Source organism: Amblyraja radiata, chromosome 1 (assembly GCF_010909765.2).
Source record: "Amblyraja radiata isolate CabotCenter1 chromosome 1, sAmbRad1.1.pri, whole genome shotgun sequence".
NCBI lineage: Eukaryota > Metazoa > Chordata > Chondrichthyes > Rajiformes > Rajidae > Amblyraja > Amblyraja radiata.
Genome location: NC_045956.1, coordinates 49,482,242 through 49,615,177, shown reverse-complemented (window position 1 = coordinate 49,615,177; position 132,936 = coordinate 49,482,242). Strand labels below are relative to the sequence as shown.

Here is a 132,936-nt window from a genome sequence, read left to right as displayed (position 1 = left end):
GATAAGAAAGTGGGGTAACATAGAACTAATGTGAACAGGTGATCGACGGTTGACACAGACTCGGTGGGCCAAAGAGCCAGTTCCATGCTGTATCTCTAAACTAAACTAAATATCATAACAATCATCACTGAATGAAGACAAATTAATGTGGTCAGGTCAACACACTGACTACGGTTGGGTTATTTGTCTCCTCAAGGCCTCTGTTTCATCAGTAAGGTAACAGCAAGGTTTGCAGTAACATTTTATTGTTCCGTTTTGGGACATAGGACAATAAAACACTCTTGATTCTTGACATCCCCACTTGCCTGAATGGGCCAAGTCGCCATGGCCAATCCCATCCAGGACAGAAAAGTTCATTCATGTGGAACGTCATCTCATTACCAACCCATTCCGGATTGCTGCAGTGCGGCTTCAGCGGGGAACATCGTGGCAACGTTCAGTAGTCCTGTGTCTTCCTGCTGCAGCGACCTGAGTTTGATCCTGATCTCCGCTGTCGTCTATGTGAGTCCATGCATTCTCCCAGTCATGGAGTCATACAGCATGGAAACAGGCCCTTCGGCCCAACTTGCCCACGTTGACCAAGATGCCCCATCTATACTAGTGCCACCTGCCTGCATTTTGTCCATATCACTCTAAACCTGTCCTATCCCTTTACCTGTCCAAATGCCCTTAGAATATTGTTATAGTACAGTAATGTTATAGTACATATCATAAATGCTGTTATTGTACCTTAAATATTGATATAGTATCGGCGATCATGTTGGTTTCCCCTAAATGCTCTGGTTTTCTCCCACATTCCAAAGCCACGCTGAATGGTTAATTGATTAATGTAAATAGCCATAGTGTAGGTAAATGGTAGAGAATCAGGATGGATTAATGAGCACTTGAGAAAAAAATAGGTTTTAGGTAAATAATAATAATAATAATAATAATTTGTTTATAGGGACAGTGCATATTAATGAACATTTGCATGTAATGTCTCAGCGAATGGGACTGATGAGATTGTTGTGAGAGCTGGCATAGACTTGAGGGGCTGAATGGTCTATGTTATAAAATATGAAACAATGGTGGAATGCAGTGCCACAACTCACCTAGGTCACATAAAATAGCCTTTCCGTCTTTCAATAACCTTACAGCACAAAATGGATGAGATTACTGTTGTCATCCAAAAGGGAAAACATAATTTTAATGAGGCTTTTTATTTCAATGATTCCAGTGTTTAAATTAGATGGTGCCAAGTCTATTGCGAGAGAAAATGCTGTGTGGCTTGTTGGAAATTAAGCACTGCCTTGTGACAGACAGTTTTATGGCACACAGTAAATACAAACATAAATAATAAAGCATTTAAGGATTATATTTAATGAACTTAGATCTAAAGCAAAGGGCTGAAGTATTTTACATGCTCATTTGAAGAGCTATCAAACATATTTATTGTCAAGATATCCTGCTTGGATCAATTTGTTTCTATAAAAGCTGAATTGATGATTCGTATGACCTAGTAACTGGATTAATGTGGAACATTAAACTCTCAATGATTGATTGCTTCAAATTGCTTCACTAAGAGCAAAGTATTATATTTGTTGACAGAAGAAATGTAATGCACATGGAATGAAGTCCATTTTGGCATGAAGGTTGAATTGTTCAAATTCATGCAATCCTTACCTCCTGTGTTCCTCTCGCTCTCCCCTATCAATCCCCCTATCCAGTCCAAGCATTTTGTCTGTTACCTTTCCCACATACCACCAACCCCCCAACCACCTCCAACCCCCCATCACCCATTTTCATCCCCCTCCACTTCCTGGTTCCAACCTTCTACTACCCACATTCCACCATTATTCTCCACCGTGTGGTTTCATTTGCCTTCATCTATGAATGAATGACGTTTATACCTTCCTAACTTGATCATAGTATTTGTATAATCTACAAATTGAACTGCTGATGCTGGAATCTTGTGTATACAGGAAGCACTCGAGTAACTGAATGGATCAGGCAGCATCTGTGCAGGGAATGGATCTGTGACGTTTTGAGTCGGGACTCTTCCTCAGACATTGTAGTAGGGGGCAGAAAGCTGGAAGAGAGGTGAGTGTGGGACAAAGCCTGGCAATTAATAGGTGGTTATAGGCGAAGAGGCTTTGATAGGCAGATGGATGGACAAAAGGCAGAGATGAAAGAGAGACAAAAGGCGAGAAGAGTGAAATGTAAAATTGGACGACACTGTGGCGCAGTGGTAGAGTTGTTGCCTTACAGTGCCAGAGACCACAGTTTGAGCCTGACTATGGGTGCTGTCCGCATGGAGTTTGTGCAATATCCCCGTGACTGCATGGGTTTTGTCCGGGTGCTCCGGTTTCCACCCACACTCCAAAGATGTAGAGGTTTGTAGATTAATTGGCTTCAGTAAAAATTATAAGTTGTCCCCAGTGTGTAGTGTACGGGGTGATCGCTGCTCGGCATGGACTCAGTGGGCCGAAGAGCCTATTTCCCTGTTGTGTCTCCAAAGTCTAAAAGCTTAAACATAGAAACATAGAAATTAGGTGCAGGAGTAGGCCATTCGGCCCTTCGAGCATGCACCGCCATTCAATATGATCATGGCTGATCATCCAACTCAGTATCCCGTACCTGCCTTCTCTCCATACCCTCTGATCCCCTTAGCCACAAGGGCCATATCTAACTCCCTCTTAAATATAGCCAATGAACTGGCCTCGACTACCCTCTGTGGCAGAGAGTTCCAGAGATTCACCACTCTCTGTGTGAAAAAAGTTCTTCTCATCTCGGTTTTAAAGGATTTCCCCCTTATCCTTAAGCTGTGACCCCTTGTTCTGGACTTCCCCAACATCGGGAGCAATCTTCCTGCATCTAGCCTGTCCAACCCCTTAAGAATTTTATAAGTTTCTATAAGATCCCCTCTCAATCTCCTAAATTCTAGAGAGTATAAGCCAAGTCTATCCAATCTTTCTTCATAAGACAGTCCTGACATCCCAGGAATCAGTCTGGTGAACCTTCTCTGCACTCCCTCTAGGGCAATAATGTCCTTCCTCAGATTTGGAGACCAAAACTGTACGCAATACTCCAGGTGTGGTCTCACCAAGACCCTGTACAACTGCAGTAGAACCTCCCTGCTCCTATACTCAAATCCTTTTGCTATGAAAGCTAACATACCATTCGCTTTCTTCACTGCCTGCTGCACCTGCATGCCTACTTTCAATGATTGGTGTACCATGACACCCAGGTCTCGCTGCATCTCCCCTTTTCCTAGTCGGCCACCATTTAGATAATAGTCTGCTTTCCTGTTTTTGCCACCAAAATGGATAACCTCACATTTATCCACACTATACTGCATCTGCCAAACATTTGCCCACTCACCCAGCCTATCCAAGTCACCTTGCAGTCTCCTAGCATCCTCCTCACAGCTAACACTGCCCCCCAGCTTAGTGTCATCCGCAAACTTGGAGATATTGCCTTCAATTCCCTCATCCAGATCATTAATATATATTGTAAATAGCTGGGGTCCCAGCACTGAGCCTTGCGGTACCCCACTAGTCACTGCCCGCCATTGTGAAAAGGATCCGTTTACTCCTACTCTTTGCTTCCTGTTTGCCAGCCAGTTCTCTATCCACATCAATACTGAACCCCCAATGCCGTGTGCTTTAAGTTTGTATACTAATCTCTTATGTGGGATCTTGTCGAAAGCCTTCTGGAAGTCCAGATACACCACATCCACTGGTTCTCCCCTATCCACGCTACTAGTTACATCCTCAAAAAATTCTATAAGATTCGTCAGACATGATTTACCTTTTGTAAATCCATGCTGACTTTGTCCAATGATTTCACCACTTTCCAAATGTGCTGCTATCCCATCTTTAATAACTGACTAGTAGTTTCCCCACTACCGATGTTAGACTAACTGGTCTGTAATTCCCCGTTTTCTCTCTCCCTCCCTTCTTAAAAAGTGGGGTTACGTTTGCTACCCGCCAATCCTCAGGAACTAAAGAAGGATATTGGTGGAAGAGGATGGGAGGTTGGGGGAGGGGAGTGGGGGTGTGGGGGGGTGGGGGGGAGCAGGATAGTGGGAGAAATGGGAGCACACAGGTGTGGGTGGTGTGCAAAGGAAAGAGAGAGGGAACGTGTTACTTAGAATTGGCAAATTCAATGTTTATACCCATTGGGTTGCAAACTACCCAAGCAGAATAGGAGGAGCTGTTCCTCCAGTTGGCATGGAGCGGGTGGGGAAGATAAACTGGTGGATGAAGTGTGTGGGTGGATGGAACAAGGAGTTGAGTTTAGTTTATTGTCACGTGTACTGAGGTGCTGTGAAAAAAATCGTTGCATGCTAACCAGTCAGCGGAAAGAAAATACATGATTACCATCGAGTCCACCGTGTACAGGATACATGATAAAGGGAATAACATGAATAATATTTAGTGCAATATAAAGTCCAGTAAAGTCCGATCAAAGATAGACCAAGGGTAGATAATAGCTCAGGACTATTCTCTAGTTGTTGGTAGGGTGGTACAGTTGCCTGATAACAGCTGAATCGAAACTGTCCCTGAATCTGGAGGTATAATTTTTCACACTTCTCTATCTCATACCTGATGGGAGAGGGGAGAGGGGGGAAGAGGGAGTGACCAGGGTGCAACTGGAAGGAAATGTAAATGGGTGATGTAGGGGTCTGGGTATGGGAAACAGAGCACAAATTAGAGATCCAAACCAAAGGAATAGCACCTCATATTCTGCTTGGGTAGCTAACAAGCAAATGGCATGAATATTGAATTTTCCAATTGTTTAATCTTTGTTGAACCATCTGCCAATCAAACCTCTTACCTGTATTCACCTATCAAATGCATGGCTTTGTCCTGTCCCAACCTCTTTTCCATCTGTGATTTCAAATTCCACCGCAATTGCTTGAGCATAAATATCTGGTCTAAATAACTAATCCACCACCATAGGATTTTATGGCATTAAGTGTTTTTTTCTTATTAAACCCAGACCCCACCTGCCCTTTAGGTTGGAGCTAAATTACTGCATGGCACCAGAAAAGCTTCGGAGTGCTTTCACCAATATTTATCCTTCAAATTATATTTTTCTAAAATAAATTATCCAGCAATTACCGCATTGACATTTGGGTGAGACTCAACAGGCCCTTCTGATGACCATGTCTATTTTGACCATCAATGACTCACCTATACAAAATCCATTTACCAGTACTTCATCTCCTATGCCCCATGGCAATTCAAGTCCTCATCTCGATACTTCTCAAATGTGAGGGTCTCTCTCCACTGCCCTCAAAGGCAGTTTGTTCCATATTCCAATTACCTACTGGATACCATTTTTTTTTCTCTGATCCCCTCTAAACTTTCCAACCTATACCCTAAAAACATTGCCACTAGTTTTAAATATTTTAGTTTAGATTAGTTTATTGTCACGTAAACCGAGGTACAGTGAAATGCTTTTTGTTGCATGCTAACCAGTCAGTGGATAGACTATATATACTTACAATAGAGCCTTCCATACTGTACATATACATGATGTAGGGAATAACGTTTAGTGCAAGGTAAAGTCCAGTAAAGTCTGATTAAAGGTTGTCCGAGGATCTCCAATGAGGTAGATGGTAGCTCAGGACCGCTCTCTAGCTGGTGATAGGATGGCTCAGTTGCCTGCTAACAGCTGGAAAGAAACTGTCCCTGAATCTAGAGGTGTGTGTTTACACACTTCTGATACTTCTGCAATGGGGAGAATTTCCTACTGCGTACTCTTTCTATGCCCTTCATAACTTTGCATATCTCAATCAGCACTGACCAGCCTCCTCTGTATAAAGGAATCACAAGCCAGCCTATCCAGTCTCTCCTCATCAAGACTCAAGAGACTCGAGTTAAATTGTCATATGTCCCAAAACAGAACAATGAAATTCGTACTTGCAGCAGCATAACAGGCATGTAAACACAGCACTCAGAGACGCATAATAAAACCAAAAAAAAGCAATAAATTAAAAACACCAATATTACATCAAAAAACGCCCAAATTCCTGCATGCAACCAAAGACAGATGTCCCATTTGATTCAGCAGCACAAGTTTGCACATTACAAATGTGATTATACTTTAAAAATACTATTAGCTGTAAAATGTTTTTGGACATTTTGAGATTATGAAAGATAACACTGTAAAAACAAGTCTTATTTTCTATCTTCTAAGTGAAGTCAAATAGATTGATTTCAGTATGAGAATGAGAATGACGTACAATTTACTACCGGCCTATCAACATCTGAAGTGAGCTATAATTTCAGTGACAAACTCTTCACCAGGTGAACCATAATTGGAATTGGTGTGTATATGCTTGGCTTAAGAATATTGGAATATAAGAAATAGCCAGTGATCCCATAGAACTTTACGCTTCTAATCCTCTTCAGATCGTTTACCTTGTCATGGTGAAGAGGCTTGCGTGCCCCCATGTTCCTGAGAGCTATGCCGTTGGAAGCACTAGCTTCTGGTAAGGCCTCCCATGGTGGTAAGGTCGAGGATGAGGGTTCAGGCTAAGATCCAACCTACAAGACCTCAACAGCGGACCAGGCAGATAAAGTTATCTTGAACTCAACTGCTGTGATGGTGGATGAAGGCTGCAACAGATCTATCAGCTCCAATCATCTTGGTTCCCTTGCCATTGGGATGAGTTGATTGATTTGTGAAGGACCATGTGCTTCTTGGAGTGCAACATTAAGTACACGTTAAACAAGCACACGCACAGGCGTCTTCGTTCTGTGAGCAGCCCAAACTTCTCAAGATTTTTGGCGATCGGGGAAGGGCGACGGGAGGAGGCCATGTGATGGCTGGAAGCTCCTAGTCTAGAAATGGCACGGAAGCGGTGAATACTTGATTCAATCGCTCAACTTTGGACAGAAGCAGGAAAGTTGTTCGTTAGCAGTATTCATGTCTGAGCAGCCCTATTTAGGATCCATTCTGCTCACCCTGAACTGGGAAGGGGCTAGAAAAGGTGCCCTAAAAATAGTCTGCTTCGCCTCGTCCTGTCTGGAAAGCCGCAACCAGAAGGATCACCATCATGCGGTCGAAAACCATCAAGAAGTAAAACTATGAAACTCAGAACTTGGAATATACGAACTCTGATGGACAACCCAAACTCAGACCGACTAGAGAGAAGAACCACCTTTGTTGCTCGGGAACTCCGAAAATTCAGCTTTGACATCGTTGCTCTGAGTGAGACCCACAGAGCTGGAGAAGGGCAACTAAAGGAAGAACAAGGTCAATACACCTTTTTCTGGAAAGGTCTTGATCCTAAACAACCGAGGATCCAGAGTAGGATTTGCCATCCGAAACAGCCAACTTCAGAAGCTGACAGAGCAACCACTGGGAATCAACGAATGTCTTATGACTCTAAGAATCCAGCTCATCAAGAACCAATACACCACCATCATCAGCGCCTATGCTCCAATTCTGGACACTGAAGACGAAGTAAAGGTGAACGTCTACACCCTACTTCACACCGTCCTTTCCTCTGTTCCCAACGACGACAAGATCATTCTCTGAGGAGACTTCAATGCCAGAGTCGGGAAAGATCATGGGCTCTGGACCAGAACAATCGGCAAGGAAGAAGTTGGCAGGGTCAACGTCAATGGAACACTCCTCCTCACCAAATGTGCTGAACATAACCTGGTGATTACAAACACCTTATTTCGCCAGAAAAACAGGCACAACGTCTCCTGGCAGCATCCACGTTCCAAACAGTGACACCTCGTCGACTACATCATCGTACAATCCCGTGAGCAACAAGATGTACTGAAAAGAAGAGCCGTTACTGGTGCCGACGAGTGCCGGACAGACCATCGTCTCATCTTGTCCACCATGAGAGTGAAGATTCGGACCAAAAGGAAACATCAAAACAGAACACCATCAAGAAATTCAATGTTGACGTCCATCACGTCACAAACCATGTACAGAAGTTTCAACAAGAACTTCAAGAATAACTGCCTCAACAAATCCCACCATCTGTCGAAGAACACTTGAGTCTATTGAAGAACGCTATCATCACCTCCTGCAAGGAAACAATTGGGTTCAAGTAAAAAAAACATCAGGATTGGTTCGACGATAATGATAAAAAAAACTACTCCAACAACTCATCGATGAAAAGAGAAAAGCTTTCATCACCTTACAAAATGACCAACAGCCGTCTACCAAAAGGAAGTGCTATCAGAATGCAAGGCTGCAGTCCAGAAGAGCACCCAAAACCTGAAAAACCAATGGTGCTGGGAGAAAACTCAGGAAATCCAACAACTAGCAGACACCAACGACCCTCGAGGCTTTTTCAATGCCACCAAAGCCATTTTTGGTCCATCCACTCACGGTCAAGCACATCTCAAAAGCAAAGATGTCAACCATCCTGAAAAGCAATACTGACCAATTCTAGATGGAGGGAGCACTTTGAAGATCTTCGAAATCAAACCGCCTCAATTGACAAGAATGAGATCAACAATATTCCAAAGCAACCTATTGACGACTCCTTAAGCAGAATATCATCACTTGAAGAAGTCAAGGAAGCCATCAAAACCTTGATAAACAACAAGGCAGCTGGACTCGACGGAATACCAGCCGAGGTCTACAGAATTGGAGGTAACCAGCTCCATTACCAACTGCATCAACTTCTCATCAAGATCTGGATAAATGAAGACGTAACAGGAGACTTTAGAAACTCAGCAATCGTTACCATCTACAAAAGGAAAGACGATCGATCCGACTGCGGAAGCTATCGTGGAATTTCCCTGTTAGCAACAGCAGGCAAGGTCCTCGCCCGCATCATCAACAACCGACTCAAGCCTTTAGCCGAGAAGATCCTTCCGGAGACACAAGCCGGGTTTAGACCATCACTTGGAACAGCCAACATGATCTTCACAATGCGTCAACTACAAGAAAAATGTCATGAACAACTTCAACCTTTGTACATGGCATTCATCGACCTCACTAAGGCCTTCGACTCAGTATCAAGGGACCTCTTATGGGACGTCCTATCCACCTATGGATATCCTGAAAAGTACATTCGAATCCTGAGACTCTTCCACGAAGACATGCTTGCCATAGTCATGGCCAGCAACAGCAACTGTGAGCCGTTTAAGTCAGATCAGGAGTGAAACAGGGATGCGTGATTGCCCCAACACTGTTCACCATCTTCATTGCGACAACCATCCACCTCGTCAATGATGACCTACCCTCAGGGATCGAAATTGTCTACTTTTCAATCTTGCTCGTCTCAAGTCCAAAACTAAGACATCTATGAGCTCCCTCATCGAGTTCCAATACGCAGACGACAGCTGTGTTGCAGCTCTCTCAGAAAATAATCTGCAACAGGTCCTGACTGCCTTCAACAGTGCATACATGAAACTTGGACTTACCATCAACTCCAAGAAAGCCCAGGTTATCTACCAATCGTTACCAACTGAGACAAATCGGAAAGAACGATCAATTCAACTTGGTGAAGCAACCCTGGAAAATGTGGATCACTTTCCGTACCTTGGAAGTCACCTCTCCTCCAATGTCGACCTTGATGACGAGATCCAACATCGTCTTAAGTGTGCTGGAACAGCTTTTGGATGTCTTCGAACGAGAGTCTTTCACGTCTTTCACAATCATGACATCCAAACAGACGCCAAAATGTTAGTGTCCAAGGCAGTGATGGTTCCAACGCTCCTGAATGCATCAGAAACCTGGACAACATCTCGACACCATCTGAAAACACTTGAAAAGTTCCATCAACCATGTCTTCGAAGCATCTTAAATATCAGCTGGGAAGACAGAAGAACCAACGTCAGCGCGCTGAATGAAACAAAAACATCTAGCATCGAAGCCTTCATCATCAAGAACCAATTAAGATGGGTTGGTCATGTTGTTTGGATGGAAGGCGAGCATCTACCAAAGCAAACCTTCTACTCCCAGCTTAAAGAAGGCAAACGTTAAAGAGGCGGACAAAAGAAGAGATTCAAAGATGCCTAATAGAGAGAAATAGAAGACGAAAAAATAAATTACAAATAACAACATTGTGGAGATAGATCCAGGAGATGTTGGGTATAACTATTCATCCAATCCCATTCTCAGGTTTCAACCCTGATTTTGTGTTAAACCAATTCACTTTTTTAAGAATTCAATAAATGGAGACCATATTCTAACAAATAATTCTGGTTTGTCAATTAAGACAAATTTTATTTTTTCCAAATGCAAGGTCTCAGTCATTTCCGTAATCCACATTTTAATGTTTTTTTCCAAAATTTTAGTATTAATTTTTTCGCAGTTATTAGACTGTAATCAAGAAAGTGTCCCTGTCTTATCGTAGAGTTTGTGCTATGTTCTGATAATCCTAATATTATTAATTTTGGCTCTTGGTCCAGTTGGTTATTGATAACTTCAGAAATAATTTTTAAAATGTCCGCCCAAAAATTTTGAATTTTTATACAAGTTACAAAGGTATGAGTTAAGTTGGCTTCTTGAAATTGACATTTATCACAAAGAGGGGAAATATGTGGAAATATCCTATTTAATTTTGTCTTCGAATAATGTAATCTATATAGTATTTTAAATTGTATCAAGGAGTGTCTAGCATTTAACGAACAATGGTTTATATATTGTAAGCTTTCATCACATGTGTCTTTTATTATGGGTTGAGCCAACTCATCCTCCCATGCTCGTCTGTATGATTCTGAAGACGGAACCTCAGTATCTAGGAGGATATTATAGATATAAGATATCAATTTATTTGTATTGGGATGTCTATTCAAACATTCATAAAGGGTGTCTGGACCCCTAAATCTATAGTCTTGCGTGTGTAGTTTTACTTAGTCTCTAAGTTGCAAACATCTAAAAAAATTATTAGCGTGGAACTCGTATTTCTGCTGTAATTCCTGAAATGAGAGAAAAATGCCTTTTTGATAAAGGTCTCCCACCATTTTAATTCCATGGGTTTTCCATTGGACAAATCCTCTATCTAAAACAGACTGTTTGAAAGAAGGGTTATTTGCAATCGGGAGAAAAAGCGATAAATTACCCAAGTTTAGAGTGGGTTTATAATTGTTTCCACATACGTATAGCACTATGTATAATCGGTTTTCCTCCGTATGTTTTTTTATTCAAATTAATCGGAGCTAAAAGAATCAAGCCTATTTCAAAAGGTAAGCATTCCTCCTTCTCCATCTTTAGCCAGTCTGGCTGTTGATCAATATCATCCAGCCTGAAGGTTATATTTTTAATATTAACTGCTCAGTAATAAAATAGAAAGTTTGGTAAAGCTAATCCTCCATTAACTTTGGACTTGCATAGGTGTCTTTTATTTATTCTGTGGTTTTATAATCCAAAATAAAATTTGTAACAGTAGAATCAATTTTTTTGAAGATTTTTTTTGGAAGAGATATTGATTGGAATAAATATAATAATTGTGTGGGGGGGGGGGGGGGGGGGGGGGGGGGGGGAGGTGGGGGGAATCATCTTTATAGCATTAATTCTACCAACTAAAGAGATGAGAAGTCTTTTCCAATATTGGATATTTCTGTGTAATTTAGTAAGTAAAGGAGGAAAATTTGATTTGAATAAAGAAGTATATTTCTTGGTCACATAGATTCCAAGGTATTTAAACTTTTCATAGGCAATTTTAAAAGGATACTGTTGAAGTATAAGTGGGTTTTGTCCCATTATTGGCATAATTTTGCTTTTATTCCAATTAATTCTATATCCCGAGAATTAACCAAATTGAGTTATGTGATTTAATAAACTTGGAATGCTAATTTCTGGGTTTGTGATGTATAATAATACATCGTCTGCATATAAAGACATTTTATTAACTGTATGTTTAGTATTATACCCATGTATTTCTGAGTGGGATCTAATAGTCTCTGCTAGTGGTTCTATAACAAGGGCAAATAAGAGTGGGGAAAGTGGACATCCTTGTCTACACACTCTGGGTAAATGAAATTTAGGTGACAACATTTGATTTGTCAATATTCTAGCTGTTGGGTTTGTATATAGGAGTTTCACCCATGAACAGAAGTTTTGCCCGAGATGAAATTTTTCCATCACAGAAAAAAGGTAGGGCCATTCCACCTGATCAAATGCTTTTTCAGCGTCTAATTAAATCTATATTACTAAAAGTCTGATCTTGACCGCTTTTGGCTCGCTGTGGCGTGATTTCCGAGAAAACGCCGCCACCCACAGCCGTCATTTTTGGCCACCTCGCTCAGAGCCCCCCTCCGCCTTCCGGGACCGGAGGATTTTTCCCATCGATGAAAAATCACAGATATTAATGTTTATTTTAAATTTGCTATTCCCTCTGCTGCCCCTGCTGGTAGGAGGGGGGAGGGGCTATAAAACCCAGAAGTGGTGTGCCTCACTCAGTCTCTGCAAGATGGAGGAACCAAGAGGGTCATGTCTCTCTGAGCTCTGAATAACACTCGACAAATGTCTACTCAACTGTGAGTGCCCTTAATGTGGTTTGAAAATGAAAATATGGATGGTTTGAAGTAAAAATGCACTGCTAATGAAGTAAAAATGCACTGTTTCATACCACTTCAAGCAGGGTGCAAGGCCACCAAATTCAATTGCAGTTTCCAACCACTTCAAGCAGGGTGCAAGTAAAAATGCACTGCTAATGAAGTAAAAATGCACTGCTAATGAAGTAAAAATGCACTGCTAATGAAGTAAAAATGCACTGCTAATTTAGTAAAAATGCACTGCTAATGAAGTAAATATGCACTGTTAATGAAGTAAAAATGCACTGTTAATGAAGTCAAAATGCACTGTTAATGAAGTAAAAATGCACTGCTAATGAAGTAAAAATGCACTGCTAATGAAGTCAAAATGCACTGCTAATGAAGTAAAAATGCACTGCTAATGAAGTAAAAATGCACTGCTAATGAAGTAAAAATGCACTGCTAATGAAGTAAAAATGCACTGCTAATGAAGTAAAAATGCACTGCTAATGAAGTAAAAATGCACTGCTAATGAAGTAAAAATGCACTGTTAATGAAGTAAAAATGCACTGCTAATGAAGTAAATATGCACTGTTAATGAAGTAAAAGTGCACTGCTAATGAAGTAAAAATGCACTGCTAATGAAGTAAAAATGCACTGCTAATGAAGTAAAAATGTACTTGCTTGTTTCACCTTGCTTGAAATGGTATGAAACTGCATTTGAATATGGTGGCCTTGCACCCTGCATGAAATGGTATGAAACTGTATTTGAATGTGGTGTCGTTGCACCCTGCATGAAATGGTATGAAACTGCATTTGAATTTGGTGGCCTTGCACCCTCCTTGAATGGTATGAAACTGCACTTGAATTTGGTAGTCTTGCACCCTGCTTGAAGTGGTTGGAAACTGCAATTGAATTTGGTGGCCTTGCACCCTGCTTGAAGTGGTATGAAACAGCACTTGAATTTTGGTGGCCTTGCACCCTGCTTGAAATGGTAGGAAAATGGATTTGAATTTGGTGGCCTTGCACTCTGCTTGAAATGGAATTTCAAGGAATAGCCGTGAGTCAACTGCTAGCCCACCAGCCATGAGTGAGCTGCCAGCACATCAGGCTTGAGGGACTGAGCTGCCACCCCAAGAATCCACTGCTAATGAAATAAAAATGCACTGCTAATGAAGTAAAAATGTATTGCTAATGAAGTAAAAATGCACTAATGAAGTAAAAATGCACTGTTAATGAAGTAAAAATGCACTGCTAATGAAGTAAAAATGCACTGCTAATGAAGTAAAAATGCACTGCTAATGAAGTAAAAATGCACTGCTAATGAAGTAAAAATGCACTGCTAATGAAGTAAAAATGCACTGCTAATTAAGTAAAAATGCACTGCGAATGAAGTAAAAATGCACTGCGAATGAAGTAAAAATGCACTGCGAATGAAGTAGAAATGCACTGCTAATGAAGTAAAAATGTACTTGCTTGTTTCACCTTGCTTGAAATGGTATGAAACTGCATTTGAATATGGTGGCCTTGCACCCTGCATGAAATGGTATGAAACTGTATTTGAATGTGGTGTCGTTGCACCCTGCATGAAATGGTATGAAACTGCATTTGAATTTGGTGGCCTTGCACCCTCCTTGAATGGTATGAAACTGCACTTGAATTTGGTAGTCTTGCACCCTGCTTGAAGTGGTATGAAACAGCACTTGACTTTTGGTGGCCTTGTACCCTGCTTGAAATGGTAGGGAAATGGATTTGAATTTGGTGGCCTTGCACTCTGCTTGAAATGGAATTTCAAGGAATAGCCGTGAGTCAACTGCTAGCCCACCAGCCATGAGTGAGCTGCCAGCACATCAGGCTTGAGGGACTGAGCTGCCACCCCAAGAATCCACTGCTAATGAAGTAAAAATGCATTGCTAATGAAGTAAAAATGCACTGCTAATGAAGTAAAAATGCACAGCCAATGAAGTAAAAATGCACTGCCAATGAAGTAAAAATGCACTGCTAATGAAGTAAAAATGCACTGCTAATGAAGTAAAAATGCACTGCTAATGAAGTAAAAATGCACTGCTAATGAAGTAAAAATGCACTGCTAATGAAGTAAAAATGCACTGCTAATGAAGTAAAAATGCACGGTTAATGAAGTAAAAATGCACTGCAAATTAAGTAAAAATGCAATGCTAATGGTTCTTTGGGTTGAAGTAAAAATGCAATGCTAATGGTTGTCTGGGTTGTAGTAAAAATGCACTGCTAATGGTTGTTTGGGTTGAAGTGAAAATGCACTGCAAATGGTTGTTTGCGTTGAAGTAAAAATGCGCTGCTAGTGGTTGTTTGGTTGAAGTAAAATGCACTGCTAATGGTTGTTAGTGTTTAAAAAATGTTGAGAATCTCTCTCCTGTCAATCACACCATGAAGGCCACACCTTTTCCGGTGGAAGGGGGAGGGATTATAAAACCCAGAAGTGTGGGTGTGGCTCAGTCTCTGTATGATGGGGGAGGGAGAGGTCACAACTCTGTCTGAGCTGTGAACACACTGACTGTCTACTGAACTACTGTGTGGAGTTTTGTGTGGTTTTATGGTGGTTTCACTTTGCTTGAAATGGTATGAAACTGCATTTGAATATGGTGGCCTTGCACCCTGCATGAAATGGTATGAAACTGCATTTGAATGTGGTGTTGTTGCACCCTGCGTGAAATGGTATGAAACTGCATTTGAATATTGTGGCCTTGCACCCTGTATGAAATGGTATGAAACTGCATTTGAATGTGGTGTTCTTGCAACCTGCATGAAATGGTATGAAACTGCATTTGAATTTAGTGGCCTTGCACCCTGCTTGAAGTGGTATGAAACTGCACTTGGGTTCCGTGGCCTTGCACCCTGCTTGGAGTGGTAGGAAACTGAACCTGAATTTGGTGGCCTTGCACCCTGCTTGAAACTTATAGAAACTTACAAAATTCTTAAGGGGTTGGACAGGCTAGATGCAGGAAGATTGTTCCCGATGTTGGGGAAGTCCAGGACAAGGGGTCACATTTTTCACACAGAGAGTTCCAGAGAATCTCTGGAACTCTCTGCCACAGAAGGTAGTTGAGGCCAGTTCATTGGCTATATTTAAGAGAGAGTTAGATGTGGCCCTTGTGGCTAAAGGGATCAGGGGGTATGGAGAGAAGGCAGGTACAGGGTACTGAGTTGGATGATCAGCCATGATCATATTGAATGGCGGGGCCCCCCCCCCCCCCCCATTGGCCACCAATATTGGAATTGGTGGAGAGGTGGAATATTGCGTTGGGGGACCAGCCCTCCTGTGTGAACATGGGACCTAAAGGGTCCCAATTAGTCTAGTACATAACTAAAACTCTGATCTTGTGCTCTTCTGGTTTGCGCGGTTTTTCTATTTGCGCAAAAACGGTACGCGATAGCGCTACAATTTTTAGTCAGCTCACTCAGCGTTCTCATGTGCTGCGAGTGCAACAAGTTTTGTTCTGATCGTTAGTATATTGTAAAAGTTAGCGAGGTTTAAAAATCTTAAAAACCGCGCGTGCACAGATCGCTCTCCTCTGCTGCCAGTCAGTGCCGCACGGATTTGTCTCTTCTCATGTCACTCCCCGTGATGGTCTGCCCCTTCCTGCGCCATCGCGTCTTCACTGGAGCTGATGGCCGGCAGAGGTCTCCAGTCGGACACAATTTTCGGAGGGACCAGAAGTGGTGAGGCCCGGCCCGGCATCGGAGATATCGCCAAAAGGAAAGCAGAGTCTGATCCCAGCGGAGGAGAGCATCCAGCGCCTGCTGTGATTCCCAAACGCACCGCCATGGCAATGCCCCACAGCTCCAGCCCCATCCCCTCTGGTCCCCTCGCTGGCTCCTGTCCCCATCCCCCGTGATAACCCCATCTCCCCCCTGGCTCTTCCCCCGTCTTTTCTCTGAGCTCTCCCACCCCACCCACACGCTGGCGCGACCATAGCTGCTGGTGCTTCCGGGCCAAGCCGAGGATCCGCGCCGACGGCTGATGCTCCTCTGGGGCATGCAAGAAGGGAGAGGAGAGGCAAACTCGAGATCCTGGGGAGGGGCTGTGGACCAGGAGAGGGGATAGAGGGAGAGGATGGGAGTAGGGAGGGGAGAGGAGTTATGGAGGGAGGGAGTGACTGAGGGTAGGGGAAAGGAGAGGTGAGGGAGGGGTTGGGGGAGAGGGAAAGGAGAGGTGAGGGAGGGAGGGGTTGGGGGAGGGTTGGAGGTGAGGGAAAAGAAAAGGGAGGAGGTGAGGAGGATTGGGGGAGGTAGGGAGTGGGGAATAGAGGGAGAGGAGGGCAGTGGGGGAGATGAGGAGGATAGTGGGGGGATAGGGGGAGGTGAGGTGTGGGGGAGGTGGGGGATAGAGGGATAGGAGGGGAGAGTAGTTAAGGAGGGAGGGAGTGACTGAGGGTAGGGGAAAGGAGAGGGAGAGAGAGGTGAGGGAGGGATTGGGGAGGGGAAGAGGAGAGGGAGGGTGAAGAGGAGGGGGAGAGAGTGCTAGGGTTGTGGGTAAATGAGCTGCGTCTGTGCAGTTGGGGGCTATGGGTGAGTGGTGAAATATTGCGTACACCCTAAAAAGAACTCTGTGGAGTCATTGTAGGCACAAACTCCAGTAATACTTGAAGCCAGTAATGTTTATTATGCTCCATAGTGTTTTCTGCTGTAGGCTTTCTTGAGCCACAACTATCAAGAACTTCTGTTGAACAATGTACCTCCATTTTAGAAGTGCGGAGTGGATTTCGCTGATGCTATCAAGTCCCCTTCTACAAGCAGCCAATAAATGTGATGGTTAATGCAGACTGTGTGCAGAAATAATTAAGATGGGTAAATTTGCTACCTGCATTGCAACCAATGTGCACAGGATAAACAAGCATTCAGATCCCTGCACCTTTTTGGTTACAAGCTCCTGTTCATTTGGTCATTTGCCTCCACCTAGTGGCAATATTTAGCACATTCTACTCTACTTCAAAGCTTAATCATTGCGTGCCAGCAGCTTTGAACAGTCATAATTCTGGAAATAAGTACGTGTGCAATTGCTTCACGAATCTTTGTCATACGTTCTGAAATAACATTGGTATTATACAGGAACATTTGTGGCTTTACAGTGGTATAAAATACATAATCAGTGAGAATAGACAACACATCTTTCTTAATAACTCTTAACACCAGTGCCCCGCAAGGATGTGGCTCTGCTTCCTACTAAACTTACTTCCTGTACATACATGACTGTGTGGCAAAAATTCTGTTTGATTGTACAAACTCCGTACAGGCAGCACCCGTAGTCAGGATCGAACTCAGCATCTCAAAAGTGCCTCTGAATGATATGAATTGCTATGTGCATATGTAGCACAAGAGGTGAGTAAACTATTTGAATTTTGTCAATTAAGTCAATGGGTGGAGAAGCCATAAAAACTACAAGAACCATTATTTAAAATGTGGTTTTATTCACTGTTGATGCAACGTGATAAATACAAAGATCTGAGGACTTTGGGTAAGTGTGCTTGATTTTTCATTTAGTCTTCCTTTTCTTCACCGTGTGTGATGATGTAGCAGAGTGATTTATAATCCAGGTTACCCGCCGTATCAATGGGAGAGGACTGAAACATCTGGTCAGTCTAGAGCATATAGCAAGAAGGAAGAAAGGGAGGATAACATATTACACTGCTATTAAATGTTTAAATGTTGAAACTTTAAATGCCCGGTTCCCAGCAGACAATCTCATTAAATATATAAAAGGGGAAATTATAAAACCCATTGAAATCAACTCAACAACCTATTTTGTGCGTAGGTACCTTATGAATACAAAGTCATCGTTCACTCAGGATTATTTTCATCTAAATCACACATCCTGACATAACTACATTACTGATACATACATTTATTAAGAGAAAAATCCATCACCTTTTATTTACTTCAGCTGTTTTTTAAATGCAAGTTAATTTTTGGAGAACAAATTATACAACTTACTTCATTATGGGAGTTGTAATATGGAGAGATTTTCTTGCGAATGGCATGTTGGCCTTTATAACAAGAGGAATCGAATATAGGAGCAAAGAGGTCCTTCTGCAGTTGTACAGAGCCCTAGTGAGACCACACCTGGAGTATTGTGTGCAGTTTTGGTCCCCTAATTTGAGGAAGGACATTCTTGCTATTGTGGGAGTGCAGCATAGTCTTACAAGGTTAATTCTCAGGATGGCGGGACTGTCATATGCTGAGAGAATGGAGCAGCTGGGCTTGTACACTCTGGAATTTAGAAGGATGAGAGGGAATCTCATTGAAACATATAAGATTGTTAAGGGCTTGGACACGCTAGAGGCAGGAAACATGTTCCCGATGTTGGGGGAGTCCAGAACCAGGGGCCATAGTTTAAGAATAAGGAGTAAGCCATTTAGAACGGAGACGAGGAAACACTTTTTCTCACAGAGAGTGGTGAGTCTGTGGAATTCTCTGCCTCAGAGGGCGGTGGAGGCAGGTTCTCTGGATGCTTTCAAGAGAGAGCTAGATAGGGCTCTTAAAAATAGCAGAGTCAGGGGATATGGGGAGAAGGCAGGAACGGGGTACTGATTGGAGATGATCAGCCATGATCACATTGAATGGCTATGCTGGCTCGAAGGGCCGAATGGCCTACTCCTGCACCTATTGTCTATTGTCTATTACTCCCATTACATGGATGTAACAAGGTGTAAGCCCTTGTTACACCTGAGATATATACTCTTCCATTCCTAATTGGCAAATGAGTATTGGTCAAGGAAAAGTGAACTGTTAAGTGGTTGTACACACCTCCTCAGCTGTGAACTTGTCAGCTTGTGTCATTAACAAGTGTTTCAATCTGCAGGTGGAAAAAACAGCATGAGAAACTTGTCAATAAAAACACCAAGAAACTGCAAAAACAAGCACTAGCAAAACCCAAGAAGATAAAAGAAACATGTACTCTTCTTTGTTGATGTTTCCTTTCCCATTTGGATCAAACATTTTGAAGGCATTTAGCATCACCTCTTCTGGATCAGAACCTGTGCAAAAATAAATAAATAAAGAATCAGTGAGAACAAAGTTAGGGGGGCAGGAAATTGAAACAGAAGTGGTATTACCATACCATGTAACTTTGCTCCAAACAGATTTAAAAACATGGTAAAGTTAATTGGACCAGTAGCCTCTTGCAACATGGATTCTAGTTCATCATCTTTTACGTTGAGTTTGCCTAAAATAAAATAGAAAATTAATGATATGATATTTTTTGATATGAATCCCACAAGCTATCAACTCCTCCCATAGCTTTGACCAATCTTTGTTTTATTATTCTTCATGGCTGACCATCAAACATATTATATTAAATAGACCTTACATCAGGGAACCTACAGAACTGTTCTTTTATGAGCATTTTTTCATAATTCTTCTCCTAATTTGGGGTGGTGCAGCGGGTGCCTTATGTATGGAGTTTGTACATTCTCCCTGTGACCACATGGGTTTTCTCCGGGTGCTCTGGTTTCCTCCCACACTCCAAAGGTGTACAGGTTTGTAGGTTAATTGGGTTCTGTAAATTGTCCCTAGTAAGCAGGATAGAACTAGTGTACGGATGATTGTTGGTTGGCATGGACTCCTTGGGTGGAAGGGCTTGTTTCCACATTGTATCTCTAAACTAATTCCTCAACATATCCTCTATTCCTTTCTCCCTAGAAATATCAGGTTTTCCCTTGAAATCTGCATTTGTCAGCCAATTTATAATAATGGATCTTAGTATTCTTTGAGAACATATATTTCCAGCTAATTCTATTTTAATTGATTTTTTATTCATTTGCATTGACAGTCCATATCCTGAGCAGGTCTCATAAGGAACTACACAATTCAACACTTTGTCTTCCCTTTTAGTTGACATTTCTCCAGAGTCTCAAGCTCAATACTCTTTTTTTCATATACAGGGTTCATTGGATCACAAAAAACCTGATTTAAAGAAATCTGACATTACATGAATTCTCCCAAATCTTCTAAAGCATTTTCAAACATAATTATGCATAGTGTTCGGATGACTTGGGTAAGTGTATGTAGAGCAATATGATATGGATTCTGTAGCTGTTGAAAAAGGACGTTTCTGAGTTATGGACAAACCAGCTTATGGATAGTTTTCAGAAACAGAACCTTTACATAACCTGAGGAGTGCCTGTATTTACTGTTATAGGGATCGTACTTGCGCTTCTTCTCTTTTCATGGTGTCGTCATATTGCTTAATTCATGCTGACTAAAACTGAGCACAATATTCTGTGCTCTAACCAGTACATTGAACGGTTTGCCATTCACCAGTAATCTAGCCTTATGTACAAGTGTCTCGTAATAGTGCGACAATTCTGACTATGGGTGCTGTCTATATGGAGTTTGTACGTTCTCTCTGTGTCCATGTGGGTTTTCACTGGGTGCTCCAGTTTCCTCCCACATTCCAATGACCATGCAGGTTTGTAGGTTAATTGGCTTCTGTAAATTGTCCCTAATGTGTTGGATAGAACTAGTGTATGGGTGATTGCTGGTCGGTGTGGACTTGGTGGGCAGAAGGGCCCGTTTCCACGCTGTATCTCTAAACTAAACTAAATTAATCTGCCTGCACATTATTCGTATACCTCCATTCCCTGCATATCCATGTGCCTACCTGAAAGCTTCTTAAACACCACCATCAAATCGGCAAACTAATTTTTCTTCTTACTAATTCTATTCCTTCTACTAATGATAGTTCAAAAGTAATTCATAGGTGGCATAAATTTTAAAATGCTTCAAGGATGCAGCAGACACAAGTCTTTTCTTTCACCAGTGTTCAGCTAATGCTGGCTGTGGGAAGGGAGCAACTGAATGTTAGCTGGTCGATGTATCTGATACTGCAGAGGGTTGAACTGAGACATCCCAGAGGCTGAAATGTGATATCCAAATATTTACGGAATATTCTAATATTAAAGTGGATCTGTCAAGTGACTAATGACCGTCGTAAGGGGAAATCACAAGTGCAAGCTTCTGCATTCAGCATCAGTTACATTGAGAGGGTATGAGATTTGCAAATAGCATTTACCCAAGGATGCATAAGTGTCTTTCAGATCTTCTTTGTCAATGAAGCCATCTCTGTTCTGGTCAATCAGAGTGAAAGCCTGAAAGGAGAAAAACATCAAAACCATCCAGTTTAACATGTGCAATTCATTGCCACAGACGGCTGTGGAGGCCAAGTCAAAGGATATTTTTCAAGGCGGAGATTGACAGACTTGATTAGTATGGGTGTCAGGGGCTATGGTGAGAAGGCAGGAGAATGGTGTTGAGAGGAAAAGAAAGATCAGCCATGATTGAATGGTGGAATAGACTTGATGGGCCGAATGACCTAATTCTGCTCCTTGAATTCATGAACTAATTAATCCCTCTGACTCAGATCATTTTATGAACATGATAACGTGCAGTTACATCAGAAGACACCTGTATTTCAAATGAACATCTAGAAATATTTTTGTCATTTAGCTTGTAATGCAAATGAATAAAGAGCAATATATTAACTATTTAACTCAACTGTAAAATATATTAACTTGTGTAAACTATTGCACACGTTTCTAGCCTTGACACTTTCCTGGTTTCATTAATGTAATAACTATGGAAAAAAAACACAGGGGATATACTGAACAGTAATAGTTCAATTGAATCAAGGAAAGGATTTATTTTTAAAACTTTGTGCTTTGATGTTATTTCAAGTTTAGATCTGTCTTTGCATTTCACTGAATATTGATGTCCCTAATCGAATATGGGAAACCAATATCAATTTAAATAGCGTAGGAAATCAAAGTGTTCCAGCAAATGGCTAATTGTAATGATTTCATTTTTCAGATTTTAATCTTTCTCATATCCCTTTATAAGAGAACAACCATTCTGCCCAGTGAATCCATACCACTCTCAGAACAAACCCATTAATCTTTACCGTGGCTTTCTCTCCATTCATACTATTCATGTAATTTAACACCTTCATTAATCATTCTCTCATCCTACCCGTCTCTTGTTCCAGCCTACCAGTCTCTTTTCACTCTTTCCCACATACTCGTCGCAAGGTTATCCCTCCTCTTCTCTGCAGCTTTTCTGCAATCTTATACCCAGCATTGGGGAATCAAAAACATGAGGACATATGTTTAAGCTGAGAGGTACAAGATTTAATAGGAACCTGAGGGACAACTTTTTCACTGTATGGGACCAGTTGTCAAAGGAGTACATAGAACAGTACAGCACATGAACGGGCCCTTCGGCCCACAATGTTTGTGCCGAGCATGATGCTTAGTTGAGGTAGATACATTAGCAACATTGGGCAAGTACATGGATTGGAAAGGTATAGAGGGATACGAGCCAAACGTGGGCAAATGGGACTCGCTTAGATAGGGCATCTTGGTCGGCACGGACGAGTTGAGCCGAAGGGTCCCGTGCTGAATTACTCTATTTCGTGTCAAATAACAAAATAATAATAAGCTATAAAACGCTTCGGGTCAACGGAAAGGCGCTACATAAATGAAATTGGTCCCAGATCCTGACACTTACTTCCTTGAATTCCTGGATCTGGGTCTGTTCAAAGCTGGAGAAGACGTTGGAGGAAGCCCTCTGGGCTCGCTTGGCGCCGCCTTCCTTCTTTTTGGTCTTCCTGCTCGCCTGCAGAGCAAAGAAAATCAGGGAGTAATGTCATAAGGATAAGCTGGCTGGACTAGCCACGCCGCGCCCTGCCCTGCATCCACACACTCACCATGCTCGCCCGTGGCTGCGCATCGCGGCTGTGGTTTATATAGCGAGCTGGGCTGGTGCTGGACTCTACGGCTGGCGTCTTCTCAACTCCCTGAGGAACACTGCAGCCAGCACAAACTACTCCTTACAAGGAAACATTTAGCTCAACGGCAAAAGTGTCCCGGGAGAATGGACGAGAGATTAAAGTTTCAGCACCTGGTTGCAGATCGGTCCTGAACTTCTGGGGGGAGGAATTTTAAAGTTTCATTTACCGCCAAGAATTCGCCAAAGTTGAGGTAGCAAGAAATCCAACTGCAAAAGAAAAGGAACGCGCTTCAGAAATGCTCCCGCAATCACATTCTGAATTTAAGCTTGCTTGTTTTAAATTAGTTTAACGATTCTCACGAAAAAGCAAATCCAAAGGAAAAAAGAACATGCTGTTCGGAAACTTACTCCACCCCTACTTATTGGGGTAACTTTGTCAGATCTGGATTCAGGCCACACTATCGAGCAGGTGGTGTCCTGGGAGAGAGGATGGACACAAAGTGCTGGAGTAACTCACCGGAACAGGCAGCGTCTCTGGAGAGAAGGGATGGGTGACGATTCGGGTCGGGACCCTTATTCATCTTTCCCACCACCACCTACAATCAGTCTGAAGAAGGGTCCCGAACTGCTGTGCTGAAGCAAAGCAAGAATTTCATTGTCATATCAGGGACACATGACAATAAACTCACTTGAACTTGAACCGAAATGTCACCAATCCATGTTCTTCAGAGATGCTGCCTGACCTGCTGAGGTACTCCAGCACTTCGCGTTCTTTTGTGCAAATTAGCTCCTGCGGTTCATTGTTTCTGCACCAAGGACAGGTTCTCCCCGGGTTACTTAACACCGATGCACATACAACATGTGCACACGAACAAGCGTTTGGAAGACCGGCAGGATAGATTTACAGGCTGCTGCGAGGTTGACATCCCCTCCCTCCGTCCCTCCCCCACCCTGGTCTCGTACTAGTTTCACTGTCATCCTGTTGAGTTTCCCTACTCGTCACCTATCCCACACCCGACAAATGGCCTATTGTGTGCCACACATCCTTGATTATCTGTGCTTTTTACATATCTTGACTTCATTTCTCCTCAGTACCGTTTACATCTCTCGTTCCCCTTTCCCCTGATTCTCAGTCTGAAGAAGGGTCTCGAACCGAAACGTCACCTATTCATTCAGAGATGCTGCCTGACCCGCTGAGTTACTGCACCATTTTGCGTCTGTCTGCAGACATCTTCTGCCGTGCGGGGAACTTCGTTCACATAATATCAATCAATCAATCAATCAGATTTATTCATCACATACACAATAACGTGCAGTGAAATGAAAATAAAAAAAACACACAATACACTGTAGCGGAACCTGCTGGTGCTCGCAAGTAATCGAACCCTGCGGTTGAGTTCCTCGAACATGTGACTCTGGGAGGGGTCGCGTTTTCGCGCGGTTTCTGGGCTGTGCCCAGTAGTCAATCGAGACCACTGTTGTGGCTAGACCTGTATTAGTCGCATTTGTTAGACTCGTTGTCGTTAAACTGTTTGCGAATAAAACTTGGTATAAAATCCGACTTTTGTCTACATCCGCCAAATTGGTGACCCCGACGTGTCCAGCCGAAGTTGGATGAAGAAGAATATGCAGGACAATTATATTCCCTCTGACGCCCAGCAGAACACAGTCAGTCTTAAACTGTTCCCGTTTTGGCCCAATCAGCCTAAAGTGTGGTTCGCACACGTTGAGGCATAGTTCCATCTGCACCATATTACAGCGGATGAGATGAGGTATTTCCACGTGGTGGGAGCCCTGCCGCAGTAGTCTGCCTCCCGTCTACTGCCCTACCTCCAGGACCCACCTGCAAAGGTCAAATACGGCGGCCTCAAGGCCCTTCTGCTGCATACGTTCGGACTCAGCCGACGGGACCGTGCTGCCCGCATCCTGCACATCGACAGCCTGGGAGATTGGCGTCCGTCCGCTCTGATAGCCAGGATGCTTGCGCTGATGGATGGACACCGCCCGTGCCTGTTGATCGAGCAGACGTTCCTCGAACAAATGCCCGACGATGTCCGCCTGATGCTCGCTGGCGCGGACTTTAATGACCCCCAGCAGCTCGTGGAGCGAGCCGATGAGCTGTGGATGACCAGACATCAAGAGGTTTGCGTGTCCGCACCAGCTCGCCTCCCTCGTGAGGAAGGCACGACCTCAGCCGAGGAACAGCAGCAGCGTCCCGAGACTCGTGGTGCTACTGCCACCTCCATTTCGGTGTGGAGGGTCGACGCTGCCACTTGCCCTGCACGTTTCAGGGAAATGCCTCAGCCGATTGTCCGTAGAGGCGAGCGCGATCAGCCAGAACGAACGCCTCTACATCCGCGACCATTCCGGCCGCCGTTTACTGGTGGTCTCCGGCGCGATCGTCAGCATTCTTCCCTCGACCAGCCGTGATACCCATGCTGGGAAGAAGGGCCCTGTCCTCTCGGCCGTTAACGGGAGCGACATTCAAACGTATGGTACGCGGACCATTAACCTCACTTTCGACTCCCGCTCGTACAAGTGGAAGTTTATCGTTGCGAACGTCGCCCAGCCATTCCTAGGTTCTGATTTCCTGCGCGCGTTCTCTCTCGTCGTCAATTTGCGGGGCGGTCGTATGGCCCCGCGATCAGACATCAGCGCCGCTGCACCGTGCTGCCCGCCACCGCCCATCCCGCAGCCTGACGCAGTCGCCGAAGTCGAGGGCCCGTTCGCCACCCTGCTCTCCGATTTCCCCGAACTCCTTACGCCCCGTTTCAGCGGGGCGCCTCCCCACCACGAGGTCGTGCACCACATCCCCACCAAGGGCCCCCCGGTGCATGCTCGGGCACTGCGTATTGCCCGGGATTTGTTTCAACTGATAGAAGACATGGGCATTGTCCGACGGACCGACAGCCCTTGGGCCTCCCCGCTCCACATGGTCCCGAAGGCATCTGGGGGGTGGAGGTCGTGCGGCGATTACAGGCACCGTAACACAGTGACCACGGCGGACCATTACCCGGTGCCTCATATACAGGTTTTCTCGACGCACCTCGATGACATTCCTCGACCGCCACCATTACCCCGTTCAGCCTGTTCGAATGGCTTTGTATGCCTTTCGGCCTGAAGAACGCCGCTCAGGCGTTCCAGCGGCTCATTGACCAGTTCGGACGGGGCCTGCCTTTTATCTTCATTTATTTGGACGACATCCTGGTGGCCAGCGTTTCGCTGGCGGAACATGTTAACCACCTTCGCCTTTTGTTCCAGCGTCTACGGGAACACAGCCTGGTAATTAACCCCACGAAGTGTCAGTTCGGCCTGCGTTCCATTTCATTTCTGGGACATCAGGTTACCCCGCAGGATGCTACGCCACTCCCTGCGAAGGTCGAGGCCATTCGGCAGTTTCCCCGTCCACTGGCCATCAAGGGGCTGCAGGAGTTTGTCAATATGGTGAAGTTTTGTGCCGTCGGCCGCTGCTGTCATGCACCCCCTGTTCCAGTGCCTGACGGGCAAGCCCCGGGACCTGGTGTGGTCCGACGAAGCGAACGCGGCATTCGACGGTGCCAAGGAACCGCTGGCCAATGCCACTACGCTGGTGCACCCGAGAACATCTGCCCCCACAGCGCTCAACGTCGACGCTTCGGATGCTGCTGTTGGTGCCGTTCTGGAGCAGGTCGTTGACAAGCTCTGGCAGCCGATGGTGTTTTTTAGTCGGCAGCTACGGGCTCCAGAGTGCAAATATAGTGCTTTCGACCGGGAACTGTTCGCGCTCTACCTGGCTGTCAGGCATTTCAGGTATTTCCTCAAGGGCCACGCTTTCACTGCTTTCACAGACCACAAACCTCGCACTTTCGCCCTTAGCAAAATCGTGGATCCGTGGTCTGCCAGGCAGAAGCGGCACCTTGCCTACATATCCGAATTCACGACCGATATTCAGCATGTAGCTGGGAAGCTTAACATCGTGGCCGACGTCTTGCCTCATTTCGCCATTCCCTCAGTTTCAGCTCTCGACCAAGGCGTCGACTACGGTGAGCTGGCAGCGGCGCAGCAGGCTGATGCCAGCATGGCGGACTATCACACCACCGACCCGGGCCTCTGGTTAGCCGAAGTATCTTGCGGCGCTGCTGGTATCAAGGTCCTGTGTGATATCTCCACAGGACGAGCTCGTCCAGTCATTCCCGTCAGTTGGAGGCGGCGGGTTTTCGACGAGGTCCATGGTTTATCCCACCCGTCCATACGAGCGACGTCTGCCCTCTCAGCTGCTAAGGTTCGTCTGGCACGGACTACCTAAACAGGTGGCTGCCTGGGACCGTGCCTACATTCCGTGCCAGACTTCCAAGGTCCAACGACACTTGTGGCCTCCCGTGCAGGATTTCGCTGTCCCGGAGGGCAGGTTCCTGAATGTGCATGTGGATCTCGTGGGTCCCTTGCCACATTCTCGAGGCGCCACACACCTGCTCACCATCGTGGACAGATTCACGAGGTGGCCGGAAGCGATCCCGCTTTTTGATATCTCCGCCGAGGCTTGCGCCCGGGCTATGGCAGCCCACTGGCTCGCCTGGTTTGGGGTGCCCTCTGACATCACCACGGACCATGGGGCCCAGTTTACCTCTTCCCTGTGGACGGCCCTGGCACAGCTCTACAGCGCCCGACTGTACCAGCCGACCGCCTATCACCCGGAGGCTAATGGACTGGTCGAAAGGTTCCATCGGCACCTTAAGTTGGCGCTGAAGGCCCGGCTTACGGGTCCGGACTGGGTAGACCAGCTGCCTTGGGTCCTCCTGGGTATTTATACCGTGCCTAAGGAGGTTTGGCTGCCTCCTCGGCCGAGCTCGTTTATGGCTCGGCCTTACGGGTGCCTGGAGATTTCCTGCCTGCCGCCCGTGGTCAGGAAGTTTCGGCCTCGGCGTTGCTGGCCGAGCTTCGTGAATGAGTGCGCACGTTGGCTCCCATCCTCACCTCCAGGCATGGGCCTGGTGGTGTTACAGAGGTGTGCCTATGTTTTCCTCCACAAGACGCTCACCGCTCCCCACTGCAGCGGGTCTATGAGGGGCCGTTTCGAGTGCTTCGGGCCGGAATCGCCACGTTCACGTTGGACGTGGGTGGCTGGGAGAAGTTTGTCTCCGTCGGCCGCCTCAAGCCCGCCCATGTGGACGGTGACAGTCCGGTGGTCGTAGCTACACCGCAACGTAGAGGTTATTTGCCAGCTGATCAGCCCTCTCCGAGCACACCTGTTCCCGGCTTTGTTCTGCTGGTCCCCATTGTTACGCCCGCCCCTTTTTAGCGGATTTCGCGTCCTCCTGGCCCTGTTTTGCCGACCCCTACTGTTACGCCCACCCCGCTTCTGAGAACCACACTTTCCGGTCGTACCATTCGGTTCCTGCTCGGTTCCGTACCTTGGGTTCTGGGGGGGGGGGGGGGGCATGTAGCGGCACCTGCTGGTGCTCGCAAGTAATCGAACCCTGCGGTTGGGATACTCGAACAGGTCACTCTGGGAGGGGTCGTATTTTCGCGCGGTTTCTGGGCTGTGCCCAGTCAGTCGATCGAGACCACCGTTGTGGCTAGACCTGTATTAGTAGCATTTGTTAGACTCGTTGTCGTTATACTGTTTACGAATAAAACTTGGTTTAAAATCCGAATTTTGTTTACATACGCCAAAATACAATAAATGTTTAACACAAACATTCTTCACTGTGGTGGAAGGCACAAAGTTGTCAGCCCTCCTCCATTGTTCCCCCGTGGTCGGGGCCATAAACCTCCGCAGTCGCCGCTGTGGGTGGCCAGATGTACAGGCCTTCTCGTTGCGACGGTAAGTCCCGAATCGGCGCTTCCCTACTGGAGACCGCTGCTTCAGGATGTTGTAGGCCGCAGGCTGGCAGTCGGAGCTCTTCTCCAAGGATCCCCGGCGAGGGATCCCGATCCGGATGGTACGTCCACGCCGCGCCCGTGGCTAGATGCTCTGCAGACCGCAGCTTCAGGATGTTATCGGCCATGTGCCGGCAATCAGAGCTCTTCTCCAGCGATCTCCTAGCGAGGGGTCCCAGGCTCCGGATGCCACGCCCGTGGCGAGAAGCTCCGCAGAACACAGCTTCAGGCTATTATCGGCCATGTGCCGGCAATCAGAGCTCTTCTCCAGCGATCTCCTAGCGAGGGGTCCCAGGCTCCGGAAGCCGCACCCGCAGCTAGAAGCTTTGCAGACCACGGCTTCAGGCTGTAACAGTCCGCGGGCCAGCGATCTGAGCACTCCACTCTGGCGACCGGCAAGGGCCCATCCGCTCCGCGGTGATTTCCATTGGCGACAACCTAGGTCATCCTACGTCAATCGGCGACAGTACCGGCGTCAAGAGAAGTCTTCAGTTGTCTCCATTTATCGCTGACAGGGTCGTAGCTTGTCGCGGGTGGAGGTAGGTTGACTTCGGTTGTCGCCTGTGTGGTCGAAGGTTGTCGTAGGTGTCGTCGTGGTTGTCGCAGGTGTGGACGTCCGAAGTTGCAAGGAATTGTGTCACCAGTTGATGTAGCTTGTCGTAGCTTGACGTCGACTATGTGGTAGCTTGTCGTAGACATTGTCATAGGGAGAGTCCATTTTGGCGTCTCGCTACGACTGTGACTGTCGCCAGCAGTCGCCTAAAAAAAACGCCTAAATGGGACAGGCCCTTTATTATAAGATTGAACTTTACCGAGGCACTTTACCGAGGCTGAACCTGCTAGAAAGGCCCAGACAAACCAGTAAGCAGAAACTAGCACAATGGCGTAAATGTTATGGATCTGGTGAGAGGTTTTAAGAACGGGACTTACTGAGAGGGGAAATTATCATCTAAAAACAGCTACTCCTGGTGGGGCAAAGAAAAGCCAAGGTCCATTCATGACTTGAGCTGAACTAATAGAGTTCAGGAAGTAATTGATTTGTGCCCAATGTCTAATAGCTGGTCAACATTAATAAAACAGAAATAAAAATGAACCCTTTTAACATTGTTGGTGGGCCAGAAAACACCTGTTATGAGAAACACAGTTAATATTTCATTCAGGTCATGTGATAGGAGCAGAATAGGAGCAGAATTAGGCCATTTGGCCCTTCAAGTCTACTCCGCCATTCAATCATGGCTGATTTATCTCTCCCTCCTAACCCCATTCTCCCGCAAGAATCTAATTAACCAAGGTAGTTTTATTGATCTTTATGACACTTTTGTCTGTGGAAGCTTACTGTGTACAAGTTGTCTGCCAGGATGCCTATACATACTTATGGTGGTCTTTTAAATGTTTGTGAAATCCGGATTAAAAATCTCACCAGGGATAGAAATACTTTGTCATTTAAGGTCATGTGAAGGGAGTTGTAGAGCTGTGACATTTTGAGTGTTGACATGAAGTGATGATGATGTTATAAAAATTAAAAGTGTATGCAATGGGAATGTTCTGATTGTAATCAAACAGCTTAAGAGAAATTAAACAGGAGTGTTCTGCAAGATGGTAAATTTAAAAAAAGGTTGTAGGAAAAAGGAATTGCAGATGCTGGTTTACAAAAAAGTAAACAAAGTGCTCAGCGGGTCATGCAGCATCTCTGGCAAACATGGATAGGTGATATTTCCGGTCTGGGCCCTTCCTCAGATTGTTGAAGATGCCTCTTTAAGACTACAGAAGAGTTGACCAATTCAAGGTTGCCACAACAGTGGCTGCAGAATATTTCATATGTGGCTTTGGTCAGAGTAATTTCAGTGTTGCTGAAATGCAATAGAGAGAATCATAATTAGACACAAGGATTTTCAAATACATGGAAATTACATGGACTAGGGAGGATTGGGGAAAGAACATAGCAAGTAAGGATTGAAAGACTGACAGTGGAATTTTGGGGGAAGGATTGTCAACTGTTGAACTGAAAGTGAAAGGTATATTTGTAAAGAGAAGGCATCATTTATAATATCTGTTAACATAAAGGGCGGGGAAGATGAAAGATACATCATCTGGAAGAAGAATAGATACATCATCTGAGAAAGAAAGATAGCTATTTTCAAAATAGTATTGATCATTGATTTCTGACGTTAAATTGCTATCATGTAACTGGATTACACTCAATCTCTTTTTTATCCTCAGCATGACTTCACAACAATTCATACTCAGATAATTATGGCCAGAGGCCTGCACAGCAAAGAGATTACAAAGAACCTTTCAGGTGGCGTTTTCTAATCCAACTCGAAGAAACCCTGCAGCTCAGGTGCAGATCTGTTTCAAAACAAATCGGTCCATTGTGTTTGGAATCAGACAATCATTACGCCATTGTGAATATTCTGAATATTTTGAGAGATACATCATTATCTAGTTGAATTGGGAGCAAATAAATCTCAACACATCAAAGAAGTGCAGATCTATTCTTTCCCGCTTTGCATGGAATGCAAGAACTTGCATTTATGCACCATTTGTACTGTAGTAAAATGTCCCAGCTTCTTTAAGTGACAATCTTTGACATGAGTTATTGAAAAAGTTGACCAAAGGCTTTGCCAAAGTGGTTGGTTTTGCAAAAAACAGAAACGAGTAAAAGAGAGTTAATGATTAAAAAATGATAGGGTTCGAACAACTGAAATGGTGGGCAATAATTTTGAAGGATGTGGAGGACGCGCAGTAGGGTAGAATTATAATGTAGAATTAATGTTTTAAAGGTTTTTGAGACTGGAGGAGTTTACTGAGAAAGAGGTGATGTCACAGTGTCCCTCTGGAGAGATGCCATCAACAACATCTCTGCAGAGTTCTTCAAATCCATAGACAAGATAAGTAAACCAACATTGGCATACTCTCCCATGTCAACATTTCCAGCATTAAGTCCCTAATTATACATGGTCAGCTCCATTGGTCAGGTCATGTGTAGCCTGGTAGTAGCCACAGTAGAAAGAATGGTTCTCACGAGGATCTTTCTGATGGTATTCCAATCTTGATTAGCATGTCCACCTAGAATTTGTTTGAATGGATTATGCCAATAGAATCCCTTAGAAAGGTTACACATGGAGGTTTAGGTTTACTATTGTCACATGTACTGAGACACAGTTTCGCATGCTATCCAAACAAATCAGATATTCCATACACAGATACAATCAGCTCAGACTCAAGTACAATAGATTGAATAAAGGGGATATACTGAGGGCAGAATAAAGTTCACAGCATTATAGCATTGTCAAGAGTCAAGAGTGTTTTATTGCCATATGTCCCAGATAGGACAATTAAATTCTTACTTGCTGCAGCGCAACAGAATATGTAAACATAGTAAACGGGAGAAAAAAAGTTCAGTGTGTATACACATTCACATATACTCAATAAATAAACAAATATAGTGCAATAATAATAATAGTCTGTTGTAGACAAAAATGCTGGAAAAACTCAGCGGGTGAGGCCCTTCTTCGACCCGAAACGTCACCTATTCCTTCGCTCCATAGATGTTGCCTCACCCGCTGCGTTTCTCTAGCATTTTGGTCTATGTTTGATTTTGCCCGCATCTGCAGTTCTGGACACACTGATCTGTTCAGTATTCGTGCCTACTATGATCTGGTGTGCAAAGCAAGATTTTCATTGTCCTATCAAGGACACATGACAATAAAACTCTCTTGAACACTTGAACTCTTCCTAAACAATAGTCTGTTGTAGTTCAGAGCTTATTTGTTATCGTGTTTAATGGCTGCAGGGAAGCAGCTCTTCCTGAACCTGGACGTTACAGTTTTCAGGCTCCTGTACCTTCTTCCCGATGGAAATTGTGAAATGAGTGTGTGGCTAGGATGGTGTGGGTCTTTGATGATGTTGGCTGTCTTTTTGAGGCAGCGACTTCGATTGATCCCTGCGATGGTGGGGAGGTCAGATGGACTGGGCAGTGGTCACAACTTTTTGCAGTCTTTTCCGCTCCTGGACGTTCAAGTTGCCGATCTAGGCCACGATACACCCAGTCAGCATGCTCTCTACTGTTCATCTGTAGAAGTTCAAGAGAATCCTCCTTGACATACCGAATCTCCGTAATCTTCTCAGGAAGTAGAGGCGCTGATGTGCCTTCTTTATAATTGCACCAGTGTGCTGGGTCCAGGAGAGATCTTCGGAAATATGCACACCCAGGAATTTGAAGTTTTTGACCCTCTCAACCATCGTCCCATTGATATAAAGAGGATTGTGGGTCATCATCCTTCCCCTTCCAAAGTCCACAATCGTGCATCAGTTCCATTGACAAAGTCAAATGGTCCTTCAATGGGGTAGCAGTGAATCAAACAGTACCTAGTTTATGGAAAGACGGTTCAGAATCCTGATAATGGAGAGGGGGCGGGGGGGGGGGGGGGGGGGGTCTGTACTTGAATCTGGCGGTGAGAACTTTCAAACTTCTGTACCTTCAGGAGCAGGAAGAAGGAATGGCTGAAGTGGACACAAACCATTCACATTGGTTAGCTCACAAACCATTTCCTCTTACTGATTGAGGCATGTTTCCTGAAGTCAATAACTAACTCCATCGTCTTGCTGACATTGGGGGAGAGGTTATTGGAGAAGAAGAAAAAGGATGAGCATAGTTCTGTACTTTATAAAAATATTTTGCACATTGATCAATCAACAATATCGATTAGGTTCTACAGCTGATAAATGCCTTTCTTGAATTTTGAAATTGTTTAATGCATTAATTGTTGGTGTTTTACTTAGTGTATGTTCAGAAATGAATACCTTCAAAATCATCTCAAGAGAAGTTAGCCTTAAGACATTTAGTATTTAATAGTTAGCTTTAAATAGCTATCAAACTATGAGCTTTGGAGCCAAAAAAAAGGACTCCAATTATAAAACGTATTTTTATAGGTCATCGTTTGCAGAAACATTATGATTTATTTATCAAACAATAAATCATAATCCCATTAATTAACTCTTCCACCACTGTTTGTTTCAATATCATCTGATGGCATTGGAGAGTTTTATATTAGTAAGGAGGATTTCAGGATTAACTAAGCAAAACCACTTTCTTCTTATTCTGAAGAGATATGACAAGTGCACGATAAATACTGGACTTCCCAGCAATATTTGGATCCTGACAATTTAATTTAAACTAGTAAGTTTTTAAGCTTGTTGCAAACAGATAGCTTAATATATTGAAACAGTATGGAAAGAGATGAACTATTAAAGACTGGAAAGGCATGTTATCCCCATAACATGTAACAATACATTTATAGAATTAGTTTGAAATGTTTCCGCTGGTTATAAGAACCTATTATGAACTTTACAACAAGTGTAGAGAGCTATAACATATTCAAAGGTGTCACATGTCCTGCAGAAGACCCATCTCATTTAATGGTTTTATTAGAAAACCTTTATAAGCTGGCTAGACACAGGGAGTGATTGAGTATGCCACAACAAATCTAAAAGAAGAGTCTGATGGTTTGACCACATCCCAGAGAGAATATCACTATGCAAAGCAATGGCGAAGTTATATTTACACACACAGCTGAGCCTTCCATTAATTCCCAACTGAGTTGATTGCAATTTTTCATCCTCATTTAGTTACAATCCTGAGTTTAAAAATATACACAAATTGTAATACTTTATTGTCTATAATGTGCGTTATGCCAACAATTTAGGCAAAACATTGACATTTGCCATTCAGTCTATTTTAGTGAATCATCGACATTGCATAATGATTATTAACACCTTGGTTTGAATAAATGAGATGTATCTTCTCAACAACAAGAATGTATATCTAGTTGGAATCTTTTATATCTCTGTACCTATAAAAGCCTCATCTTGTGTGTTGTATGTGTGTTGTATGTGTGTTGTATGTTTGTTTGTTTTTTATCTTCTTCAAAATGCTACGTGCTAGTGCTTAATTTTTTTACATATTCTGACAAACATTTTTCCCCTCCACATCTTAATCAGGTTCACTTAAGATTTCTTCCTATATTTCACCAGTTATTCACGATTAAAGTTTAAAAAAAAAGCCAAAAACCGCTTCTCACACACAGCCTTTTTCCAGCAGGTTCTAATGATGATGTCACAATGCCACTCACAGACATCCAATCACAATGGATCTCATTTACCAACGACATCATAATGGTACGTTGCCAATGGTAAGCGCAGCTTCTCACAGACAGCCTTTTTTCCAGGAGCTTCCAGTAGAAACATAGAAACATAGAAAATAGGTGCAGGAGTAGGGCATTCGGCCCTTCGAGCCTGCACCGCCATTCGATATGATCATGGCTGATCATCCAACTCAGTATCCCATCCCTGCCTTCTCTCCATACCCCCTGATCCCTTTAGCCACAAGGGCCACATCTAACTCCCTCTTAAATATAGCCAATGAACTGGCCTCAACTACCTTCTGTGGCAGAGAATTCCACAGATTCACCACTCTCTTGTTGAAAAATGATTTTCTCATCTTGGTCCTAAAAGACTTCCCTCTTATCCTTAAACTGTGACCCCTAGTTCTGGACTTCCCCAACATCGGGAATAATCTTCCTGCATCTAGCCTGTCCAACCCCTTAAGAATTTTGTAAGTTTCTATAAGATCCCCCCTCAATCTTCTGAATTCCAGCGTGTACAAGCCGAGTCTATCCTGTCTTTCTTCATATGAAAGTCCTGCCATCCCAGGAATCAGTCTGGTGAACCTTGTCTGTACTCCCTCTATGGCAATAATGTCTTTCCTCAGATTAGGAGACCAAAACTGTACGCAATACTCCAGGTGTGGTCTCACCAAGACCCTGTACAACTGCAGTAGAACCTCCCTGCTCTTATACTCAAATCCTTTTGCTATGAATGCTACCATACCATTTGCTTTCTTCACTGCCTGCTGCACCTGCATGCCTACTTTCAATGACTGGTGTACCATGACACCCAGGTCTCGTTGCATCTCCCCTTTTCCTAATCGGCCACCATTCAGATAAAAGTCTGCTTTCCTGTTTTTGCCATCAAAATGGATAACCTCACATTTATCCATATTATACTGCATCTGCCAAACATTTGCCCACTCTCCCAACCTATCCAAGTCACCTTGCAGCCTCCTAGCATCCTCCTCACAGCTAACACTGCCCCCCAGCTTAGTGTCATCCGCAAACCTGGAGATGTTGCCTTCAATTCCCTCATCCAGATCATTAATATATATTGTAAATAGCTGGGGTCCCAGCACTGAGCCTTGCGGTACCCCACTAGTCACTGCCCGCCATTGTGAAAAGGACCCGTTTACTCCTACTCTTTGCTTCCTGTTTGCCAGCCAGTTCTCTATCCACATCAATACTGAACCCCCAATGCCGTGTGCTTTAAGTTTGTATACTAATTTCTTATGTGGGACCTTGTCGAAAGCCTTCTGGAAGTCCAGATACACCACATCCACTGGTTCTCCCCTATCCACGCTACTAGTTACATCCTCGAAAAATTCTATAAGATTCGTCAGACATGATTTACCTTTCGTAAATCCATGCTGACTTTGTCCAATGATTTCACCACTTTCCAAATGTGCTGCTATCCCATCTTTAATAACTGACTCTAGCAGTTTCCCCACTACCGACGTTCCCAGGATGAGACATTTCATACCAGGGCATCGGAAATGTCCTCGTTCTTCAGGGAACGGGGATTCCCCTCCGCCACCATAGATGAGGCTCACACCAGGGTCTCATCCATACCCCGTAACGCTGCTCTCTCTCCCCATCCCCGCACACGCAACAAGGGCAGAGTCCCTCTGGTCCTCACCTTTCACCCCACCAGCCGGCAAATACAACACATAATCCTCCGCCATTTCCGCCACCTCCAACGTGACCCCACCACTCGCCACATCTTCCCATCTCCCCCCATGTCTGCCTTCCGCAAAGACCGCTCCCTCCGCAACTCCCTCGTCAATTCTTCACTTCCCTCCCGCACCACCCCCACCCCCGGCACTTTCCGTTGCAACCGCAAGAAATGCAACACCTGTCCCTTCACCTCCCCCCTCGACTCCATTCAAGGTCCCAAGCAGTCGTTCCAGGTGCGACAAAGGTTCACCTGTATCTCCTCCAACCTCATCTACTGCATCCGCTGCTCTAGATGTCAGCTGATCTACATCGGTGAGACCAAGCGTAGGTTGGGCGACCGTTTCGCCGAACACCTCCGCTCAGTCCGCAATAACCTACCTGATCTCCCGGTGGCTCAGCACTTCAACTCCCCCTCCCATTCCCAATCCGACCTCTCTGTCCTGGGTCTCCTCCATTGCCAGAGTGAGCACCAGCGGAAATTGGAGGAACAGCACCTCATATTCCGTCTGGGGTCCTTGCGTCCCCTTGGCATCAACATTGAATTCTCCCAATTTGGCTAGCCCGTGCTGTCCCCTCCCCCCCTCCCCTTCCTTCACCCTCTAGCTGTCTCCTCCCATCCGCCCGCCCTCGGGCTCCTCCTCCTCCTCCCTTTGTCCTTCTTTCTTTCCCCACCCCCTATCAGTCTGAAGAAGGGTTTCGGCCCGAAACGTCGCCTATTTCCTTCGCTCCATAGATGCTGCTGCACCCGCTGAGTTCCCCCAGCAATTTTGTGTACCTCCGATGTTAGACTAACTGGTCTGTAATTCCCCGTTTTCTCTCTCCCTCCCTTCTTAAAAAGTGGGGTTACGTTTGCTACCCGCCAATCCTCAGGAACTACTCCAGAATCTAAAGAGTTTTGAAAGATTATTACTAATGCATCCACTATTTCTGGAGCTACTTCCTTAAGTACTCTGGGATGCAGCCTATCTGGCCCTGGGGATTTATCGGCCTTTAATCCATTCAATTTACCCAACACCACTTCCCGACTAACCTGGATTTCACTCAATTCCTCCAACTCCTTTGACCCGCGGTCCCCTGCTATTTCCGGCTGATTATTTATGTCTTCCTTAGTGAAGACGGAACCAAAGTAGTTATTCAATTGGTCCGCCACATCCTTGTTCCCCATGATCAACTCACCTGTTTCTGACTGCAAGGGACCTACATTTGTTTTAACTAATCTCTTTCTTTTCACATATCTATAAAAACTTTTGCAGTCAGTTTTTATGTTCCCTGCCAGTTTTCTTTCATAATCTATTTTTCCTTTCCTAATTAAGCCCTTTGTCCTCCTCTGCTGGTCTCTGAATTTCTCCCAATCCTCTGGTATGCTGCTTTTTCTGGCTAATTTGTACGCATCATCCTTCGCTTTGATACTATCCCTGATTTCCCGTTATCCAATGGATGCACTACCTTCCCTGATTTATTATTTTGCCAAACTTGGATGAACAATTTTTGTAGTTCATCCATGCAGTCTTTAAATGTCTTCCATTGCATATCCACCGTCAACCCTTTTAGAATTAATTGCCAGTCAATCTTGGCCAATTCACGTCTCATACCCTCAAAGTTACCTTTCTTTAAGTTCAGAACCATTGTTTCTGAATTAACAATGTCACTCTCCATCCTAATGAAGAACTCAACCATATTATAGTCACTCTTGCCCAAGGGGGCACGTACAACAAGACTGCTAACTAACCCTTCCTCATTACTCAATACCCAGTCTCAAATAGCCTGCTCTCTCGTTGGTTCCTCTACATGTTGATTTAGATAACTATCCCGCATACATTCCAAGAAATCCTCTTCCTCAGCACCCCTGCCAATTTGATTCACCCAATCTATATGTAGATTGAAGTCACCATTATAACTGTTTTGCCTTTGTCGCACGCATTTCTAATTCCCTGTTTGATACCATCTCCAACTTCACTACTACTGTTAGGTGGCCTGTACACAACACCCACCAGCGTTTTCTGCCCCTTAGTGTTTCGCAGCTCTACCCATACCGATTCCACATCCTCCAAACTAATGTCCTTCCTTTCCATTGCGTTAATCTCCTCGCTAACCAGCAACGCTACCCCACCTCCTTTTCCTTTCTCTCTATCCCTCCAGAATATTGAATATCCCTGGATGTTCAGCTCCCAGCCTTGGTCACCCTGGAGCCATGTCTCCGTGATCCCAACTATATCATAATCATTAATGGCTATCTGCACGTTCAACTCATCCACCTTATTAGGAATACTCCTTGCATTGAGACACAAAGCCTTCAGGCTTGTTTTTACAACGCTCTTACCCCTTATACAATTATGTTGAAAAGTGGCCCTTTTTGATTTTTTCCCTGGTTTTGTCTGCCTGCCACTTTTACTTTTCACCTTGCTACCTATTGCTTCTACCCTCATTTTACACCCCTCTGCCTCTCTGCTCTTGTACCCATCCCCCTGCCACATAAGTTTAAATCCTCCCCGACAGCACTAGCAAACACTCCCCCAAGGACATTGGTTCCATTCCAGCCCAGGTGCAGTCCGTCCTGTTTGTACTGGTCCCACCTCCCCCAGAACTGGTTCCAATGCCCTAAAAATTTGAATCCCTCCCCTTGCACCATTTTTCAAGCCACGTATTCATCTGCAATATCCTCTTATTTCTACTCTGACTGGCCCGTGGTACTGGTAGTAATCCAGAGATTATTACCTTTGAGGTCCTACTTTTAAGTTTATCTCCTAGCTCCCTAAATTCATCTTGTAGGACCTCATCCCTTTTTTTACCTATATCGGTGGTGCCAATATGCACCACGGCAACTGGCTGTTCACCCTCCCCCTCCAGAATGTTCTGCAGCCGTTCCGTGACATCCCTGACCCTTGCACCAGGGAGGCAACATACCATCCTGGAGTCTCATTTGCGGCCGCAGAAACGCCTATCTATTCCCCTGACAATTGAATCCCCTATTACTATTGCCCTTCCACTCTTCCCCCCCCCCCCCCCCCCCCCCCCCCGCCATGTGCCGCAGAACCACCCATGGTGCCATGAACTTGGCTGCTGCTGCATTCCCCTGATGAGCCATCTCCCTCAACAGTATCCAACAGTATACCTGTTTAGGAGGGAGATGACCGCAGGGGACTCCTGCACTACCTGCCTACTGCTTTGCTGGCTATTGGCCACCCGTGTTACATTTAGTGTTGCATTTGTAGTTGTGAATGTGTTCCTCCAGGAATCTTTATGCTGGATGTGTCTCACAAATAACAACGGAATGAAGAGCGTTTCAAAACTATTGTTGTATGACAAAGAGCTTCCCGAAAAAATAACCTCCGGAGGTATAGGAAAAGCAAGAGTCTCACTTGGAGTGATTATGGCAACAAATGTCTGCCCAGCGTCTGTCAAGAGAACTCTTTAGACTTTTAGACTAAAGAGAGAAGGAATGGGTTACCTTTCAGGTCAAGACCCTTCCTCCCGAGATGCTGCCTATCCCACTGAGTTACTCCAGCACATTGTGTCTATCTGGGGTGTAAACCAGCATCTTCAGCTGCTTCCTACTTATATGGGTCAGGCACCATGTGTGAAGTCCCATGCAACGCAATAAAGAATACAACACTGACACCCCTACCATTGAGTGACCTTGTAAACACATTAAGTAAAATCATCACAGAAATCAGCTGACATACATCTGGAAAATACATTTGATGGAGGGTGGGAAGAGCTACAAATGTCACCTCTTCCTTTCCCTCCAGAGATGCTGCTGAGTTACTGTATCTATCTGGGTATAAACCAGCGTCTGCAGCTTTCTCAGTACTTGCCTGCGCCTCAATCTTGTACCTCATGGCTTCCAGCTCCAGTTCCCTACCTCCCAGACTACATCGGTGAGACCAAGCATAGGCTTGGCGATCGCTTCACCGAACACCTCCGCTCGGTCCGCAATAACCAACCTGAGCTCCCGGTGGCTCAGCACTTCAACTCCCACTCCCATTCCGAATCCGACCTTTCTGTCCTGGGCCTCCTCCATGGCCAGAGTGAGGACCAAAGATCATACAGCGGAGCAAGATACTCCACTCCGACGTAAACCAACGCACTGAGGTGTAGTACATATATACATACATACATACACATACATATGCGTACATGCATATGCATACATAGATATGCATACATAGATATGCATACATAGATATGCATACATACATATGCATACATACATATGCATACATACATATACACACATATATACACATACATATATATACATACATATATATATATACTAGACCAAGTGCAGACCCGTTGGGTCTGTTCCCCCAAAGTGCGGTTGTGGGGGGGGAGGCGGCATGCAGCGTCACACACACTAACTATACCCCCCCCCCCCGCACTCACGCTAATTACCCCCCTTGATATTATATTAATATTATTAATTTGCTCCTTTTACCCCATAAGCACCCTATCTACTGACGCATAGCCCCCAACTTGCAGTCACATCTAGAGAGGGGGGAGGGGGGGGGGGTAGAGAGTGAGGGCAAAGAGAGAAGGGGCAGAGACACAGAGAGAGGGGCAAGAGGAAGAGGGGGTGGCGAGCAGAAGAGGGAGGGTGGGTGAGAGGGGAAAGGTGGGGGTGGAGGGGAGGAGAGAGAGAGGGTGAGAGTGAGGGCGAGAGAGGGGGAGAGAGGTGAGGGGAGGGGGGGAGAGGGGAGGGGGTGAGGTGAGGGGAGGGGGAGAGGTGGGGAGCAGGGAGGGTGGAGGGAAGGGGTAGGGGTGTGTGGAGGGGAGGGGGGTTTAGGGGAGGGACGGTGGGGGAGGGGATGGAGGGAAGAAAAAGAGGGGAGAAAGAGAGAGGGGGGGAGAGGACTGGGGGGGAGAGGAGAGGGGGGGGAGAGGAGAGGTTGAGGACAGGGGGGAGGAGAGGGGGGAGAGGAGAGGGGGGGAGGGGAAGAGAGGAGAGGGGGGTGTGCTGAGAGGGGGGTGAAGTGAGGGGGAGGGTTGGGGAGCAGGAAGGGGGAGGGGAAGGGGGGTGGAGGGAAGGGGGTAGGGGCGTGTGGAGGGGAGGGGGGTTTGGGGAGGGACGGTGGGGGAGGGGATGGAGGGGAGAAAAAGAGCGGAGAGAGGGGGGAGTGGAGAGAGGAGGGGGGGAAGGAGAGGGGGGAGAGGAGAGGAGGGGGAGAGGAGAGGAGGGGGGAGAGGAGAGGTGGGAAGATGGGGGAGGGGAGAGGGGGGGAGAGGAGAGGGGGGAGGAGAGGGGGAGAGGAGAGGGGGAGAGGAGAGGGGGGGGAGAGGAGAGGGGGGGAGAGGAGAGGGGGGGGAGAAGAGGGGGGGAGGAGAGGGGGGGGGAGGAGAGGGGGGAGAGGAGAGGGGGGAGAGGATGAGGGGGGGAGAGGAGAGGGGGGGAGAGAGGAGAGAGGGGGGGGGAGAGGAGAGGAGAGGGGGGGGGGGGGGGGGGAGAGGAGAGGGGGGGGGGGGGGGGAGAGGAGAGGGGGGGAGAGAAAGTGCATTTTTATTTCAACCCAAACCCCCCAAGCAACCATTTGCAGGCAGTGCTTTTTTACTTTAACCATATTTTCATTTTCAAACCACATTAAGGGTACTTATTCACAGTTGCGTGGACATGTGTTCAGTGTTATTCACAGCTCAGAGAAACGTGACCCTCTGCCTTCCTCCAGCTTGCAGACTAATTGAGGCACACCACTTCCTGGTTTTATAGCCCATCCCCCCTGCTGCCAGCGGGGGCAGCTGAGAGAATGGGGAATTTTGTAAAATCATTAATATCTCTGTCATTTTTCATCGACTGGAAAAATCTTCGGCACACATGCGGCGGAGGGGGGCTCTGAGCGAGGTGGCCAAAAATTACGGCCGTAGGTGGCGGCGTTCTCTCGGAAATCGCAGCACTGATCGCCAAAACCGGTCAAGAACAGACTTGTAGTAATATAGAAGATATATACACACATATATATACATATATACACATACATATACATGCATGTATACACATACATATACATGCATGTATACACATACATGCATGTATACACATACATGCATGTATACACATACATGCATGTATACACATACATGCATGTATATACATGCATGTATTATACATACATGCATGTATGCACATACCTATACATGCATGTATACACATACATATATACATACATATACATGCATGTATACACATACATATATATATACATATGATCATTTTCCAATGTTCAATAGATTCAGGATCAGTTCCTGTGGATTGGAGGATAGCTAATGTTATCCCACTTTTCAAGAAAGGAGCGAGAGAGAAAACGGGGAATTACAGAACAGTTAGCTTGACTTCGGTGGTGCGAAAGATGCTGGAGTCAATTATTAAAGATGTAATAATGGGGCATTTGGATAGCAGTTAAAGGATTAGTCCAAGTCAGCATGGATTTATGAAAGGACGACTAATCATCTGGAATATTTTGCTGCAAGGCTCTGTGTTGGGGCCGCAACTGTTTACCATATATATTAATGATTTGGAGGAGAGAATTAGGAGCAAAACTAGTGCATACATACCTACATATTTAAATTCAGCCGATAAGTTGGACAAATAACATGGGGACCTTCTTGCTTTTTTTTGGGACATGGATTTTTTAAATGTGAATGTCTCATAACGACACATTTGTGGGTCAGCAGTATTTTGCACCAACCCCAACAATTTCAAATAATTCTGAATTGAACTTCATAAAGAAGGAAAACACTTTTTATTTACATCATTTTGTGCGTGACATATACAGGGTTGCAGTGTTTTGCATATCAGCTAATCAATGAAAGTGATGTCAAATTCAACATATTTCAAACAAAGGACAAAATTTCCAACTTATATACAATAATAAATAAATCGTCATCAGACTGCATTGTGCTGTTTTGTTTTATTGGTATGGGAGATAGATGGAAATGGTTTCTTGACTGTTTTTTGTTAGTGTTTGCAATGCTAAGATAAATTTGTCTGAGTCGGGGGAACAGTTTGCACTCACAGATGGCTTTATCAGTTCAGCTACCATGACCATTCTAAAAGCACAGCGAAACTCCTTCGTTGATGGATTTTCTCGGAATCCGCCCTTTCGCCGAATAGTGGAGAACAAATTCTCTACAACATCCTGATTGATCCGAGATGTGAACATAAAACGGGCGTCTGTGCTTTCCTTTATGTGCTGCCACAGCTGTGAAATGCAAGAAATTTCAAGCCGTCATCCCTTGACAAACAACACATTTTTAGCTCTAAGCACTGTCAAGCTTTGGAGTACAGGCAAGCATGATTCAAAGAATGACTTATGCGCAGACTTTTCTGACATAGGCCTCCTTAACTTTTTGGGGTCCTTGAAAACCTGCTGTTAAATGAATCAAACAGTCCATCCACCATTTCTAACTCTTCCGTATAAACAGCCACTCCAGGTAACTTTCCAAGAGCTGCATAGGTGTAGACGCCTGCTGCTACCGAATGGCTAAGCACCTGCGCAGACTTGTTAACTCTCATTTTAGAGAAGCTGTTTAAAACAAAATGGCCTCTGGTTAATTTATGGGCTTTTCTAATTGGCAACTGTGAATCATGTTCATAAAATGCGTAAATATGTGCCCATTTGATATGTTTTTTTCTGCCATCCTCTCCCTTGACCTCAAATACATATTTCTCCAAATTTGACGAGTGTTTTTCAACGTGGGGTGGGTCATGCATGCAATAGATCTTGGTTCCCCCGTGGACGAAGAAAGGATGATCTTCTGTCACACCCAAGTCGGAGTATTCGAATATTGCCTGGGCCTTGGTCACAAACCACTGCTTTAGGCTGTAGTCCAATTGCCTTAACCTTCTGTAAACATCCATTGAGTAATGTTTGCAGTTTGTCAGCTGTTGTGCAGTCTCGTGACAGAAAGTAACCTACAGATTGCTTCCATTTCCCCATCAAGCCTCTAACCATGAAAACGAGAGCATGGTTGGCAGGCCTTGATGTCTTCCCTATGGATCCAAAATCCTCAAAACCCTCTACTGAATCTTCAGTAATATTGTAAGAGAGGCTTGCACGTAAACTCATTTCGTCAAAGGAGACTACACATAATGTATCCCTCTCTGTCATCCCCGCACCACTGTTTTTCAAAAGTTCAAAGATCTTAGAGGGAAACCCAGGCCTCACTTCAATATTGCACAACTACCTACGCAGTGATGAGATTGATGGAAGTGTGAAAATACGCTGGCACAACTGATATGCTCGGGGACTCTGGTGGTAGAGGAACAAGGCAACTACCTTGTCTGAATAACTCCATCGTCTTCCTCTTGCACTTCTACGTCCGGACGCATTACACAACTGCGACGCAAAGAAAGACAGTGCTGGTTCTTGTAAAAATTCACCAGCCCCTCTGATCAAGTCACTAAGTCTTACTTTCTGTAGTATTCTTTCCCATTGACACTGCCAAGACAAAAAAAAATGAGAAAGGGTAAAAGAAATGGAAAACATACTAATGAAAAAGATTAAGCATATACATATAAATAAATCAGCATCTACTACTAATTATAATTAAAAATAGATGTGATGCACCAATTTCAATCTACCAGAAGAAAATCATGATTTTTTGAAGATTAAAAATAAAATCAATTTAAATGTATGAATTAAGCTTGAGGAAGTTTTAAATGGATGTTCTTACTTGAATTAAATACTAGTATGCATTCCATCAGCCCACACTGTGTAGTCTTATGTGTGATTATAGTTTTGTGAACATTTCACCAATGAAAATAAAAGTACCATACATGCCATTACATATTGACCATTAGCAATTATATCAGTTTGGATACAATTTTTTTATATTTAGCCAAAGTGAGAGAATATATTTTACTTTAAAAAGGAAAAAATTACTTGCCTCTTTGCTGTTTTAAAGGGTTTGGTGAGGATAATAATAATAATACATTTTATTTGTATAGCGCTTTTCAAGGACTCAAAGTTGCTTTACATGGTGAGTCAAGAACAAAACAAAATAGAGCAGTAAGACAGAGATGCAAAGGGGAGGGGGACATGGGACTAAGGGTATGCAGAGGTGAAGAGATGGGTCTTGAGGCGGGACTGGAAGATGGTGAGGGACTCAGAAGTTCGGATCAATTGTGGGAGGGAGTTCCAGAGCCTGGGAGCTGCCCTGGAGAAGGCTCTGTCTCCAAAAGTGCAGAGGTTGGATTTCAGAATGGAGAGGAGACCGGCTGAAATGGATCTGAGGGACCGTGAGGGTTGGTAGGGGGAGAGGAGGTCAGTGAGATTAGGGGGGGCCAAGTGGTTGAGGGCTTTGTAGGTGAGGACCAGGATTTTGTAGATGATCCGGTGGGAAATGGGAAGCCAGTGAAGTTCTTTGAGGACTGGGGTGATGTGGTGCCAGGATTTGGTGTGGGTAATGAGTCGGGCGGCTGCATTCTGGACCAGTTGGAGTCGGTTGATGTTGCTGGAATTAATGCCAAAGAGAAGAGAGTTACAGTAGTCCAGTCGGGAGGAGATGAAGGCATGGATGAGTCTTTCAGCAGCGGGTGGTGTGAGAGAGGGTCTGATTTTGGCAATGTTGCGGAGGTGAAAAAATGATGTTTTGACAACATGGCGGATGTGAGGCTCAAGGGAGAGGGTTGAGTCAAAGATCACGCCAAGTTTGCGGGCCTGAGGAGATGGGGAGACAGTGGTGCCGTCAATAGTGAGAGTGGGGTTGTTAATTTTGGTAAGTGTTGATTTGGAGCCAATGAGGAGAAATTCTGTTTCGTTACTGTTTAATTTAAGGAAGTTGAGTTGCATCCAAGATTTGATGGCTGACAGGCAGGAGTTGATATGGGAGAGAGGGGGGTGGTGCGGGGACTTGGTGCTGAGATAGATCTGGGTGTAATCAGCATAGCAATGGAAGTCCAGTTTGAAGTGACGGAGTATATGACCAAGGGGGAGGATGTAGATGATGAAGAGGAGGGGACCGAGAACAGAGCCTTGGGGAACGCCTTGAGTGACAGTGGCTGTAGCAGAGGTGTAGTTATGGAGAGAGATGAAGTGGGATCGGTTGGAAAGGTAGGAACGGAGCCAGCTGAGTGCAGAACCTTCAATGCCAAGGTCTTTAAGTCTGGTGAGCAGGATGTTATGGTTCACGGTATCGAAGGCCGCACTCAGGTCGAGGAGGATGAGGATGTTGAGGGAACCAGTGTCAGCAGAGGTGAGGAGGTCGTTGAGGACTTTGAGGAGAGCAGTTTCTGTGCTATGGAGGGGGCGAAATCCAGATTGGAGGGGTTCGAATAGATTATACGCGAGGAGGTGGGAATGAAGTTGTGACGCGACGATATGCTCCAGGGTTTTTGAAAGAAAGGGGAGGTTTGAGATTGGGCGATAGTTAATGAGAGAGGAGGGATCAAGACCAGGTTTCTTTAAGATTGGTGTGACAGCAGCAGTTTTGAAAGCAGAGGGGACAATTCCTTGGGACAATGAGGAGTTGAAGAGAGTAATGAGGTAGGGGCAGAGAACGGGGAGGCAGGACATCAGCAGGGGAGTGGGGAGAGGGTCGAGGGAGCAAGTAGTGGGGTTGGAAGAGCTAATGAGTTTGGAGATTTCAGTAGGGGTGACCAGGTCAAACTGGGAGAGGAAGCAGTGTGGAGGAGGGGTAAGGAGGTCAGTGGAGATGTTGAAAGGAGGGGCCTTGATAGGTGGTGGAGTAGATGCTGGGGAGTCGGGTACAGGGGATAAAGATTGATAGATGGTGCTGATTTTGTCAGCGAAAAAGTGGAGGAATGAGTTGCAGAGACCCGGAGTAGAGGTAGGGAGAGTGTTGGCTCGAGGCTTGAGGAGGTTGCCCACTGTGGAGAAGAGGGTTCTGTGGTTAAGGCAGGGGTCAGTGAATATGGAGGAGAGGTAGGCAGATTTTGCAGCAATGAGGGCATCTTTGTACACAATACACAATACAATCTATTTGTCATTTGAACCTCATAGAGGCTCAAATGAAATGTTGTTTCGACAGTCATACACACAAGAAAAAAAAGACCCAAGACACAACATAATTTACACAGACATCCATCGCAGCGCATCTCCTCCTCGCTGTGATGGTAGGCAAAAAAACTTATCTCTCCCCTGCACTCCCCATTCCCCTCCCGATGTCAGAGTCAAAGCCCCCGGCGGGCGATGGCAATTGTCCCGCGGCCATTAACGTCGCGCCGGGCGATGCAAGGCCGCACTCCGGGTCTTGTTGTTGGAGCCACCGGCGGGCGCTAGCAAAGTCCCGCAGCCGTTGAAGCCGCGCCGGGCGGTGATGTAAGGCCCCGCTCCAGGTACTCTTCGACCCCGCGACTCGGGCGGGAGAAGTCGTCGTTGCGGAAGCCCCGAAAAGCGGTCTCCCAGCAGGGACCCGCGGGCTCCCGGTGTCACTGTCCACCAGACCTGCGGTTGGAGCCTCCGAATCCCCGGGGTCGGGCCACAGCAACTCGCCACCACCGCTCCACCCGCTCCGAACTCGGCCAGCTCTACGATGGTGAGTAAGTCCGCAGCTCCGCGACTGGAGCCCCAGGTCACTCCTGCTGGAGGCCGCTCCACGTTGCAGCCCCAACGACAACGGAGACCCGACAGGGAAAAGGTCGGGTTCTCCGTGCAGGGGAAAGATTTTAAAAGATTGTAGGCAGTGAGGTGGAGTTTGTAAGCTTCATGGTGGACTGTGAGAGATGATTTATTTGTGAGTCGTTCAAGTCGGCGACCAGTCTGTTTCAGCTTACGAAGTGCAGGTGTGTACCAAGGTGAAGATGTGTTGAAAGTTACGGTTCTTGTTTTGAGGGGGGCCAGAGTGTTAAGGGAAGTAGACAAGGTGGAGTTGAGATGGTTAGTGAGATTATCAGGTGAGATGTGGGTTAAGTCCAGGGGGAGAGTGGTGGAGAGCAGGTCAGAGAGATGGTGGGGATCGATGGATTTTAGATTACGGAAGGTGATTTCTCGGAGGAAGCAGGGGCGAGGTGTCGGAGAAGGGATGGTGAACTGTATAAGCTTATGATCAGAGAGGGGGAAGAGGCATGGATGGAGGTTGAGTACCGGTTGATTTGTGGAGCAGACCAGGTCAAGGATGTGACCTTTGTCATGGGTGGGAAAGGTGACGTGCTGAGTGAGAGAGAAGTTGTCAAGTAAAAAGGCGAATTCAAATGCGAGCTTGCAGGTGGGGGAGTCCATATGAATATTTAAGTCACCAAGTAGCAGCAGACGTGGGGAGAGAGATGAGGCAAGTGTGAGGAGTTCAGTGAAGTCAGATAGGAAGGAGGGGTTTGGTTTAGGTGGCCGGTAAATGAGGATGACTGTCATGGAGGAAAGGGCTTTGAAGGCGAGGAATTCAAATGATGCTACTGGGGGGAGGGTGAGTTCAGTGATCGGAAAGTTCTGGTTGAAAATAACAGCGAGGCCACCTCCATGGCGGGAGGGGCGGGGTTTGGAGATGTAATTAAATCCAGGTGTGGATGCTTGCTTGAGGGAGAAGAAGACATTGGGTTGTTGCCAAGTTTCAGTGAACAGAAGGAAGTCCAGAGTGTAGTCAAGGATTAGTTCATGGAGGGCAAGGGCTTTGTTGTTGAGCGACCGGGTGTTGAGGAGGGCAAAGTTGGCATTGTGAGAGGGTGGAGGGATGGGGGCAGGCTGGAGAGATCTGAGGTTGTCCCAGTTGACAGTGCGTGTGGTCAGCTGGGATGGGGGGTGACGCGGTTGAGGGGGGGCAGAGCGTGGTAGTGAGCAGATGAATGGAATGGAATGTCCGTTGTTGAAGTAAACAAGCTTGCGTTGAGAGCCTCTGTGGATGTAACGTGGTCGACGTAGAAGTCTAAGCTGTTTAATGACTGGGATGCAGGATGGGATGTAGTTGTTGAAGAGACCAGTCAGTTGCAGAGTTGAGTATTTGAGCATGATGAGGAGCCCGAGCAATTGCAGGAAGCAGCAGAGAGGTTGTCCAGCAATGAGGGTGCAGAGAGGTGACCAGCAGAGAAGGTGAAGAGAGTTTGTCCAGCAGAGCGGGTGCAGCGAGTATCCAGCGGTGAGGGAGCAGAGAGGTTGTCCAGCAGAGCGGGTGCAGCGAGGTGTCCAGTAGTGAGGGAGCAAAGAGGTTATCCAGCAGTGCAGGTGCAGGTGCAGAGAGGTTGTCCAGCAGTGCAGGTGCAGAGGCTGTCCAGCGGTGCAGGTGCAGAGAGGTTGTCCAGCGGTGCGGGTGCAGAGAGGATCAAGCGTCGCTGGTGCAGGGAGGTGTCCAGCATCGATGGTGCACAGACAGGTAACAGACAGGATATAAAAAAGGGGGGGGGGGGAATGGCGGGCGGAGAGGCGGCGAACAATCAACGCCAGCGTCCTCTCCGGTCAGCGTGCAGGGTTCTAGCGGCTAGCGATGAAGGCCGCAGGGCGACAGCCGTCGGCTGTCAGCTGACGATCGTTCCACGGCCAAGAACGGCCAAAAACGCCGCAGACCACCGCAATCGGAGCGACCCTCCAGTGGTCCCTCGTCGGTGGTAGGTCCAGGCCTCGTCCGAGGTGGAAATTTACCACTTTCGGCATTGAAGCCGACTCGCTAAAGGGACCGTAATCATTTTGAATCTGCCGCCACCGCCGCCATTTTCCATGGGAGGTTCTCATTCTTCCTCGTGAGTAACCTTCGTTGGGAAGACAGATGTTTCGGCGGGTTAGGAATGTCAAAGAGCGTTGGAACTGCATTCCAATTTAGCCTGTTCTTGGTCTGCTTGTTGAAAAACTGGTCAAGTTCAAAGTGTTCAGAACAAAGACAGTTGGCTGACAAGTACGGTGTAGGAGATCTTGTCGACGAGTATTCTAGACCCACTATTGACATCTGAAATTACAGAAAATATCATTTAGGATTAATTAATAAGATTAATTAAAAATGATTATAACTACATGCCTACAGAAAGGATGATGTATCACTTAAGTGCAATTGTTTTCAGTTGTGTGGAGATGTATATTGAAGATGCATTTTGCCTCTAATATGCCAATTTACCTTAAATGTAGAAGAGATTAAAATCTTCTTACAAAGACCATTAAGTATTTTCTTTCTATCCTCTTTTGGACCTAAGGCATAGCAGGGCTGCCAACTCTCACGCAGAGGGAAGGGGGGGGGGAGAGATGGAAGGGAGGGAGAGATGGAAGGGAGGGAGAGATGGAAGGGAGGGAGAGAGGGAAGGGAGGGAGAGAGGGAAGGGAGGGAGAGGGAAGGGAGGGAGAGAGAGGGAGGGAGGGAGAGAGAGGGAGGGAGAGAGAGGGAGGGAGATCGAGAGAAGAGAGGGGAGAGAGAAAGATTGAGAGAAGGGAGAGAGAGAGAGATCGTGAGAAGGGGAGAGAGATCGAGAGAATGGTGAGAGAGATCGTGAGAATGGTGAGAGACATCGAGAGAAGGGGGAGAGAGAGATCGAGAGAAGGGGGAGAGGGAGAAGGGGAGAGGGAGAAGGAGAGAGGGAGAAGGAGAGAGGGAGAAGGAGAAGAGGGAGAAGGGGGAGAGGGAGAGGGAGAAGGGAGAAGGGGAAAGGGAGAGGGAGAAGGGAGAAGGGGGAGTGGGAGAGTGGAACGATGGCACGTTATAACGCGCAGCCGTCCCATTCCGACCGCCGCCGCCGCCGAACCCCCTGCCCCACCATTGCACCCAAAGATGATAGAGCAGAGTTGTATAATCTTTGATTGCACCCTTCTTCACGGCGGGCTTGTGATTTTGCTTGGGATGTCTCGACAATTCGAGGGACATAACGGGTAACAGCCGCCGCGTTCCCGGACTCGAATCTGAGCCAGAAAAATCTCGTGGTCACTGGGCCTAATGTGTCCCGCGGGCCATATTTTGGAGACCTCTGCCGTACAAGAACAAAACCAAAAATGTACAGAAGTGTTAAAATTGATGATGTTATTATTGTGGTAAGTAAAGATCTATTAAAAAATAATTCTAATAACTTTCTAATGCACCGACAAACCTAGTTTCCCAATGACCGTTGATGGGAGAACAGAAAATAACATTTTCAGGACAGAATAATACCGACAGAAAATAATAATATTTTCTCACCTTTCTTTTTTATTGAACCTAAAGAATGACAGGTCGGGTGGTCTACATTGACGATTAGAGCAATTGATACTGCAGAGCAGTGAGCTGAAGATTTAGATGTAGACGCCATGACGGTAGTCGAGGCAGCCCCGTACAATGGCGCCAGAAATCACCCATGTCACAACAAGTGGCGCATCTTGCTCTGTAATCTCGAAGGGCCGAATGGCCTCTACTCCTGCACCCGCTGAGTTTCTCCAGCACTTTTGTCTTTCTGCAGCAAAGATCAAGGTCTGCAGCAAAGATCGCTCTATCATCTGCAAAGCGCTCTATCATCTTTGGTCTGCAGTTCCTTCCAAGCAAAGAACATAGGGTTAGAGTTAGGATCTTTGGTTCCTTCCCCCAGACCAGCTTCCTCCTCCTCAACGTGATGACGCAGACACGTTCACACGGCAGCTTGGACGCGCTGACGTCGGGACGCCGATCCCGGGGACGTGATGACGCGACCGCGGTGTGACGGATGGACGCGATGACGCAGTGAGCTGCCCTCCCCCCGCCGCGGACATTTGCTTCCCGTTGCCGGCCGCCGCCATGGTTCCCCCGGTGCAGGTGTCGCCCTTCATCAAGGTAGGCGGCGGCGGCTGTCGCGGTCGCGGCCGCGGCGCTCGGGGACTGCGGCTCACACCGTCCCCCTGAGGCGGCAGGGAGCTGCTCCATCGCCTCTGCCCGCACCCCGGGCCTGGCAGAGCCTGAGCTAAGGTCAAACCGGGACCTTGGGACGGGGGCACGGAGATCGAGTGTGTGTGTGTGTAGGGAGGAACTGCATATGCTGGTTTACATCGAAGAAAGACACAACATGCTGGAGGAACTCAGCGGGACAGGCAGCATCTCTGGAGATAGAGGGCAGAGGGGGAGAGATAGAGAGTGATACTGGGGAGGGGGAGAGATAGAGGACAGGAAGGTGCAGGAGGAGGGGGAGAGACAGGCGAGGGGATACAGGAGAGGGAGGATACAAAAGAGATGCAGGAGAACGGACGCGTTACAGGAGGGGGTAAGGTCGGGGAGAAGGGGTTACATAGAGTCATATCATGGAAACAAGCCCATCGGCCCGACTTGCCCATGCCAACCAAAATGCCCCATCGATATTAGTCCCACTAGTGGTGGTAGATACAGAAGTGCCATTTAATAAGCTGCAAGATAGGCACATGGATATACAGGGAATGGAGAGAGATGGATCACTTTGGAGGCAGAGATTAATTTTAACAGGCATTGTGTTTAGCATGGAAGTTATAGGCCGAAGGGACTGTTCCTCTACCGTTCTGTACAATGTCTACCTACGTATTATTACCGTGTACTGTTTTCTGTTGCAGATGGCTAGATACTCAGCATTGTTCGTTGGCATTATCTATGGCAAGACACGCTATGGTAAGGATCTGTGCCCTGTCTAACCTGAATGCATCATATATATTTACTGTGAGGATAGTGAGATCATTGTGGGACTATTACTGTTAGGGCAGTTTGATGTCCAGTAGGAGTTGGTGTTTGGTCTCTTGGAAAACATTAAGATGGATAAATCTCCAATGCCTGGTGGGACGTATCCCAGGTTATTGAGAGGAAGAGGATATTGTTAGGGACCGTGAAGATCTTTATCCTCTCAAGCCACAAGTCCTGGGGGACTGGGGAGTAGCCAATGTTGTTCCTTTCTTTAAGAAGAGAAATCAAGATAATCCAGGACATTCTAGGCCAGTGAGCCTCATGTCAATGGAAGGGAAACTATTGGAGACAGTTCTTTGGGATAAAACCTACTTACATCTGGAAGAGCATTTGACAACTAAGGACAGTCGGCATGGCTTTGTCCATGGCAGGTCATGTCCTATGAACTTTTTGAGGTCATGATGATGATCAATGATGGTAGGGTAGAGGAGGTAGAAAGACACCGTGCAGGGCTGGGGAACAATGAGGTTGGAGGCTCTGGTGGGCAGATCAAAGGAGAGGTCCTGACCTGAAATGTTACCTATCCTTTTTCTCCAGAGATGCTGTCTGACCTGCTGAGTTCCTCCTGCAGTTCATAGCTATATTTGGTATAAATCAGCATCTGCAGTTCTTTCCTACCAAAAACATTGAAATAATCTTTTATAAAAATAACACAGTTCTATAACTCCTTTTCCGTGAACCCAGTAAGTTTAAGACAACTGGTAAGGAAATATTTGGAGTATTGTATTCAGTTTTTTCCCTGTTATCGGAAAGATGTGGGGCAGGGGTGATTTAAGAGGATGTTGCCAGGACTCGAGGGCCTGAGCTATAGGGGGAGGTTGAGTAGGCTCAGACTTTATTCCTTGGAGTGCAGGAGGATGAGGGATAATCTTAGATGTATATAAGATCACAGGGGGAATGGATAGGGTAAATGCAAAGTCTTTTACCAAGAGGAGGGGAATCAAAACCAATGGACATGGGTTTAAGGTGAGAGGAGAAAGATTCATTTGGATCCTGAGGGGCAACTTTTTCACACTGGTGGATATATGGAGCGCGCTGCCAGATGAAGTAGTCGAGGCAGGTACTGTAGCAACATTTAAAAGACGTTTGGGCAGATGCATGAATAGGATAGGTTTAGAAGGATATGGACCAAATACAAGCAGGTGGGACTAATGTAGATGAGGCCTGTTGGTTGGCGTGGGCAAGTTGGGCCGAAGGGCCTCTTTCCACACTATGACCGAGAGCTTCAATGTGTCAAGCTTGGAACAAATTACTCTGCTCTGGCGAGTGATGGCAGTGTGGGTACCAGGGTTCTGATGAGTGGGAAGGCATTGTGGCAAACATTAACGATGACCCTAATGCCATTCCATTGGCATTGCCAGATCATCCGTTGATGTATTAGTAGGTTCATTGTATTTGGCTTTGAATGAATTACACTGCTGCACTTTTATTCAAAGAATTAGTCACAACGTTAGCAGGACAAAATTGGAAAGGGCACTAAGTGCTAGAGTAACCTAGCAGGTTAGGCAACATCTACTTTGAAAAGGTTCCCGTGTAAACCAGTATCTGCTGTTCCTTGTATCTACATTTTGATGCTCCATGGCAAAATCTCATCAGCGTATGCTTACTTTGAAGAAGTTCTCTTCTCCAGAGATCTGCCACTGCAGCGCTTTGTGTCCTTTTGTATAAACCCGTGCATGCAGTTCCGTGTTTCTACACAGGCCAATGATTGGTATTTACGGAGTGTTAGCAAGCAATTTAAAATTCATTGGTAAAGTACCAAAGTATGAAAATTAAGTCTGAATTTTAAAAGGAGATTTAATTGTTGATATTTTTTTGAAGATTATTTGAAGCCTGTTGCAGAAGAAGAGAGAAGAATCGAAGCTGAAGAGAAAAAGAAGCGAGAGGAGCTTGAACGATTTGCAAAGCAACTGGCTGAAGGTATTTGAAAGATAGATGTAATTCCTTGCCACTCTATTTAAGTGGTTATGGTTTCATTGGAATTCCAACATCCTTGCAGCCATTTCAGGACACTCGCTTAACATTTTTTCCCTGTTGCCAGCTGGGCAACCTTGGCAGCTTTTTAGGTTGCCAAATGACAGTTTAGGTGGTCAATTAAGATGGTTTGCATGACGCGTGCGATAATGTGCTCGGACGAAGTGCGTAGTTACCAGTCGGAATTATACTCAATGAAGCATTCACATATTATTTCTGCTTCAAATAAAGTCACAAACTAAACATTCACCAATCAAGACATGATATATCCCACAATGACATGCAGCAAAATTATAAGACAGTATCTCAACTCTTTTTACACATTGCAATTAATACAATTTTTATTAGTTCTTTCCACTTCCAAACAAAAATGTGGTTGGATTATTCAGCGTATGATCAACCTGTGTCAATAAATCCTGGACCATGGTAACATATATGCGTACGTATAGTTGTGAATGTTGCCCATTAAATAACTACAGTACTGATACTCCATATTAAGAGCATTGATTTGCTGTTAAAATGAATTCTGTAATAACGTGTCAACATTAGCAGTGACAATCGAACACTGCGGTTTTAATGTTTCACGTGCTCACAATTTAATTAATCCATCTTTATGGATTAAAACAAATAATAACATTGGGAATTAAAACACATTTGATTGCATTCCGTTATCAAACAAAGTCAATGTTCGCTCTGAAGACATTTCCAGGACAATAGAGTCAGGGAGGGGGGTGTGTGTGAATCAGTGATGAATGAGGGGAAGGTGCAAGGTAAATGGAGGGTGGGTCAGGATGGGATGATTGCGTGGATTAGTGATGGATGGGGGATCAGTACAGGATGGATGGAGGAGAAGTGCAGGATGGATGGGAAAGGGGTAAGTACAGGGTGAATTGGGGAACCAGTGTAGGATGGGTGGGGGGGTGGCAGTAGGAGAATTAATGCGAGGTGGATAGGGTGATCAGCGCAGGATGAATAGATTGGAGCGGGGGAGATGGGGAGGGGATGTCAGTGAGGACTGAATAGAGGCGGGAATGGGGTCAGTGCGGGATGGAGAGGAGGGGTCCCAGGATAAGAGGGGGGGTGGAGGGGGCGTACAAGAGAGAGAGAGAAGGGGAGCGAGGTGGGGAGGAAGGAAGGTCAGCGCTCCTCGGGCAACATCGCCCGCTGCCTTGGCCGTTGGGATTTCCTCGCCGCCGCCTCCCTCCTCCGCCAGCCAACAGCAAGGTGCGGGGCCGAGCGGTGCAGCTCAAAGATCCTATAGCTATAGGATCTGTGGTGCAGCTGGTTCAGAAGGGTCGGAGGGAATGACGGGTCCCGCACAGCAGCAGCAGAGGCTCCATCTCTTCCTCCTCTCTGATAGCGGCCGCTGCTTGCAAACCCGCTAACGGCGATAACCGCTTTCAAAACAAACCCTCCCGCACGCTGAGGCCTCCCCCTCCCTCCTTCCTCCCGGCCTCGGCGTGCGGGAGGGTTTTTTTTTTTTTTAAGTGCCGTTAGTGGGTTTGCAAGCAGAGGCCCTTATCAGGGTGGGCGGGGTGCGGGAGGAGGAGGCCGCTGCTGCCGCTGTTCGGGGCCCGTCATTCGCTCCAACCCTTCGTCACCACGCACCTAGTACCTTTGCCACGCAATACAGCCGTCACTGCCGACACAAAACGTTGTGTTCTTTTTCTACAGAGATGCTGCCTGACCCGCGGAGTTACTCCAGTTTTTTGTGTCTATCTTCGGTACAAACCAGTATCTGGTTGCCAAGCCGGGCAAAATAACTCTGTGTTTAGGTTGCCCGGCGGCGCTTTGAGTGGTCAGTGGCACCCGGGCAACCGCTAATTTCGAGCCCTGCATTTACGGGTTAGATGCTGGGAGGATGTTCCACTATGCGGAGAAATCTACAAGTAGGAATCGCCGTCGCAGAATAAGGGAAAGATTATTTAGGACTGAGATGAGTAATATGTAATTAATGGGAGTGGTGCATCGTTGGAATTTTCTACTAGAAAAGACATGTGGACTCAGTCATTGAGCGAATTTAAAATAGACTTCCATAGATCAATAGACTTCTGAATATTAAGGGAGTCAAGGGATATGAATGTAGTGTAGTAAAAATGGTTTTGAGTTGGTAATCAACCATGATCTTGGTGAATGATAAAGAAAGCTTAAAAGGGTCAAATGTGCCACTCATCTTCTGGTTACTTGTGTCTTTTGAAAGTAAGATTTGTATGTGACTTTGAGCTTATATAATTTATGCTAGGAATGTTAAAGCATAAATGGATCCATTCTGTTTTAATTGTTCAATAGCTATATATCTCGTTGCCCATGCCTAACAAAAGTCTATTAGTGTAGGAAAGAACTGCAGATGCTGGTTTAAATCGAAGGTAGACATAAAATGCTGGAGTAACTCAGCGGAATAGGCAGCATCTCTGGAGAGAAGGAATGGGTGACGTTTCGGGTCAAGACCCTTCTTGAGACTGAGTCTATAGACTTCTTCAGAAAAGTCTATTAGTCTCCGTCTTAAATATCTCAGTTGCCCCACAGTCTATGGAGGGGTACAATGTATAAATATCCAATATTTTGGGCAGAAAGTGTTTTCACTCCACATACCATAATTACTTTTAAGCCTGTGTTATTTGTTCTGGGTTCAAGTACCAAACAAAACCACTTCTATGCACTTATTCCACTATGTATTTATTCCTATCAACGTTGTATTTCATATTAAATATCTCAAGCATATTGTGCCTGATCCAACCTGGGAGACTTTTTCCTGGTACCGGGATTAGGGAGGTGCTTATATAATGCCATGCAATGTGTTCACTAATGCCCCTGTCCCACTTAGGAAACCTGAACGGAAACCTCTGGAGACTTTGCACCCCGCCCAAGGTTTCCGTGCGGTTCCTGGAGGTTCCCGGAGGTTTTTGTCAGTCTCCCTACCTGCTTCCACTACCTGCAACCTCCGGGAACCACACGGAAACCTTGGGTGGGGCGCAAAGTCTCCAGAGGTTTCCGTTTAGGTTTCCTAAGTGGGACAGGGGCATTATGCTCTTGGCTGGTTTCGTCAAGATACTGTAAATACTGGCCTTTTGGATCCTGCACTCTTTGCAGGGCACAATGGAATTGGCTGACCAATTTACTGTACGGATTGCTTCTCAATTGCCAACAGCATAGGATGGGCGCATTTTGCCCATGTTCCTCCTCATTAATTATCTTTAGGAATTGATGGGTCCGATTTTGAGGTAGTTCCATAAACATGCTCTCTGTGGTGTAGTGTAAGACCGCTCCCAGTTTGCACAGAGCCTGTTTTCCCAGTAACAGGAGTGGGGCCATTTTAGAGATTATAAAAGTATCAGTAAGGGGCTTGCCATTTACCTGTTTATCAGTGGGTTCTGATGAAGGTTCTATCATGGGGACACCGGCAACCCCAATAGTATTAATATTTGACTGACCGATGGGGATGTCCATGGAGGGGGGTACAGATGACATAGTGGCCAATTTATAAGCTTAAGCCTGTCGGGGCATCAAACAATGTACTAAAGTTTGAACAGCCAGAGGCCCATTGTCAGTTAGGGACACTCCGGCACGTTCCTCCCACTTCTAAATCGGGCTATAAAATCCGGGATCGTCTCGTCTCTGTGTTGCAAACATCGCACCACCTCCCCCATGTCACTGTTTTCTCACTCCCCCTATCCTCCGTGGGCCAACCAGTGAGTGAGGAAGTCTTTTCCCTGCATCTGTTGATTATCATTTCCTCTCCAATCTCCATTTTCTCAGGGAGGAACTTCAAACCCATCTTTTAGGGTAGCCCACGAGGCTTCATATGCGCATTTCAGCAGCACTTGCACATCCCCAGGGAGGGGGCTATAAATGCTGCACATCTTATGGTCTTTTTTTATCACCTTGGCAGTGTTCTCTCTTATCTGCATCTTTCCCTCCTGGACCACCTGTTTTTCTTAGGCCTCTCTCTATCAGTACTGTTGCCTCCCATATTCAGGCGGCTGGCTGGCAAACATGCATGCGGGCGGGCGGCTCAATGTGGTGCTCGGATGTTTGGTGCCCTCAGGGTTTAGGAGCCGTTGCTGTGGACGGAGAGACTGGGACGTGAGTGGCCATTGAGGGCGGGCAAGGTGCCAGTGAGCCCCACCCCCCCCCCCTCATCTGCTCAGTGCGGGCTGAATTTGGAATTTTCTGCCACAGAAGGCAATGGAGGCCAAGAGAGTTAGATTTAGCTCTTAGGGCTAATGGAATCAAAGGATATGGGGAGAAAGCAGGAACGGGGTACTGATTGTGGATGATCAGCCATGATCATATTGAATGGCGGTGCTGGCTCGAAGGGCTGTATGGCCTACTCCTACACCCATTGTCTATGTTACCTTCTAACAAGGGGACATGACTTGAGAATTAAGGGACAGAAGTTTAGGGGTAACATGAGGGGGAACTTCTTTACTCAGAGAGTGGTGGCTGTGTGGAATGAGCTTCCAGTGAAGGTGGTGGAGGCAGGTTCGTTTTTATCATTTAAAAATAAATTGGATAGTTATATGGACGGGAAAGGAATGGAGGGTTATGGTCTGAGCGCAGGTATATGGGACTAGGGGAGAATACGTGTTCGGACTAGAAGGGTCGAGATGGCCTGTTTCCGTGCTGTAATTGTTATATGGTTATATGGTTCTATGTTGCCTTCTCTCAAGCCTGCAAAACAAAAGTTAGGTTTCCGCAGGCAATTCCTTATAATATACTATTTACATTTTGCGCGCACCGGTTTTACTCCGTCCGCAAACCTCGAAACAGGCATTGATATTCTTCCGATTTAAATTGGAATTTCAATTTTTTTGATTTCCTATTTTTCCATTTTTTGTGCCCGATTATTTTGGCGGCCAATTAAACGCTGCCTCTAAAGGGATAGCGTCCAATCACCGACCAGCTTCCCTTAAAATACCCGTCTAATCAACAAATCGGTCTCCTGCCTTCCAATCAGCCGCTCTCTCTAAGGGGGTTGCGTCCAATCACATAATGCGCCCATCACTCGGCGGCCAATCAGACACAGTCACCGAGTGGCGTTGCAGCCACCGACCAGCTTCCCTTACTGAAGCAGAAGATAGCTGCAGCCAAAATCACCTTTTCTGTGCTGTTTGCACACAGTGCTAGGCAAAGAGACATTTCAGGTAACATATTTTGCAAAGATTTTTTTAGCTGTATGAAGTCATTTGTTTCATGAAATATTTATCTTTTTGGGGTTATTTTACTGGTTATGTGTTAGAAAAAATCTAAGCTTCTGTTATGTAAACTACCAGCAGGAAGCTTGGGAATCACTTTCAATTTATTCGCAGGGGTGGGCTAACTGGACCCCCGGCCAATACTTCCTACTTTCTTTCTGGAAGTGAATATCATGACTGCCTCGAAGTCACCTTTCAATTTCCATAGTGCGCTTTATGGCACCTGCTTCAATTTATCTTCTCCACGTTGCCTCACCCCACAGGCCTCTTGGCTCAGCGTGAGTCACCAGCCGGATAGCTAGGTTGCCCTGGGCTCTCCATTCAGTGGGAAATCTTCCCGCCTCCCTTATGGTTTGGACTATTTTATCATTCCCTTTATTTCCCACTTGTATTCGTTCGAATCCCGTTACAATTTGGGATCCTGCCGACTACGCCAAATTCTGTGGAAGAAATTAATTTAGAGGGGAAATTAAAGGGAAATGATACGCGGAGACTTCGCAGGTTTGCTTCAAGAGACTTTATTGCATGATATCATGGAGAGATGGCAGCAGTTAACTGCTCACCAGTTCTCTGAAATCACAGCAAAATTAACCGACAGTAACACTGTGCAGCAAACAACTTGTTTTTTGTTAGACTATACGAAAATATACTATCTACTACATGGGTACCAATTATTTCATTAGTCATAGCATACTTTTTATCTATGTTAATCTTATTCAATAACAGATGGTTAATACAAGTCAAACATAATAAAAGAGTATCTTTACATTATTCTATCTCACCTTTTAGGCATCGCCTCCCAGAGGGTAGCAGAGTAAAAAGGTGGTTGGCAGGGTGGGATGTGTCCTGCTTGATATTTGTGGCCCGGCGCAAGCATCGGGCCCTATATATGTCATCCAAGGAGGGCAGTTGGGCGTTTGTAATGATCTGCGCAGTTTTTATAATTCCCTGCAACGCCCTCCTCTCAGCCACAGTACAGCTAGCAAACCACACCAGGATTCCATAGGAGAGGATACTCTCCACGGCGCATCGGTAGAAGGACAGCAGCAGCGGCTGTGAGACGTTTGCTCTCCGCAGAGACCTCAGGAAATACAGCCGCTGATGTGACTTCTTCACGAGAGTGACGGTGTTCATTTGCCATTTAAGGTCCTGGGAGATGTTTATTCCCAGGAACTTAAAGCCAGTGACTCTCTCCACCATGTCTCCTTTGATGTATAAAGGAGCAGGTTCCTCTCTCCTCTTCCTCCTGAAGTCAACGACCAGCTCTTTCGTCTTCGATGGATTGAGTACCAGGTTGTTTTTGGTACACCAGACAGTCAGTTTTTGGACTTCATCCCTGTAGGCAGACTCGTCGTTGTTGCCTATCAGTCCCACCACAGTCGTGTCGTCCGCAAACTTAATGATCCTATTTGTACTGTGTGTTGGTATACAATCATAAGTGTATATTGTGTACAAAATGGGACTCAGCACACAACCTTGTGGCGCTCCTGTGCTGAGCGTCAGGACCGGGGAGTAACTGGACCCCATCCTGACAGTCTGTGGGCGATCTGTTAGAAAGTCCTTGATCCATCCGCATGTTATTGCATTAATACCCAGATCAGACAGTTTGTCCACCATTCTGCTGGGGATGATCGTATTAAATGCAGAACTAAAGTCTACAAATAACATCCTCACATATGAGCCAGGACGCTCCAGATGTGTCAGTGCAGAATGTAGAGCTGTGTTGATGGCATCTTCCGTTGATCTATTTGCTCTATACGCAAATTGATGCTGATCCAGGGTGGGTGGGAGTGAGGACTTAATGTGGGCCAGGACCAGCCGTTCAAAACATTTCATCACGGTCGAAGTGAGAGCAACAGGTCTATAGTCATTCAAGCTCTTAATGAATGTTGTTTTGGGTACAGGCACGATGGTAGCAGTCTTAAAGCATTTGGGGACAGTGCACGTTAACAGAGAGAGGTTAAAGATTTTGCTAAAAACCTCCGCTAACTGGTCTGCACAGTCCCGCAATACTCTCCCTGGGATGCCATCTGGTCCAGCAGCCTTCCTGAGGTTGACCCTGCGGAGTGCTCCTCTGACGTCCTCCGTACTCACAGTGAGTGCCAGGTCGTCAGTGCTGGGTGCGGCTGCAGGCGCAGGCTCTGCCTCATTCAGCTCAAACCGGGCGAAAAAATGGTTGAGCTCCTCAGCTAGCGAGTTGTTACTGCTGCAGATGATCGGCCTCCCCTTGCCCTTATAGTTCGTGAGTTGCTGAATGCCCTGCCAGACACGCTGAGGGTCCCTCTCGTTGAAATACCCCTCTATCCTTCTTCCATAGGCTGTCTTTGCCTCCTTAATGGCTCTCTTTAGTTTAGATCTGGCAGTGCTGTACAATTCATCACTGCCAGATCTAAAGGCTGAGTTGCGTTCTCTCAGCTGGTTCCTGACATCCCTGGTCATCCATGGTTTATTGTTTGGGTAGCACCTGACCTCCCTGTTGACAGTGACGTTGTCAATACAGTTCTGTATATAGAACACGACTGTGGATGTATATTCATTTATGTCCTGGTTTGCAAACAAGTCCCACTCGGTGCGCTCAAAACAGTCCTGAAGTTGGGCGGCAGCGCCCTCGGGCCAAGTCTTTATGCTTCTCACACTGGGCTTGGTTCTCATAATGAGAGGTCTGTATGCCGGGGTGAGAAAGAGTGATAGATGGTCAGACTGGCCGAGATGAGGGAGAGAGGAGGCTTTGTATCCATCCCTAATGTTGCTGTACACGTGATCCAGTGTATTTTGACCTCTCGTCGGACACGTGACATGCTGGTGGAGTTTAGGGAGGACAGTTTTTAGATTAGCCTGATTGAAATCTCCAGCCACGATGAAAATCCCATGTACTTAAAGCCTCCCATGTACTGCACCATTTCTATGCTGCTAGCGGTAGGGGGCGCGGGTGGTCTACCCGGCTTGACATTCCATCTACTGTTGTAATCCAGCATTCTGTAACTTCCCTATGGGAAAACAAGCTTCCTTATCTCTGTCCTAATTTTATAATGTTTACATTCACCATCCACCACATTCTCAGACAAGAGGTAATGTGTCTGATCTTATTTTGCCGATTCCCGCGAGCCTCTTCTGCACCTGGTCAATGAGAGATGCCAATTGCCACACCTGCACACCCTTTCGTTACCTTGTTCAATTCCGATCAAAATTAAGTAAGAAAGAATTTTAATTTTTTTTCCCCACAATGAGCAAGGCAATTGGTAATCTCAAGGAATTTTCAGCAAAGGTGATCACAACATTAATATTTTTATTGAATACAAAAAGCACATTAGAACCTATTTTTAAAGTAATTTGCTTAGCTATAGTAAGTAAATTGGCTATGATGTATTTGGAAAATAAATGAAAAGGTTTGCCAGTAGATGGGCAATGAGCATTAAAAATCTAAGTGTTTTCCAATTAATATGTGTTAAGTAATCTATAATAAGAGTTTAAGGATTGTATTAGATTGAAAATAGGCTTGTGTTGCCTAGAATAGTAATTCATTTTGAGGATTGAGAGTGTTTTATAAACCAGAAGAGCATGAATTGATTGTGAGAGAAGATGGAATGCTGGTAAGCCAGCAAGAAATGTGTATTTCAAGATAACTACTGGGAGATGAACAGTTATGAAATTAAATAAGGAAATGACTGATGCCATTGACTATTTTGTATCTGTCTAATCAATAGAAGTCACAGTAAATGTATATAATGATATTAACACAATTGATTATGAATAGAAAGTACTGGAGAAGGTAAGGATCAAATCCTCTAGAGCAGGTGCCCCACATTCTTGAGTTCCGAAAGGATTAGACAGTGAGATAGTGATTTCTCTAACATTCCCTAATTTGGAATGGCCCCAATGGATTAGAAGATATAATATAATACTGTCACTCAAAATAAAGCAAAAATAAAATAGAGCTTCAGCGTGGTTAGCATGAGAACATTTGTCAGGGAAATTGTGGAATCTATTGAAAGTAGTGGGAAAACAAAATTGGTATTTGAAACAAAAATAATCAGGATTTATAAAAGGTAAATTGTATTGAATAAATTTGAGGATTTTAGCAACACAGTTAGTAACTAATGAGGGAGCCAATAGGTGTTGTAGGACCTAAATGTACAAAAGGTATTTGACAAGGTTTTATATCAAAGCTTTTACATAAATTAGGGTCTAAATATAGTACGGGAAATAAGTGTTAACATGGATGGAGGATTAGTTAAAGACAAGTAGGAATCATTCACAGACTGAGGCTATTAGTTGAAGTTGGAGGATCGAACACGAGATGAAAGTTGAGGATCTTTATCTTGCATCTGACCAGAAAGATTGTGCTGCTGAGAGGAACACACCTCCCTGTCATTTCTTTGGCTTTGAATTGAATTGAATCCTTTATTTGTCATTCAGACCTTTCGGTCTGAACGAAATGTTGTTGCCTGCAGCCATACATGTAATAATAACAACACACAATAAACACAAATTAACATCCACCACAGTGAGTTCACCAAGCACCTCCTCACTGTGATGGAGGCAAAAGTCTTAGAGTTACTGTCTCTTCCCTCCTCTTCTCCCTCTGCGCTGAGGCGATACCCCACCGGGCGATGGTAAGTCAGTCCCGCGTTTGAGCATAACGTATCCCAAACGCTTAAAACAAAATTTAGTTTAGTTCAGTTTCGTTTATTGTCACGTGTACCGAGGTGCAGTGAAAAGCTTTTGTAAAATTGAATACAATGTATGTGCATCAAACAGTACATTTATTTCTCATTTCAGCAAATGAAGACACAATATTGAAATGATTGAACCCAACAAAAGAATGGATGAAGAATATCTTGCGTGCACCTCTGGTTGATAGTATGGACGTAAATATAATCAAGACTGCTTTCTGGTGCATTTTCCACCATAGTGAAAAAATAAAATTTATTTGAACAATTAGTATTTTTGTTTGATTATTTCTCCCAGGTTCATTGTGGAACATTTGACTTGCAAGAACTGCTAATATTGCTTTTGTCGTGTTTGATTTTGAATTGCAAGAATATGCCAACAGACCACACATTATCTGTCATATGTGTAAGAAGTCTAACATTGTCTGAGTTTGTTTTTCCGAGACCCTAAACATACTTTTGATTATTGACCAGTATATGCTGTCAAAACTAAACGTGGGCAAACATTAAAATATTCAGTAAATTATTTCAGTTTTACTTGTTTCTGTGCATGGAAAACTATACATTCCAACTTTTAGGTTCTTTTTACTGAGATTCTGTAAGTCATCCAGTCTATATCTTCTTTAACTACACCGCATTCGCTTCAATTCTAAATGCTTCCTTTCACATTACATAATTGGTGAGCTGAAATATTCTGCAAAATGAGTTTTAATGTAGATAAGTTGGAGATGTTGCGTTTTGGGAAGTTAAATCAGTACAGGACCTTCTTGATAAATGGTTAGGGTCCTGGGAAGTGCTGTAGAGCAGAGGAATTGAGAAATACAGGATGGTGTCACAGGTAGAATTTTGTAGCTCCTTGGATGCATTTCTTGCGAACAGATCAGCTGTGACAGCATTGGAACATCAGTTAGCAGCAGCAAAGAAAGAGGTGCAAGCTTCCTCATGTGACGGGCGCATTAACTGGTTGCATCACAGCCTGATTCAGCAACTCTAATGCCTGGAAATGAAGAAGATCACAAAAAGTGGTTGATGCCACCGAGTCCATCACTGGTACTGACCTCCCCACCATCAAAAAGATCTATAGGAGGTGCTGCCGCAAAAAGGCAGCTAGCATCATCAAGGGCGTGCACAACCGTGGCTTTGCTCTCATTTCACTTCTATCATTGGCAAGAAAGTATGGGAGTCTGAAAACTGACCTAGTTTAGGAACAGCTACTTCCCAACAACCGTTAGGCTCCTGAACACAAGTACTTATGAACTGTCTTTGTCGCTCTAAGATCTTTGGATGTGTTTGCACTAATGCTGCAGTGTTTATTGAATTTTGGTTTGTGATGCCATCTACAAATACTGTAATTACAGGCCTGTTGCTGTATGTAATAATTCCACTGTTCCATTGTTGGTACATGTGACAATTAAACACTCTTGATACCATAGTCCTATTTCAAGAGCAGGGAATTGCTCCATGATTAAATATATATCCATGAAGAAAAACAAATAACCTGTATTTATAAAGCACCTTTCACTGCTGAATAGTGTATTTTGCAGCCTGTAAAGTATATTACATGCATAAAATATATATATATTTTAAATCAGTTCAATGCAGAGATGCAGTAAAAGTTTCAGAAACATTAACTCTTTTTCCTTTCACAATACTGCTTGATCTGAGATTTCCAGTACCTAACATTTTGATCTTCATTTTTTTTAAATCTTCACACACAGGGTAAGACACAGCTGGCATAAGAAAAGAGAGCAATTTGAATGAACTCTTAAATGGAGATAAACAATAAGATTACATACTTGGTAGATACACTCAGCAAGGACACCGGAGTAAACTAGCTACCAGATTATTTCCATTAGTTTAACATATTCTCGAGAAGATGGAACCTTCAATGATGTCATACTCTGTCAGTAGCACAGTGAAGGTGGGGGTTCAATATCTCACAAAATTAGAGAGTTGTGATCATGGAAGTTAATTCTCCCTAACAAATGACATTCATTTGAACTGAACCATAACAGAACTGATATTTTTGCCTGCTGATGTGGTCCAGTCACAAATTATACTTTAATCAGGATTTATTTGCAGTGGCGAGGAAGTGAACAACAATGATAAAAACCACTTTGTTATTAATTAGGTATTTTCTGTAAACTTCTCTGTAATCTCATGCATCTATTGATAAACCCAAGAATTAGGTCAAGCAGTGCTTAAAACGGTCAAGCAGTGCTTAAAACAGTTGGATGCATGCAGGCGTAAAATATATTTCAGAAATTTACAAAATGAAGGCAGTCCTTGTTCTGGAACTAGGATATTGTTTAATAAATGAAGAATTGTCAAGTGGCATTTTAACATTTTCATACCGTGAACATTAACATGTTGAAAATATATGTCTGAAGAAGGGTTTCGGCCCGAAATGTTGCCTATTTCCTTCGCTCCATAGATGCTGCTGCACCCGCTGAGTTTCTCCAGCATTTTTGTGTACGTCGAATATATATATTGCCTGAGAATATTTGTCTCAAAGAAACCAATGCTAGAAAGAAATAAGAGTGGAACCAGATCCAACTACTTTTACCATTTTATACATAAGGTTACCATTCATGTGCTGTATTTATATACAGCTAACCTGCATCCATTATTCGGTAAATGAATAAGAAATATGAATTTGTAAAAAAAAATAATATTCAATAGTTAAATACATGAAAATGAAATCCAAATTGACCTTGAAATGCATTAATGAAATGACAGATGATTTAGGAGTGTTTGGCTGAGTGTTTCTGTCTCATAAGAAGATTTATCAACCAATGAATTACTAATCTACACATCGGTGTGCATTATTACGTAATGGTGTCAGTAATCCTTGTAAGTGTGGAATTAAATGCTGTAATACCGAACAGAGAGCTGTTAAATATTGTTAATAGGGTTTCTTTTTTTAAACATGGCAGGGGCAAACACTTAAAATTAAAGCATTTATTATCAATGTTCGTAATGACAATCTACGATGAATGATAATTTTAATGTTTTAAGATGTACACCACAATTCCTTGTTCGCCACATATTGTTTTTCTTTACCTTATGCAGCCTTATGCAGTCTAGTAAGTTCTAACAAGAATACGGTGACCAGGTCAGCTTTTCTGAAAGACACAAACTTTCTGCCACTGGAGGTTTGTATTTATAACCATTGTTTGGTACAACATTTGTTTCAAGTCTACTGGTGTTGAAAGTCATGCTGCTTGTTCATTGAGTGATGAATCAATGGAAATCAAAATGTGGTAATCCTGTATAAAAATAGTACTGATACAATATTGGTACCAGCCATATAAATAAATGTTGAACATTATAGGATTGCGGGTTATGATCAATTTTAGGAAATCCACTACCTGCCATTTATTTTTGCTCTTTGGAGTTTAAGACAGACTTGGTCAGAGTACACTAAATATGTACTCTTTGCCTGATCCCACACTGTTCTCCATTCTCAGAGAAATATATATTTTTAATTTCTCTTTGTCAGCTTTGTCATGAGGCTGCATAATCCGAAGACATACTATTAGGTTCTTCATGTATATTATCAACCTGTTTTCTTTTATTTTTTTTATCACCTTCATCACCCAATCCTCCACTACATTTGCGTCAAGCATTTGTCTTCATATGACTGCATTCTGAATTTTCTTCAAGGCATGTCCACTTTCAAAGCTCTTGCTTATTCTCAGCTGTTTATAATAAAATTACAACACAGGCTACATTTGACAGCCAATTGTAGTTGGTGAAAGAATGTAGTGACATTGACAGATTTTTAAAGCCTTCCTTAGGATAACAAAGTGCAAATCTAGTTTGTATCATTTATAAATGAAAATATTATTGCAGGTACACAACACAAGCAAAATATATTACAAATGGTTATATATACAATGTACTCAAACACTAATGATTAAATGTACTCAGTAAGTAGAAGTGTCTTTTTATTTGTTCCTTTTAAATCACACTTTGAGTGTATAACTCAGAATCTTCATTTAATGGAACATTGTCATAGAAGATCTGATAATTGCATCTTTTATATGATTCAATGGTGAGCATTCTTATTTGTTTGGGTGATATACCCTGATATGCTGAAGTTAAAACTATACTAAAACTATTCACCCAATGAAAATACTGTGGTTAGCCACAAATTAATTAGCACTGTATGTAGTCTTTATCTCGACATATGTTTTTATTTTGCAATAAACATATGGGTGTTTCTATATGGTACTGCGAGATGAAAATATAGCCACCAGTATGGAAACCCTGATGAAGCATCTTCTCAGAGAGTAGGTCTAAACCTAATGAATCTAGTAATACCTTTGTCTATTCCATTGTGTAACTGTTCTGAAAAAACTCAAAATAATCCTTAAATATTTAATTAGTGTTACAAACATTTCACAAAATTTATAAAGACTGAACAGATCAATTTTGATTTTATATTAACACAATTTTTCATGTTGATAGGACTTTGGAAAATAAGTAAATTTAACAACATGGCCAAGTGACATACTTTTGCAATGTATCAGAAGAAAAAAATGGAAATTTAAAAAGAGATCTAAAATGTCGAATAGCTCGACACCTGTTTCCAAAGAGGCTAAAGTTCAAAGATGCTTTCCCAATTTTCAGTTGGGTCAAAGATTACAAGGTGTGGTTAGCAACTACACACTTTAAAGCATTTTAATGGAGTAATAATGCAACAACACAATCAAGTTGATCACAAGGCATCATTATTGCAATATCTGTACCAACTCAGTTGCATCCTGCCTTCCAGATTCACATTTGACTAAAGGAATTACATACTTAAAATCCCATGCTGGAAAATGATAGTTCAATGATTTTATTATGATTTATAACCCCAATGTTATTTTGCATGCTTGTTTGAACACTAAAGTTGAATAAATTGTTAAAAAATAATGATGGATCAAAGCTATTTGAGTAAAAACACACTGAAAAGTGTAGTTTCTATTACCGCTTGCACATGCAGGTATTATTTGTTTATTCATCAAAAGTTAAAATGAAATTTTGTGATCGGAAGATATTCCTTCTGGATGGAAGCAGTTATTTGGGGTGGCAGAGCAAATGGGACAGTAGCACATTGACCTTTTGTACTTCCTACTCAATATTTATTCTCACCATCACCAAAGAAACAGAATATTGCTTAGAACAGAACTTATTTTGAGCTGCTGTCCATCGAGTTCCATCACCATAAAACTTGGGAAGTTCCCCATTTTTATTTGTTTCAAAATATATTATGATGTACATAGTAGGAACTAAAGCACAAGTGCCACACTCAACAGATTTACCACTGTAATGAGTTAATCCCGTTACCGCAGGCTGGTCTCATCGCCTGGTCATTCCTTGACACATTACTAGAATCCAAGCACAAGTCACTGGATAAACAGATGTCACTTCCGTACAGTTCGTGCAGTCTCGTCATTGTGACTACTGAAGAGAGAGGCAGCGAGGAGCCACAAGGCTAACACACACAACAGGTTTTCGATTGAGCTTTCTCAGCGTCAGCAGCAGCAGCAGTGGCGGCTGAAATGGGAAAGCCAAAGCAACAATGAGCAAAGGCGTAATTGAATACGGGAAACTAAGAAGTTTGAAAACATTTAATTGGTGCTTTATGGCACAAAATAAACTAGAGGGTTATTTTATCCCAGTATTCTCTACGTAACCAATTATTTTCTATGCTTAAGATAGACAAAAAGTGCTGGAGAAACTCAGTGGGTCAGGCAGCAAGTCTGGAGAAAAGGAACAGGTGACATTTCGGGTCGGAACCCGTTCCTCAGACTGAAAGTAGGAGGAAGGAGGGGAACTGGAAGTGGGAAAAACATTTCCCCAGGGATGCCGGGTCTCTTGCTGAGTTATTCCAACACTTTGTCTATCTTTTCTATGCATTTTAGCCCTGACATAAAGGTCTCCTTTATACTATATTCTCTATGGTCTAATTTTCTCTGTGTTCTTTTATTGAGCTTTTTATTTTCTATTGAGAATTTACTAATATGTAAAAGCTGCACTTTCAAATGTTTTTTTAACTTGGTTGCATGAATGTATAAACAATATAATTTCGACATGTGTCAATGTTTATTTAACAAATATTTTAAATTTCAAGTCAAATGTTTTTAATAGGGTGTATCTTCAGAATTCTAGCCGCAAAAATTGGTCTAGATGGGGCCAATGGGTCATTTTCTTTCAGTTCCTTTAGTTCCTGCTCTTTCTCCGGGAGTAAAACTTTATACTGAATATCCTCCACAGCGTCTCGCTTCAGGTCGTTGTTTGGTTTTAACTGCTGATTCAATTTTCCTTGCTCACGAACAAGTGTTATGTTCAATGAAAGCTTTGACAGAAGACAATGCTCCTTCCCTTGCCTTACCTTTTGTCAAAAGCTATTAGGTGTGTCACAGCTATTGTTTTGCTACTGAACTCACAGTGGATTCGGCTTCCCACATCTATACCAGGTAAAAATAGTAATGTGTATGGAGGAACTGCAGATGTTGGATTATACGGAAGATAGACACAAAATGCTGGAGTAACTCAGCGGGGCCGGGCAGCTTCTCTGGAGAGAAGGAATGGGTGACGTTTCGGTTCAAGACCCTTCTTCAGACTGATGCCGGGAAATAGAGATACATAGATAATGATGTACGGGAACCGTGGTTAGGGATTCTAGGTAGGTCAGTGCCGTTGAAGTCAAAACACATTGACAGGACAGCTTGAAATAAAGATGATAATCACATTTGGAGGTGGTTACTCTACTATGTGGCGAGGCTACTTTGCAAATTGATCGTGTCCTTCCACAAGGCAAAGAAGGAATGGAAGGGTAATAGATTCATGGCACAGTGTTGATGGAGACTTTGGAACTGAGCATGCTGACTTAGCAAGCAAGCTATCAGTGGATTCTAGGTTCCTGTGCTGCAGGAAACCATGTTGGGATAGTTTTCCAAACTGAAGGATGTGGGTGTGGGTCACAGGGAGAACATGCAAACTCCACACACACACAGCACTCGAGGTTAGTATCAAACTGAGGTCTCCGGCACCATGAGGCAGCAGCTCTACCAGCTGTGTCTCACCCTGAGTGCTCACTCTGGGCTTGATTTTAATGCAAGAGAAGGGCAAGAGCAATAAATCCGTCAGAATCTCCAGGGAATTGCTCAAAGAAAATGTTTCTAAAGTCCATGGAAGGCCAGTATTTGCCAGCCTCTGATTATTGAGGAGGGGGTGGGGGGACATAGGTTTATCTCACCTTTCTTTGCTTCTAGCTCTTCTGCTTTCTGATTTTTGGCTTCCGTCAGAGCTTTTACTTTCAAGTCATATTCATCAGCGAGAGCTTTCCATTCTTTCCTGTTGTTGAGCAGACCATTGAGCATTGGTGTGATAGCCTCGTGAAAGCGAGAGAATTCCTGAAAGAAAGCAATTGTAACTGGCAAACAGCACTGGTACCCAAGTACCTAACCAACAAATTTAACCGAGAACTTGTTATTTCCAGAGTCTGAAATGTTGGAACCTGGCTGAAGTTTTTCCCATATGTGCTTCTAAAATTCATCCAGTGAACATAATTCTATCGAGCTTTGGAGAGGATACAGAGAAAGTTTACCAGAATGCTGCTTCAATTTGAGGGTTTCAGCAGCAGAGGGAGATTAGGATTGTTTTCTCTGGAATTACAGAAGTTCAAGGGAGACTTGATAGAAGTATATATAATTATGAAGGGCATGGATAGGGTAGACATTCAGAACCTTTTTCCCTGGGGGGGAAATGCCCAGTAGCAGAGGGCATAGCTATAAGGTAGACAAAAGTGCTGGAGAAACTCAGCGGGTGCAGCAGCATCTATGGAGCGAAGGAAATAGGCAATGTTTCGGACCAAACCCCTTCTTCAGACCCTTCTTCAGGGTTTTGGCCCGAAACGTTGCCTATTTCCTTCACTCCATAGATGCTGCTGCACCCACTGAGTTTCTCCAGCAGTTTTGTCTACCTTCGATTTTCCAGCATCTGCAGTTCCTTCTTAAACGGCAGAGCTATAAGCTAAGAGGAGAAAGTTGAATGGAGATATGCGGGGCAAGTTTTCTACACAGAGGGTGATAGGGAACTGGAATGCATAGCCAGGTGTGGTGGTGGAGGCAGATATGATAGTGGTGTTTAAAAGGATTTTAGATAGGCACATGGAAGTGTAGGGAATAGAGGGATACGGATCATGTGCAGACTGGCGAGATTAGTTCAGCTAGGCATCATGTTTGGCACAAACATTGTGTGTTTGTGCCAAACTTTCCTGTGCTGTAATGTTTAATGTTCTATGTTTTAGACCATAGACAATAGGTGCAGGAGTAGGCCATTTGGCCCTTCGAGCCAGCACCACCATTCAATGTGATCATGGCTGATCATCCACAATCAGTACCCGTTCCTGCCTTCTCCCCATATCCCCTGACTCCGCTATCTTTAAGAGCCCTATCTAGCTCTCTCTTGAAAGTATCCAGAGAACCGGCCTCCACTGCCCTCTGAGGCAGAGAATTCCACAGACTCACAACTCTCTGTGAGAAAAAGTTTCCTCGTCTCCGTTCTAAATGGCTTACCCCTTATTCTTAAACTGTGGCCCCTGGTTCTGGACTCCCCCAACATCGGGAACATGATTCCTGCCACTAGCGTGTCCAAACCCTTAATAATCTTATATTTCAATAAGATACCCTCTCATCCTTCTAAATTCCAGAGTATACAAGCCCAGCTGCTCCATTCTCTCAGCATATGACAGTCCCGTCATCCTGGGAATTAACCTTGTGAACCTACGTTGCACTCCCTCAATAGCAAGAACCATTAAAACCGTTGTGCTTATTCTAATAGATTTTTAGAAGCACACACAGAGCTACAAACATCATAGCCTTCTTTATTTCATCTTTCATTGTGTATGTTTACAAATTAATTTCTGGATTAGACAACAACCACATTGGAGTCATACAGTATGGAAACAGGCACTTTGGCCCAACTTGCCCACACCAACCAACATGTCCCATCTACACTAGCCCTACCTGCCTGCATTTGGCCCATATCCCTCTAAACCTGTCCTATCCATATACCTGTCCAATGTTTCTTAACCGTTGCGATAGTCCCTTCCTCATCTACCTCCTCTGCAAGTTCGTTCCATACACCCACCACCCTTTGTGTGGAAAAAGTTACCATTCAGATTCCTATTAAATCTTTCTTCCTTCACCTTCACATATTGTGTCAATAGGGAGCTGGTGGATAGCTGGAGATACAAGCAACTGCAGATGGTGGAATCTTGAGCAAGACACAAAGTGCTACAGTAACTCAGCGTGTCAGGCAGCATCTGTGGAGCGAATGGTTAGGCAGCATTTCAGGTTGGGACTCTTCTTCAGACTCCAGATAAGATATTCAATAAATCTGAAGAAGGATCCCGATCCGAAACGTTGCCTGTTCATTCCTTCCACAGATGCTGCCTGACATGCTGAGTTACTTCTACACTTTGTGTTTTACTGGTGGATGTCTATTTGATTGCAGGTGAAATAACAAGGCCATGCAGAGGTAATGTGCGATAGTCACATACAGATGTTTGCCTAATTATCCACTTAAAGTGGGTTTGAATTTAGCCCGCAGAAGACGTCCCAATGTGTTCAGCCTGCACTTGGAGCCATAGCAATGATCTTAAGGAGACCTGCCTGTTAGAAGATAGATGTTCCAGTCTTAACACCAGACTAGTTGCCTTTTTAATGTTGGAACATGCTTTAACTCTCCAGCTAAGGCCTGTTTCTCTGTGATTGACCCAAGCTGCTGGTAGAACTTGGTAGCACAAATGAATTTGGTTGTTATCCTGTGGTTTGCTTCACCTGAAGCAATATTTTCAGGAAATCATTAAAATAATATTTTTAACATGCTTAGAGGTAAACCCCTTTAGAAGTTACCAAATATATTACATCCACGTACCTTGTAGACAAATGTGCACACAAAGTCAATGAAACCAACTTGAAGCTTGGGAAGCTCATCAGATTTATTCCTGTCCATCATAGGCTAGGGATTTAAAATAATATAACTGAAAAGTTAAAATCTGTGACGTTTAAACGCAGTGTAGAGTTATTCTGTTTATCTATAAAAGCATTTTTGCTAAAATTGCTCAAGATAAAATCAATTGTTTTTTGGTCTATATGTTCCTGCCTACAACTGCTCTGGGACAATGAAGCTCGGCTTAGCAAAGAGATCAAGAGGTGACTTAACTGGGGTCTTTAAATCTGTAGGCAGGTATGATAGCTTTTATTTGTGGAAGACAGGGCACTCCAAAAAAGGACTGCAAATATGAGATAGTCGTTAATAGATCCAATTATGAATTTATGAGAAACTTCTTTACCGAGAGAGCTAATAGTAATTGAAATTTGTAATTAATTGGAGTGTATGAGGAGAATATTATATGGGAAGCTTGATGAACACAAGGGAGAAAGGAAGCCAAAGGTTTGGAGACAGGGTGAGATCCAGTCAGAACCAACCACTAGTGGAGGCCCAACACTAGCAGAGAGCTGCGAGATTAAATAACTTTTTTTTAATGCTAGAAATTTGACATGAACCTGATATATTTGCATAATGTTCCTTACTCACAATAGGATTTTGTTGTAATACAGACCGTTCCAAGTCTCCCTGTTCCCAGAATTCCGCTGCTACTAACAGAGCCACCTATAACACAACACAAATACAATAATTGTTGAGTTTGGCTCAGTATCCAGTTTTGTACTTCACTTCAGCATCATTTCTTCTTGTTTTGATTTTCTACTCCAGTCTGAGCCCAGAAATGAATGAAACTGGGTACTTTGATTAGGGCTAACAAGAGTAATACTAATCTCATTCTCATCCAGTGAGATCAGGATCAGTTAGCAATCACGAGTGGGCCATTTGTCTGTTTCTCCATTTCCTATTTCAGGGCACCAGAAGCCTTCTGCAATATTCCTTAAAGACTTAAACCAGCTCTCTTTTGTGAATGTTGAAAGAGCGCCAAAAACTTTGGAAATCTGAAATAAAAACAGAAGGCACTGGAAACACTCAACAGGTCAGGCAGCATCTGTGGAAAGAAGGTCAATCTTTCAGGAAAAGCCTGAATCAGAACCAGGGAAGAGAGAGGTTAGTTCATTTTAAATTGCAAAAAGGGTGCAAGAAGGATGTCTGGAACAATGGGAAGCCAGTGAGTTCCACAAACGCCCTGGCCAATACTGTACAGATTCCCCATAAAACATTCCTTACATAGATTATATGGTCATTATCACATTGTTGCCTGTGAGAGTTGCTGCACACTCATGTTATGCTCCCTCAGCTACTTCAGCCATAACCAGTGATGGAAATGGGTTTTAGGAACTAGGGGTACACTAAGGTCCGTGAGGCTGGGGGGGGGGGGGGGGGGGGGGGGTTATGTGCGGTCATACCCATGTAAGAGTACAAGAATGCATCTTGTTTATTGTGCATTTGTAATTCAGTTTATTGCGTATTATATGTCATAGCTGCTTTCTTGCATCTCTCTCTTTCTCTCTCTCTGTGTTGGCTCTAGCTATCATCTGCTTCGGTGAGGGAAGCAGGTGGGTGATTGGTCACAACGCCCCTCGGAGACTGTCTGATTGGCCGCCGAGTGACCAGCACATTATGTGATTGGACATAGTGCCCTTGGAGACAGCGGCTGATTGGACGGGAGGAGACAGATTTGTTGATTGGACGGGACTTTTAAGGGAAGCTGGTTGGTGATTGGACGCAACCCCCTTAGAGACAGTGGTTGATTGGCCACCAAATAATCGGGCACAACAAATTGACAAATAGGAAAACAAAAAAATCGGAATTCCGATTTAAATCTGATATAAGGTACATAAGGTGGATATCGATTAATTCTAGGCGGCAACAGATTTAAAAAAAAAAATCTATCCCGATTAATTCACTCAGGGTGTATTATGATGTGTTCTACAGTATGAAGTATACAGCAAAACTTGCACTTCCAGAGTGGTCTATCGTGTTGTTTCTTCAGCAGATTATGGATTTATTTTAAGAGCAAAACATAAAGTGCTGTAGAAGCCTTTGTAGTCTCCTTGTACCAATCAAACGCCAAATTCAAAATTCTCTATTTTGAAAATTGGCAAAGCAAAAAGTAGCATGTTCTCTAGAAAGGCTTATCCTAAAATAATTGATCGGAAGGGTGTGATTTTCAGTCAGGCCATCTGTATCATTCAGTCATGAAACTTTTCTTATCTCTTTCCTCGACGGAGATGCAACATTTTCTGTGTCGTGTCTCCGTCTGCACTCTTGCTGGAAATTGGAGAGCTCCAAAACTGTGGAGCCTGTGGACTTTAACATCTCAGAGCATGTGATCCCTTTACCAGGGGCCAACCTTTGTTGCTCCAACCTGCAGATGCTGCGGACTTTAACATCGTGGAGCTCGCTGTCCCTGGCTAGTTTTCGACCACCCCGATGCGGGAGCTTAGACTGCCCCAATGAGGGAGCTCAATTGCTGGCTGCAGATGGTTCGACTCCCCCGACCGCGGGAGGAAAGGAGGGAAGAAGATAAGACATTATTGCCTTCATCACAGTGGGGAATGTTGAGGAGCCACTGTGGTGGATGTTTATGTCAGTTTTTATGTAGTTGTGTGTCTTGTTGCTTTTTTGTTATGACTGAATGGCAAACCAAATTCCTCGTATGTTGCAAAACATTCTTGCTAAATAGATTATGATTATTATTATGTTTATGATTATGATTTTATGTGAGAACACTTTAGCCCTTACACCCCTCTCGACCCCATGCCTCATCCAGCAATAATTGACAGAAGTCATCATGGTCCCTGGTCTCCAATGAGTCCTTTTGCATCCTTGCAACTCCTGTCTGTTCGAGTTCGCTAAGGTAAACTGGTGTATCAGGAGGCAAGTAGTCTACATTTGTTATGGTTCAGCTACTCCTCAATTTACAAAACCATGCCTGACGAATATGTTTTATGAAGTAATTTTTTGTGAATCAAAAAGGCTGGGTTATATGCATATATAGTGGAAAAATAGATTTGCAAATTAAAGATATGCAGAGGAGAATGGCATTATAACAAAAAGTTGTAACTTGATTATTCATTAGTTAGTAGGCCCCTCTCGGTCATGACTGACCATGGGTGATGCATCCTGGTCGGATGCAAGCCTGGGCAATGTCATATGGAGGACAGGCTGTTGCCCATGCAGCACGTCCCCCCCTCTCCACGTCGCTGATCAATCCAAAGGAACAGCAGGGCCGTTACAGTTTGGCAGCTGCGCCGTCGCAGGAGCTGCCAGAGCGAGGTTGTAGACAACGACGAACTGCCTTAGGGGCTCCGACTCTGGATTTTCTTGAGGTTTACTCCTGGAGCCTTTTCTATGACTGGCTATGGCCACACGACAGTGGAGTTTTTAAATCAGTTTTCCCTCTTCTAGATGGACTGCCTTCCCAGGCTGACGAGCTCCATCTGCCCGAGACTTGTGGGGACGGGAGCGTCTACCTTCCCATGCAGTTCTATAGCACCTGCCCACTGCCCTCATTGATTATTCATATATCTAGATATATTTGTAATTTTATGTCCTACCCATGAATAATGGCTGCAACTATAAAAGGAATATGTTTATGGTGGATGGGTGCATTGATGACTCTACAGTTTTCATCTACCTGACCCTAACCTGTAGGGAGATTCTTCCACGTGATTCCATGAATATTGTGATTATTGTGGATTTTCCCATGTGTCTATTTGTTATTAAAAGGTTGTAGCTTCATAGCTGGGGATTCCCTAATTGTCAATGGCCATGTTGATTCAAATGGAGCCGCCTGCCACAATTGACTGCAGGACTGCACTGGAAAAAGGAATCAGGGCAGCGAAACGTGCCTACGCGGGGAAAATCCAGGGACACCTCTGTGACACAGGAGACACCAGGAGGATGTGGAAGGGAATCCAAACACTGACGGGGTACAAGGCAAGGCAGCAGGTAACTGACACGGACACTTCTCTCCCAGATGAAGTGAACAACTTCTTTGCACGTTTTGATGCAGCAAACACCATACCCAAGGGGAGAGCCAGCCCCTGCTTATGAACCGACCAGCCAGTCCTGACCATAGACTCAATGGACACACGGAGAATCCTGTCTAAGGTCAACCCGTGGAAAGCAGTCGGACCCGACAACATCCCAGGACGTGTGCTCAAGGAATGTGCTGAGGAGTTAGCAGATGTGCTAACAGACATCTTTAACATCTCCCTTAGTCAAGCCATTGTCCCCACATGCCTCAAAACTTCCACAATAATCCCCATAGCGAAGAAACCAGTGGTTGCCTGCCTAAATGACTACCGCCCTGTCGCCCTGACCCCAATAATAATGAAGTGTTTTGAACGCCTGGTGAAACCCCACATTACTGCCAGCCTCCCCTCATCGTTAGACCCCCTCCAGTTTGCCTATCGCCCCAACTGTTCTACAGAGGATGCCATCTCTACCACGCTGCACACAGTACTCACGCATCTGGAAAACAAAAACACATACGCCAGAATCCTGTACATTGACTTCAGCTCAGCGTTTAACACCATCATCCCACAGAGACTTGTGGAGAAACTAACCCTGCTGGGCCTCAACACCACCCTGTGTCACTGGATCTTGGACTTTCTGACAGAGAGACCGCAGTCAGTCCGTGTTGGCAAGAACACTTCAGGCTCGATCACGCTGAGGCTGTGTGCTCAGCCCGCTGTTGTTCACATTGCTCACACATGACTGTGCTGCCAGATTCAGGGACAATAAGATCATAAAATTCGCGGATGACACAACAGTGGTGGGACTCATCAGCGGAGATGATGAATCAATGTACAGGGAGGAGGTAAAACAACTAGTGGACTGGTGCGGCAAAAATAATCTAGAATTAAATGTCGACAAAACGAAGGAGATGGTTGTCGACTTCAGGAGGGCGCAGCCAAAGCATACACCCCTCAACATCAGTGGCACTACAGTGAAGAGAGTGGAGAGCATAAAGTTCCTCGGTGTGCAAATTACAGACAGCCTCACCTGGTCCAGGAACACCACTGGGACCGTCAAACGGGCCCATCAGCGACTGCACTTCCTGAGAAAACTAAAACAGGCCTCACTCCCCACCAACACCCTCAGGACTTTCTACAGTGGTACGGTGGAGTCTGTACTCACGTACTGCATAAATACGTGGTACTCCACCTGCAACTGCTCGGACAGTAAGGCTCTGCAGAGGGTAGTGAGGGGAGCAGAGAGAATCATTGGCATCTCCCTACCCTCGGTACAAGAACTGTTCCAGAGCCGCTGTCTGAAAAAAGCTCTGAGAATTGCTAAGGACAAACTGCACCCCCTCCACACACACACCTGGATCTCCTGCCATCAGGCAAGAGATATCGAAGCATCAAAGCCCGGACTACAAGACTGCTAAACAGCTTCCTACCACAGGCTGTGAGGCTGCTAAACAGTCACTCTGTACTCACAGTCACTTGATTCTGCGGCTGGCACGGACACTTTAATAACTGGCACTGGCCACTTTAATAACTGGCACTGGCCACTCAAATCAGCTGCCCCGGACATTTTATGATTGGTTTATTGTATTTTAACGTTGTGTTTTACCTGCTTTTAACTATTTATACAGTTCCATCAGGGACTGGATTGTTTTTAGTATTATGTGTGAAATGTTTTAAATTTCATGTGCGATGCTCCACTATTCCCTGGGAAACGTCTTTTCATTTTGCACTGTACAACTGTTGCTTGCAAGATGACAATAAAGGTTGATTGACTGATTGAAACTCCATTCATTTATACTCATGATCCCCATAGTGTATCTGAACAGAGAGACAATATCTCTGTTATTTTGTAGCATCTGATACTGCTAGGTACAGTAGCTACAATACAAACTATTGAAATATTATAATTCACACATTCAATAAATCTGCTTCAAACTATCAAACATAAAACAAATTTTCATCAAGCTAATATTTTCTGCTTGTAATGCCAAAGTCAGGACAATGCCTCATTTACAGAACAGTGGGGGAATGCCATTAGAACACTGTGGGCACTCTCAAGCAATACAAATGACAGATAATACACAAACATGCAAAGCACCCCGTTGCAATGAAAGAGATCAAAACAATAAACTATTTTAAGTTTATTATGTAGCCATTTAGCCACCTTTCAATTTTTCTATGGTTATGTAGCTACTTCTATCTACAGATAATCTATTAATTTACCACATCTCCATTGGAATGTATTAACGAATAACTGCCAATAAATTTAGTAATTTAGATTAACACCGTTCAAATTCCACATAATAATTCATAAGATCAAAGTGATAGGAGCAGAATTAGGCCATTCGGCCCATCAACTCTGTCATTCAATCATGGCTGATCTATCTCTCCCTCCTCAACCCATTCTCCTGCATGCGAGAGCATGATCACCTCATAATCCCTGACTCCTGTACTAATCAAGAATTGAATTAACCAAGGTAGTTTTATTGATCATTATGACTGTTGTTTATGGAAGCTTACTGTGTACGAGTTGTCTGCCAGGATGCGGAGAAATACGTGGTGGCCTTTGTTGATTCAAATGGAGCCTCCTGCCACAATTGAAATTCCATTCATTTATACTCCCCATAACCTCTGATGCCCGTATCAAGAATCTATCTATCTGTGCCTTAAATTTATCCGCTGACTTAGCCTCCACAGCCTTCTGTGACAAAGAATTCCACAGATCAAACAATAGTATAAAGTTGACATAGAATAAAGCCCCATGTCACCATAACATTTTAGTCTACACACAGGAACACTACAGGACCTTCCAAATGGCATAGGTTCATGGTGGTACACAATATGCTGTTGGATTTGAGAACTCACCTTGCTCTGAACCTCCCAGGGTTTCGTAATGGCTGACAAGTCACATGCTGTCATCATCATGGCCCTGGGTGTAGTAAGAGCAAATGTTATCACTTTTCCGTGGAGTTATTCATCAAAACCTACAAGGCTTTTCACAGTCTTTACTGCGTTTTGAACGACTTATACTTACATTACTATTTCCTTCTTGGTATTCTCCAGAGACATATAATCCACCCAGGCTTTGTCATCTTCATACGTTTTGGAGAGGTCGACAATTTTTTGAAACATTGTTCTCTTTCTGCAAGAAGGGAAACAATTTAAATCCCATGAAAGATGCATTTTTGCAGAATTGTGCTTTTCTGGCCTTCCTGACATACATAAGAACTCTGTGGAACAGGTTTATTTTGTGACATGTTCGTCTCTCCAAATTGTGTTAGACACAAAGTGCTGAAGTTACTCTGGGGGTCAGGCAGCATCTCTGGAGAAAAAGATTGGGTGACGTTTCACGTCGGGACCCTTAATGTCAATAGACAATAGGTGCAGGAGTAGGCCATTCGGCCCTTCGAGCCACCACCGTCATTCAATGTGATCATGGCTGATCATCCCCAATCAGCACCCTATTCCTGCCTTCTCCCCATATCCCCTGACTCCGCTATTTTTAAGAGCCCTATCTAGCTCTCTCTTTGAAGCATCCAGAGAACCTGCCTCCACCGCCCTTTGAGGCAGGGAATTCCAGAGACTCACAACTCTGTGAGAAAAAGGTGTTTCCTCGTCTCCGTTCTAAATGGCTTACTCCTTATTCTTAAACTGTGGCCCCTGGTTCTGGACTCCCCCAACAACGGGAACATGTTTCCTGCCTCTAGCGTGTCCAATCCATTAACAATCTTATATGTTTCAATGAGATCTCCTCTCATCCTTCTAAACTCCAGAGTGTACAAGCCCAGCCGCTCCATTCTCTCAGCATATGACAGTCCAGCCATCCCGGGAATTCACCCATCCTTTTTCTCCAGAGATGCTGCCTGACCAGCAGAATTATTCCAGCACTATGTGCCTGTCTATCTTTGGTACATACCAGCAGCATCTGAAGTTCCTTGTTTCTCTGCTTCTATAAATTGTGTTCCTCTTTCTGTTACTTAATTGGAATGTTGTGCCGAATAAGTAGGGTTCTCTGATTTGATTTTCATTTCATTTCATTTCCTTTCATAGATTGCTGCTGGGCAAACATCACCCCCATCTGGGAGATCAATGCCCATGAACGACAAACAAAAGTTGACGATAAATTTAAAGACATTTAAAAAAGAAAGTGGGAATGCCAAGCTAAAAGAAAAATTACTTAAAAGACCTATTGCTGCCTAATTCCTTTCAGGAGGGACTTCAAGATTCAAGATTAAATTTAATTGTCACAGGTACCACTAAGGTACAGTGAAATTTGAGTTACCATACTGCCATACTGTGAGAAAAGCAACAATACACATTTCACATAAAATAAAATTTAACATAAACATCCACCACAGCAGAATCCACATTCCTCACTACAATGGAAGGCAATAAAGTTCAGTCATCTTCCTCCTTTGTTCACCCTTGGTCGGGGCTGAACCCTCTGCACTTGCTGTTGCCGATGGTCCGCTGTTCAAGCCCTCTCGTCGGGATGATCGAAACTCCGGCGTCGGGACGGATCGGAACACTCTGCGGCATGGTGCTCCTGAGTCGGCCGCTTCTTACTGGAGACCTCTGCTTCACGGTGTTAAAGTCCACAGAGCCCACGGTCGAAGCTCCTACATTGGCAATCCTCGGCAAAAGATTCCAGACTCTGCGATGGTAAGTCCGCGCCCGCGCTGTGCCCGCGGCTTGAAGCTCCGGGCCGGTCTCCAAGAAAGGTCACACCACTCCACGTTGTAGGCCACAGGGGGAGGGGGGGGGGTGCGACACAGAGAAAAATTGCATCTCCGTCGAGGTAAGTGACTGGAAAAAGTTCCCCCTGATCCCACCCCCGCACCTCCCACATATAACATACCAAGAGACATTAAAACAAGCATTCAAGACATACATAAAATAATAAAAACAGAGAAGGGACGAGACAGACTGCTGGCGAGGCAGCCATTACGTGGCAAAAGCACCTGGCTTTTTGGGAGTCACAGTAAACCAAAATGCAAGCTTTAGGTTTAAAAATGCAACTTAACCACCAGATGGGGCACCCTTCATGCCTTCTGTAAACAAAGCAACATTCACTGTTTGACCCAGCCATCCTCAAAGATAAGCAGCAGAACATTTCCCTGGAGGAGTTTTATTTGTTCGGTAAGTAGTGAAATGCTTTGAAAGATAAGATTTTGAGGTACAGTTACGGCAACAACTGCAAATATCTAGATCACATTTGATCTGACGGCATATTCTTCTCTGTAATCCCTCTAATCACTGTTCATTCTACTTCAAACAATGTTTTTGAAATGACATCTTTATATTAATAAGTGAATGACCCATGCTCTAAATTCCATTGTTTTGTTTGTTTCTTTGACAGCCCAGGTATATTGTGCCAATGGTTTCAGTCCACAAACTGCCAGTACAAGAATGTTTCTTCCCAGCATTTCAACTCTGTTACTTCAGGTACATTAGAGTTTGGAGTGCAGTGGTACAGCATGGAAACAGACCCTTCAGCCCACCATGTCCACGGCAACCATCACCTGTTCACACTAGTTCTATGTTATCCTATTTTCTCATCCATTGCCTACACATTAGGGGCAATTTTACAGAGGCCAATTAACCTACAAATTCGAACATCTTTGGGACGTGGGAGGAAACCAGAGCTCCTGGAGGAAACCCATGCGGTCATAGGGAGAACATGCAAACTCCACACAAACAGCACCCAAGGTCAGGATCGAACCCGGGTCTCTGGCGCTGTGAGGCAGCGGATCTGCCAGCTGCCCTCTGGAAGATTTGCCCCAAAGAGAAGCATACGATAAAGCTTACCTTGTAAACCTTTAACTTGCCCAGCATGTGGTTGGGTTAATTATGTAATATGATTTCGAAGAGTTTGCACTTGTAAGGAAGAATTTAAACTGTGTAGCAATGCATTTAAAAAAAAATCTTTTGACTTTATAACTAATTTCAATCAATCAATATCTCTTTGTGACAAATCAGTTCTTTGGCTGAGACACTGCAAAGCCTCAGCGATCCTCTTTCTATGGTATTATGTCTGCTAGATAGATGAATTACAATGCTGTTCATCAATAAAGGAGACTTACTGCCCCTTACTTAAAATAGAGAGCCAAGTCTGTAGCAATGATAGCAATGTCCATCAGGCGTAGGACGTGTTCATACTGTCTCCTGTTCAAGTTCTGGAATATGTTCAGTGTCTGAAAGAGAACAGGTGGGATAGGTTTCAAATTCCTCTTGAATTCAATGGAAGAATTAACGTCAACGTGCGATGAGCTATCATCCACAGTGGTACCAAACAAATGGATTATACCATCCGTCCACACTTTTTCAACCACATTCTGTTCAATTTCACTCCAATGTCTGATCAGTTCAGTAAGAAGACCCCGACTAATCACGAGTCCACCTGATTCCAAGACTCACCTCATCAGCAAGTAGAGTCTTGCTGAACTCCAAGTGGTGACGTTCCATGATTGAAGAACCATGGAGTTTAGCCAATGGGTGCTGGGACCTGGTAATAAAGAAACAGCAATGAGAAATAGTGGGTTGCTTCTTACCGTGGGCAACAGTGACTTTCCAGAGGACCACGAACAAAGGGAACAGATAAACCAAAGAGTTCAAAAGGGAACTGCAGATGCTGGAATATCGAAGGTACACAAAATTGCTGGAGGAACTCAGCGGGTGCAGCAGCATCTATGGAGCGAAGGAAATAGGCGACGTTTCGGGCCGAAACCCTTCTTCAGACTGATGGGGGGTGGGGAAAGAAAGAAGGAAAAAGGGGAGGAGGAGGAGCCCGAGGGCGGGCGGATGGGAGGGTGGGAGGAGACAGCTAGAGGGTGAAGGAAGGGGAGGGGACAGCACAGGCTAGCCAAATTGGGGGAATTCAATGTTGATGCCATAAGGGCGCAAGGACCCCAGACGGAATATGAGGTGCTGTTGTTCAATCATTTTTAAACGTAGCTTTAAGTAAAAATTAAATGAATTTGTGCATTCTGGTAACCTTTTGTCTTTTCTACCTAAGTCAGTAAACTACCCTCCTATCAAGGTCACATTCCCTCAATCCATAAACTATCCTCCATCTCCCATCCAGTTAGTAAGTTATCCTCCATGTCAGTAACTCACCCTCCATATAATCAACCCTTCCCAAGCCCATTTCCAGATCTCTAGAAATCTATGTGATCATAATTATCATTGTAGTATCGTACTACTAAATGAACATTAATTCTTACATTCTAGATGGCATCATCTGCCATTATAAAGAGATTGCGTTTTTTATTCTGTGTTCAACATTATCTACAAATTGAACGGGTATTTAATAAATTAATAGATTGAATTTAACAAAATAAGGGTTGGTCATCTAACCTGAAACATTAACTGTTTTCTTTTCTTTTAGCAGATGCTATTTGATTGACTGGGGTATATAGAAGCATAGAAAGAGTGCAGCACAAGGAAAAGCCCTTTGGTCCACTATGTCGGTGCCAGCCCAAGATGCCAAGTTAAACTAATCTCATCAGGCAGCATGTGGTCCATACCCTCTTTTCCCTGCATCTTGATATTGGTTTATTATTGTCACGTTTACCGAGATATAGTGAAAAAACTTTATGCAGCTACCTAGATGCCTCTTAAATGTTGCTATTGTGCCTGCATTTAACGCCTCCCCATGTAGCACATCCCAAGCATCTACCAATCCATGTCAAACATTTGCTCAGTAAATCTACTTGAAATTTCCCCTTCACACCCGAAACCTTTGTCCTCTATCATTTGACATTTCCACTCCAGGAAAAACACTCTAAAGTCAATCTCTCATAATTTTATATATTTCTATCAAGTCACCTGCCAGCCTTCAACTGTTTATCCAATATTTCCTTATAGCTAATACACTTTAATCCAGAATTACTGATTCTGATTCTAAAACGTTAATATCACATCTAACATTAAATGTCCAATTCATTTTGGAATAATGTTATTTATCACACGTTACTTAATTTACCAGTGGCAGATCCGTTTATGAAGACAGTTAGCATGCAACAAAAGCTTTTCACTGCACCTCGATACACATGAAAATAAGCTATTCTCAAACAACTTACTTCAGCTGGTACAAGTTGTTGGTTCCCCTGTGATCAATGTCATGGCAAAACCCCGCAGTTAACATGGCCATTCTTTCCAGGTCTGTATAATAGTTTTTCAATTTACCGGTCTGCGGAAATAAAACAACCTGTGAGATTTTGTCCAATTGATCTTCACGGCAGGCCACAGCCCCTGGTAATGCAACTTCCAGTGGCAGGAAAATCTATCTTTACCGATATGTAATCAGTAATCAGAAATTGCAGATCCACAAATATGTGAGCATTGAATTTATTGGGTAAAGCTATTTACATGCTGTTTACATGGATAAGAGGAAAACATGAGGTTATCCACTTTGGTGGCAAAAACAGGAAAGTAGATTATTATCTGAATGGTGGCCGATTAGGAAAGGGGGAGATGCAACGAGACCTGGGTGTCATGGTACACCAGTCATTAAAAGTAGGCAAAGGTACACAAAATTGCTGGGGAAACTCAGCGGGTGCAGCAGCATCTATGGAGCGAAGGAAATAGGCGACGTTTCGGGCCGAAACCCTTCTTCAGACTGATGGGGGGTGGGGGGGGGAGAAGGAAGGAAAAGGGGAGGAGGAGGAGGAGCCCGAGGGCGGGCGGATGGGAGGGTGGGAGGAGACAGCTAGAGGGTTAAGGAAGGGGAGGAGACAGCAAGGGCTAGCAAAATTGGGAGAATTCAATGTTAATGCCATCCGGACGCAAGGTCCCCAGACGGAATATGAGGTGCTGTTCCTCCAATTTCCGCTGTTGCTCACTCTGGCAATGGAGGAGACCCAGGACAGAGAGGTCGGATTGGGAATAGGAGGGGGAGTTGAAGTGCTGAGCCACCGGGAGTTCAGGTAGGTTATTGCGGACTGAGCGGAGGTGTTCGGCGAAATGATCGCCCAACCTACGCTTAGTCTCCCCGATGTAAATCAGCTGACATCTAGAGCAGCGGATGCAGTAGATGAGGTTGGAGGAGATACAGTTGAACCTTTGTCGCACCTGGAACGACTGCTTGGGTCCTTGAATGGAGTCGAGGGGGGAGGTGAAGGGACAGGTGTTGCATTTCTTGCGGTTGCAACGGAAAGTGCCCGGGGAGGGGGTGGTGCGGGAGGGAAGGGAAGAATTGACGAGGGAGTTGCGGAGGGAGCGGTCTTTGCGGAAGGCAGACATAGGGGGAGATGGGAAGATGTGGCGAGTGGTGGGGTCACGTTGGAGGTGGCGGAAATGGCGGAGGATAATGTGTTGTATTTGCCGGCTGGTGGGGTGAAAGGTGAGGACCAGAGGGACTCTGCCCTTGTTGCGAGTGCGGGGATGGGGAGAGAGAGCAGTGTTACGGGGTATGGATGAGACCCTGGTGTGAGCCTCATCTATGGTGGCGGAGGGGAATCCCCGTTCCCTGAAGAACGAGGACATTTCCGATGCCCTGGTATGGAATGTCTCATCCTGGGAACAGATGCGGCGTAGGCGGAGGAATTGGGAGTAGGGGATGGAGTCTTTACAGGGGGCAGGGTGGGAAGACGTGTAGTCCAGATAGCCATGTGAGTCAGTGGGTTTGTAATGTATGTCGGTCAGGAGTCTGTGCCCTGCGATGGAGATGGTGAGGTCAAGGAATGGTAGGGAAGTGTCGGAAATCGTCCAGGTGTATTGGAGTGCCGGATGGAAGTTGGTGGTGAAGTGGATGAAGTCAGTCAGTTATGTGTAGGTGCAGGAGGTGGCCCCAAAGCAGTCGTCAATGTAACGGAGGTAGAGGTCGGGGATGGGGCCCTGGTACGTCTCGAACAAGGATTGTTCAACGTACCCGACAAAGAGGCATGTTTGAAGCAGGGTCTCGACACAAAACGTCACCTATTCTTTTTCTCCAGATATGCTGCTTGACCCGCTGAGTTACTCCAGCATCTTGTGTCTATCTTCACAACATTTATATCTTGCATTGATATGGGCCATTAACTTCAAAATATATCTTTGTGAAGTAGTAATGAATGTAATGGTAGTGCTGTGGTTATGTCGTTGGACTTGAACTCCAGTGGCATAGGTAAGCAGTCCAATGATTATAGGCTCACATTCTGCCTTGGCAGTTTGATTATTTGAATTAAGAAATTAAAAACATGGCATCAATTAGTAATGTCTAGCTATGGGTTGATTAAAAAAAAAGCAACCATCTTGAGAATTAAATATATTTTGGAATAATTGCAATTTTTAAATTGTCAGAATGAATCTTAACACATTTTAAAGGTGATATTGAAACAAAGGAGGAGGAAGCCAGAAAGGAAAGACGTCTTACATTGGAATGTTAAATGGATACCTCTGTTTAATTATTCATGGATACAATGCTTTTCTTATCGAGCAAGATGGGAAAAACAGTCTGTGACATGAATCTGTATTTTAGAAACTTCTGGTTCTTCTAAAAAGGTAGGATTTTGGAAATAATCTTACCATCATAAGCGTGAACATGGTTTGGCCAACGTTAAATCCATGGCGCCAATTGTGGTAGGTAATTCTTCGATATCCTTTACTTAACGAGTAAATGAATCGGACTAGCACCTATGAAACATCCATGGAATATTTTGTTAATTGAGGAAAATGAGGGAGGCTTTTCTTCAGCAGCCAGTAAAATGCATCATCTTTAACAATTTAAGGGAATTTGGGAATTATGAACTGTATGATCCATGTTACATATCTCTGAAATGATCCACTTAGACATTATGCAACAAATGTCAATAATAGAGAATCTTTAGGGTTGGATATTCTTTTTGAAGGGATGGAAGTGAAGTTGGTTGGCTAATTGGCTACTGTAAGTTGCCCTTGGTGGCTAGGTAATGCTGGAATCTATGGGTAGTTGATTGGAATGTGGGAAGAATGAAATTAAATTAGTGTAGGATTAATGTAAATAGGGTGGCATGGACTCAGTGGGAGGAAGGTTCTATTTTCAAGTTGTTTCAAGCTCTATCCATGACTATTGGGAAAGTTATGTCCAGTTTGTTCAATAATGTTTCTGAAAGATAAATCTAGGATCTGAATACTTCAAAGAACACCCAGAATCTTAAATCAAAAAATTCTCTGGTCACTTCCTTTTCAGGCATTTCATCGCATAGAATTACCTACCTCACGTGGAATATGGAATTTGTTCACCACTTTTAATTCGTAGTACATCTGAATGCCACACCGCACAAGATCCATCTCAGCATGTTCAAGATCACTAAAACTGAATTCATAAATGTCAAAATCTTCTGCTGCCGGAAGTTGCTTGTCCTAGAAAATAAAATGATGTCACATTGTTTAATAGGAAAAGTTGGATATGGGACGGTAAGTTGCAATGTTCTATCTATGTGTTTAAGCAGTTTAAGCCTCATCATTCTTGTAGTTTCATTCCTTTGAAAACTGTTCCCAATAAGGGCAGCACAATGGTGCAGCAGTAGAGATGCTGCCTCATAGCGGCAGAGACCCAAGTTCAATCCTGACTACGAGTGCTGTCTATACAATGGAGCTCGAACGTTCTCTCTGTGACCATGTGTGTTTTGTGTAGGTGCTCTGGTTTCCTCCCACATTCCAAAGACATGGAGGTTTGTCAGTAAATTGGCCCTAGTGTGTATGATGTCGAAAGTGGGATAGTAGTGATCGGGTGATCCGAACATAGAATGGGTGGTCGATAGTCAGTGTGGACTTGGTGAACTGAAGGGCCAGTTTCCAAGCTGTATCTCTAAAAATTAAATTAAAATAAAATGTTTGCAAGATCATAAAATACCTATTACACTGTTCACACTGTAATTCAATACTGAAAATATGAAGTGACCTCTGTGTAATAATGAAATCGCCTTTGTTATTGAATCCAATTAATTTATATACAGAACTCATCATGAAATATTGAATTGGTTCTAATGGAAAGCTTAATTAACAATGCTGCTAAAAATGTCATTATTAAAGAAGAACCTATTGGTGGAATAAACATGGAGGAATGTTGTTCACCATGGCAAAAATTTCAACCTCAACCCAATCCCAATAAAATTTGGGTAGTGGAATTTGGAGAGAAAATGGAAGGGTATTTGTGGTAACCACAACCTGGCTTTGAAATTGTGAAATAAATATTAAAAAATGCTGGAAACATTCAGTAGGGCAGGCCACATCTGTGGAAAGAGAAACAGTGTGTAAGAAGGAACTGCCAATGCTGGTTTAAACTGAAGATAGACACAAAAAGCTGGAGTAACTCAGAGGGACAGGCAGCATCTCTGGAGGGAAGGAATGGGTGACTTTTTGGGTCGAGATACTTCTTCAGACAACAGAAACTGTTATTGTTTCAGGTCTGAGAACCTTTGACAGAGCTGGGAAAGAGAGAAGTCAAATTAGTTTTCAGGAACACATAAGGTGGGGGAGGGATGAACAGAACAAGAAGAATATCTCAGACAGGGTGTGGCCAAATGAGTTAACATGACGGTTAGACTCAGGTTGTGCTTCATTGTCTGTGTAGTGTGTTACAACCAGCTTGTCTGTGGGAGATGCCTGGCAGGGCCTTACAACTAATAGAAAGAGAAAAACTGAACCAAAAATCACAGATGGTTGACTGGCAGAAATAGCCAATTCTAATGCAGAAGGAAAGAAAGTCTGAAATAGCAAAAGTTGAAGAATTCAATATTGAGTCCAAGAGGATGATGTATACCCAGACAAAAAAAATGGGGTGTTGTTCCTTAAACTCACATTGTGCCTCATTGTAAGACTGCAAGAGACCCCAAACAGAAAGGTCAGGGTGGGAGTAGGATGGGAATTGATGTCTGAACAAAGTTAACACTTGAGGTCAAGATCCTTCATCAGATCTAACAATTTCGTAACATAAGTAACTCAAAACTAACATTGCTGAAGAACTAGTAACTAACTTGTCCATGTACACCTGTGCTTGTAGGCTGCACATGTTAGAGCTCAGAACTGATAAACAGCAGCTTTGATATTACTTTGCCAAGACCGTCCACGTTTAGAATGCTTTGAGCAGGAGCAATATGTCATGTCTTACCAAGATTTCTTGCAATTCTTGCTCATCACATTCGTTGGGTTCTTTTCCAAAATATTCCCTAGTTGGCTGATAACAAAGAACAAGATTTAGTGATTGTACAACTAATTAAACCTTCAAACAAATAGAATAAATATTTGGCTTGGATCATTTACTTTAGCAAGGTGGTTATACTATATTGTTGTAGTAATATCCTGAATATAGTTCATCCTATTTCAGCTAACAGATCTGTCACTATTTGAGTTAAAAGGTACTGTATAATACAATTCTCCATGTTATTTAGTGCAGGCAAATTATGTGATGCAGATTGAATTTAAACTATCTTGTTTATCAGCTTGATTGTAGCTTAACATTACTCTGAATTACTGCTTCAGTGGATGAGCCAACCATTGTACAAACACCTATGCCCCTGTTTCTCATACTCCTCTGTTTTTTTGTCCCTCATCGACAGAGCAAACCATACCTTGAATTAGTAATAGAGTGATACAATACAGAACCATGCACTTCAGCACAACTTGCCCACACCAATCACCGTGCCCCATCTACACTAGTCTACACTTGTCTATGTTTGTCACATATCCCTCTAAACTATTCCATCCATGTACCTGTCCAAATGTTTCTTAAACGTCCTGATAGTACCTGCCTCGACTACTTCCTCCTGCAGCACGTTCCATATATCTAGCACCCTTTGTGTAAAAAAAGGTTTTTCATCAAAGGGGAAGATGTCCCCTTTCAACCTCCAATTGGGCCTACGCTACCCACTGCCAGCAGGCTTAAAAAAGAGTAAATATAGAAAGTGCTGGAAACATTCAGGGTAAAGAAACCAGATATTTCAACTATTTCTCTTTCTACAGCTCTGCCTGATCTGACCATAATGAAGTGCTTTGAGAGATTGGTTAGGGGGCGAGTCAATTCCTGCCTCAGACCTGGGCGGCACAGTGGCGCAACGGTAGAGTTGCTGCCTTACAGCGCCAGACATCTGGGTTCAATCTGACCACGGGTTTTGTCTGTACGGATGCTCCCTGTGACCGCGTATGTTTTCTCTGGGTGCTCCTGTTTCCTCCCACATGTCAATAATGTTGAGGCTTGTAGATATATTGCCTTTTGTAAATTGTCCCTAGTGCATAGGATACAATTAGTGTACAGGTGATCGGCACAGACTTTGTTTGCCAAAGGGTCTGTTTCTAAGCTGTATCTCTAAACTAAATTAAAGAACAGTAACAGTATAAATGCTTTCCTGAAAAACTATTTGTCATAATCACACTGAATTGGATCATTGCCTGACAACAATGTGGCGCTGGGATAACAACATTGTCCTCACTCCCCTGTCAAATTGCTGCCACCTGCAAACATTAAAACATTTCTTTTTTAAAGAAGACGTTAATATGCCTTCTTGGGCAAAGACATACCAATATGTCCTGAATTTCTTCCTTGCTGCATTTCACATGATAGAGCACCATTCCTTGGGCAATGTCCTTTCGATGTTCAAGCTTGCTCATTTTATCGTATGTGTCCGTGTTGAGAACAGACCAGCCCAGGAACTGGGTCAAGGACTAGGGGTAGAAACAGAGGCAGCAAATAATGAAATGCCAAGAAGGCACCTTATAGTGGACAAACGATCAGGTGAAAAGATCCAGAGTACCAGACTTACTTCCATAAGAACCTCATCCATTTCATCAAAAGGTTTCCCATCTTTCCTGTTGTAAAATGTGGCGATTCCAACAATCTCTTCCTTTTTGTTTACTATTGGCATTGAAAGGACATTTTTGATTGTCCATCCAAAACTATCCAAAGGTTCAGTCTGAATGAAGGGGAAAAAAGAGAATGTATAAATGGCACCAGTTTGAAATATGCTAATCTTGCCAGGAAGTAAAAATTATCTTCTGTTATGAGCATGAGCCACTCAATGTGTTTTGCTCCTTTTCCCAGTTCTGTGCAAGGGCCAACTGGTCATGACCGAGAAATGCAAGTGCAGCACACTTTGGAGTGACCACAACTCTGACACTTGAGGGAGAGGAATATAATCCAATAAGAGCAGAAATAACAGGGAAAAAACACTTGATCCAGCAAGTACGGTGATTTCTGTTTCAGCTTTCTCACCATCTCTCTCACACACTTTTCTAGCTGAAAGCTGAACCACTAATGATGGCTGCTGAAATGGCAATTATACCCTGACTTAATTACCATTTGACATAAAGATGCTTTTCACTTCCCTGCATGATCCTAACAATGAAAAGGAACAAAAGGGTAATGTATGAATAGGTATATAAAGGCACAAACGATTAGTAAGGATGGCAAGGGTTATAGGGAGAAGGGGGTTGAGAGGGAACCTGCCATGATTGAATGGTGGAGTAGTTTCCATGGGCCAAATGGCCTACTGCTGCCCCTATGACATGAACTTATAAAATAGAATAGTCATCTGGGTGAGGTATAAGTGCTGCAAGAAGAATCGGTAACTAAGGTATTTGTGTTGATTTTCAACATTTACTAAGAATTTTACTTGGACAATTTTAGATATTCCCTTGTACAGAGGCTCAGCCCAACTTGCCAATGTTGATCAAGGTGCTCCATCTAAGCTGGTCCCATTTGTCCACATTAGGCCCATATCCCTCTAAACCTTTCACAGAACAGAGAACAGTGAATCTAGAAAAGTAATCACAGAACATAGAACAAAAAACATAGAGCATAAAACAGTAAATGTTGATTCTGCATGGATCAATCATTTCATTCCGTACTTATTCCTTAACTGTTGGAACTAGATTCTGAACAGATAAGCCAACAACAGCTTAGGTTTGCTTGTTTCTGAATGACATTCTGAATGACAGGAGTTGGGATTTGAAGGGGCTACTAAATCAGTGGTTTGTGGCTCCAGTTGTTGGTTGTTTTACCTGGAAGGTGAATGTATCTTCAGTTGCTGCATTCATGATATTGCAAATCTGTAAAGATAATAATGAACTCAATTAGTCATAGAGAATGACTGCATGGAAACAGGTTGTTTGGCCCACTGAGTCCAAGCCAACCACCAACCACACATTTACACTAATAGTACCTTCATCCCATGTTGTATTCTCCCCGCAATCTCATCATCTCCCTCCAAGAGTCTATCACTCACTTATACTCTATGATGAACTTACAGTGGAAAATGAATCAACCAACCCACACATCTTTGAGATGTGGGAGGAAACTTGGAGGAAACCCATGTGGTCACGAGAACTGTAAAATGTGTATAATTGGATGAGAATATGAGAGTGAACTTGGGAGAAAAGCACGAACTGAAATGAAAAGATGGCTCAAACAAGTAATCTTCTAGGTTTTATTGGTAGAGAACAAGAGGAAGGATATCTTCCCTGTCCCAGGGTACTAACTGGCAAATACTGGACAGGAAAGATTTGGAGGGATATGGACCAAGTGCAGGCAAGTGGGACTAGTGTAGCTAGGACATTATTGGCCGGTGTGGGCAAGTCGGGCCGAAGGACCTGTCCCCGCACTGTATCACCCTATGACTCTATGACTGCGTATAAATGAAACATTCAGCCTCGCTTTGTATGGTGTGCTGACAAGGATGGGTTTCCCAAATCTCAAGAAGGTTTCTATCTGAGATCGATCTTTCGACCACTTGGTAGCTCCTGGAAATAATGGGGATTCCAGTATGTGGTTGTCCATGCAGTGGTCCATCCCTGGACTGCTGGAGATCCACGACATGGGTTGTTACATGGAACATTCACCTGAAGTACGCTAATAGGTATTTCTCAACTGCTGGTGAACCTCTTTGAGACCTGGAAGATTCTGCGTCCCATCTGTAGATGTTTCGAAAACCTCGGGAAACCCATCAGCTGATGTGAAACTAGGTGCTTTCAGGAGAAGTTTGATACATTCACACAATTTGTGGGGAGGCTTTCCCATTTCCACCGCCACAAGGTACCTCTTTAGTCAGAGGGTAGTGAATCCGTGGAGTTCATTGGCACAGATGGCTCTGGAGGCCGTCAATGGATATTTTTAAGGTGGAAATTGATAGATTTTTTATTAGTACGGGTGTCAGGGTTATGGGAAGAAGGAAGAAGGGGTTGACAGGAAAAGATAGATCAGCCATGATTGAATGGCATAGAAGACTTCATGGGTCTAATGGCCTAATTCTGCACTTCCAACTTATGCAGATTGCATCATACAAATTCCCACCTCTCTGCAACCCTGCCACCATGGTGCATCCCCCTTCCTGCAACCCCACCTCATTTGTCATGGACAATATGCCTCCATTCGGTTTTCAGTACTAAGCTGACCTCCATGTGTGGATTTCGTCTTAAACGAAAAGCATTTGCACTGGAGCTCAAATTCCACAGGATGATGCAATCCTCAGTCCAAAAATGTGCCCTTACATAACTCAAGCCAATAAACTCCAGGTTTCCATCTACATTCCATGAAGATGTTTCCCCAAAACCTCAGCTGAGGTTTGGACCCAAATAGAAATCCATCTGCACAGAATGAAATGACTCGCACGCAGTTTCCAAGAGATAGACCAACTTGCGAAGCCAAGTGAAAGATGTTTCACAAATAAGGTTAAAATTAAGCTGGTTTGCTCACAAGAGCAACCCATCTACATGAGCAACCCGCATACATTGGAGTCCAGGCCTGGAATGATTTTCAATGCCTTTGATCATGGGGCAATTCTAGCACAAGCATCTCCTGCAACATGTAGCCATCACTATTAGATCGTGTAGTGAATTATCTTCAGAGTTACGCTACTTCCCTGCCCTGCGTTTCAAGGCCGACTCAATGGAGTTTTAAATTGCGAGTTTCTTTGTTACTGACTTTGCCATCGCTCCATGTAACTAAATCTATTCTATATTTCTCCTAGAGTTATTTTCCAAGATATAATTGTGTTACCAGACACTCCAAGCCGCTGAGAGAGTTCTCCCAACGCTGGAGCACCATCATCCAGCGAGAGGGCCCTATAACATGGCAACTGCGGAGGCCTCAATAGGCCCGACCATGGGTGAACAAGAGGAAGAGGACTGGATTTTGTTGCTTTCCCTCACAGTGGGAACCATTGTGGGGGGATGTTTTTATTTTTTATGTTAAATTCTTTAATGTTGTGTTTTATTTTTTAATGTTTCTTTGTGTGTTATGTGTGGGGGGTGGTGTGGGGGGGTAAGGGGGAAACCGTTTCGGCCGCCTCTTCCATGGAGAGGCGACTTTTTCAGGTCGCCTCCCCCGTGGCCTAACAGCATGGATCGGCGCCGACTTTCCCGGAGACGCGCCCGGAGCTTCAGCGGCGGGCGCAGCGTGGTCTCTCGGCGCGGAGCGGGTGAGACCTCGCTGGAGGGGAGCGCTTCGTTACGCTGGCCCGCGGCAGCCGGCAGCCTGAAGCCGCGGTCTGCTGAACTCCAGCTGGTGCGGCGTCTACAGCCCGGGATCTCACGTTGGGGACCCGGGGGGAAGAAGAAGCTTCCACCGCCGGCCCGCGGCCGTCTTCTACCGCGGGTGCGGTATGGACTTACCATCTCCCCTGGAGGGGAGCTTCGACCGCCGGCCCTGCAGACTGCGGTGCTTCCGGCTGCGGCACGGCAGGTACTTTAAAACTTTGACCGCTGGCCTGCGGCCTACACCAGCCTGAAGCCGCGGTCTCTGGTTGGGAAGAGCCGATCCTGGACTCACCTTGAATTTGACTTTGTCCCTTACCATCTGGACGCCCGCAGCAACGGCTGTGGAGGGTGGTGGTCCCGACCACGGTGGAAAATGGAGGAGGACTGGCCAAGCTCTGTGCCTTCCACCACAGTGATGAATGCTGTGGTGGATGTTTGTGTAAAATGTTTATTGTGGTTGTGTTCTTTATTATTGTACCGCTGCTGGCAACCCAAATACCACCGACCTTGGTTGTGTGGCAATTAAATTATTTCAATTTCAATTTTATTGGTGTGCTGCAGATGGCTCGGAAAACATGGCTGCTGGAGGTGAGAGTGAACGCTGGCGCAATTGGCTGCCACTGCTCTCTCTCTGAATTGTGTATTGTTGCTGTATATGTTGGGGGTTTTTCATGCTTGTTTTAATTGTAAGGTGTCCTTGAGAGTCCTGAAAGGCGCCCATAAATAAAATGTATTATTATTATTATTATTACTTTACAAAATGCTTTAGTGGCTAAAAGAACAAAACTTACTAAGCCATTTTCTGCAACGTAAGTTGGCAGTCCACTAACCAAGGTCCAGTGGTCAGCAGGAGGAGTCCTGCAGAAGTGAGAGAGAGCAAGAGAGAGAAAACCCCAAGTTGGACTTTTATATCATTTTACCAGTTGAAAAAAATGGTCGTCTGCGACATGTTTAAAACTTACGGAATGACCTTAATCTCCTCCTTCCCGTGTAGAAAGTAATCAATGATTTTGTGATAGATTATTTCCTATAAAACGATAACATTCATTAATGACAATCAGAAATTACAGAAACAAAACCCAGTGGAATTTGTTATAGCCTTTATCAGCTCCCATCAGCCTTGCTTTGACACAAAATGGTGGATTAACTCAGCAGGTCCCGAGAGAACATGGCTTGGTTCAGCTGGTTCAAGCCTTGGTTCATCTGATATCCCTCTTGTCTCTGACCTTTTAACACTGGGGTGCAAAATCTAGATTGGCGCAGAGGATAGTACCAGCAATATTGGGCTAGTACCAGCAATGTTGGCCTAGAAATTCATCTTGTGTTGCACTTTACTTCTGAAATTTGATTCAACTAAAATCAACAAAATCAAATGTCAAAGCAGAATAAGGGTGTTTAATGTTTAAGAGCAAACAACAGAGGGCCTAAATCTGCCTTGTCACCTTTCAAATATTTTTATTTACATCTCATCCCTAATTTAGCAAAGACATCCCAGGGCTCCTCATGTAATGATATTGTCATCTGTCCATATTGGCCCAGATTACCAAAACCTTGTTTACAGGTGGAAGTTTTAACCAAGTGCCTTGAAGGAAAAAAAAGTGGTGGAAAGGCAGGGAGGTATAAGGAGAGAATTCCAGAGCTTGGAAACTTGACAGAAGAAAACATGAAACCCTGTAATGGAATGATTAAATTCAAAATTAGAGTTGGCCTGTTATCACAGTGGGTTATTGATGTGGAGGAATTACAGGGGTATGGAGAGGCAAGTGCAGGGAAGAGTTTATAACAAGGCTATGAGTATTAAAATGGAGGTACTGTTTAACAGGGAGTCACTGTGGGTCAGCAAGCCCTGGAGTGATACAAGGGTGGAGGAAATGTTAAACTGAAGGCACGTGTATGTTCTGAGGTCCTATTGAAGGAATCTAGAACACTTTATAAAGAAGACCAGAGAAGTTCCAGCCATCATAATCAGATTATTGGGCCCTCATTATATTATGGAACCCTGCTGTCTACAAATGAGCTGCCAACCTGTTCACAGTGTACAAGTGATGGTAATACACTGGTGGCAAAATGCCGAACAGATAGTGAAGTGCACAATAAAAACAAGGATGTTTCTGTGTCAATGCAAGTCTTTCTATAACAGAGTTCTCACTTTTACAATGAATCCAATTAAAACATACTCTGCCATCAGGTGTTCTGGGACCTTTGTAGGGAGGAACTTCACCCATCTGTTCAGGCCATAGGTCAAAGAATTCCTGCAAATAAAACACAAAAGAAATGCTGGATCTTTGTTATAAAACTGAATATTGAGATTGTTCATTTTCAGAACATAAAGATCAACACAGGGGCTGGAGAATGACTACCAGCTGCTAACGCCATGGTTAGGTGAAACAATGGAGACAACAACACAAACTGTTATAGGATAACATAGACTTAACACCCTCTCCAGTGGAATTGTATTTTAGAATGAAACCTTGTGTCAGACAGATGTGGCAAATGTGATGTAGGAAACGATACTCAGGAGCATTCCCCCATACAGGCATGACTTCTGTTTTGCCAGACGTAATTCTATAGTATGAATCCATCTGCACAAATGCATCCAGTGGTTTGTATTGTAGGATATTGGCCTATGACCTTTCTAATCAACCATGGATGCAAAAGTGACACTTTCCAGTGTTCTGAAATTGAGGAGGAACAAGATTAAAATGTAAAGTCTGAATGGAAGTCCAGGCATCCTGACCAAGAATTACACTGCAAACAACATAGCAAAGAAGTGATGGTTTGGTATTGTAAGTAAATATAACAAAATGCCACTAATGGCAGTGAGATCAATGACCATATAACTGGACATCAAGCACTGCAAACATTCTGAGGATGCAAAAAGCACTATATATGCAAAATATTCCGGCCATTTTTTCTCATCCTTGGCAAACTTGCAAATGTCATCGTGTGCCCACCAATATTTTTGACTCTTTTTGGCTAGTTATAAGCTGGTGCTAGTCACAAGTGAGGCAAGATCTTACTGGTCTACATTATCCATTGTCGACTAACTGAGTCATACTGTACAGGCATGGAGTCATAGAGTTATATAGCACAGAACAGACCCCTCGACTCAATTTTTTCCATACCAATACCCGATCTAGTGCCATTTTCCTGCATTTGACCCAAATCCCTCCAAACCTTTTCGATCTACATATCTGTCAAAATAACTGTCAAGCATTTTAATTGTCCTCCCCTACCACTTATTCTGACAGCTCCTTCCATAACCCATCACCCATAGGTCTTTACATTCTTTCCCTCTTGCCTTAAATTACACTCTCCAGATTTGGACCCGCCTACCCTGGCAAAAAAATGTGGACCCTTATCTATGCTCCTCATTGTTTTAAATAGGCCTATCAGGTCTCCTGCGATTCACAGGGAGGAAAAACACCAGCTATTCCACCTCCGTTTATAACTTAAGTCCTTCAGTTCCATTAGCATCCTTGTGAATCTTTTCTGCACCCTCTCCAGTTTGCTGATATCCTTATTATAGCTCGCTGGCCAGAACTGTGCGCAATTAGACTCTTAACTCAATGTTTTCAGTGGCATCGGAACAGGTGTTGCTGTTTTTTCCACACAGATCATCAAACTTTGTTTTCAACAAGGTGTTATTAAATATCAATGGCAGCTTTATGAAGGTGAAACTAATTAATGACAAGTAAGCACTGGCAAGTTTGGAAATGAGATGTTAAGAATTTCAAATGAATATAGATGTATTCACATTCTAGTTTGATTGCAATGTACAGTTTATTTTAGTTCACAACCCTCTGTGTAAAAAAAGTTTCCCCGCACATCTCCTTTAAATTTTGCCCCTCTTATTTTAAAGAAATACCCTCCGGTATTTGATTTTTCCATCCTGGGAAAAAGGTTCTGACTGTCTACCCTAGCTGTGACTTCATATTTTTTACAACGTTGGTTAACAATGGTTGCTTAGTCACAAAGTATTTGCAGTCGAGAAGCATTATCTTCATTTATTATTGATAGTAATTTGTTCCTGCTTTCCATGGTCCTTTCCAATGATCTTATCGTCTGTGAAGTGCAGTCCCGGACACAGTGACAGGCCTCTGAATGGAATCTGAATGTTGTTTTCATAGAATGAGTTTGTAACTTCTTATGCTACCCGCATACCAAGCAGAAGTATTCTATGGTAACTATCTTGACTCAGCATTGAAATTTGACAAACAAGTCAATGGCGTGGTAAAAGCTAGCTTCTTCCAGCTTCGGACGATAGCTAAAATAAAACAATTCCTCCAGTTTGATGACCTCAAAAAGATCATCCACACATTTATCTCCTCCCGCCTCAATTACTGCAACTCCCTCTACACTGGCATCAGCCAATCTTCCCTGTCCCGCCTGCAACTGGTCCAAAACGCCGCAGCGAGACTCCTGACGGGCACTCGAAAAAGGGACCACATCACCCCGATCCTGGCCTCTCTCCACTGGCTCCCTGTGCAGTTCCGAATAAATTTCAAGATCCTTCTTTATGTTTACAAAGCCCTAAACGGGCCCGCAGCCGCATTGAGGCCGTACGCACCGCCTCGACGGCCGTGCGCAGCATCTCGACGCTGTACACAGCGTCTTGACGGCGTACGCCTAGCACGAACTTCCCGCGGACTTCGCTTGAACTTCACGTCAACTCGTACGGGATCACTCGACTTCCGCGCGGCCCCCGCTTCCGGTATGGTCACGCTTGCCGCATGCAGTCGCATGCTCATGGGACAGGCCCTTTTGTACCTCCACCAATGTAAAGCACTTTGGTCAATGAGAGTTGTTTTTTAAATGTGCTATAGAAATAAAAGTGACTTGACGACTATAATGCCATCCATATGGTCAGATGATAGTCTCTATTCTTTTTTACTCCACTGGAGGTGTCCTCTCAATTTTTTTGGCATCTCTTCTAAATACAGTTGCCTTATATCTTCCCGTTGTGGGGAAAAGAGGCATTTTAATTAACAAATGATCAGGTTAAGAACTTTCACATTTGTCAATTTAAGTAAGAATTTGCCTGTTTAAGTTATCTAAGAGGTCATGTTAGTAGTACATTAAGCTGACTGTAAATAAACTCAACTTGCAACTAGGTTTTATTGTTGAAGCCTAAATTCCTGTAAATTAATATTTAGATGCATAACTGATTTTCATACTAGACAGGATCTGATTCAATGGTTCTTAATAATATGGCACTTGAATCAATATAATATGATCCAAACCTTTTCCTTGGTCATGTCCAGCAGTGCAACGGAGTATCTCTCACAGTTCAGGTAGGCTCTCACTGTGTAAAGAGCCTTGTGAAACTGTCGTTCAATATCTGTCAGCTCCTCAAACACTTTGTTAGCTGACCAGAGAAGAACCTGTGGAAATGGAAGAAACAATGAGACCAGAATAAAAGGATTCAGAGAGGAGATGAAAATAAACAGTATGGATGCTGGAAATGCACAATATAACTGTAAATGCTGGAAATACTCCACAAATCAGTCAGCGTGTTGGAGACAGCAACAGAGCTGCTGCCCCACAGTACCAGATAATCTTGATATCAGATTAGAATTAGAATTAGAATTACCTTTATTGTCATTCAGACCTTACGGTCTGAACGAAATTTCGTGCCTGCAGTCATACATACAATAATAAACAACAATAAATACAAATTAACATCCACCACAGTGAGTCCTCCAAGCACCTCCTCACTGTGGTGGAGGCAAAAATCTTAGGGCTGCTGTCTCTTCCCTCCTCTTCTCCCTCTGCGCTGAGGCGATACCCCACCGGGCGATGGTACAAACAGTCCCGCGGCTCACCGAGCTCCGCAAACGGGCCGGCTCAAACACCGCGGCCCGGGGTGGTCGAAGCTGCCGCCCTCCAGTCCAGCAGACACAGCCGCTGGCCCGCGGCTGAACCCCGGACTCAGGTCACCGCCGCCAGAACGCCGTCCCAGCCACCGGAGCACCGTTCCAGCCCCGAGCCGGATCGCCCTCACGTGAGTGCCGTTCCTCCCTCGAGCTGGGCCGCTCCGACGGGAACGCCGTTCCACCCTCGGGCTGGGCCGCCCTGACGGGAGCGCCACAGCCCCTCACGGGAGAGTCTCAGCCCCGCGCCAGGCCACCCTCACGGGAGTGTCACAGCCCCTCACGGGAGCGCCGTTCCAGCCCCGAGCCGGACCGCCCTCACGGGAGCGAGCCCAGGGCAAGTCCTGACTGGCTCTGCCTCCGGAGTCTCGAGGTCACCAGCTCCGCCATTAGGCCTCAGCGCAGACGGAGGCAGAGAAGGGGGATACGACAAAAAAGCCGCATTCCCCAGAAGGGAGAGACAGCAAGCCCTGTTTCAACCCCCCCACCCCCCCCCCCTCCCCCCACATAAACACAACCTAAAAACCAAAAACTTAACTGGACAAAACGAAAAAAAAACAACACAAAAAAGTAAAAACAAACGGACTGCAGGCGAGCCGCAGCTGCCAGGGCAGCACCGCTGCCTGAGTGGAGTTTGCATGGTCTTCTTGTGACAGCATGAATTTCCATCACTCACACCAGTTTCCTCTCACATCCCAAATATGTGCAGTAGATTAAATGGCCACCGTGAATTGCCCCAAGCGTGTGGGTGAATGGTAGAATCTGCAGGGAGTTGGTGAAAGTGTGATGAGAATAAATTGGGATTAATGTAGGATTAGTGCAACCGGGTGGTTGATGGTCAATGAGGTCTTGGTTGGTGGAACATCCTGTTACTGTGCTATGAATTTAAAATCTGTCTTCATATTAAACAATGTTAAAATACATGAAGCACTAATCATTGACATCTCGACAGGAATGTAGACATAAAATGCTGGAGTAACTCAGCGAGTCAGACAGCATCTCTGGAGTAAAGGAATAGGTGATATTTTGGGTCAAGACCCTTCTTCGGACTCGGAATTTACCTGGTTCCCTATCTGAAGAAAGGTTCCGACCCGAAATATCACATATTCATTTTCTCCGAGATGCTGCCTGACTCACTGAGTTAATCCAGTATTTGTGTCTATCTTTGGTATAAACCAGCACCGACAGTAACTTCCTACACTGATTCCATATCAAGTCACATACCATCCTGTCTTGGAATTATATAGGTCTAGTCGTTAATTTATCTATCTCCTGGAAATCACTAGCCAACCTTTTCATCACCAGAAATGCTACAGTTCAGAAAGATGGTTTCCTGTAATCATCCTAAATTCAGATAGACAATAAAAATTACATAGCCCATGATCTTCATGACCCATGAATATATTGGAGTTTTTTTTTAATTGCTAGATGGTCTACTACTGCTTCTTTGGCAAATGCCTCCGTGGAGGTCATCATTTGTTTCAAATGCACTGGTTATGAGAGGTTAGCTTGCATACAGTATATGTAGATTATTTGTGCTGTTTTAATGTTATATGCTCCATCCAACTAACAACCCAGGATGTCTAGGGATATAAATAAGCTGTTGCCATAGTTACAAAGTGAAAAGCAAACTCCCAGCAGTTGAGCTTTCTTGGATGGTGGCTAGTTCCACACTCGTAAGAAGTCCATAATTTGCATTGTAATATTATAAAGACTGCAAGCTAATCATAATCTATGCTCCCCTTGAGCATAACCCCCAAAATGGTCCTTGGGAATGAAGCAGAGATGACTAAGAAATCCCAACCTAATCTCAAATAGAACCGGAACATGCAGGAAACTCGCAACAGGTCAGGCAGTGTCTGTGGATGAGAAACAAAGTACAATTTTAAGGTTAAAGGCCTTTCCTGAGAGCAGGGTCTTTGACCTGTTGTTGATGACCTGATGAGTGTTTCCAGCGTTTTCTGTTTTTATTTGATTATCGATGTTTTGCTTAATGCAGTAGTTTTAGTTTTTCTTTTACCTGGCCTCTTCTAGTTTCACAGTTGTGAAGATAGTTCAGATGATAGATCTTGAGGTTCAAACTGGCAAAATTGAGGTATTTCAAGAAAAGCTGAAAGAAAGCAGATCACGCTCGTTAATAAACCAGTACAATCATACTTGTTTTATTTATCAACTTCTCTTACATGTACGTGGGAAAACTTACATCTTCATCATCTTCAGTGAAATAAGATCCATTTGTTTTATTGGTTGCCATTATCACAGCGACCATGTCCTTGCCATTCATGATAGGGGTTGCAAGCACGCTCTTTGTTTCATATTCTGTCAGTTTGTCCACATACATGCTGTAAAAGCTGGACTAATCCACAAGAAGCAAACAAAAATAAGTTAACATTAGGTCAGTGAGGGAGAGAGAGACTTTTCACAGAATACATTTTTCACAGTACAGTTAGGAAAGCAGTTGGTTTAGTTTGCATGTTATGAAACAGCCTCATGTTTTCCTATTTTTACGATGAAAGCCTATAGTACAGGCACTGAGTTGATATATAATAACCTATGCCTTATAATTTTATGCATCATCCATTTTAGAGCAACATAAGTTGTTTGACCTCTCAAGCCTTTCAGTCATTCCATAACATTATGGCTCATCTATGGTCTATTCCATCAATTTGTATTTGAGCCATATTTAATTTATATCAATCAAAATTAGCACTTTCTCTCCCATGAGAGATTCAAATGCCTACTACCCTTTGTACGCCATTTTCACTCCGGAAAAGCCTGACTAATAGTTAGACTTTTCCCTTTGTCCTGAACTCTCCAACCAGTAGCACAAGATTTTCTCTATTCTTTCCTGTTACTTCCCCCTTAATCCCATGATATATCCCCCACCTCCCAAGCCCACCCCCCACCACCCCCCCCCCCCTCCCCCTCCGACCCCCCCCCCCCCCAACCCCCACCCCCACCCCCAACCCCACCCCCCCCCCCCAGATCGAAGCCAGTGCCTTCCACGGTACATACAATTTGACAAAAAAACTTTTAAACGTGTTATAATTTCAAGTGCTACACTGGGACATTGTCACATGGAAGATCCATGTAGCAATGCCCCAGAGTAAATGTGGAGAGATCTCGACAAACTCTGGAATCTGCTATGTTGGACAGTATGTGCAGTTCTGTGGCAAATACATAGTAGATACATTTGCAGAAGTCCAAGATAAGAATCTACTTGTTTTTGTTTAGTTTAGAGATACAGCATGGAAACAGGCTCTTCTGCCCAACAAGTCTGCACCGACCAGCGATCCCCTTTGCAATAGCACACACTACATACGAGGGACAATTTACAATGTTTTTACCGAAGCCAATTAACCTACAGACCTGCACGTCTTTGAAGTGTGGGAGGAAACCGAAGCATCCGGGGAAAACCCACATGATCACGGGGAGAACGTACAAACTCTGTACGGACAGCGCCTAGTCAGGATCGTAACCAGGTCTTTGGCGCTGTAAGGCAGCAACTCTACTGCTGCCCCTTTAAGTAGAAATTGTGGGAGCTTCATATGTAACATGATATTAACCAATGAGACATAGCCCAATGGTCAAAGACAATAATTCACATCATCCCAAGCACAACACTGCAACCAACAACAGTCCATGCCATCACACTGGTAGACACAATAACCACAATACTAAACACAATATATAACCCATCATATACTAATCGCAGGACACTCCATCATCACATCACCAATCACAATTTTCTACACCATCACTTTGCCATGCACAAACTCCACAACGCCACACCGCCAAACATAATACAATAATCACAATATACTACACCAATGCACAACCAAATACTCCGTAATATCATACTACAAAGGTGCCCTCATTGCTGCAAAATCTGCCTACCTCTCCTCCATATTCACCGACACCTGCCTAAACCACAGAACCCTCTTCTCCACAGTGGGCAACCTCCTCAAGCCTCGAGCCAACACTCTCCCTACCTCTACTCTGGATCTCTGCAACTCATTCCTCAACTTTTTCGCTGATAAAATCAGCACCATCTATCAATCTTTATCCCCTGTACCCGACTCCCTAGCATCTACTCCGCCACCTACCAAGGCCCCTCCTTTCAACATCTCCACTGACCTCCTTACCCCTCCTCCACACTGCTTCCTCTCCCAGTTTGACCTGGTCACCCCTACTGAAATCTCCAAACTCATCAGCTCTTCCAAACCCACTACATGCTCCCTCGACCCTCTCCCCACTCCCCTGCTGAAGTCCTGCCTCCCCGTTCTCTGCCCCACCTCACTAATCTCTTCAACTCCTCATTGTCCCAAGGAATTGTCCCATCCGCTTTCAAAACTGCTGCTGTCACACCAATCTTAAAGAAACCTGGTCTTGATCCCTCCTCTCTCATTAACTACCGCCCAATCTCAAACCTCACCTTTCTTTCAAAAATCCTGGAGCGTATCGTTGCGTCGCAACTTCATTCCCACCTCCTTGCGTATAACCTACTTGAACCCCTCCAATCTGGCTTTCGCCCCCTCCATAGCACAGAAACTGCTCTCCTCAAAGTCCTCAACGACCTCCTCACCTCTGCTGACACTGGTTCCCTCAACATCCTCATCCTCCTTGACCTGAGCGCAGCCTTCGATACAGTGAACTATAACATCCTGCTCACCAGACTCAAAGACCTCGGCATTGAAGGCTCTGCACTCAGCTGGCTCCGTTCCTGCCTTTCCAACAGATCCCACTTCATCTCTCTCCACAACCACACCTCTGCTACAGTCACAGTCACTCAAGGCGTTCCCCAAGGCTCCGTAATCGGCCCCTTCCTCATCATCTACATCCTCCCCCTTGGTCAGATACTCCGCCACTTCAACCTGGACTTCCACTGTTACGCCGATGACACCCAGATCTACCTCGGCACCAAATCCCCCCACAACCCCCCCTCTCCCATATCAACTCCTGTTTGTCAGCTATAAAAACCTGGATGCAACATAACTTCCTCAAACTCAACAGCGATAAGACAGAATTCCTCCTCATAGGCTCCAAAGCCACACTCAGCAAAATCAATAACCCCACTCTCACCATCGACGGCACCACTGTCTCCCCATCTCCCCAGGCCCGCAACCTTGGCGTGATCTTTGATTCCACCCTCTCCCTTGAGCCTCACATCCGCCATGTCATTAAAACCTCCTTCTTTCATCTCCGCAACATCGCCAAACTCAGACCCTCTCTCACACCTCCCGCTGCTGAAAGACTCATCCATGCCTTCATCTCCTCCTGACCGGACTATTGCAACTCACTTCTCCTTGGCATCAGCTCCACCTACATCAACCGACTCCAACTGGTCCAGAACGCAGCCGCCCAAATCCTGGCATCACATCACTCCAGTCATCAAACAACTTCACTGGCTTCCCATCTCCCACCGGATCACCTACAAAATCCTGATCCTCACCTACAAAGCCCTCCACCATCTGGCCCCCCCATATCTCATTGACTTCCTCTCCCCCTACCAACCCTCACGGTCCCTCAGATCCACATCAGCCGGTCTCCTCTCCATCCACAAGTCCAACCTCCGCAGTTTTGGGGACAGAGCCTTCTCCAGGGCAGCTCCCAGGCTCTGGAACTCCCTCCCCCAACTGATCCGCAATTCCGTGTCCCTCACCAACTTCCAGTCCCGCCTCAAGACCCATCTCTTCACCTCTGCCTATCCTTAGCCCCACGTCCCCCTCCCTTTTCATCTATGCATTAATTGCCTCATATTGTGTTTTGAATTGAATTCTGTCTTTACTTTGTGTACTAGTCATGTCTCTACTATTTATTTCATTCCCCTTACATGTTTTCCCTCTACCTGCTAAATTTTTGTAAGGTGTCCTTGAGACTTGAAAGGCGCCCATAAATAAAATGTATTATTATTATTATTATACTTCTAAACTCAATGCACCAGGCCATTGTCCTGAATGCATCTTGAATCATTTTGAATGCAGTTTTTTTCCAAGAGTAGATTAAGAACTAGAGGGCACAGGTTTAAGGTGAGAGGGGAAAGAATTAATAGGAACTTGGGAGCAATTATTTTGCACAAAGGATTTTGGGTCTATGGAACATGCTGCTGGAGGATGTAGTTGAGGCAAGTACAGAAATAATGTTTATAACACATTTGGACAGATGCGTGGATAGGAACTTTTCAGAAGGACATGGGCTAAAATTGGGCAAATGGGACTAGCTTGGATGAGACATCTTGATTGGCATGGATGAGTTGGGTTGAAGGGCCTATTTCCATGCTATGTGTCTCTATGTCGCTTTGACTCTATCCTGACAACCTACTTCCATAAAAAAACACTTCTTACTGCTAAATACAATGTCCCACACCATTCATCTGTTTAACACATACTCCGCAACATTACAATGCCAAAGATAGTATCCAGGCAATTGCATTGCAAACTACAAGACACGGGTTGTTGTACTGCAAGATACAAGGCATCCACCATTAGACTGCAAAGCACAATGCTCTGCATTACTGCTCTGCTAAACACGCCAGTATACTATACTAATATGATGCCAAAACACAGTATTCCATACCGTCACAATGCAAGCACAGGACATCACATCACCTTTTGCCAAATCCAAGATACTACCTCATCAAAAAGCAATAAAAACTGTAGATTCTGGAGATCTGTAACAAAAACAGAACATGCCACAAATATTCAGATTGAAGAACTTTAAAACACTGAACACCGTACAACCAATCTGCCAAGCGTAACACAGCACAACATCCACTGCCAAACACAATGGTTCAATGGTCCCTTATTTGTCACATGTGAAACTGCATATTTACACATGCAGACGCCACCATATTTTGGCACCATTTCCAAAGTCCAAAATCTGGCCCGCCCGTGTGCCCGGTCTACTGGAGCTGGTCCCATTCCTGATAAGCCCCAGGAACTTGCAGGGCCTCCCTCCGTCGTCCTCCACCAGATCGGCCCACGAACTGACATCCCTCTCCTCACCCAGCCATCTTTGAGGGGATGCCTCCCACAGCCAACCTTAAAGGTGCTGGAGGCATTGCCTCATTTCTCTTTTCTACTGGCCCTTGCTCCTCTGCCCAACGTCTCCAGCAGGTACCTCCTGGTTCCACGGTCCGCCAAGCCTTTGAGCAGGTTTTGCATTTTACCGAGCCTTCAGGTGGGTTCTGCAGTTCACCGAGCCTTTGGGTCTTCCGAGCGGACACTGTGGCCTCTGTGCAGACACCATACCATATAACCATATATAACCATAACACGTATTCTCCCCTAGTCCCATACACCTGCGTTCAGACCATAACCCTCCATTCCTTTCCCGTCCATATAACTATCCAATTTATTTTTAAATGATAAAAACGAACCTGCCTCCACCACCTTCCCTGGAAGCTCATTCCACACAGCCACCGCTCTCTGAGTAAAGAAGTTCCCCCTCATGTTACCCCTAAACTTCTGTCCCTTAATTCTCAAGCCCCCTTGTTTGAATCTTCCCTACTCTCAGTGGGTAAAGCTTATCCACGTCAACTCTGTCTATCCCTCTCATCATTTTAAAGACCTCTATCAAGTCCCCCCTTAACCTTCTGCGCTCCAAAGAATAAAGCCCTAACTTGTTCAACCTTTCTCTTTAACTTAGTTGCTGAAACCCAGGCAACATTCTAGTAAATCTCCTCTGTACTCTCTCTATTTTGTTGACATCCTTCCTATAATTAGGCGACCAAAATTGTACCCCATACTCCAGAATTGGCCTCACCAATGCCTTGTACAATTTTAACATTACATCCCAACTTCTATACTCAATGCTCTGATTTATAAAGGCCAGCACACCAAAAGCTTTCTTTACCACCCTATCTACATGAGATTCCACTTTCAGGGAACTGTGCACAGTTATTCCCAGATCCCTCTGTTCACCTGCATTCTTCAATTCCCATACCATCACACATTGGAAGACAAAACAATCCAGCCTCGCTGTTGCCAGCCCACTCCACACACCATAGCAAGGCCGATCCCATTACGCATATGACTTCACAAACACAACACGTTTTCACAACAAAGCACCAGGAGCACATTGACAAATACCATTAAACTGGCAAATACAGTGCGCCACTCCACTGCCAAGCGTAATGTATCGCAACATCAGTTTCCAAGCGCAACATATGGGTCAGTCACTTTGCCAGTTACAATACTATAGGGTGTCACACACCCAGATACAACACCCTGTCAAAGCATAATCTTGCAGCCACTGCACCTGCAAACCCAAAGTACAACGCCATCATCTTGTCAATGTAATTCATCACAATACCAAACTGTTAAATACAATTCATGTTACCTGCACAATACAACCCATGCTTACTTTTGCTCACACAATACTCCACACTATCACACTGCCAGTCACAATACTCCACATTACTGCATGTCCGAACAAAGTACCCCAAACCATCAACACTCCCATACACATTATACCATCATTATGTCAAAGATAGTACATCTGGGTATTTTGTTGCTCCACACAAACGATGACAAATTATAGACTGCACTATGTTTTCATTAAATTCAATACAACTTGAAGGCATGAAGTGATAACCCAGCTTTGGAAATATTATTCTGGACACGTTGGTCAAAGGACCTGTTACTGTGCTGTATCTGAAAACTAAACTAAATTAAACCCCACAATTACCAATGAATATTGTGTCATTTCAGTGCTAACTAATCACCACCTTGAACAAAAAACAATCCAGGCATAGATTTGCAATGACACCAAGATCATCCCATCTCTAAATGTCAATGGTCAGCACTCGTACTAGCAGGTTCATACCATTGATATGGTTGCAGGAGCATGGTTGAAGCTGTGTGGGATGGAAATGGTTTGCTTCCTGAGCCCGCTAAACCTCTTTATCATCTACAAGTCATTAATCAGGTCTGTAACAGAATACCCTCCTGAAAGCAGCAACATTCAAGAATAACATCACCCGAACCGGCTTGGTTAATCAGTGGCCCTATCCTTGCATCCAATTATAGGTTCTCCATGGATGCAATGTGTGCATTCTCCATTATTCACGGAAGCAACTTACTCAAACTTCTTCCTTCCTCCGTGATCTATGCCAATGTAAACAAAACCACTGATATTGTGAGATTATTAGCACTTTCCATTCACAATTTTCCGTGATTCTTTGGCGAACAGCATTTTGGAGATTCCCAACAGGTTTAGCATTCCAACTCGAAACCTCAGATCCTTATTCTCCAGAGATACTCCAGCACTTTGGGTCTATTTTTGGTACAGACCAGTATCCACAGTTCCCTCTTACATGTTTAGGTTTAGCTTTAGGTTTGTTATTGTCAAGTGTATCGAGATACAGTAAAAAGTTTTGTTTTGTGTTCTATCCATTCAGATTTGATAATACTATACATAAATACAATCAAGTCAAACTCGAGTACAATAGACAGAGTATAGGGGAAAATACAGAGTGCAGAATATGGTTCTCAGCATTATAGCACATTGGTTTCATAGACAAAGTCCAATGTCCGCAATGGGGTAGCGGTGGATCAGACAGAACCCAAGCATGTGGAAGGACGATTCAGAAATCTGATAACAGAGGGAAAGAAGTTGTCCAACGTGACCCCACCACTCGCCACATCTTCCCATCTCCCCCCATGTCTGCCTTCCGCAAAGACCGCTCCCTCTGCAACTCCCTTGTCAATTCTTCCCTTCCCTCCCGTGCCATCCCCTCCCCGGGCACTTTCCGTTGCAACCGGAAGAAATGCAACACCTGTCCCTTTACCTCCCCCCTCGACTCCATTCAAGGACCCAAGCAGTCATTCCAGGTGCGACAGAGGTTCACCTGTATCTCCTCCAACCTCATCTACTGCATCCGCTGCTCTAGATGTCAGCTGATCTACATCGGTGAGACTAAGCGGAGGTTGGGCAATCGTTTCGCCGAACACCTCCGCTCGGTCCGCAAGAACCTACCTGACCTTCCGGTGGCTCAGTACTTCAACTCCCCCTCCCATTCCCCATCTGACCTCTCTGTCCTGGGTCTCCTCCATGGCCAGAGTGAGCAACACCGGAAATTGGAGGGACAGCACCTCATATGGGGAGCAGCACATTGGGGAGTCTGCATCCTGCGGGCATGAACATTGAATTCTCCCAATTTTGTTAGCCCTTGCTGTCTCCTCCCCTTCCTCAGCCCTCGGGCTGTCTCCTCCCATCCCTCAACCACTTGTGTCAGGCCATCCAGGGATGGACAATGGAAGTAACTTTGCTAATGTTGTCCACATCTTGGAAACAAAACTCTACTAAATTTACACACTGCAATGCCTAGATTGTTGCTTTAAATATCCAACTGTGCACAAAATGAGTTGCTGTCTTGGAAAATAAAACCAGGGACTTTACAATCTATTTATAATGGTGAAATATAAATGGCAAACAAGAATTCCATCTGTTGACAACAGGAATCATTTGTTGAAAGAAAAGGTCCCTGCCCTACAGCTGGGTTGAAACTGATTAATTTTGCGCTGCCTTTCTAAACAGTTGCTAAAGTAGGTAATCTTTGAAAGTCTAGTATGCCACATATATGGTAGAGCTTAGTGTGCTGACTATCACTACAGTTGTGGTTCATTGTGGAAAATATCAATCATGCTCAAGAACAATGATAATCCATAGTCATGGGCATGTGCCCTGAGTTTCTTATTCAGAATAATAGGATTTTGTGAGGAGTTTGTAAGTATGATATACATTCATAAGTGGAGAACTAATAATGAACTTTGTTTCTTGCTAAAGATTTCAGCATCTGCTCTCTCTTGTGCCCCCGGATTGCCCGGAGGATTGTTATGCAGATTCACGGGCCTAGAACTTTGTACAACAATCCTACAATACATGATCAGTGAATCATGATTGGGGTGGGAGATTGCAACCTTCACGTGGTCCGCCCTGTTTCGACAAATGCAATCAACCCGGCGTGCACAATCAAATAAGATCAAATAGAACAAGTTGGCCTACAACTTTAGGCTGTGCACGCCACATGCAAGAAGAAGAAGTGAATCATGATTAAAATTAGGAGAAATTTCTTCAGGGAAATGGCTGTGAATCTCGACAATCTTTACACAGAAGGGCATTGGTGTCCAGTAATTGGATATATTGACAACTGGTGGATTTAAGAGTATCAGAGTGCCTAGGCATGTGGGCAGTCAATGGAGCAGTGCCAGATGATACACAATAGACAATAGGTGCAGGAGTAGGCCATTCGGCCCTTTGAGCCAGCACCACCATTCAATGTGATCATGGCTGATCATCCCCAATCGGTACCCCGTTCCTGCCTTCTCCCCATATCCCCTGACTCAGGAGGCAGAGAATGGTAGCACTCTGACCCAAAATGTAGGGGAGAGAGAAGAAAAAGACAATAAACAGAGAATAAGAGAGGGTGGGTTTCTTAAATGTGTATATTTTAATGCTAGGAGCATTGTAAGAAAGGTGGATGAACTTAGAGCCTGGATTGACACCTGGAAGTATGATGTTGTGGCGATCAGTGAAACATGGTTGCAGGAGGGCTGTGATTGGAAACTAAATATTCCAGGATTTCGTTGCTTCAGGTGTGATAGAATTGGAGGGGCAAGAGGTGGAGGTGTTGCATTGCTTATCAGGGAAGATATTACAGCAGTGCTTTGGCAGGATAGATTAGAGGGCTCGTCTAGGGAGGCTATTTGGGTGGAACTGAGAAATGGGAAAGGGGTAGCAACACTTATAGGGGTGTATTATAGACCGCCAAATGGGGAGCGAGAATTGGAAGAGCAAATATGTAAGGAGATTGCAGATATTAGTAGTAAGCACAAGGTAGTGATTGTGGGAGATTTCAATTTTCCACAGACTGGGAAACACATTCTGTAAATGGGCTGGATGGGTTGGAGTTTGTAAAATGTGTGCAGGATAGTTTTTTGCAGCAATACATAGAAGTACCTACTAGAGAAGGGGCGGTGCTGGACCTCCTGTTAGGAAATGAGACGGGTCAGGTGGCAGAGGTATGCGTTGGGGAACAGTTCGGGACCAGTGATCACAATACCATTAGTTTCAATATAATTATGGAGAGGGTCAGAACTGGACCTAGGCCTACGGCCCCCACAATCAAAATGTGGATTATAGAAATGACGGAGACCTTAAACGTGGAAAGAATCAGATTTTCCCTGTTGGACAAACAGGAATTATTCGTTGGAACATGGTCTCCTTTTATTGATTACTTAAAGGGTCAGAATGGTTCAGCACAGGAACCTGACTAGCACGCGGGCTAAAGAATGGATGAAATACTATACTCTGAAATGTACGAATATATCTCGAATGAAGTCTTTTTTATTTTAATAAATTTTTCCATTCTTCTTTAACTAGCTTTTTCCTTTTTTTTTTTTTTTTTTTTTTGTTTTTGTTTTTCTTCTCTTTCTTTTCTTTCTTTACTTCATCTATCTCTTTAGTTCTATCTAGTTAAAAAAAAAAAAAAAGGCAAAAAGTATTGGAGACAATGTAATAATAATTGACAATATTATCAATTTAAAAATGTAAGACTATGTAATGATGTAATGATGTAATGAGGTTATGTACCTATCTCCAATAAAAAATATTTAAAAAAAAAAAGAACTGGACCTAGGGTTGAGATTTTTGATTGGAGAAAGACTAACTTTGAGGAGATGCGAAAGGATTTAAAAGGAGTAAATTGGGACAGTTTGTTTGATGGGAAAGATGTGGAAGAGAAATGGAGGACATTTAAAGGTGAAATTTTAAGAGTACAAAATCTTTATGTCCCTGTTCGGGTGAAAGGAAATAGTAAAAATTGGAAAGAGCCATGGTTTTCAAGGGAAATTGGACACGGTTCGGAAAAAGAGAGAACTACAATAATTATAGGCAGCATGGAGTAAATGAGGTGCTTGAGGAGTATAAAGAATGTAAAAAGAATCTTAAGAAAGAAATTAGAAAAGCTAAAAGAAGATATGAGGTTGCTTTGGCAAGTAAGGTGAAAGTAAATCCAAAGGGTTTCTACAGCTATATTAATAGCAAAAGGATAATGAGGGATAAAATTGTCCATAAGAGAGTCAGAGTGGACAGCTATCTGCAGAGCCAAAAGAGATGAGGGAGATATTGAACAATTTCTTTTCTTCGGTATTCACCAAGGAGAAGGATATTGAATTATGTGAGGTAAGGGAAACAAGTAGAGTAGCTATGGAAACTATGAGATTCAAAGAAGAGGAAGTACTGACACTTTTGAGAAACATAAAAGTGGATAAGTCTCCAGGTCCGGACAGGATATTCCCTAGGACATTGAGGGAAGTTAGTGTAGAAATAGCAGGGGTTATGACAGAAATATTTCAAATGTCATTAGAAACGGGAATAGTGCCGGAGGATTGGCGTACTGCGCATGTTGTTCCATTGTTTAAAAAGGGGACTAAGAGTAAACCTAGCAATTATAGACCTGTTAGTTTGACGTCAGTGGTGGGCAAATTAATGGAAAGGATACTTAGAGATAATATATATAAGCATCTGGATAAACAGGGTCTGATTAGTAACAGTCAACATGGATTTGTGCCTGGAAGGTCATGTTTGATTAATCTTCTTGAATTTTCTGAAGAGGTTACTCGGGAAATTGATGAGGGTAAAGCAGTCGATGTTGTATATATGGACTTCAGTAAGGCCTTTGACAAGGTTCCTCACGGAAGGTTGGTTAAGAAGGTTCAATTGTTGGGTATTAATGGTGGAGTAGCAAGATGGATCCAACAGTGGCTGAATGGGAGATGCCAGAGAGTAATGGTGGATGGTTGTTTGTCAGGTTGGAGGCCAGTGACTAGTGGGGTGCCACAGGGATCTGTGTTGGGTCCACTGTTGTTTGTCATGTACATCAATGATCTGGATGATGGTGTGGTAAATTGGATTAGTAAGTATGCAGATGATACTAAGATAGGTGGGGTTGTGGATAATGAAGTAGATTTTCAAAGTCTACAGAGAGATTTATGCCAGTTGGAAGAGTGGGCTGAAAGATGGCAGATGGAGTTTAAGGCTGATAAATGTGAGGTGCTACATCTTGGCAGGACAAATCAAAATAGGACGTACATGGTAAATGGTAGGGAATTGAAGAATGTAGGTGAACAGAGGGATCTGGGAATAACTGTGCACAGTTCCCTGAAAGTGGAATCTCATGTAGATAGGGTGGTAAAGAAAGCTTTTGGTGTGCTGGCCTTTATAAATCAGAGCATTGAGTATAGAAGTTGGGATGTAATGTTAAAATTGTACAAGGCATTGGTGAGGCCAATTCTGGAGTATGATGTACAATTTTGGTCGCCTAATTATAGGAAGGATGTCAACAAAATACAGAGAGTACAGAGGAGATTTACTAGAATGTTGCCTGGGTTTCAGCAACTAAGTTACAGAGAAAGGTTGAACAAGTTAGGGCTTTATTCTTTGGAGCGCAGAAGGTTAAGGGGGGACTTGATAGAGGTCTTTAAAATGATGAGAGGGATAGACAGAGTTGACGTGGATAAACTTTTCCCACTGAGAGTAGGGAAGATTCAAACAAGGGGACATGACTTGAGAATTAAGGGACAGAAGTTTAGGGGTAACATGAGGGGGAACGTCTTTACTCAGAGAGTGGTGGCTGTGTGGAATGAGCTTCCAGTGAAGGTGGTGGAGGCAGGTTCGTTTTTATCATTTACAAATAAATTGGATAGTTATATGGACGGGAAAGGAATGGAGGGTTATGGTCTGAGCGCAGGTATATGGGACTAGGGGAGAATACGTGTTCGGCACGGACTAGAAGGGTCAAGATGGCCTGTTTCCGTGCTGTAATTGTTATATGGTTATATGGTTATATGACTCCGCTATTTTTATGATCATTCATTGGCCTAATGCATGGGGAATTAGCAAGAGGAGCCAATTCCCACTTTCAATTCTTATGCTTTCATTGAAGATTATGTGACTAGTAATGCTCAATTTAATGGACTACTCAATTGATAATCGCGAGAACATGTGCTACCTTAATGTAATAAAAAAGAAATGCAGATGCTGGTTTATACGAAAGGAAGACACAAAACGCTGGAGTAACTCAGTGGGTCGGGCAGCATGTCTGGAGTAAATGGATTGGTGAGGTTTTGGATTGGCATCCTTCTTCAGTCTGATGGTGGGAGGGCATGTTGAGATGAGAAAATTTGGACTGTAACCAGATATGGATAGGGTGCATATGTTGGTGCAAACCTATCACCGACAACTTGTTTATTATATATGAATAATGAAGTTCATCATTATCCCAAAGGGTTGTGACGCTAGCTCATTGGCGCTATTGGAGGTCATTTTTTGAAAGATTGGGGAATAGAGGGCTCTGGGACAGTGGTACAAATGAGGGGTAGATCAGCCATGATCATATTAAATGGTAGGGCACACTATCATTTTCTTGTTCCTTTATTTTTCCATGTATCTGCATTTCAACTTCCATCAAATAGAGTACAAGGACATAACGAAAAAATAAATTAACTTCCCAATCTTGTAACTTAGAAAAAATAATTCTTCCTTTCACTTTTTCATGTGGATGTAGGTAACTTAACATATTCCTTCACAATATTCCAACTGCTGCATTCTTTCATGCATGTCCTCTCAAGGACACTGAAGACAGACACAAGCGCAAAGATCAGCTTTCACTCGTGAAGGAGCTCTCTTGCTTCAGTTCTAGATGGCATGTTGATGGTAGGGTCGGCGCTGTCAGTTCACTCACACTCTAGAGATGTGAGGACTGTGCGGACATGATTGTGCATCAACTGGATGGATTTAAGAGAGAGTTAGATAGAGCTCTAGGGGCTAGTTGAGTCAAGGGATATGGGGAGAAGGCAGGCACGGGTTATTGATGGGGGACGATCAGCCATGATCACAATGAATGGCGGTGCTGGCTCGAAGGGCCGAATGGCCTCCTCCTGCACCTATTTTCTATGTTTCTATCTTTCTAAAATGCTGGAGTAACCTAGCTGGTCAGGCAGCATCTCTGGAGAAAAGGGATGGGTGACGTTCCGGGTCGGGATCCTGGGCTCTGTCCATCACCTGAACTGTTCATGTCAGAATTGAACAAATACAGTATGTGGGGTCCCTGTGATGAGAGGGATCAGGCGTGGGAAGAGTGACCACTAACCAGCCTCACTGACTCAGTGAGGGAGCGAGTGAGTCTTCTTAGTCCTCCTGGTACTACTAAGCACTGTTGCTGCACCTGTGGTGTGAGAGGGGGTAGGGTGTTGGTGGATGGTGCAGAGGTCCTGTTAGAAAGAGAAGGAACATGGAAATGTCTCATCCCATCCAGCAGAAGGTGCCTGCAGCCCTACACCACCCAGGGAATCTATCCTGCCAGCACCCCAACACTTGTTCGTACGTAAGGGCTGCACAAAGGTCGACTGTTCGTAACACGGGGAGAATCTGTACTCATTTTGTTTTCCTGCATCTCTTTGCAATTCCTAGTATCTCTTTACACCTAGGCTTGTATCATTCACACGCATAGATAGGTTACAGTTTGCTTCTCCCGTCAAGTCAATGATATACATTATAAATAAAGAAAAAGCACAGAGCCTTCCAATGACATATTTGTCACCAGCTGCTAACCCAGAAATGACCCATTTAATGATCTTCTTCCCACTAACCAATTTGTTATCCATGTTACCAATTTACATGTAATTTTATGCAGGACATTTTAAAATTATTTTTATAAAATATTTAAAATATATTACATCCACAGGTTTCCCCTTATCATTCCCATTAATTGGAGGCTCAAAATTTCCAAACAGATTTAGCAAACTGATATGTCTTACATAAAGTCATACACAGGGATGGGAAAAGTTTAGAGGGAAACACAGGCTGTTGGGACTAGCGTAGATGGGGCATCTCAGTCAGCCTGGAGAAGTTGGGTCGAAGGGCCTGTTTCCATGCTGTATGACTCTATGACATTAGATTTAAAGGGAATTTAAATTAAGGGTTGATTACAACACAATAAAGCAATATTTTTGAAAATATTTTTGACTTTTGCTACTGTGCTCAAAAGTTCAGACTAACATGTCCAAACTAAACAACTATTACGCTTGATGTTTTAAAGAATAGTGAGTTTGGCTGCAATGTCTAATTGGGCAACCTGCAATGAAACCTCAGAACTGACTAAATATTGTTGGTGTGGCTTTTACCCCTGTTTTTGGCATTGCAATATTGGCTGTATAACTACTGATGGCAGCGGTATACAAATCCAGAAGCAATATTCCCACATTCACCAGGGCAGGCACAGCAGATATACATAAAGCAGCCAAGCAGAGAAGATATTCACAGATGAAGATTCACCTCTGGCCCAACCCAATTTCTTCCTCCAATGATCACATCCACACAATCATTCCAATACAATGAACGATCTTAAGCCAGTAAGAGGCACAGGATCATGCTTCGGGTGGAGAGAGTCAAAAACGTAAAATTCCTGGGCGTGAATATTTCCAAAGATCTTTCCTGGACCCAGCACACTGATGCAATTACAAAGAAAGCACATCAACTCCTGAGAAGATTATGGAAATTTGGTATGTCAGTGAGGATTCTCTTGAACTTCTACAGGTGTACAGTAGAGAGCGTATTGACTGGTTGCATCGTGGCCTGGTTCAGCAACAAATGCCCAGGAGCGAAAAAGACTGCAAAAAGTTGTGAACACTGCCCAGTCCACCACCGACTCTGACCTCCCCATCATCGAAGGGATTTACCGGAGTCGCTGCCTCATAAAGGCAGCCAGCATCATCGGAGACCCACACCATCCTGGCCACACACTCATTTCACTCCTGCCATCAGGAAGAAGGTACAGGAGCCTGAAAACTGTGATGTCCCGGTTCAGGAACAGCTTCTTCCCTACAGCCATCAGGCTACAACCTCGAATAAGCTCTGAACTACAATAGACTATTATTATTATTATTACACTACTAGTGTTTGTTTTTTGTGTGTACATATGTGTGCGTGCGTGTGTATATAAATATGTGTGTATTTGTGAGTATGTGTATATATACACACTGAACTTTTTTTTCTCTCTGGTTTATTATATTGTTTACAGTGTATTATATTTACATATTCTGTTGCATTGCAGCAGGTAAGAATTTCATTGTTCTATCTGGGACATGTGACAAAAAAACACTCTTGACGAGATCAGAACAATGTACTCTGCAGCAAAAGGCTTCTGGAAGCTATTAGCTTAGTTTAGTTTAGTTTAGTTTAGTTTAGTTTAGCTTGGTTTAGTGTCATGTGTACAAAGATAAAGTGAAAAGCTCTTGTTGCATGCTAACCAGTCAGCAGAAAGACTATACATGATTACAATTGAGCCATCCACAGTGTACAGATACATGATAGTCCGAGTCTCCACTGAGTTAGATAATGGCTCAGGATCGCTCTCTAGTTGTCGATAGGATGATTCAGTTGCCTGGTAACAACTGGGAAGAAACTGTCCCTGAATCTGGAGATGTGCATTTTCACTTTTGTACCTCGTGCCTGATGGAAGAGGGGAGAAGAAGCAGTGACTGGGGTAAGACGTCCTTGATTATGCTGGTGGCCTTGCCAAGGCAGCGTGAAATGGAAGGGAGGATAGTTTGTGCGTTGGTCTGTGCTACACCAACAACTCTCTGCAATTTATTTGCGGTCTTGGATGGAGGTATTCCCAAACCATGCTGTGATGCATCCTGATAAAAATGGAGGACTGATCTGCTACATAAACAGATCAACGATCAGTCAGGCAATGAGGGGTCAAAATATCATTGACCAAGTGGGATTACTTAATTCACAAATAATTAGCAATGAACGCTTTGCTCCTTGTCTAACCTGAGTGAAAAATGCAGGAAAAGAAACAGAAGTCACAGAAGGTACTGAGGCAAAATACACACTCGAGTGCTCGGACTGCCTTCCAGATGGATAGAGCTTCCAATGAAAATATACGAATTGCCTTAATAATAATAATAATAATAATAATAATAATAATAATAATAATAATAATATCTTTTATTGTCATTGCACATCAGTGCAACGAGATTTGGTATGCAGCTTCCACCCGATGTCAAAAAAAATAAAAATAAATAAACTGTGCGACGTGACCATCTGAGAGAGACAGTCCAGGGGGGGTGGGGGGGGGGGCACTCAGCAGGGCTGGTTCAGAGCCGCTATAGCTCTGGGAATGAAGCTGTTTCTGAGTCTGGAGGTTCGGGCGTAGAAGGCCTTGTAACGTCTGCCGGAGGGAAGTTGTTCGAACAGTCCATTACAAGGGTGTGAGGAGTCTTTATGGATGCTGACGGCCTTCCTGAGGCACCGTGTGTGGTAGATGCCCTCCAAGGCTGGTAGCTGTGTCCCGTTAATCCTCTGCGCTCTGTGGACGACACGCTGAAGAGCTTTCCTCTCCGCCTCCGTGCAGCTGAGATACCACACAGAGATGCCATACGTTAATATGCTCTCTGTGGTGCAGCGGTAGGTTGTCAGCAGCTGTTGGGGCAGATCAGTCTTTTTTAATGTCCTCAGGAAGAACAGTCGTTACTGTGCCTTCTTGACCAGCGCAGCGGTGCTGGTGGACCATGTGAGGTCCTCTGAAATGTGAGTGCCCAGAAACTTAAAGCTGGACACTCTCTCCACACTGTCCCCGTAGATGGAGATTGGGGCGTATTCTCCATTATGGGACCTCCAGAAGTCAATAATCAGCTCCTTGGAGGTGTTTAGTGACAAGTTGTTACGTGCGCACCAGTCCGCCAGGTTCTGCACCTCCGCTATGTATTTTGTTTCATCACCGTTAAAAACATACCAACTTTTCTGTGTAGCTATTGATTAACTGGATTAAAAGAGCCCAAGTACTGGTATATCCCTATCCACTGTATTGTAATCTAATTTGCCTCCAAAAAGCACAAGGCCACGAGGAAGAATACCCATTCAAGGTATTTAATTTTCTCCATTAAGGGTTTATGTGGCGGTACTTTTTAATGTAAAGAAAAATAAATTTTCAGCTTCCATAACTTGTTCCAAAATGTACAATTGGTTATCATCGTGTTTGTTTTTTAATGAGAATATTTGGATGAAGGAAGGTGAACAGTGTTCCATGTTGGTGCCAGTGACAGAGGGAGAGGGATGAGTCCCTGCAGACTAGTTTTAAGGTGCTTGGAACACTTTTGGAAAGCAGGACCTCGTCAGTGTTGTCCAAATTCCTATTAATCCCACATGTAATGAGTACAGAAACAGAAGCATAATGGGCATGACTGTGGCCAAAGAGATGGTGCCAGGGAGATTATTTTAGATATTGGGGTGGATTCTGAGGGAAGGGCAATGTGTGCAAGTCAAATGGGTTGCACTAGAGCAGAATGAGGTGCAATGTTTTCTGCGGCATGTTCATCAGTTTTATGTGATTGAGTTTGAACCAATTTGTGAGGTTGATGGACCACAATGTGGACCAGGAGATGGGGTGTCAGAAAGTAAAAAAGATGCTCAAAAGGATTGAAATAGGTAGATGATCCCAAAGTAAGAAAATGAAAACAATTAGACAGGATCAGACTCAGGAAGACTGAGCAAGTATAAGACCTGTTGAGCTTCAACTCATCTTGAGAAAAGGTCACAGGGAAAAAAAATGGAAGAAATGGGATTGATAGGAAAGTTCCGAGAGCTAACAAAGACATGAAGGGCTGAATGGCCTCCTTATATGACATGAGGACCTGAAAACTCCAACAAAAGATGATAAGATTGGATAATTAAGAAGTTGTCATTCTATAATTGAACCAAACATTTCTGAAAACATGTCAGAAATCTATTTGGAGTTCTTCTAATCATGTTCTCACATTGGTTGACCAATCCAGTATTTTGTTTTTTGCTGATCTTCCACTGAATGCCAAGGTGTAGAACCTTATGCTACCTCCAAAATACAGTGTGGTTGGAGGAGTGGGCTCCACCTTTCCTTAATTATCAAGGCTTTTTTTCATATCTTTCATTCATTTGTTCCAATTACCTTCTATATATCTCATTTCCCTCTCCCCTGACCCAGTCTGAAGAAGGGTCTCGACCCGAAACGTCACCTATTTATTTTCCCCAGAGATGCTGCCTGACCTGTTGAGTTACTCCAGTTTTTTGTGTCTCTTTTCAGTTAACTCCAATACAGGAAGTCCTCAGGTTGTCACGGGGTTCTGTTCCTGAGAACTGTTGGTAAACAGTATTGCCGGTAAGTGGGAAGTAATCAAAAATGGTGTGCAGGAGATGCCGCTCTCCAAAACACTCAGGTGTTCGTAACCCGAGGATGGCATGTAGCTGGGGATAGACACAAAATGATGGAGTAATTCAGCGGGACATCGGTATCTCTGGAGAGAAGGAATGGGTGATATTTTGGGTCGAGACCCTTCTTCAGACGAGGTATAGCTGGAAAATACACAAATCTCATCAAGCAACCGCTCTCTAGGTCATGGGAAGTCTGAGCTCGCAATCGGAACTTCCGTGTGCACGTAGTGTGTGGAACACAACGCCTCGCCCATTGTTTCAAATCCACCCCAGTGCTTAAAGGGGTGGCTCTCGGTGAAAGGATTTTAAGCGTTTCTGACCAGGGTGAAAATTGGATGTTGAAGCTAGCGTTTTTCACAAATAAAGAGACATTTTTGCACATGACCACGCAGAAGACTTGGACCCACAATAATCAGGCGCACAATACTGTGGACCTTTTTCCAGGTAAAATATCCAGTCCTACTTGGTCGCATGCTAAAATAAAAAGCGGCACTGGTACTTCACATGCAGAATGTTAGCACTGTAAAAATGATGAAAGCAACGCATCATTCGCACCATACAGAACAATTTGAATTCAAACGCTTTCTCCGTCGGTAGAATCGTCCTTAAATTATCCAAACCGAATAGCTTTAATAAGATTTAACCTGAAAAGTTAATCCCAGATATGATAACCAGGTCACTGGATTACATCAAGAGGATTTGACTCATCGACAAACACTTTTTAAAACCATCGACACAAACAGTGCATTGCCTGATTAACCTCATGCATTGAAGGGGGGCACACGGGTGGAAATTGATGATGAAGAGGCCTTAAAGATTCCCATTAAAGTTAGTTATCTTAAATTATTCACTATAAAATATTGTAACATTGTATTTGTGTATATTATTATTTGATTTGATCTAGAAGGATGAGAGGGTATCTTATAGAAACATATAAAACTATTAAGGGATTGGACACGATTGGATGCAGGAAACATGTTCCCGATGTTAGGGGATTCCAGAACCAGGGGCAACAGTTTAAGAATAAGGTAGGCCATTTAGAACTGAGATGAAGAAAAACCTTTGTGATTTGTGGATTTGTGAATTTGTGGAATTCACTGCCTCAGAAGGCAAAGGAGGCCGATTCACTGGATGCATTCAAAAGAGAGTTAGATAGAGCTCCTAGGGCTAACCGAGTCAAGGGATATGGGGAGAAGGCAGGAACGGGGTACTGATTGTGGATGATCAGCCATGATCACATCGAATGGCGGTGCTGGATTGAAGGGCCGAATGGCCTACTCCTGCACCTATTGTCTATGTATCTATGGATAGCATACAAAACAAAGCCTTTCACTGTACACACGACAATAATAAACTAAACCTAAATATGAAAAAGACACAAAGTGCTGGAGTAACTCAGCGGGTCAGGCAGCATCCCTGGAGAACATGGATAGGTGACGTTTCGGGTCAGGACACTTCTTCAAACCTAAATGTATTTCGAATCATATACACAAATTTGCGAGCACTGATATATCCCTTTCCTTTATATCCTCAAATTGAGATTCAACACTGGCGAAGTCATGTAAATCTTAATTCATCCTTCAAGACAGAGCAAGATAATCCTATTAATCACGTGGCTCAGATGAACAAAAGCAAAGTATAAACTCCCAAAAGCTTTTCTTTCAGGCATTCACCTTGTTCCCATTTTTCTCAGACCTACCTCCTGCACGTTGCGGACGTTAACAGTTTTCTTCGTCTGCGCCACATTCCCTACAATGCCCATGTCCAGTGGAAAGACAATCTCATGTTCTGGATGAACAAAACAATCTTCCATCTCAGCATCCTTGTTTATGTTGAACAGCCTAGTGGCCAACTCCCCTATGCCATTCCTCTGCCGGTACATGAACAGACTCATTCGATCGGCGTGGATCAGAACACAGACCCTCCTTAAAGTTTTGAACACCACCTTCTCCATGTTGACGCTCTCCTGCATGTCGCAGATGAGATCAAAGAGAATCTCTGCCTCTTCCACTTGGCTAATTTCCTGGAAGGTCGTGATATCGGCGGCGGAGTCTTTCGTGGACAGGATCTGAGCCACGGTTTCTGGAGGAAGCTTCTTATCGAAGTACTGCTTGGTGAATGCGGGATTGGCATCCAGAAATTTCTCCACGTCTTCCTTGTTCATCTTGGTGACTTCTGCCGGTCAGAGAACTCCGCCGGATAAATGCAGGTAACACTGCCGCCCGGGTGTACAATCTGCGCTCCAGGTCTAAGTCATCCCGCTGCTCCTGTGAACACAGAGGGTGCTTTAGTCATTTTTACTGCCATCAGCAAAGTCTTTTCCTAATGCTCTTGAAGGTGAACTGCTGCACGTGTAAACTGTCTCAGACAAAACCTGATCAGGAGTCATGTGGTACATTCACAGCCCTTACCGGACATAAGTAGGGAGTATCCTTCCTTGTTAACTAATTCCTGCCGTTATGTTGGATCAATGGATCATGAGTTTCCACGAGTGCTCCATTTCCCTCCCACGTCCTATTTAGCCCCTGTCCCACTTAGGAAACCTGAACGGAAACCTCTGGCGACTTTGCGCCCCACCCAAGGTTTCCGTGTGGTTCCCGGAGGTTTTTTTTCAGCCTCCCTACCTGCTCCCACTACCTGCAACCGCCGGCAACCACCTGCAACCACCTGCAACCTCCGGCAACCACCTGCAACCTCCGGCAACCGCACGGAAACCTTGGGAGGGGCGCAAAGTCTCCAGAGGTTTCCGTTCAGGTTTCCTAAGTGGGACAGGGGCATAAGGACGTGCGGGTCTGTAGGTTAATTGGCCTCTGTAAGTAGTGTGTAGGGACTGGATGAGAAATGAGAAAATGGAATAGCATAGAACGGGTGATCGATGGTTGGCTTGGTCTCGGTGGGCTGAAGGGCCTCCATGCTGTAAAAAAACCCCCCATGTTAAACATAATATCTATTGTTATTTCAACACCAGGGGATGAAAATCACGGACCATTAACCTACAAACCGTTAGAAACAAAGAACTACAGATGGTGATTTATAGACTAGATAGACTCAAAATACTGGAGCAACTCAGCGAGTCAGACGACATCGCCGGAGGAAAACAGATGCCTGTGTCACTGATGGATGACTTGTACAGATAAATGAGTTCCTCCAGCAGATTTTTCATCAAATGACCGGAAGTTGTAGATTTCAATATTGAGTGCAACCTTGAACACTCTGGCCCAGAAGGCTGCTATGTGACATCAGAGTATATGAAGCGTTGTTGCAAGGAGGCCCAATGCAGCCTTGAGCCACAGCAGCTCATCATCGATGGGTTACATTGTAATGTTTTGGACTCTATTGAATTCTCCAACTGTGGGTATCTTGACTTTTTTTTCCTGTCTGTATCAGTCCTGTGATTTTGTATCCACCTGTATCCACCTGTGATTTTGGCTCAGCTTGTTTGGTTCTTCTTTTTTTTAAATCCTTCTCTGGAAGTGGAGGACAAGCCCATCTCGGACCTGCCAGGCATGTCTTCATGCTCCGCATGTTGCAACTCACTGCAACTTACATTCTCGTCTCACTGTCGAACTGCTCCTACTCATTCTTCAGGAACCTTGTTTGCTGCTTATCCCCATGTCACCAAAGTTTTAACCGATCAGAGACATCTCTTCCCCTCCCCAGTTTGTTTTCTTACCTTCCAAGTTCTCTCAAAGGGTGGTTGATCTGTCACCTGAAATATTAACTCTCTTCTCACAGATGTGGCCTGGCCTTCTGAGTAGCCAGCATTTTCTTTTTTATTCTAATACTCTAATATCTGTTGTTTTGATTTTGTTTTCTTTCTACTACAGGTAGTAATATTATCACAGTAATATCTACTAGTAACATCAAAGTCAAAGTTACTTGCAAGTATTATATAAAAGTAGCAGTATCTCAATTTTAAATATTTATAAAAGCAGAATTTCATGTGTTTCAGTTTAGAAAATAATTCATTTCGATCCTGACTAAAATCCAAGGTGGAGTTTATACGTTCTCCCTGTGACCACGTGGGTTTTCTCCAGGCGCTCCAGTTTCCTTGCACGCCCCAAAGATGTACAGGTTTGTAGGTTAATTGGCATCAGAAATAAAATTGTAAATTGCCTCTCGTGTGTAGGACAGTGCTGATGTGTGGAGTGACCGCAGGTTGGTGTGGACTCGGTGAGCCGAATGGCCTATTTCCACACTGTATCTCTAAAGTCTAAAAATAAAATCTATTATCAGGCTTCTGAACGGTCCTTCCATAAGCTCGTCACTGCCTGATGGTTCTCTACCACATTGCGGACATTGCACATCTTATCTAGAACCGTTGTGCTCCACAGCTGATAACTATATTCTGCACTCTGTCTTTTTCCCCTTTTGCTGTATTGTTTGACCTATTGTACTTGAGTTTGGCTTGATTGGTATTTGTATATAGTATTATCTGATTTGATTTGACAGCATGCAGAACTCTGTGGGCTCAGGAAGCATCTATGGAAAATGTGGATGAGTGACCTTTTGTGTTGGGACCCATCTTCAGGCTCATGTCACTTAGCAGGCAGTGAGAGGTGCCACTTCCGTCAAATCCTTCCTGCAGAGCCCGAGTCTCACTCCTGCCGCATGCTACCCCTGAGATGGCTGCAGCATGGATGAGATGATGGCCCACCGCCTCATGAACTATGAGTTTGCCAAGGTTGCAATAATCCTTGCTGAGTTTCACCCCGAACAGTGGTACAACCGAGGACTCTGCTTTAAAAGGGCATCAATAATACCCAGTGCCCAAGAAGAGTAAGGTGACGTGCCTCAATGACTATTGACCAGTGGCACTAACGTCTGTGGTGATGAAGTGCTTCGAGAGGTTGATTATGGCGCATATGAACTCCTACCTCGACAAGAACCTTGACCCACTGCAGTTCGCTTACCGCCACAACAGTTCAACGGTGGATGCGATCTCACTGGCTCTGGACCAGTTGGACAACAAAAACTCGTATGTCAGGCTGTTGTTCATAGACTACAGCTCGGCGTTTAATACGATTATCCCCTCCAAACTGGTTACCAAGCTCACGGAACTGGGTCTCTGCGCATCCCTCTGCAATTGGATCCTCGACTTCCTCATCCACAGACCACAGTCTGTCCGTATTGGTGGAAATGTGTCATCCTCGATAACAATCAGCACGGGAGCACCTCAAGGCTGCGTGCTCAGCCCCCAGCCCCCTATACTCATGACTGTGTAGTCAGACATAGTGTGAACTCCATCATCAAGTTCGCCGACGACACCACTGTTGTTGGACAAATCACTGATGGTGATGAGTCAGAGTATAGAAGTGAGATCGACCGATTGACCAAATGGTGCCAGCACAATAACCTGGCTCTCAACACCAGCAAAACCAAGGAACTGATTGTGGACATTGGAAGGGGTAGGATAGAGACCCACAATCCCGTTTATATTAATGGGACAATGGTGGAAAGGGGCAAAAAACTCAAATTCCTGGGCGCGCATAATTCCGAAGATCTTTCCTGGTCCCAGCACACTGATGCAATTATAAAGAAGGCACATCAGTGCCTCTACTTCCTGAGAAGATTACGGAGAGTCGGTATGTCAGGAAGGACTCTCTCGAACTTCTACAGGTGCACAGTAGAGAGCATGCTGACTGGCTGCATCGTGGCCTGGTTCGGCAACTTGAACTTCCAGGAATGGAAAAGAATGCAGAAAGTTGTGACCACTGCCCAGTCCATCACCGGCTCTGACTTCCCACCATCGAGGGGATCTATCACAGTTGCTGCTTCAAAAAGGTTGCCAACATCATCAAGGACCCACACCATCCTGCCCACACACTCATCTCTTCGTTGCCATCGGGAAGAAGGTACAGGAGCCTGAAATCTGTAACATCCAGGTTCAGGAACAGCTCTTCCCCACAGCCATCAGGCTATTAAACATGACAACAAATAAGCTCTAAACAATAACAGCCTATTTATTACTATTGCACTTTATCTGTTATTTATTGTGTATGTATGGTCTATGGTCTATAGATACACGCAACTTTATCTCCCATTCTATATTATGTTCATATATTCTGTTGTGCTGCAGCAAGTAAGAATTTCAATGTCCTATCTGGGACACATGACAATAAAACTCTCTTGACTCTTGTTTAAGAAGGAACAGCAGATGCTGGAAAATTGAAGGTAGACTCAGCGGGTGAGGCATCAGGCCCGTACGAAGCTTTTCAAAAAGGGGGGTGGCATGACAGGATTACAAAAAACTTAATGTGAAATAATGTGCGCACTGTGCACATCACGAGCGCGTAGCATGAAGTCCCTCGAGTCCGCTTAACGGCCCTGGAAGCTCAGGGGTTTTAGATGCTCTCTGATGCATTCTGAGCCTTATTTTGGAGCATTTTTGCACCAAATTTATGACCAATATTTCAGAAATGAACAGGAATCTGAGAGGTAGCTTTTTCACACAAAGGGTGCTGGGTGTATGTAACAAGCTGCGAGAAGAGGTAGTTAAGGCTGGGACTATCCTAATGTTTAAGAGACATTTGGACACGTACATGGATAGGACAAATTTAGATGGATATGGGCCAAACGCGTGTGAGTGGGACTAGTTTAGATGGGACATGTTGGTCGGTGTGGGCAAGTTGGGCTGAAGGGCCTGTTTCCACACTGCATCATTCTATGACTAAAAAGTGAAGAAGAAAAATGTAGAGCAAATTTGAAAGAGGAGTGAAATGTAAAGGCAGAGAGAAGTTTATGGGTGGAAAGGAACATAGGAAAGGAGGGGGGGAGAGTGGACTTCGGCAGATGGGTGAAGGGAAAATAGTCACAAAGTGCTGGATTAACTCAGTGGGTCAGGCAGCATCTGCGGAGAATATGAATAGGCGACGTTTCACAGAGTGCTGGAGTAACTCAGCGGGTCATACATCATCTGTGGAGAACATGGATAGGTGACATGTCACAGAGTGCTGGAGTAACTCAGTGAGTCAGGCAGCATCTCTGGAGAAAAGGTATAGATTATATTTCGGGTCAAGACCCTTCTTCAGTTATATTCATGATGTGCCATGCATAGACATTCCTGAATGTTACCCAAACCATCGTGAGCTACTTTGTTACGGTGCTTGCCCTCTCCTATAACGTCTCTGCTGCCTTGGGTGATGCAGGACAGGACACAAGCTTTGGGAAATGGTGTGAAGCTGTTGCCGTCTGTCCCAGCCTGGTAAAAACCTGGATGGAGTGGATTTGGAGAGGATGGTTCCACTAGTGGGAGAATCTAGGACCAGTGGCCACAGCCTCAGAATTAAAAGACATTCCTTTAGGAAGGAGATGAGCAGGAATTTCTTAAGTCAGAGGGTGGTGAACTGTGGAATTCATTGCCACAGACAGCTGTGGAGGTCAAGTCGATGGACATTTTTCAGGAGGAGATTGATAGATTCTTGATTGATACGGGTGTCGGAGGTAATGGGGAGAAGGCAGGAGAATAGGTTTGAAAGGGAAAGATAGAGTCATAGGGTGATACAGTGTGGAAACAGGCCCTTCGGCCCAGTATGTCTCATCTGTACTAGTCCCACCTGCCCACGTTTGATCCATATCCCTCCGAATCTGTCCTATCCATGTACCTGTCTAATTGTTTCAACTACCTCCTCTGACAGCTTGTTCCATACACCTACCACCCTTTGTGTGAAAAACATACCCCTCAGATTCCTATTAAATCTTTTGCCCTTCACCTTAAACTTAAGGAAGGTGAAGGAACCTCTGCTCCTCGATTCACTTACTCTGGGCAAAAGACTCAACCATATCTTTCCAAATCATGATTTTATACACCTCTATTAGATCATCCCTCATCCTCCTGTGCTCCATGAAATAGAGTCCCAGCCTACTCAACCTCTCCCTATATATATAGATCTGGCCCTCTAGTCCTGGCAACATCCTCGTAAATCTTCGTGGGCTCAGCAGGGGTGGCGTGGGCCCAGCGGGGGTCCTCTTACTCTGGGGGGAAAAAGGGGGGTGCGGTCGCACCCAATGCACCCCCCCCATTCGGATGTCCATGGGCAGCATCTATGGAGCGAAGGAAATGGACAGCGTTTCAGGCTGAAACCATTCTTCAGACTGATGTGGGGGGGGGGGGGGGGGGGGGGGGGGGGGGGG

General features: G+C 44.3%; 3 protein-coding genes across 3 annotated transcripts; 1 reads left to right on the top strand and 2 right to left on the bottom strand.

Annotated features, from left to right (window-relative positions):
* Positions 1–17,872: 17,872 nt before the first annotated feature.
* Positions 17,873–23,312, bottom strand: myl5 (myosin light chain 5). Its single transcript, XM_033021571.1, has 7 exons — positions 23,185–23,312; positions 22,986–23,093; positions 21,496–21,571; positions 19,543–19,647; positions 19,381–19,459; positions 19,230–19,278; positions 17,873–18,064 (listed from the first exon to the last, which is right to left on the bottom strand). Exons 1-7 carry the CDS (start codon positions 23,185–23,187, stop codon positions 17,963–17,965), a joined length of 522 nt encoding a protein of 173 aa, XP_032877462.1. The 5' UTR covers positions 23,188–23,312; the 3' UTR covers positions 17,873–17,962.
* Positions 23,313–52,399: 29,087 nt separating this feature from the next.
* On the top strand, positions 52,400–65,524 carry LOC116973473 (ATP synthase subunit e, mitochondrial-like). Its single transcript, XM_033021584.1, has 4 exons — positions 52,400–52,549; positions 53,293–53,347; positions 55,238–55,336; positions 65,365–65,524. Exons 1-4 carry the CDS (start codon positions 52,514–52,516, stop codon positions 65,388–65,390), a joined length of 216 nt encoding a protein of 71 aa, XP_032877475.1. The 5' UTR covers positions 52,400–52,513; the 3' UTR covers positions 65,391–65,524.
* A 4,955-nt stretch (positions 65,525–70,479) lies between these two features.
* On the bottom strand, positions 70,480–127,150 carry LOC116973458 (rod cGMP-specific 3',5'-cyclic phosphodiesterase subunit beta-like). Its single transcript, XM_033021559.1, has 22 exons — positions 126,503–127,150; positions 105,752–105,904; positions 105,569–105,658; positions 102,919–103,059; positions 99,853–99,927; positions 98,638–98,702; positions 98,467–98,533; positions 95,204–95,251; positions 93,967–94,116; positions 93,725–93,868; positions 92,319–92,384; positions 90,422–90,568; positions 89,753–89,860; positions 87,328–87,437; positions 85,664–85,751; positions 85,340–85,440; positions 82,281–82,388; positions 82,112–82,175; positions 75,855–75,929; positions 75,192–75,275; positions 72,508–72,664; positions 70,480–70,802 (listed from the first exon to the last, which is right to left on the bottom strand). Exons 1-22 carry the CDS (start codon positions 126,965–126,967, stop codon positions 70,741–70,743), a joined length of 2,568 nt encoding a protein of 855 aa, XP_032877450.1. The 5' UTR covers positions 126,968–127,150; the 3' UTR covers positions 70,480–70,740.
* Between the last annotated feature and the right edge of the window lie 5,786 nt (positions 127,151–132,936).

Coding starts and splice junctions, on each gene's coding strand:
- myl5 (XM_033021571.1), bottom strand. Junction 19,460..19,542: donor GTTTGGAGCAAAGTTACATG/GTATGGTAATAC, acceptor ATTTTTGCACAG/GTTCTGATCCAGAAGAGGTG. Junction 19,279..19,380: donor GGAAACATCAACAAAGAAGA/GTACATGTTTCT, acceptor TTCCACCTGCAG/ATTGAAACACTTGTTAATGA.
- LOC116973473 (XM_033021584.1), top strand. CDS start 52,514: ATGGTTCCCCCGGTGCAGGTGTCGCCCTTCATCAAG. Junction 52,550..53,292: donor AGGTGTCGCCCTTCATCAAG/GTAGGCGGCGGC, acceptor TTTCTGTTGCAG/ATGGCTAGATACTCAGCATT. Junction 55,337..65,364: donor TGCAAAGCAACTGGCTGAAG/GTATTTGAAAGA, acceptor TTCTCATTTCAG/CAAATGAAGACACAATATTG.
- LOC116973458 (XM_033021559.1), bottom strand. CDS start 126,967: ATGAACAAGGAAGACGTGGAGAAATTTCTGGATGCCAATCCCGCATTC. Junction 93,869..93,966: donor TGGATGAGGTTCTTATGGAA/GTAAGTCTGGTA, acceptor TTCTACCCCTAG/TCCTTGACCCAGTTCCTGGG. Junction 87,438..89,752: donor CCATGTTCACGCTTATGATG/GTAAGATTATTT, acceptor TTATTTCCGCAG/ACCGGTAAATTGAAAAACTA.